The sequence below is a fragment of the Brassica napus genome, chromosome C6, assembly GCF_020379485.1.
Source record: "Brassica napus cultivar Da-Ae chromosome C6, Da-Ae, whole genome shotgun sequence".
Taxonomy (NCBI): Eukaryota; Viridiplantae; Streptophyta; class Magnoliopsida; order Brassicales; family Brassicaceae; genus Brassica; species Brassica napus.
This window is the reverse complement of record NC_063449.1, coordinates 20,968,202-21,112,380: the sequence shown is the minus strand read 5'-3', so window position 1 is coordinate 21,112,380 and position 144,179 is coordinate 20,968,202. Positions and strand designations below refer to the sequence as shown.

At 35.3% G+C, this 144,179-nt stretch overlaps 7 protein-coding genes, 2 long non-coding RNA genes, 3 other non-coding genes and 2 pseudogenes across 23 annotated transcripts; 7 read left to right on the top strand and 7 right to left on the bottom strand.

Moving 5' to 3' along the window:
- Nucleotides 1–2,675: 2,675 nt before the first annotated feature.
- LOC106382470 (thylakoid membrane protein slr0575) lies at nt 2,676–4,522 on the top strand. Its single transcript, XM_013822495.3, has 9 exons — nt 2,676–3,024; nt 3,116–3,162; nt 3,256–3,358; nt 3,456–3,542; nt 3,709–3,792; nt 3,875–3,928; nt 4,013–4,093; nt 4,220–4,265; nt 4,361–4,522. Exons 1-9 carry the CDS (start codon nt 2,740–2,742, stop codon nt 4,432–4,434), a joined length of 861 nt encoding a protein of 286 aa, XP_013677949.2. The 5' UTR covers nt 2,676–2,739; the 3' UTR covers nt 4,435–4,522.
- A 6,806-nt stretch (nt 4,523–11,328) lies between these two features.
- LOC106382469 lies at nt 11,329–14,002 on the top strand (annotated as a pseudogene).
- Nucleotides 14,003–25,071: 11,069 nt separating this feature from the next.
- LOC106379967 (putative invertase inhibitor) lies at nt 25,072–26,003 on the top strand. Its single transcript, XM_013819808.3, has one exon. The coding sequence runs from the start codon at nt 25,280–25,282 to the stop codon at nt 25,886–25,888; it is 609 nt and encodes a 202-aa protein (XP_013675262.1). The 5' UTR covers nt 25,072–25,279; the 3' UTR covers nt 25,889–26,003.
- Nucleotides 26,004–27,062: 1,059 nt separating this feature from the next.
- LOC106378853 lies at nt 27,063–33,635 on the bottom strand. Of its 5 annotated transcripts, none has more exons than XM_048760600.1 (9): nt 33,611–33,635; nt 29,500–29,787; nt 29,325–29,406; nt 29,113–29,188; nt 28,740–28,820; nt 28,511–28,647; nt 28,078–28,333; nt 27,942–28,005; nt 27,063–27,852 (listed from the first exon to the last, which is right to left on the bottom strand). In XM_048760600.1, exons 1-9 carry the CDS (start codon nt 33,618–33,620, stop codon nt 27,230–27,232), a joined length of 1,617 nt encoding a protein of 538 aa, XP_048616557.1. In that variant the 5' UTR covers nt 33,621–33,635; the 3' UTR covers nt 27,063–27,229. The 5 variants fall into 5 exon arrangements, with proteins under 5 accessions (XP_048616557.1, XP_048616558.1, XP_048616559.1 ...); XM_048760601.1 differs by lacking the exon at nt 33,611–33,635 and adding an exon at nt 30,150–30,344; XM_048760602.1 differs by lacking the exon at nt 33,611–33,635 and adding an exon at nt 30,150–30,344 and having other exon boundaries at nt 29,521–29,787.
- A 7,277-nt stretch (nt 33,636–40,912) lies between these two features.
- On the bottom strand, nt 40,913–66,736 carry LOC106382464 (probable LRR receptor-like serine/threonine-protein kinase At1g29720). Its single transcript, XM_013822488.3, has 25 exons — nt 66,488–66,736; nt 66,223–66,415; nt 66,067–66,138; nt 65,372–65,443; nt 65,210–65,281; nt 65,080–65,151; nt 64,923–64,994; nt 62,077–62,148; nt 61,915–61,986; nt 61,768–61,833; nt 61,604–61,675; nt 50,762–50,821; nt 50,516–50,587; nt 50,360–50,410; nt 48,981–49,022; nt 48,819–48,862; nt 43,391–43,795; nt 43,122–43,322; nt 43,005–43,025; nt 42,769–42,906; nt 42,562–42,671; nt 42,265–42,475; nt 41,834–42,065; nt 41,615–41,765; nt 40,913–41,537 (listed from the first exon to the last, which is right to left on the bottom strand). Exons 1-25 carry the CDS (start codon nt 66,591–66,593, stop codon nt 41,145–41,147), a joined length of 3,072 nt encoding a protein of 1,023 aa, XP_013677942.2. The 5' UTR covers nt 66,594–66,736; the 3' UTR covers nt 40,913–41,144.
- LOC106382465 lies at nt 45,982–48,798 on the bottom strand. 4 transcript variants are annotated; one of them, XR_007324931.1, is made up of 7 exons: nt 47,421–48,798; nt 47,292–47,328; nt 47,099–47,215; nt 46,867–47,022; nt 46,662–46,776; nt 46,403–46,581; nt 45,982–46,330 (listed from the first exon to the last, which is right to left on the bottom strand). XR_007324931.1 is itself a non-coding variant. In XM_013822492.3 (6 exons), the coding sequence occupies exons 3-6, from the start codon at nt 46,959–46,961 to the stop codon at nt 46,327–46,329; spliced, it is 393 nt and encodes a 130-aa protein (XP_013677946.2). In that variant the 5' UTR covers nt 46,962–47,022; nt 47,099–47,215; nt 47,292–48,793; the 3' UTR covers nt 45,982–46,326. The 4 variants fall into 4 exon arrangements, 2 of the variants coding, with proteins under 2 accessions (XP_013677946.2, XP_048616560.1); XR_007324932.1 differs by having other exon boundaries at nt 47,292–47,310; XM_013822492.3 differs by having other exon boundaries at nt 47,292–48,793.
- Nucleotides 57,032–60,177, top strand: LOC106382467. The gene is made up of 2 exons (XR_001276893.3): nt 57,032–59,761; nt 59,829–60,177. It is a non-coding gene; the product is annotated as an uncharacterized LOC106382467 (long non-coding RNA).
- A 3,664-nt stretch (nt 66,737–70,400) lies between the features above and the next one.
- Nucleotides 70,401–71,132, top strand: LOC106378851. Its single transcript, XM_013818914.1, has one exon. The coding sequence runs from the start codon at nt 70,401–70,403 to the stop codon at nt 71,130–71,132; it is 732 nt and encodes a 243-aa protein (XP_013674368.1).
- Nucleotides 71,133–87,495: 16,363 nt separating this feature from the next.
- Nucleotides 87,496–87,602, top strand: LOC125589309. The gene has a single exon (XR_007325497.1). It is a non-coding gene; the product is annotated as a small nucleolar RNA R71 (small nucleolar RNA).
- Nucleotides 87,603–89,948: 2,346 nt separating this feature from the next.
- LOC106376990 lies at nt 89,949–96,638 on the bottom strand. 5 transcript variants are annotated; one of them, XR_001275732.3, is made up of 7 exons: nt 96,380–96,638; nt 96,171–96,276; nt 95,941–96,062; nt 95,758–95,858; nt 92,095–95,662; nt 91,721–91,850; nt 89,949–90,542 (listed from the first exon to the last, which is right to left on the bottom strand). It is a non-coding gene; the product is annotated as an uncharacterized LOC106376990 (long non-coding RNA). The 5 variants fall into 5 exon arrangements; XR_002658009.2 differs by having other exon boundaries at nt 96,385–96,635; XR_002658008.2 differs by lacking the exon at nt 89,949–90,542 and adding an exon at nt 91,421–91,622.
- A 2,868-nt stretch (nt 96,639–99,506) lies between these two features.
- LOC125589334 lies at nt 99,507–99,613 on the bottom strand. Its single transcript, XR_007325522.1, has one exon. It is a non-coding gene; the product is annotated as a small nucleolar RNA R71 (small nucleolar RNA).
- Nucleotides 99,614–126,725: 27,112 nt separating this feature from the next.
- LOC106376988 (tryptophan synthase beta chain 2-like) lies at nt 126,726–133,940 on the bottom strand. Its single transcript, XM_013817133.3, has 6 exons — nt 133,718–133,940; nt 128,603–128,927; nt 128,230–128,446; nt 127,607–128,144; nt 127,296–127,394; nt 126,726–127,182 (listed from the first exon to the last, which is right to left on the bottom strand). Exons 1-6 carry the CDS (start codon nt 133,785–133,787, stop codon nt 126,929–126,931), a joined length of 1,503 nt encoding a protein of 500 aa, XP_013672587.1. The 5' UTR covers nt 133,788–133,940; the 3' UTR covers nt 126,726–126,928.
- On the top strand, nt 129,778–129,914 carry LOC125589482. Its single transcript, XR_007325669.1, has one exon. It is a non-coding gene; the product is annotated as a small nucleolar RNA Z247 (small nucleolar RNA).
- A 1,107-nt stretch (nt 133,941–135,047) lies between the features above and the next one.
- On the bottom strand, nt 135,048–143,883 carry LOC106373861 (annotated as a pseudogene).
- Between the last annotated feature and the right edge of the window lie 296 nt (nt 143,884–144,179).

Genomic DNA, 144,179 nt, shown 5'->3' with positions numbered 1-144,179 from the left:
TCATATGCATCAGGCCATATAAGTGAGCATAGATATTCCCATCCCAGATTGAATACGGGTCATAAAACCAGACATTCACCATCTTAAGAGATTTTGAATAAACCACCACATACATATATGTGTCGTCTAAAGATGGAACCTCAGAAGAGGATTGAGAATATATGTTGGATAGGAGTATTACTTTCTCCCACGATTTATAAAGAAAACTTGAGCCAAACATGGGTGATCATATTGTGGCCAAGTACACGGATTGCATCCGTCTATCCAAACAAAAAGGGAGAAAGATTATAAGCTGGATAAAGAATGATAAGAATGGTTTGAAACCATCATTGTCTTGGCAGAAGATCCTCGGACTATACATTATGATTTAAGACGTCCAAAGAAAGATTATACAAAGCTATCCAATTGAGAAGCTAATCGAAATGTCAGACACTGACCCGAGAAATGACTAACCAGCTTAGCACCAAATGAATGTCCTAGAAGAGACATAATCAAGTTGCTATAGAGTCTATACAAGATAGACCAAGTGTTCCATAAAGATAAAGGGATCTCGGATAGAAAGGAATGGTGCATGGAATGATAGATCCGAGATCATACTAGAAACCAAACAGACATTGAGAAAAGGCTATGCAGCTACACATCTAAGGTACCAAACCATGTAGTCTTGGGACGCCAAGCTACTAGGTAATAAAGGTCCTGGATAATAAGATCTCAAATCTATAGATCATGTCTGGAATATAATGGAACCACATGAAAGTGTCGACACACACACACAATTGTATAAAGATACATAAAGTTATAGCACTTGAACATAAAGAGATAAGCGAGGATCATGAACCCACAAAATAGTACTCATACAATCATAGAAGATCATAGAGATTAGAAAAGATAAAACGTGGAGGTTCAAAGTATCTAAAAGAAAGATGAGCGTATTGGCCATATACATATACAGAAACGTCATCTGATCAACCAGTGAAATAGATGGATCTTGTGAGGTAATGAAACCGTGAGAGAAGACACATAATCACGAGGTCTAGAGTGTTCATGTCTTCCTACTTAACAGCATTAGATTATAGCTTGTTACACAAGGTACTCACAGAGATCAAAGGAACAGATTATAAGGAGATAAACTCCTATGTGGTGGTTGCTGCTACAGAATTTTCGAAATTGAAAATGGTCTGGTCATAAGAAAGAAATTGGATACAAATGATGTAGTAAGCAGCATATGGATCACTGGATAAATTGAAAGAACAGCTTTTGTTCCTAAGCTGATTCATGGACTGAAAAGCAACTGCCTATAGTATGTAAAATAAAGTGATCACGCATGATCTTGGAGGTGTATAAAAGACAATCCAATACAGTCCATATATTTGAAATTCCTTGTGATTATACTAAACCTAAAAGAGGCATAAAATAAATCTATATGGGTGCCCGGCTAAAGGCGTCCGACCCCCTGGCTAAAGGCGTCCAACACTCCGACTAAAAACGTCCGGCCCATCGGCTAAAAGGCATCCGGTCTTTATCCCTTGATCACGGATTAGTAGATCAACCATCAGGTTGCAATCCGACATCAGATCCCCTAAGTAAGGATCCGGCATAGCAGAACGGTCTGCTGCCGTATAAACTCCACAAGGCAAGTAGTGGACACATATAGACGAGGTCTATGACCCGGTCATGATTCGGCCAGGTTGATACATGGTCGATGGTAACCATAAATCGCCAAAGTAAAGAGCAGTTGATAGTAGACGATCACGTATAGACTATGGACATATGCAAACACGATTTGCAAAGACCAAATAGTGATCTCCGAGGACAATATGGTTCATATTGTTTAGCACACATGCCTTACCGGGACACTCAATGTCAAAGGACATGAGAAACGACCTAAGAAGTCAAAATGGTCTAATTACGGTTCAGTAATGAAACTGGCCGATTACTCCCATCCTATACATAAAGGAAATATCACGCACCAAGATGCGTAGAATGTAGAACCTACAGTGAGGTTCACATCAGGGGGAGTAGTGCGTGTTGTACTCTTTTTTCTTCATCATGGTTTTGTCCCACTGGGTTTTCCTGATAAGGTTATAATGAGGCAACATGAAGCGTACTACGAATCCTGTATGGTTATGACATCCAAGGGGGAGTGTTATAAATCATTAAGTGGATGGCCCATAACCAATGACCAAGACAAGGCCCAAGCCGTGGCCAAAGGAGGAGAGAGAGAGACGGTCGTCCGAGGAGAGAGAGACGGTCGGTTTAGACCGTCTTAGACTTAGGACGTTTTCCTTTTCTGTTTTAGATCTTTTCCTATTTCATGTTGTATTAGGTTTTGGATAATTTTTTTTTTCCTATACTTTGTAATCTTTATATAAGGAACCTCTATTGTTCATTAATAATACACAGAAATATTCAGTTTCTAAACTCTAATTACAACATATTTTTTTTTTTTAAACACCCACATATTCTCCATAGTGAAGAAACCGAACTAAAACAGCCGGATTGTTTTGAATGGATTGACCTGGTTTTCGTGAACCAGCACCAGAATTATGAAACGCTTAAACCAGAATTTTGGCGGCCAGTTCGTTTGGTTTAGTGAAAACCGGTTACAAAGAACGGTTGACGAAAAGCTTGGCCGGTTTGTGTAAACCGAAATCAGAATGGAGAGAAATCGTGGTTATTGCCTCAGCCTCACATTACTCTCTTCCCACAGGTACACAGAGAGAGAGAGAGAGAGGAGAAATGGGATCCATATCGGCAGCTTCGGGAACCAGCGTCTTACCCTTCCATCTCCGTCGCCAAAACAACCGGCGATCAGGTCTCTACGACCGTCGCCACGAGAATCTACCCGTGGTTTCACAAACGAAACAGCAGAGATGGTTCTACGTCCCGGAGACGAAGCTGAAACGAGAGACTCTGAGGCTCGGTTTCGTGGCAAGAGCTGCTGACTCCACGAGCTCGTCTCCTTCCGTGGCTTCCTCCGGTGACAAAACTTTGATCCCTGATGATGAATTCACTCTAGCCAAGGTTTTGTTGTCGACCCCGCCCTTTTTAACCAAAAAAAAAAAAAAAACAAGATTCTCATGAAACTTCGATATATGATTACATGTTCGTGCAGATTTCATTTGGTGTTATTGGGCTAGGTCTCGGGGTCTCCCTCCTCTCGTGAGAGTTTCTTTCTTTCTTTGCTTGCTTACTTGCTGCTATAGTGAAGTGTGTGTGTGTGTTTTAATTGTGGATTGTGTTATAATCTTGCAGGTACGGTTTCGGGGCATACTTTAACATCCTTCCTGGATCTGAGTGGTCTGCTATTATGCTAACTTATGGATTTCCTCTTGCTATTATTGGTATGGCACTCAAGGTATATGCCATCTCTTCTCTACTGTAACTTTGCCGAGGTATTGGAATTACACTTATGTGTTAAGAGTTGTTCATTTCTTTCTTTGGTTCTTTTGCAGTACGCAGAACTCAAACCAGTTCCTTGCTTGAGTTACGCAGATGCGGTGAAGCTTAGGGAGAGCTCTGCTACTCCTATTTTAACCCAGGTACTTTGTACTTCTGATTATTCTTTTACATAAATTCTACAACTGAACTGACGTGATCTCGACATTTAAAATCTAGATTAGTCAGTTTCCCTTTTGCCTGTTAGGCTAAAAAATAATTAGTTTCCCCAGCGGATGTGGTCTTGAAGAGTCTTTTGCTTTTTATCAGGTTAGAAATGATGTGACGAGATACCGTTATGGAGATGAACAACATTTGGAAGAAGCACTGAAACGGATCTTTCAGTATGGACTGGTACTAAGCTTATTTTATACTGAAACACAAACACACACACTTTTCTACATCCGCGCTTTAACCGCTCTCTTTCGATTATTAGGGCGGAGGAATCCCAAGACGTAGTGCACCTATCTTAACGATGATAAAGGAAGAGGTGTATTTCTCGTTTGCTTACTTGCATTTGACATGGACATTTGACCGACCCATGAAACTTAACTTACCAGGATCATCTTTTCAGGTCCTCGCCGATGGTCGTTACTGCCTGGTCCTTGTATTTGAGGCCAAAGCTCTCAAGTTGTCAGATTTCGAACAAAGACAGGTCAGAGTCAAGACTGAACACATAGGGAACATATATCGTAGTTATCTTTTGTTTTCATCAAATGTAGTCTCCAAAAAGTACAAGAACATAAAATTAGTTGAAAACATCCTGATTTTTTTTTCATAGGCGAAATTCACTTCCTTCTTTGGACCAAACATCACTGCAGAAGTTGGTAAGTAGTAGTGGTAGTCGTTCATCAATACGCTCTCAGGTCTTAAATTGAATTTCTGAATCTTTAATAATTGTCTTAATGTTTTCGTTTCGAAGGTAAAGGAGAAAGTGAGAATCTCTATGAAGTAAGACTGATTTCTAACGTCTCTGCATCTTCTGCGACCTCTTGAATATGAACAAAGCATATAAGATCACTTGGCTCTTGTATATCAACTTTGTATAATCATCATATGTATAAAAAGTTCAGATATCTCTCTTTTTGTCTACGTGTGTATTATGTCAATCTTTATGATTAGTCCAGCATCGGGCCAGTCCTCATAACCAATGTAGAACCTAAGGATCAGAGTTTACACTGACACGATAATTATAACCTTAGTGGACTTGGGATCTACCAGTGTCACATTTGAAGCGGAGAAATGAAACAGCAATCCATATACCTATCATCTTACATTCAATTGAAGTTACTGTCACCATTTACTAAATCTTTTTCGTTGGTGTGTTATCTGAATCTTAGGCCACCCTCAACGGCAGAAACTACATAAGTTTCTTTAACAAAAAAATAAAATAATATTTTATTATTTAGTTAAGTTTTATTTTGAAAAATCAATGTCAGCTAGTAAAACAAAGACGTTTGCTAATAAAGGATCGTGTGTTCCCTCTTTCTTCATAACTGGCATTCTCTTTATTCTTTAATCTTTTTTAAATGTTGTTTTATTTGTAAAGAACCCCGCAAAACACCACTGTTGGAACTGCCCTTAGATACGTTAGAGCATCAGCAACGCCGATACTGATGGCTCGATAACCCAGGTAAGTTTTTTTTATTATTTTTGTTTAAAAAAAAAAAAAAGTAGCCAATCGTAGATTCTCACGTGGCGGTGGGCCCGCACACAGTAAGTGTCTGTCAGTAAAACGATCCTTAGCTAGAGATTGCAAGAGACAAAGTTGACACATATTCTTAAATTGTTTGGGCCCCACAAATTATTATAATAATTTAATTTTAAAGATTTTTGGTTAAGAATCAGCGTTGTTGATGCTCTTAGACCATCTCCAATGTATTCTCCTATTTTACCTCTAAAATAGAACATCTCTAAAATAGAGATGAGTTTATCTCCAATGTATTTCTCTATTTTTGCCTATATAAAGGAATATTCTCAAAAAATTCTATTTTAATTTTACAAAAAAATACATTTTGTTTATAAAAGTTGATAACTAGCCCTATTTATTTTTAACTTTTAAAATATTTTCATAAACTTATAAATTTTTTTAAACTAAAGTTTTGTTAAAAGACTATTATGTAAATAAAAAATGTTATTATACTCCTACAAAAATTGTATTTCTCTATAAATATAATTATTTTGGTCACAACTATAAAAATTTGAAAATTAAAGGACTATTTTGAAAATAAAAAAGTATGACTCTATAATAGAGGAATGCTATTTTTTTTCTCTATAAATAGAGGAAAAAATAGCAATCTCTATTTTAGAGGTGGAAATAGATATGGGATGTACCACTTTTACCTCTATTATAGCATATAGAGGTGGAAATAGTTAGGGATTGGAGATGCTGTCAGAAGATCTAACAACTTTGTATGTGATAAGAATTGTCAATCAAAACTCTTTATTGAATTATAGAACTCAATTATAACTTTAAATGCTTAATACAGTCTACACTGACGGGGAATGCGAAGTAGATCAACGATCGTGCATATACTCACGGGTTTATGAATTACAACAATCAAAAGAACATATAAGATGTTTTTATTTTTTTAGGTAATTTTTTATTTTATTAAAAACTGTGTAACCAATAATAATTGATAATATATTTTGTAATTGGCTGAGTAACATTAATTTATAGTTTTAACGATATTTTCTAGACAAAAAATGATTTTCTTAATATACGTGTTTTTGTTGGAAATATTTTTTGAATATTATGAATAATGTATTCATATATCAAAAATGAAGTTTTATTTGAATGAGAAATAGAGGTTTAATGCGTGTGATTTGAGAAACTTGTACAAAGTAGCAAATACACTCATTGGATATTTGAACTTGGATTTGAGTTTTGGTTTATTAGTTGGACTTCATGTTCATTAACTTAAATCAAATGTATGTTGATATTTTATATTGATAAAATATAAAAAAGAAATCTATTTTAAAGTATATTATTTTGTTTGAATTGGTCAAAACAATAATAATTTTATTCTTTAATTTCTTGGTCACATGTGAAATAAATTCACATACTAATTGACAAAGTTTTTTAATAAGAAATACATGTAAATTTTTATTATTGTTAATAAGAAATTTTTATTTTTTTTATTGTTAATAAGAAATACAGTATTTGAAAATAATACAGTATTTTCAAAGTTTTTTAATAAGAAATACATGTAATTTTTTTTTTTTTGGAAAAACCACATGGGTCATTTGACCCCATTCCTACGAGGGTGGCTCCGCCACTGTTTATATATGTACTGAATACCGACTGGGGGCGTCCAATGTCGTTGATCACGTCCCGGAAAAAGAAAAGTCACGCCAGTGGCCCCACACTCTCTCAAGAGCTTCTTTAGGCTCTCGACCAAGGAACGAGTACGCCTTATGTTCCCCCAGCTCTGTCCTTCCACGACCGACAGACACACGAGTTCGGCGAGAGCGTCGGTAGTTGCTCGAAAACCCAGTTCGGACGATAGTAAGTCAGGTACAGAGGCTCCTCCTCAATGCAAGTTGCCCGATCATCTGAAGAAGGACCCTCAGTGCTATTTGGATCGACACTGTCAATTTCGACCGAGTCCCTATCGTCCTCGTTTCCCCTCAGCTGCAACTCCTCAGCGTCGGCGGCTAGCAAACACCGGGCGAGATCCAGACAGGTGACATCTGTGAAAGTCTCACGCCGGAGCAAGCCAGAATCGTCAGGAAAACTCCCACCACTTACCAAGTCTTTCCTCGGAGGCGATTCGGCGGCGAAGTTCTTTCCCTTTTGCTTTGTCGATATGAAGTAAGACTGCATCTCTATGAAGTAAGACTGATTTCTAACGTCTCTGCATCTTCTGCGACCTCTTGAATATGAACAAAGCATATAAGATCACTTGGCTCTTGTATATCAACTTTGTATAATCATCATATGTATAAAAAGTTCAGATATCTCTCTTTTTGTCTACGTGTGTATTATGTCAATCTTTATGATTAGTCCAGCATCGGGCCAGTCCTCATAACCAATGTAGAACCTAAGGATCAGAGTTTACGCTGACACGATAATTATAACCTTAGTGGACTTGGGATCTACCAGTGTCACATTTGAAGCGGAGAAATGAAACAGCAATCCATATACCTATCATCTTACATTCAATTGAAGTTACTGTCACCATTTACTAAATCTTTTTCGTTGGTGTGTTATCTGAATCTTAGGCCACCCTCAACGGCAGAAACTACATAAGTTTCTTTAACAAAAAGATAAAATAATATTTTATTATTTAGTTAAGTTTTATTTTGAAAAATCAATGTCAGCTAGTAAAACAAAGACGTTTGCTAATAAAGGATCGTGTGTTCCCTCTTTCTTCATAACTGGCATTCTCTTTATTCTTTAATCTTTTTTAAATGTTGTTTTATTTGTATAGAACCCCGCAAAACACCACTGTTGGAACTGCCCTTAGATACGTTAGAGCATCAGCAACGCCGATAATGATGGCTCGATAACCCAGGTAAGTTTTTTTTATTATTTTTGTTTAAAAAAAAAAGTAGCCAATCGTGGACTCTCACGTGGCGGTGGGCCCGCACACAGTAAGTGTCTGTCAGTAAAACGATCCTTAGCTAGAGATTGCAAGAGACAAAGTTGACACAGATTCTTAAATTGTTTGGGCACCACAAATTATTATAATAATTTGATTTTAAAGATTTTTGGTTAAGAATCAGCGTTGATGATGATCTTAGACCATCTCCAATGTATTCTCCTATTTTACCTCTAAAATAGAGCATCTCTAAAATAGAGATGAGTTTATCTCCAATGTATTTCTCTATTTTTGCCTCTATAAAAGAATATTCTCAAAAGATTTTATTTTAATTTTACAAAAAAAATACATTTTGTTTATAAAAGTTGATAACTAACCCTATTTATTTTTAACTTTTAAAATATTTTCATAAACTTATGAATTTTTTAAAACTAAAGTTTTGTTAAAAGACTATTATGTAAATAAAAAATGTTATTATACTCCTACAAAAATTGTATTTCTCTATAAATATAATTATTTTGGTTACAACTATAAAAATTTGAAAATTAAAGGACTATTTTGAAAATAAAAAAGTATGACTCTATAATAGAGGAATGCTATTTTTTTCTCTATAAATAGAGGAAAAAATAGCAATCTCTATTTTAGAGGTGGAAATAGAGATGAGATGTAGCACTTTTACCTCTATTATAGCATATAGAGGTGAAAATAGTTAGGGATTGGAGATGCTGTCAGAAGATCTAACAACTTTGTATGTGATAAGAATTGTCAATCAGAACTCTTTATTGAATTATAGAACTCAATTATAACTTTAAATGCTTAATACAGTCTACACTGACGGGGAATGCGAAGTAGATCAACGATCGTGCATATACTCACGGCTTTATGAATTACAACAATCAAAAGAACATATAAGATGTTTTTATTTTTTTAGGTAATTTTTTATTTTATTAAAAACTGTTTAACCAATAATAATTGATAATATATTTTGTAATTGGCTGAGTAACATTAATTTATAGTTTTAATGATATTTTCTAGACAAAAAAAGATTTTCTTAATATACGTGTTTTTGTTGGAACTATTTTTTGAATATTATGAATAATGTATTCATATATCAAAAATGAAGTTTTATTTGAATGAGAAATAGAGGTTTAATGCGTGTGATTTGAGAAACTTGTACAAAATTAGCAAATACACTCATTGGATATTTGAACTTGGATTTGAGTTTTGATTTATTAGTTGGACTTCATGTTAATTAACTTAAATCAAATGTATGTTGATATTTTATATTGATAAAATATAAAAAAGAAATCTATTTTAAAGTATATTATTTTGTTTGAATTGGTCAAAACAATAATAATTTTATTCTTTAATTTCTTGGTCACAATGTGAAATAAATTCACATACTAATTGACAAAATTTTTTAATAAGAAATACATGTAAATTTTTATTATTGTTAATAAGAAATTTTTATTTTTTTTATTGTTAATAAGAAATACAGTATTTGAAAATAATACAGTATTTTCAAAGTTTTTTAATAAGAAATACATGTAGATTTTTTTTTTTTGGAAAAACCACATGGGTCATTTGACCCCATTCCTACGAGGGTGGCTCCGCCACTGTTTATATATGTACTGAATACCGACTGGGGGCGTCCAATGTCGTTGATCACGTCCCGGAAAAAGAAAAGTCACGCCAGTGGCCCCACACTCTCTCAAGAGCTTCTTTAGGCTCTCGACCAAGGAACGAGTACGCCTTATGTTCCCCCAGCTCAGTCCTTCCACGACCGACAGACACACGAGTTCGGCGAGAGCGTCGGTAGTTGCTCGAAAACCCAGTTCAGACGATAGTAAGTCAGGTACAGAGGCTCCTCCTCAACGCAGGTTGCCCGATCATCTGAAGAAGGACCCTCAGAGCTATTTGGATCGACACTGTCAATTTCGACCGAGTCCCTATCGTCCTCGTTTCCCCTCAGCTGCAACTCCTCAGCGTCGGCGGCTAGCAAACACCGGGCGAGATCCAAACATGTGACATCTGTGAAAGTCTCACGACGGAGCAAGCCAGAATCGTCAGGAAAACTCCCACCACTTGCCAAGCCTTTCCTCGGAGGCGATTCGGCGGCGAAGTTCTTTCCCTTTTGCTTTGTCGATAGTCAGTTAATCGGAGACATCGTTTTGGTTCAGATACTCACGGCGTACTTGATGAACGGATCAACAAATCCGATCTAATAATATGGTGGCAAGTTGGAAGAGAGATAGAGAGAGAGGAGTACCTGAAAATGTAGTGAAGAATGAAGTGAGGAAATATAATACGACTATTTATAAGGAAGGAGGCACAATTCTCCAGCATTGCCATCATTAGGTCTAGAAGCGCTTATTGGGCCTAGGTCGCCACACAATTTTCCTGCTATGTTATTCACAACTGTTCCGTTTCTCGGAGCAAACCATACATTAACCCAAATCAAACTGGTTACCCAATCGGACCAATGCCAAACCGGAACCCAATTCGACCTCAAAATTTGGTTATCAATGCAGTTTTCCCCGAGTAACGACATACCCCTGAGTAAATCGTCTGTTATTATCTGCTGCTCACGCGCACCGTTTTCACCGAGATATCGATAAGCAACCTTCATCCGTACAACAAGAAAAGCTACACCGACTAAGTGACACGATGTCTTCATCAAAGCCCGACCGAAATTCTCTATTCTCTAAACCGACCCTGACAAATTCATTGAGGGTGGCTATGCCTCTCACGACTATTGTAGGAGATGGATTGCATCCATCCACAAGGTTCATAAAAGTCAATCCAAGACATTGGGTCGAGTGAGTAGTTCCCGACCAAGCGCGCGACCCCAGTTTACGACCACTTTGCTCGGCTTCAGGAAGAAAGCACATCAGCTAGACTCAAGGGCTTTGTTGTTCGGCCCGATCTAGATCAAGCCCATTGGAACTAAACAACCTATAATGCTGAGACAAGAGAAGACAAGCTATATAAGAAGGAAGAGGACGACCAAGAGGGGGATCCGAACACATTCACACACACTTAGCGGCTAGAAATTAGGATTTAACTCTTTTCATCTTTTCGCCGACTTGTACTTTTCCGGTTAAGCTCTTCGAGCACCGGCTTACTCTTCCGCTTATTTCCTTATTTTTAATCGAAACATCCTCCGATCTAATAAACGCATTTGAACGACGAGTAGGTCATATCCGTACGAGTTCCGACCAACAAACAATATTGTATGTGAAACATAACTAACCAAATTATACCTAATTGATTCAGTACGGTGGTAAGTCTTTTTGCGTAACAAGTTAAACTACATAAACTGAAATCAAATGGAACCATAGTTTAATTCGGTTAAACCCAGTATAGTTTCAAAAACCAAAAAGAAACAAAACTCCAAGGAATAGAACCAAACTGAATAAAACCATATTCCCCGTTGCAGTCTAGTCGTCTGGGGAAGTAAAATTCCATCCCCTAGGCGACGATGGAGTCTCGACGGAACCCTCGCGCCGTCGTCGATCCAAAAGTCCGCCAAGTCGGTTTCTTCACTTCGTCCCAACCCGATTCGACTCACCCGATCGCCTCCGATTCCACCAGTTCTCCTTCCCGCAACTCCCTCTCCCCCGTCATGATTCCTCCGCCGCCGCTGCATCCGCAGTCTCTCCCTCTTCGTTCTCCTACTCCAGCCGCCGCGACTTCCCCGACGGCGTCTCCCGGACGCGTTTCCCGGGGGAGTTTCTCGAGATCTTCTCATGCTTCCCGGCGTCGGGATGGATTCTATGGCGGCTGCTAAATCCAGCAGCGTTCCACCTAGTGGATTAACCACTGTCTCCGTCGTGAACATGCCTCCTCCTGGACTCTCTGGTAATCTCTCACTTACCTTCAAACTATCTCTCACTTGAATCCCAATGTTGTGGGGGTGCAGAAGAGCTCTAAGCCATTGAAAGAGAAGACCACCAAAGCTGAGAGACGAGCTCTTAAAGAAGCTCAAAGAGCTGCTTCTAAAGGTGCCTCTTTAGATGTATTTATCCTTGCTTTGCATGTAGGGATTATATCTTGCTTATACTGTGTGCTATCAGCTGAAGGTGGGAAGGCGCCACTAGTGAGCTCAGGCTCGGTGGCTTCAGCAAATGTTAAAGCTGCTAAACCAGCAAGAAAGATAGAAAGAAAGATGCTCCACACCCCCGCATGCAGTATGACGACGAGAGTAGAGTCGTGAAGGCGAAAAGACGTGCTGTTGTGAAACAGACTGAGGCTAAAAACAGGGTTGAGCTGTTTAGGCATTTGCCTCAGTATGAGCATGGGACACAGCTTCCTGATCTCGAGACCAAGTTCTTCCTGCTCGACCCTATGCATCCTGCTGTGTACAAGGTGTTTGCTTTCTCTTGCTTCTGATGAGTCTCGGTTGTCGTGTTTATCAGGTTGGTCTTCAATATCTTTCTGGCGATATATCTGGTGGCAATGCCAGGTGTATTGCGATGCTTCAAGCATTCCAGGAGGTGGTCAAAGATTATTCAACACCGCCTGAGAAGACTCTTAACAGGGACTTGACTGCTAAGATAAGCAGCTACGTCTCTTTTCTCATAGAATGCCGCCCGCTTTCAGTTAGCATGGGAAACGCAATACGTTTCGTGAAGAACAGGATTGCTAAGCTGCCCATTATGCTTTTTGAATCTGAAGCAAAGGCTGCTCTTCAATCAGATATCCAACGGTTCATTAGCGAGAAGATCGTAGCGGCTGATAAAGCGATCGTCAGACACGCTGTTACTAAAATAAGAGACGGTGATGTGCTTCTGACCTATGGATCTCCAAGTGCTGTTGAGATGGTGTTATTACAGGCACATGAACTCAGGAAGAAGTTCCGTGTCTTGGTGGTGGATTCTCTTCCGAAGCTTGAAGGGCAGCTACTGCTTCGTAGGTTGATCAAACGAGGGATTGACTGTACATACACTCATATTAACGCCATTTCGTATGTCATGCATGAAGTCACTAAAGTGTTTCTGGGCGCTTCATCAGTTTTGTCAAACGGAACAGTTTACTCGAGGGTCGGCACTGCTTGTGTTGCAATGGTTGCAAGTGCGTTCCGTGTTCCTGTGCTTGTATGCTGCGAAGCCTACAAGTTCCATGAGCGGGTGCAACTGGATTCCATTTGCTCCAATGAGCTCGGTAGGCATCAACACCATCTCTTTCTGTTTCATATCTTAATGCCATCTCTAGTTTTGTATTGCCTTGGATTTGGATTTGGATATTTTGTTCTCTTCCTTTAGGTGATCCAAATGTGATTTCAAAAGTTCATGGAAGAGGAGGCATAAACTACTTAGATGGTCTGACCAACAACGCAAATTTACAGTTTCTCAACTTAATGTAAGCTTCTTTATGCTTTTGTACTACTTTTCTAATCTGCTGCTAAAGTCTAAAAACGTCTGTAATGACAGGTATGATGCTACTCCGTCTGATTACATTTCCATGATAATAACAGACTACGGCATGGTAAGATCAATCATAAGATGTTCTTTACTTTATCGTTTGCAAGTCAGTCTATAAGAACATCACATTAGGGGTCCTCAAAACTCTCATCTCTAAGCAATATTTATGAAGAATCTAAAACATGGAACATCATCTATCTTTCTTTTTCAGGTACCGCCCACGAGCGTGCCTGTTATTGTGAGAGAATATCAGAAAGAGCATTTGCTTGTCTAAGCAAAAAGATTTGCTTTACAAAGTTTTGCCCTCATCAAAGGTGTGAAAGATCTTCTTCTTCATTATGTAGCTCAGGCTCTCCTCGTCACAAACCCGCATAGAATAACTACCGGCCCTGCCTTCCCTCACCCGCTTCTTTTGTCTCAGTACCAGTGTCATTTTTTTTTTGTTGGCCTTTGACATGTTTTTATTTAGAAACTCTGTGAAGAGTGCGATTCATTAACCGCCTCTCCGGGATATCAGTAATATGCTGTTGACTTTGTCTGGTGATGTTATTAGTCATGAAGGTTGATACAAATACAACAAATCTTTCACAAATTCTATTCCTGAATGTTTTTTGGTTCACACAAACTCACAAATGTTTAGAAAGAAACCATATTGCAAGACAACACTAACGGTCCACTGGGACAATAGAATTGACGATAGGCAGGTGCAATGAATGAAACACAACCAAGTTTCAACTCATTGAATCTAAACTTACTAAAAACGCTAACGGAACATCCTCGTGAAAGAAACATGAAATCATGAATGTCTACAAGAATCTCTGATTACATTTTCAGATTTGGTTACAAAAGCTTGATTGATATGAAAAGGTTGTTGTTTTTGTATTTGAGATTCATGCGTCTCCTTGACTCCACATGATTTTGAATGTCTTTTGATCATGTTATCTAAACAGCAATTTGAAACTATAACCAAAAAAAAGAAAAAAGAAACTCAGATGACCATCCAACAAGATGGTTATAATACATCATACTTATTATATACTAGTTTAAGATCCGCGCGTTAAGCCGAACGAACATTAAGTATATATACTATTATTTATTTTGCATTTCTTACATATTATAAAATAATAAATAAAAAATATATATTGAATCATTGAATCATTGAGAACCAAGTAACTATTACATATATATTTAAATTGGCACGAACAAATAAATCAACATAATCACTCTTTTTATTTACAATCTTTTTATGATAAATAATCAAAACAACCATATTTACCTATTTTCTGTGGTATATAGTTAAATTTAAATGATATTAACATATATATATATATATATAGTATATTTTTTAATATGGTTATCTATTAAATAAGACGTCATACTCATATGACTTATGATCATTTGTATTTCTTATAAAAAAAATTTGAACTGCTAAAAAACAAATTTCAGCATTGACTTTTAATAATTTTAAGTTCTCAATACTTGTTCAATACAAATTTAAGAGCTAAAATATCTATTTTATACGGTATATAATTTATTTAAACAGTATTAAAATATATATAATTGTAATATGAATATCTATTAAATGAGAATTTCTATTCATATAGTTTTATGATCATTTGTATCTTGTTATAAGAAAAATTTGAACAATTGATCACAATTTTTAAATGTGAGACTTTTAACAATATTAGTAATTTAAAGTCATTTTAAGAATTCAAATTATAACATATACGAACAAAATGTAAATTTTTATTATATGGTGAATATGATTGTTTATATTATTTTAATAATATAAAATTAAACAAAAATGATGAATGATATAAATTTTTTTTACAAAATCTTTATTATTCAAAATTATTAATTTCAATATATATTTTAATCATATTAGATATTTCCGTAACTTTTATTTAAGGAAAGACAAAAATTATTTTGTACATTAATAATTAATTTATGACTAATTTAATATATAGTATATTATATGTTTAGATATACCAACTTAATCACTTATATATTAATTGAAGAGCATTACAACATTCTTTTGTAGCCATGTGTCATCACTACTATATAAAAAAAAGAGTAAGGTGCACAAAAAAAGATGTGCGAGTAAGAGAAGACGCATACATATATATATATATATAGTAACTAAAACTTTTATGTCTTTTTATATCGAGTATCGACCATCAGGAGGTGAAATCTATTAAACTGATACTAGACTAAAATATACATACAAATGGTGATGGCAGAAACTTGAAAAATAATTGCCACTGAAAAATCAATGACTAATTCTTGATTGGAATGATAATTGATTATCTCTGCAAAAAAAAACTCGCGGTGGCATAATAGTGGTTGAATCTCCTGTACTCAGCTTATTGATGATTGGCTCTTGTCTCTTGGCTAAATCTTTTTTTGAGGGCAGTTTTTACAAGTCCCCAAAGTAGCTTTTGTAACCTTTCCGGTTTTTTTTGTACAGTTAGTTGTCAGCACTAACTGATCTGTCCGAGAACGGAGCTGTAATCGGATTTTTAATTAATGAAAAGGTAATTAAAACAAATATTGCAGAGAAGGCCATAAAAACATAATATTCTCTTTCAATATATATATATACTGATGCACACAAATTAGAGGAACTTTTCAGATGTTTGTTTCAAACTGCCGTCATCCCTTGCTTTACAATAAGATCTAGCAATTGTATACCTTGTCCAACAATTCTTTAAGCTTTCTTCTTGCTACTTTAAAGTTTGAACTTGTTTAACACATTTTTTTTTTGGTTAAATGTTTAACACATTTTTTTGTGGACAAAATGTTAAGATTTATAACCAGTTTTCAATTTTACAGAGTTGTGGAGTGCTACTTATTACAAGAAGAATGCTTTAGGATTATGTTTCAAATCAATAGATTTGTAGTTAAAAAGAACCTGAAAATTCAAAATATGGTAGAACATCATCAATAGCAAACATCAGTTCGTTAGTATTGTTGATGTTAAGTGGGTAGTTTGGTGATAAACGGTAAATCAATCATTTGGACAAATAAGTTAAAGCATTCTAGTATTTATTATGTGTTTATGTATATGCTTTTCTATCGATTTTCTAAATATTTTAAGCATATGTTAGTTTTCTCACTATTTTATTTAAGAATTTATTTTACTATGTACTTTGGTAATTATATCGTCAATTAATTTTGAGTTTTTCGCATTTCACATTTTATACCAATTTGTTGGTCTTTAGTCCTACCAGAAAACTTTACATTACCCTCCAACTCCGCGAATTAAATCCACTAATCAGCCTAAATTACTAATTAGATACATAAATGGATATATATATATAGCCTTACAACTTGGCACCTGTGAACTGTGATAGTAGACCGGTCTACAAGACCATATAAAAAGCTTTTGTTTGCAGGCTTTAAGTCGTCGGATTACTAACACTCCTGCTCGATATAACTTGAACAACATAATGTTTTCCATACTTATAAAAATAAATTGCATAGTATTTGGTTAAACTTACAAAATCGTAAATTCTACTGTATATCAGATAATAAAGTAGATATCAGAAATAAGATTTATTTGGCCGGTCGATACGCTTAATGTCAGGTTTAACAAATTTGTTTCATGATGATATATACATATTCGAGATATCACTTGGCGTGTAAGAAAATGACTAGCTCAAGTTATGTATTTAAAAAATCTTCATTATCGAAAGCAAAAAACTATCTATTTAAAATTAGATGGCATCTTTTGATTTTTCTTATTAATCACTGGGAATATATAATACTAGTTATAATTCATTTTTAATAAGAATAAAATTTTAATATAAATTAAATTTGAAGAATAAGATAGATATGTTACTAGCTAGGGCTGCGTTTTGTAATCAAACTGGTCGGACAAATCTAAACCAGTTTGGCCCCCAAAGTAATCAGATGTGAGCGTAAAACTTCAGGACAAAATTTCATGATGATACAAAGAATCTCTTCTTGGATGCACTTGATATAAAATTTAAGCTGTAGTAATCTTGTCTTCTTTGAATCCGTGTACCTAATGCTATTCATATATCATCAAAACAACTAATTATCTAAATATTTAATTGGTTAAATTATCATCTTAAATACCTAAAATCTGTTTCGATCAATCATTCCAATCTGCTTATAATAGATCACTTATATTTTCTTAATCAAACAAATAGTATTTATTTTTTATTCATCATATAAGATTTTTTTTTGCTGTAGACTTTTAAAGTTAAGTTCATTTGAGGAAAAAGGTAAAATAAAATAAGTGGAAAAGCTAGAGCATACGTCCAGAAGAGTCCATGTGACTTCACAAGCTTCTCTTTCTTTGTCTCTCAGGTATTTTCCCAAGAACACAGCTTATAATTTTCCAATGGGCTTGTTTTCTCATGTCATCCTCCGAATCATTCCCCCTATCAGTTATCAAAATCAATCTGATTAATTATATGCATATGTGCATTTTATGTATATAATACTCAGCAGAACGAATCTAAAAAGTCATAGATTTCAAAAAAAAAAAAAAAAAACAATAATTTAGTGAGTAATTAAATAACACACATATATATATATATATATATATATATATATATATATAAAGTTCTTACACTTCAATTTATGAACACATGGATATAAGGTTATTCTTTAGACTTCATTCGAATATTCGAAAAAATAGTTTATTTGTAAGCTAAATTTTTTTTTGAAGATAAGTTTGGGTTTTTTCATAAATCTGAGATACTTTCGAGTTAGTAAAAGAAAGTGATTTCAATATGTTAAAATAGATGTTTCAGACTCTATTTTTTGTCTTTGTAATTACTCTGCGAACAGATTTTCTGTATAGTTAGGTTATTGTAAAATTTCTCTGCAAACTTCTTGTGACTAACTGGCTATTGACTGTGTTAGTGTACATATGCATACAGACTAGCCATATTATTTTTTTGTTCTAAATCAAATTATTTTACTGTATCTATCATTTTTTTTTTGAACAACTACTGTATCTATCTAAAGTGCTCAAATTTAGATGTAATATAATATACATATTAACCAAATATTCTCCTTTTTCTAGGATGATTCTTACGATTTTTAGAAAAATTAGTTGGTCAATCTAAACATATACTCCCTCTGTTTTATAATATAAGTAGTTTTAGCTAAAAGCACAAATATTAAAAAATTATTATGTTTTAAAAAGTATTGTATAATAAATAGGTAGATATAATTTAACCGATAAAAAATAAGTCTATTTAATTTGATTGGTTACACTGTATTCAATAAATGTAAAAGTTACCTAAAAATATGAAAACTACTTACATTTTGAAAAAAAAAATTTCTCTAAAACTACTTACAATATGAAACAGAGGAAGTATTATACTTATTATTGAGGGGAATTTGCCAAAAATGACTCAAAACTTGATTTTGAATACAAAAGTGTACCCCAAATTCAATTAAATGCAAAAGTAACCCAAAAGCTAGTGAAATTACAACAGCCCCTTATGAACAAACAAAAAATATGTATTCAATTTTACCATTATAACCCTCCGTTAGAGAAGACTTCTTTGTATAAGTCTTATCTATGATGACTTCTTTGTAAGTCTTATCTATGATGACTTCTTTGTAAGTTTTTTCGTTCAGTAGATCATAAAATAATTTTATAATTTTATAAAAAATATTTCGATGGGTAAAAAATTGAAATCATGTAATAATAAACATTTCTCAATGATGTAAATTTAGTTCATCTGAAATTTAATTATTTTCAACATAGATGAGTGAATGTATATTGGCTCATGAGTCATTGGTTTAGAGTTTGGTAACATATGTTATAGTATTGTATGTAAGTTTAGGGTTAGATTCTGAAATTTTACCTTCATTTTTTTTTTTCAAATTGACCCATATATGTTTAGTAACTATCTAATAACTTGATTTAAACACTTTCTATGTTTGTTTTTTTAAGTTTAAGAAAGTGTTTTTTGCATAGTTAATTGATTTTAGGGTCAGGAAGACTCACAGAAGACTTAAAAAGAAGTCTTCAGACACATCCCGCCTAAATTTTAGTAGAATTTATGGTTCCCGCCTAAATTTTGGAATAATTTAAGTTACCCGCCTAAATCAAAGTCTTCCATAAGTCTTCCAGGAGTCTTCCATAAGTCTTTTAGAAGTCTTCCAGAGAAAGTCTTCTCATTGACTAGATCTTAAAAATAATTTAAATTTTTTATAAAAAATATTTTCATGGGTTAAAATTTGAAATCATGTAGTAATAAACATTTTTCAATGATGGAAATTTAGTTTATCTGAAATTGAATTATTTTCAACATAGATGAGTGAATGTAGATTGGTTCATGAGTCATTGGTTTATGGTTTGATAACATATGTTATAGTGTTGTTGGTATCTTTAGGGTTAGATTTGAAGTCTTATCTTCATTTTTTTCCTTTTTCAAATTGACCTATATATGTTTAGTAACTATCTAATAATTTGATTTAAACACTTTCTAAGTTTTTTTAAGTTTAAAAATGTTTTTTTGCATAGTTATTTGATTTTAGAGTCTAGAAGACTCACAGAAAACTTAAAAAGAAGTCTTCCGACACATCCCGCCTAAATTTAAGTAAAAATTATGGTTTCCGCCTAAATTTTGGAATAATTTAGGTTTCCCGCCTAAATAAAAGTCTTCCATGAGTCTTACATAAGTCTTCCATTAGTCTTCCATAAGTCTTACAGAAGTCTTCTGGGTCGAAAATATTTAACCTAATTGGAATTTTTGTCTCCATATATAAATAAATTTTACACATTCTTTTTTTTCCTCTCAAATGACTGCAACAAAAATGTAATGTTTCTCACTCTAAAACTCCTCAACCTCTCTCTAATCTCTTTGAACATCAAAACACCAAACTTTATATCCATTTCTCACTTTTTCTTATGTCTTCTCACTAATTTATTTTCTTTTTGCTCGTTTTTCATTACATGATTCTCATCTTTCACTCTTTCAAAGGTAGATCTCTAAATTTTGGATATGAATTCATGTGTGTGTGTTTATATGTTAGATTCTAAAAAGCTATAGATTCAACATAGTGTGATTGTTTTGTTTATTTTGTAGGCATAAAATTTTCATTTTTGAAGTTTTTCTCTGTTTTAAAGTCATTTGAATGTTTTTGAATTTGCAGGTTTTTCCAGATCTGAGAGACTTTGAAAGACTTCTCAAAAGCCTTCTTAGAAAGTCTTCTAATGCATTTTATGCTAGAAGACTTCCCACAAAGTCTTCAGGAAGTCTTCCGAAGTCTTCTGCCTAAAGTGGTGTAAATTTTGGATATGTATTTTGTGTGTTTTATATATTAGATTCTAAAAAATTATAGATCCAACTTAATGCGACTGTTTTGTTTAATATCTAAAATTTTATTTTTGAAGTCTTCTCTATTTTGAAGTCATTTGAATGCTTTTGAATATGCAGATTTTTCAGATCTGAGACAGATTCTGGAAGTTGTCTGGGATAATTCTTGGAAGACTCTCGGAAGACTCTCGGAAGACTTCTTGGGAAATCTTCTAATGTATTTTATGCTAGAAGACTTCCCATGAAGTCTTCAGAAAGTCTTTCAAAGTCTTATGCCCAAAGTGGTACAAAGAAATGATGTGAAGTGGAGTCCAAGCTTATCTATGTTGAGGAATAATATTTAGCTGTGTAATAATTTTGTTTATGGTCTTTTTATGATATGTATGTGTAATATTTTAGTTGTGAATTATTTTGTAAACTTTAAGAGATGTTAATCAAAAGAATGGTAAATATGTTCATGCTTTGCCAAAAGTACTTGAATTCATTAAAATTATTGATGCAACATACCAAAAAATATTTTAATCATTCTACCCACACATAAGAAAGCATAACAACACACAAACTTAGTAAAATTTGCTAAAACTAAGAGAGAAGACTTCTCAAGAAACCTTAGTCAAATTCACAAAAGATCAAAATTGAATTTTAAGCGGAAGTTAAAATTTTAAATCTCATGGAATTAAAAATTATATCTTATGAGAAAGACAATAAAAACACATAACATCAACTTAATAAAACAAAATCATCGGAGAAGACTGAAGTATTCTACAAGTCTTCTATGAGGAAGACTTAAAGAAGATTTCTCCGTTTATCTAGAAACATTATTAAACATCAATGTTTGTAACTTCATAATTATCACCAATTAAGTTATAAATTCGACTCAGTAGTCCCAATATTGACTAATAAACATGAATTAGCAAGAAGATATTAAAAATTCATTTTAATTTTGGATAAATTTGAAGTTTAATAAATATTTACGTAGAAGACTTCTTTTGAAGTCATCCACGAAAACTTCAAAAGAAGTCTACTCTGTGTAGACTTCAAAAGAAGTCTTCTATTTAGGTCATTTTTGCAATTGCAAATTTACGAAGGAAGACTTCTTAAGAAGTCTACTATACAGAAGACGTCTTCGGAAGTCTTCCTTTGTAAATATTGGCTTACTTTTGAAATTGAAATTTTTTCAAAATTCCCCGAGAAGATTTTAGAAATCTTCTCGGATAAACATGTTACTTTGTATTTGACCGAAGTTAGTCAGAATTTTGACTTTTTGTAGAAGACTTCTAGGGAAGTCTACCTGGAAAATACTTTAAAAAAGTCTTCTCTAAGTCTTCCGGAAGTCTTCTCAATGTCGCAAGAAGTCTGCTGGGTTACTTTTACAATTGACTATATTTGACTTTTTGAGAGAAGACTTCTTTAGAAGTCTTCCGTCGGATGACTTCTCTAGAAATCTTCTTTCGCGGGCAAAAATTTGACCAAAACCCAGAATTAAACTCGAGCTTCTTATAGAAGACTTCTTTACTATTATTTTTCAACTGCAAAAGTAACCCACACAGACATATTCCGGCATTGAGAAGGCTTAGGGAAGACTTTCAGAACACTTCTGTAGAAGTTTTCTCCAGGAAGACTTCCTTACTTCTCCAGGAAGACTTCCTCTACAAAAAGTCAAATTTCTGACCAACTCGGTCAAATTTAAAAGTAACATATTTATCCGAGAAGACTTCTCTGGGAATTTCGAAAATTTTTGTTTACAAAAGTTTGAAGACTTCTAGGGAAGTCTTCTGGTCAATTTTAGAAGTCTTCTCGATTCGTCGAACAGATCTGAAAAATAAAATGTAGTTCGCGATTTCATACCTTGAACTCGTGAGATGACTTGCGTGGTTTTTCCAATCACCCAGAACTTCACAACAACAGCTACCTACTCGTTAATCACCAAGAATCGTGAGCTTATGAACCTTGCATAATTTGTAATCAAAATCTTCAGTTTTTTTAATGAATTTTAAGAGAAAGTGTAAGATATGTGGTTCGTGTGGATAAGAAATGAGAAAGGATGAGAAAAAATCGAAACTTTAGGGCATTAACTCTCTCAATTTGGTAGTTCATGGTGGTTGAGGTATTGATGTCAATGGCAAAATTGTAAATATTTGGTGAAGATGAAGATGGTAAGGTAAAATCCTTATTTTCGAAAAAAAGTAATTACATTTTCGTGAATAACTAGAACTTCTAGGGTAAATAGGACAAAACAAAGTTTCAAAAAAAGTATATGTTATTTTTGTGTTTGACTTGAAATTTTGAGTCATTTTTGAAAGAACCCCTATTATTAAACTAAATATAAAATTGATTAGTAGTGTACAAAAAATATTCTCTTTACTTTTTTAAATAAAAACTATGGAATTACCTAATATGATTAACATATATATGACAATTAATGATTTTGAATAATAAAGATTTGTTAACGATTTTTGTATCCTTTATCATTTTTGTTTAATTTTATATTACTAAAAAAAACTGAACAATCACATTAATCGTATAACAAAAAATTTACATTTTTTCTTATATGTTATTTTTAAACTTTTTTTAAAACGACTATAAATTACTAATATTGTTAAAATTCTCACATTAAAAACAATTTTGATCAATGGTTTAACTTTATTTGCTATAACAAGATACAAATGATCACAAAATCATATGAATAAGAAGTTTTATATAATAGATATTCAGATTAAATGTATATATATATATATTAATATTATTAAAATTAAACTATATACCATATAAAAATACATAAATATGTTAATTTCAAATTTTTCATTGCAAAAATATTGAGACCTTAATATTTTAATTTTAAAATTTGTATTGAATTTTTAAAAACGATTATAAATTACTAAAATTATTGAAAATTGCAGATTGAAAATTTTGTAATTAATGGTTTAATTTTTTGGTACAAAAAATATACAAATGTTCATAAAATTATATGAGTAGGAAGCCTTAATTAATATATATTCATATTAAAATATACTATATATCTATGTTAATATCATTTAAATTTAATTCTATAACATTTAAAATAAATAAAATGATTTTTTTTTAAATTTATTTACCAATAAAAATTATTGTATCAATACGACTGTTTTCCTACTAATTTCGTAGTCGGAAAATTCATGTTTTCTTGTAGTGTTTCTCATATTGTTTACAAACCAACCAACCAATCAATATGCTAGTTCTGAGTTATTTACTGCTTTATAATTTATTGCCTAGCTTAATCATTGACTGTTTTAGATCTATTGTGTGTTCTCGCTCCTTGTGGATTCAATCCATAAGTACTGCAACTGAACCTCTTATTTGAGAGAGTAAAAATCAATCTAGGATAATTTGAGTGATATAATCATACTACATTCTTCCTCCGATATACCTGCCATAGACACTGTAGATTTCTCTAGACTCATGCATAAGCCTGACCACACAACAAACTCATCGAAAATAGAGAGAACACCCTCTATAATCTTTGGAACCTTTCCCAAAGACCCGAGTCATCAACAAAACAAATTAAGATGTGTGTGCAAGAGAGAGATTAGCATCGTGGATGAAACCTGAATCTCTTCTGCACAACTTTATATCCTATGGGACAACACATTCATACACAGCACAAACAAGTAAAGAGAGAGAACATCATTGTTTCAAACCTCTTGAACTTTGAAAATATCCTGCTAATTCCTTCGTTTATTTGCACCTAAAAAGACATAGTCGTGATGTACAGTTTGATCCAATGTATGACTTTTCTAGGAAATCCAAGTGCCACCAAGAACACAGCTTACAAAGGCTTTAGATATATCAATTTTCATCGCACATCTTGGATATACAGTATTTTCATCGCACATCACACATGTTTCTACAATTCTTAAATGCGGTCGCCGCATAGTATTTGAGATGAAAACCTAAAGAATATTATGTCCTTTTGCTTGAAACTTCAGTGAAAACATTAACACACCACTTGTAGTCAATTTTCAGATGTGCAATAATAAAATTAACTTCTTTTTTTTTTTTTTTTTTTTTAACCTGGGGGTATCCCGGGCCTATGGAAGGGCCCAGACTAATCCCCAAGGGGAGGTGCAACCCACAGATAGATCCTCTCTCCGGGTATGCAAATGGGCCCTAAATCATGGACCCATATTCGTGTGGGGTGTCCAGAGACATCATGAGGTAATTCTCTCCGGCAGGGTTCGAACTCGCAACCTGGGTGCAGGAAGGAGCCCGTCCTTACCATTGGGCCATGATGTTCCGGACAATAATAAAATTAACTTTGATAAAAAAATTCCAATAATTTTTTTTTTGTTGTAAAGCGGAATGTTCTAAAGTCAATAATGCAGATCCAATAGCTTGAGTGATATAATTGTATTAGAGTAGAAGCAAGTGAAACCCCTCATTGATAATGCTTTACTCAACCATCCCTATTCATCCATCTAAATATTCCCACAACATGATACGACATCGCTACACACTCATCTCTATATATACACCAAATAAAACAGCCTTTAACACCTAGACTCTCTCACAATTGCAAAGAAAAACAATGAATCTCTCTCATCTCTTGTTCTTCTCCTTCTTACTTCTCCTTGTCTTCCAAGTAAGGTCAACGGATGATATGATCGAAGAAACCTGCAAAACATGTGCATCCAAATCTACGATCTTCGATTACAACTTCTGCATGTCCTCTCTTAACAACTCTCCAATATCTCCTCCTCCTCTTCTTCCGACCGATCTTTCTTTTCTTGCCCTAACTCCAATGCTCCAAGCTCTAGACAACGCGACAGCAACAGCTTCCACTATTCAACAACTAATGAGTGAGGGAGGAGGATTCGAAGACGACGTTTACGGCCGTGCTTGCCTTCGTGACTGCCTCGAGCTTTACGAAGATGCGGCGGAGAGACTGGAAGAAGCCGTGATGGTTTTTGTTGCTAGGGGAGAGATAGAGACTGTAAAGGTAATGGTCAGCGCCGCCATGGAAGCTGCCACGACATGTGAGACTGGTTTTATGGAGAGAGACGGCGGTGACGGTGGGGGTGGTGCGATGACGTGGACGTCTCCGATTGGCGGTAGGAATTATAAGTTGTTTGAGTTGGGTGAGATTGCTCTTTGTATCATCAACATGATCTCTCCTGTGTCATCTATGTCTTTGTGATTAGTTTCATTTTTCAGTTTTTTTTTCTTCAAGTAAATGATATGTACTAATAGTATGTTTGTAAATGTATAGTTACGATTAAAGACTTTAGGGATGATTGTTTGTTTTACGTAAATTTTTGTTTAAACATATAGAAAACATTGGATAGACATAATTTCCTTCGATGTATTATGTTAACCAAACAAGAATTTGGACATGTAAGTTTGTATATTCAGATGTTTTATCCGGAAAAAACAGAGTACTGATATTTGTTCAATGTCAGAAATGAACATCATCCAGATAAACTATCTAATAAATAAGTTTTGAAAACTCTAGCAAAAACAATTGAATTTATTTGGCTAAACTAAATTAAAACATTTGGGGATAAAGATGATTCGTTAAAAATATAGCAAAGGATGAATATACATTTATTAGATAGAATCATTTGAATAAAAATTTCAGATGAACAAACATATTGTATTTAAATTTTATTTTACAATCATTCCAAAAATATCAAAAATCACATTTTTACTATAACATATTTTCAGCAAACGAACATGCTTTTAATGATTTCTTATAAGAACACCACAAAATTTATTTAAGCTGTCAATCAAATCAAGAACATTATCTTATTTTTCTAAAATCGAAATAAAATAGGGAATAATTGGTTAAGAAGTCGCTTTATATCAAAATAATTTTAGTCACGTACGACGATGTTCGCCTCACACCAAATTGCATGGTTGTTACATTAACTTTTCATTTTAAAAAATTCATACAAATTATTAGTGTTTCTGATATCTAATTTTGTTAAAATAGCAGTGTGACCCATTGATAAAAGTATGGTCCAACTATTATTTCTTTTATCTTTATCATTATTTAGAATATTATTTATTATGTTTTATGTCATTAAACCTATATTTAAATTACCAATTGAAAAGACCTAAAAAAAGGTAAAACAAAAAATATACCCGCTCTTCTTAAAAAGATTTAAGGACGGGTCAGAATCTAGTAATCCTTTTAATACACTAGCGGGTATTCTCATAATTCATGTTGAAAGTAAATGATCTAGCAACATACTAGATACTAACTATACACTGGTTGGAAGTTAAACATAGCTTTCTGAATTTATAAAGTTAAAGAGATCCGTTAACTAACTCTGTTTCGGATAAAAATCTCTAAACTAAATAATTTAATGTGAAAACCAAATTCTAACTTTGTTTAATAGGAAAAGACATAACCAAACCGGTCTCATCATATCTTGTCCCAAACAAAATCCAAAATCTGAATAGTAAACAAAAGCTACCACATTCATCGATATGATACAACAAATCACAACACAAACGCAGCTACAACCTCACCCATTCATCTTCTGCTGCTTAATCTATAAGACCAATCACGATCGTCCCTATCCCTATCCCTGTCCCAATCTCTATCCCTATCTCCTCTGTCTCTGTCTCTGTTCCTATCGTCTCTGTCCCAGTCTCTATCCCTGTCCCATCCTCTGTTCCTATCTTTGTTTCTGTCTCTGTCCATGAAATCAGAATCACGAGAAGAATAATAATCCCTCTTACTTCTCTCGGTTAGCGATCTTTCCATGATTGGGCTTCTTGATCTAGACCTAGGATCTTTTGAGCCATACCCGTAATCACTTCTACTACCATACCTTGGAGGATAACTAGACGGTTCAAAACCGAGCTGATCATCGTCTCTGTAATCATGTCCTCTGCCTGTTCTCTGCTGCCATCGGTTGTTGTTACTTCTGCTGCTCCTATGTGAAGGCGCAGCAGCTGCGTCCCAAAGCCACTCATCTGCGTTTTCTGGCAATGGAGCGTTAATTCCAGGGAACTCAACAGTCATCTTCATTTGTGGCTCTGGTGGGGTCGCCTTTTCCAAGATTTCGCCATCTTCACTCTCTATTTCCTCCTGAGTCTCCTCCATCTCATCTCCAAATATAGTGATTCCAGACATATGATCATCTTCTGGAGCTAGAAACGCAGCACAGTAAGAAACAAGGAGAGCTCAAGTTCTTTTTGCATGAGCACTAACGATAGTAAAACAGAGCAGGAAAGCTTACCTAAGTATCCCGGAGGGTATCCAATCTCTCGCATTCTGTTAAGCCATGGAGGTGGGTCTAGTTCCTTCACAAGAGGCAACGAAGCAGTTAGAATCCAACACAGAGCTAGTATTATGCACAGAAAATCAAAAGTTACCCCAAGATTCAGAAGCTGGCGTGTCTCTGCATCAAGCGTGCCTGGTTTCAAGCCATCGTACTTTCCACTTTGAGCTTTTTGATAATATCGCGATGGTAGACGAGACCCAGTGTTTTGATTTCGTTTGGATTTCTGAAGCTTCCGGGCACTATTAACTGCTGCTCGGTCAAAAGGCTTTGGACATTCTCTCAAGGAGTGACTATAGCCGCCACAGTTGAAACAACGTGGAGGATCATCATCAATAATCTCCACTCCCCTGGAACAATAGAGAGACATGGAATGTTACAAGGCACCCGGTGACGAAAGGCCCCCTTTAACACAATCATTGTTAGGTTGTTCTACAGTATACTGTTAGCAAAACATAATAGAGGATGCATCACAATCTATGGAACGTAAAACTAGAAACACGAGGACATTATTAGATTCGATTTACCCTTGCAAGCTGATTGGTCCACCCGCTGAATTCGAACCAAGTGAAAATTTACGGTCATAAAGAGGAGTGGTGCTACTTTCCACTAGAACAAATTCTTCCAACGGCTTAGGACCAGTTTGATTGTCGATCCAGAATGACTGCATATGCAAGAAAGTATCAGTTGACATGTATTATCGTTATGGACACTTAATAAGCTTTTAATTAGCGTTTTGATAACACTTTCACTCACCACAGACGACGTCTTCTGCAATCCAATGCGTAAGGCGGGGAAATACGTCTCCTCGCCAGATTCTAATGGCTGTTCTTGATCCTGAGAGCATATAAACCAATGAAAGATTCTACCTTAAAAGTCTCATACATGATAAACATGTGAAGAAAATTCTACTTCATTGCTAATATGGCTAACAAATATCTCGTACAAGTATAGTTAATTGTAGGGTTCAATCTAGTAACAGACTCTTGCAAACTTTCTCGGCCTCATGTCTAGTAAGAATTCTCTTAAACCAAAATACTAATTGATCAAAAGTTATAACATTCACTGCTATATTGGCCACAGATACCAATTAAGAAGAGAGTAAATGAACTTCTCCATTCAGAGATACCTGAGCCTGTGAAGTATATTCTGCCTCCCATTCTGACCATTGCTGTAATAAACTTTCCAGCTTCTGCTTACTAGCTCTGAAAGATAAAATCCATTGAGAATGGTAAAGCACATAATCACAGCGATGCTTGACAATTACAATTTTAAAGTTTACAAGGAAGCATCACTTTCATTGCAACTTGAAACCAAATGCAGTTGAGTTATGAATCTAACCTCGTTAAGCGCGTAAAAGTAACATGGACCGTAGGTTGCTGTTGGTCAGACACTGTTTGGGGTCTTGTAACACCCGAATTAGCTGTGACAAGGAGTTATGGTAAAACAGAAGAAGATAACAGAATCCCAGACATGGAGTCTTGACTTAGCAAATAATGATTTAAGTGCAAGCAACCTTCAAGCAAAAGAAGGATACAACAAACATCCAAAGCGGTCTCCTTGTGGATACGCAGTTTCTCATCTACCGCCACAACGTGACTAACCTGCTCTGCTGATATTTCGCCACCCACAGTTGTCAAATCCTCTTCCACTAGATCTAAATCTCTTCCCATGCGCTCCTCATTATCAACTAAAAGATTAGCTTCAGGTGACCCACTCCCAGATTCAAGGCCATTGTTCTCTACTTTCAAACCAGAACTGCCTGAAGCTGGTAGTAGGTCAAGCGCATCCTCAGCTTCCATCTCTAAACAAAAAAAGTGAAAGCTTTTATATCACTAAAACCACCCACAAAAAAAAAAAAAAAAAACCCTGAAACGACATTTAATTCAAGACCAAAACAAGATTTAGATCATTCAGTAAAGAGAATCAACAAACTTAACGCCACAACAAAGTTTTGTAGATTAACTTTAATTAGGGTTCAAAATTCGAATCTAGTCGAATTCGAAACGTAAGGCATATGCGAAGATTAAAGTAGAGAAATTTTCGTAATTTTTTTTTAAAAAAGGAAGATGAAACGACGCGAAACAGCAAAATCTACAACATCTCCTCTGCTTATTTTCAAAATGGAGAGGATTTGGAAGATTTCACAGAAGCTTTTCTAGTTACCTACTCAACGCGAGTTTAAGGAAGCAGGAGAGGAGTGAAGGAAGCAGCAACAATGGGCGATAGATAGATAGAGAGATCTGTGAGAGAGATTCTAAAGGAAGCAAGGAAGGAAGGCTATATTTTTTATCCATTCGCCTAAGAGTCAATAATCATATGCTACGCAACACACCCCCTTACTATGGTCATTGTTATAAGCTTACCAAAACTTTGGTCATTGTTAATTGGGAAACTAATTTATTTTTTATTGAATAAAAGGATTAGTCAAGTTTTAGGATTTTTTTGCTAAAATAGAACCAAAAACAGATTTGTTGCTCTTTGTCATAAATCATTTTTCCATGAATCGTTTCTATAATTCCAATATTGTTATTCATGATATTTCGTTCATTCGATATCATCAAATATCGTGTCTCAAGCGATTGTACGGCTTTCCGCATGGCCGGAGACCCTCTATGAACAAACATGACTGGCTGCATGAGTTCGTTGAGATGTCTACACAGGAATCAAAACTTAGTAATAATCAAAAATGAGCATTATGAGTTTTTTTTAAGGTTCATATTGCTCGTTTTTTTCTATAAAAAAGTAACAAAACGTTTTTGAATATCATTTTTTTATTTTATATAAAAATAGAAAAAGATACTACTGTAATATATAAAAAAAATTATAAGAAAGTAAGGTGATTGAATCCGCTGAACTTGGGTGAGAGATGTTACTTCGAGGAACGACAAAGCTCGTGTGTCTACGAGAAGCTTCATGAGTCGAACAATTGAGGAAATATGAAAAATTATAAATATTGAGTGTAACATACAAGAACACATATTAAAATATCTTTGTTAAATAATTTTTGGTGAAATATAATTTTTATTACTGCTCTCTGAAGACCAAAATATCCAATCTACTGTGTACGGATAAATAGAATGTAATTTCAGCTAATTACACAATTATTTTCAGCAACACTTAGAATACGCAATCTACATATTCTGCATTCAGTTGCAAACGTAAAATATATAATTTATAGTTTTTTCTACGATTTGAAGTTTTGCTGATTGCATCTTCTAAAGTTTGTTCACTAACCCTGCTAACAAGAAAATAAATTTTACTAACATATTTATGTGGATGATTAGTTGGGTCGAAAATGCGTTAGACGTGAGTCGGACGGTTAGTTTGGGTCTAAGGGCATCTCCAACCTCACTCTATTTTTCACTTTAAAATAGAGTTTAGAGTAAAAATACTACAATGCTACTCTATTTCTCATTCTATAATAAAATGAAAAATAGGTTTACTCCAAATATAGAGTAACTTGTTTTTTTTATTCATCACTTTATTTTCTACTCTATAATAGAGTACCATTGAAGAAAACTCAAATTATATTATAGAGTTAATCTGTTTTAGAGTAAAAATAGAGTAAATCATTGGAGATGGTCAAAGAACATCTCTAACTCCTCTCTATTTTTCACTCTAAAATAGAGTTTAGAGTAAAATTACTCCAATGGTACTCTATTTTTTACTCTACAATAGAATAAAAAATGAGTTTACTCTATATATAGAATAAGTTGTTTTTTCTTTGTTCATAACTCTATTTTTTACTCTAAAATAGAGTATCATTGGAGTATAACTCAACTCTATTACAAAGTTACTCTATTTTAGAGTAAAAATAGAGTGAATTATTGAAAATGGTCTAATAAGTTGTAGAAAAATTGGAGATTAATCGAAATTAGTTTTAAGGTTTTATGTATATATAAGTATATATATATATATTTATATTTGTATAGGAATGCCAATCAAAAGCATTGGCTCTAGGGAAATTGATTAACTCCACATATAATAATTTTACATCTATCTTTATAACTAGCAGTTTATTAACCTTAAACTACTAATAAAATTTCTCGATAGCACTAAAACAATAGATCCGATTTGTAATGGCTGTAGTTTTAAAAATTTTACTGTAGAAAAAAAATTGTAGATTTTTTGTTGCGCTTTTAAATTTTATTTATGTAGAATTTTATGGAAATTCCCAAAATATTGTTGTGGATATTTGGCTCTACAGAATACTTGTACAGCTGTAGATTATTTCAAAAGCTGTGATTTTAATTTTTTTTTATTAAAGTTTAACTGCTGTGAATTTAGTGCTCTATAAATAAATGAGGACTAGGATAAGATCTGCGCCTTGTGCAAGGTGAATTTATTTGTATATATTATCGATAATAATTTTATATATCTAATCATTTTATTTATACATATACAATGTTTTTTGTTGTAATTATATAATTTCTTTCCGATGGACCGGAATAATTTTTATTAAAAATTGTGAAACTAAACTCTAATTAATATATCATGGATTGATCGGATTGGATATTAAGCAATTTATGACATAAAAACTTTATTTTTTCTACCGAACACATTCTTGAAAAAAATGAACAGTACTGTTTCCACAGTTGAATTATTTTGACTTTTATCTTTCATATGGTTTTGAAAGGTTTCAGGTCAACCATCGAATTCATACATGTCATTTTAATACTTTTAGTCGTATGTTTAAGGAAAACTTACATTTTTGTAATTCAAATTCGTTTTAAAAATTCAGAATATAACATATAAGAAAAATATAACATATAAGGTTTCCTCATTTTTGTAATTTAAAGTCGTTTTAAAAAAATTATAACATATAAGGTTTTCTCATTTTTGTAAATAACATATAACATAAACCATAATGTTTATCAAATAATTGAGAAATATTATGCGACTATTATTTTGTTTGTCACCTTTCGGCTAGTTAGTGACCGTTCACACTAATTTGCATTAACTATCATTTCACAACTTTTAGATGGTGATTTTTTCAAACTTGTATAACCGTTTACGTAAGTTCCACAATCTTGCTTGCAATCAATTCTATTTTCAGATTAAAGACCAAAATGATTATTCTTTTCCGTAACGTAAATACTTAACCATTTTGATCTTTATGCTCTTTGATTACACCGACTCTTTTCGATGATGAATGGTTATGATTGTTGACTGATTATTCAATTTCCAAATCAACAACAACCCATTTATTCAATGATCGACATCTAAGCCCTTTACGGCATCGTAAGATTCTAATGTTTCATACAATTATCAAACACTCGTTCGAGTGCATTGGTTTCATTACGATGCCATACGGATTCGATAGATTACGAGACCGTACACTAATGAGATTACGAGACCGTCAGACAAAGCACGACTACATACGGCCTCCATACTAAAAATCTAAATAATTAAATCATGAACACTCTTTAAAACGGATTCATCCGTATATATTCATGAACTAACGAGAATCTATTCTAGAATGAATTAATTAAATATAGATAGGCTCTGATACCAAATGTAAGATAAACTTTTATGATTTCAATTATGAAATCTACACCAAGACCTAATCTAGATTTGATTTAATTCAATCCTAACACATTTCTATAGAAGGTAAAAACACTAACCTTGATCCATGCTTGGATGCAATTCCATCAATTGATCTTCTCCTCTTTAACCTTCTCTTTGGTGATTTCTTTGATGGATAAGAAATTTCAAACCTTCCTTAATCTCTCTTTATGATAATCATTACTATTATAGGTGTGTTTTTGGAGAAACTTTCACGTCAACCATATAGTATGATGTACGTGAGCCTTTTATAATAATCAAAGAGTTGTGTGTAACCAACACAACTCTCCAATACATCTCTTCGGTCTTTTAACCGTATTAGTGCACCATAGTATATAATCATATGTTTTAAATCTTATGGTAATATATTCCTTTATTATTACCTTTAATATATGATCATGAGATTAAAGATATTTATAAATACAAGGTAAAGTAAGAGGGTTATCAATACACCCATATTCTAACTGATCAATCACGGTATCGTCTTTTATATTAGAATCCAAAACGTTAATATGAACTTAATCTTTATATTGAATCAATAGACACATATGTCATATAAAAAATATAAAATATTCTTACAAGAGTTACTAGCTACGCCCTATTCTAGCAAGGGAAAAACCCCTGATAGAACAGAACATGGAGGAAACTGCGAAGGCAGGGTTGGAGCGAGTTTTATATGCCTTCCTTCTACTTTTTTACGAGCATTTCTCGCTCCTCGTCTGGGCAGTCTGAACCCATAATGTCAATCGGATCTTTTGGAGCAATAGAATCCGGAGCTTAAAAACTAGTATCTGCACCCTCCTTCTCTTTCACCAAGTACGGAAATGAGGAGCCTTGAACCTTTAACGATTCTGATGATATATTTAGCCTCTTGGTGGGATTATAACGATGGCCAATCATAAATTTTTTTGTTACACTACTTTTTCCTATATTAATTGTTTCTACATTCTTCTACAAGTTTATAAAAATGCTCACCCGTCGCTGTTGCTCACATAACAAGGATAATTTCAACTTTTCCCCTTATTCACATGATTTTAAGAAGACATATTTGACACAATTTCTTCTTTCATCATCTCTAACATAAGTAGTCATAAATTTAGAGTGAATGTACTAAACACAAATCACAATTGACATATTATATTTTAAAAACTGTAAATGTCATCATAAACTCCACCCCCTCGGCAACAAGAAAAACCTTGCGCATACATTGTTTTAGTAGATACTCCCTCTGTTTTTATTTGTAAGTAGTTTTAGTTAAAAATGTGAATATTAAAAAAACTTTTACTTTTGAAAAACTAACATTTAATACATAAATTCAACCAATAATAAAAATATATGAATTATTTGATTGGTCACACAACATGTAATAAATGTAAAAAGTGCTTTGGATTATGTAAACATCTTACATTATGAAACAAACATTTTTTGGTAAAACTAGTTACGTATCAAAACAGAGGGAGTATAAAAGATGTGAATGTGAAATAAATACTCTATAAGGATGATAGTTTTTAGTGTATAAAATGATGATCCCGTCTCTTTGTGACTTAGGATTTAAGGATGGTGGATTCTGGGTTTAATGGATAAAGATCATTACTAGAAACAGAGGATTTCATTTCAAAATCTGTAGAGAATCGACCTTGGCTGTTCTTGTAATAAGTAAATCGACACACCAATATGTTTGGCGAGTTCTTTCCAAACCGGAGACAAACTCTATATCACTATGAATCGAAAACGTTACAAGCTTCGCACTAGTTGCGTGTTCTATGCTTTAGAGAGTATATATGTTTCTGTGTTTTACAATCTCGAGTAGAGACCTCTATTTATACTAGACCTAATCATGTTAATCCTTGTTGCATAAGGAATAACATATGTCCTAAAACTATAAGGAATTACATTCCTTATCGGACTTAGACTAACCCATATTCTTTATGTCTTGTTTCATGTCCAAAACCGAAGCCCATAAGCAGCCCACCAGATGGCCCAAGAGACACAAGCCTCACATTCTCCACCTTGACTCTTTGGCCTCACTCATCGACTTCTCCGTCTCTCTCTCTTTCTCCTTTGGCGACCAGAAGCTTCGACGAGCTCACCGCTTCGTCTTCTCCGACGATCATCTGTTCCTCAACGCCGTCTTCACGGAGATGCATGCCTTCTCCGATTCTCGCTCCTCTCTATCTCGCCCCGGCTGTAACGTCTCTCTCCTTCGATTCCCCGTGACCAAGACAAGATCCCGACTTCACCGTCGCTCGTCTTCACCGGAGATTGCTCTCACCGCCTTCACCATTGAAAATCCAGGTTCCGTTTGCTCTTCTCATGTCTGTTTCCTTAGACATCGACCAAACCTTAACCTTTGATTTCAATTTCTTTCCAGCTCGTGCCTTGATGAATCTGTTGTAGATTCGTGATTATTAAGTGACAAAGCCACTCAACTTCTCCTCACGCCACCTTTGAAAAGAAAACCGAACCAGAACTTGTCAAAAGACCAAAAGGTATCCTCTTTTGTTTTGACTTTCCTTCCTGTATACATACGTGTCTTTAAGCCCTCCTAGAAACCTGTAATGAAAGATTATTTTGCTGAATAATTAAACATATCTCCTTGTTTAATGTTATAGCTCATGGTGTTGACGTCTCTTCACCATCGTTACTTCCGTAAGGTAATCAAATAGAATTGTTGCTTCAATTCTTTTAAGAGCTTTGAACTTGTGAATTAATAACCATGTATTCACAGCTCTGTTGAAGACGTTCCTTTCTGCAACATCACGTAATCCTTCAGGTATAACTTCTGATTCTTTTCTTTATAATGATTTTCCAGCTTCTGTTGAAGCTTAACCTCTGCATAAAAAATTCTTTGACTAGTATTCCTTGAAATAATTTTTGCAGATTCCTTTTCATAGTCAGCTCCTGTCTACACCCATCATTCTTCAAAGGTAATCTTCTACACTCAAATTAATCTTCTTCCCGAGCTTTATAGTAACCTTGTCAAACCATTAGTTTACTTTTCCTGAAACTGATATTTTCCTTTTGTGGCCTTTCCGCGAGGTGATCAACTCGACATCATTGTCACCTGCAGCCACGCGAGACCTTCTAAGGCAGAACCTTGAGGATCTCCAAGCATGTCTCGAACTTTTGTCCATGTACACACTTAGTTAGAAAATCTGCAGGGTTGATAGATGTGTGAATTTTGTGAACCGTAACGTCGCCAGCCTCAATTACGTCTCTCATAAAGTGTAGTCTAGTATCTATATGCTTAGTCCTTTCATGGAATCCTCCATTCTTAGCTAAGTGTATAGCACTTTGTGAATCTGAAAACACTCTCACATCATCTTGCTTGAATCCCAATTCACTAACAAACCCCTTAAGCCATAATGCTTCTTTAAAAGCTTCGGCTAATGCCATGTATTCTGATTCTGTCGTTGATAGTGCGACAATATGTTGGAGACCTTATCTCCAGCTTATAGTGTTGCCTCCGACTTGAAACACATATCCTGTAACGAATCTTCTTCTGTCCAAGTCTGTTGTATAGTCTGCATCACAGAATCCTCGTACCTTGAAGTCTTCTCCTTTAGTAAACAGTAGATCTGAATCTAGAGCTCCTTTAAGATATCTCATCACCCACTTAACCGCTTCCCAGTGTTTTCTTCCTGGCTTGCTCATATAACGGCTGATTAAGCCCACTGCGAAACATAAGTTTGGTCTAGATCCCACCATTGCATACATTAAACTTCCAACGGCTGACGCGTATGGAATCACGTTCATGAAACTTGCTTCCTCGTGCTCTTCTTTTTGTGTCAAACTTTTAAGCTTGAATTGTGGTCCGATAGGAGTAACCACAGCTTTGCTCTCTGCCATGTTAAAAGTTTCCAGCACCTTCTGTAGATACTTCCCTTGTGATAGTTTTAGAGTTCCTTTCTTCCTGTCTCTAATAATATCCATTCCAAGTATTCTTGAAGCTGCTCCAAGGTCCTTCATCTCAAACTCTCTCTTCAAGCTATCTTTGATTCTTTTAATTTCTTTAGAATCCTTAGATGCTATGAGCATGTCATCAACATAGATCAAGAGATAAACCATATGAGATAAGTCTGAACCTTTCATGTAGACACAAGGATCATATGCACTTCTTTCGAAGCCTTGTTGCTTCATGAAACTATCAAATCTCCTATTCCACTGTCTTGGTGACTGTTTTAATCCGTAAAGGGATTTCAACAGGAGACAAACTTGATCTTCCTTTCCCTCCTCAACGAAACCTTCTGGCTGTGCCATATAGATCTCCTCGTCTAACGTTTCGTATAGGAAAGCCGTTTTCACGTCTAGTTGTTCCAAATCTAGATCATAATTTGCAACAAGTGACAACATAATTCTAATCGACACGTGTTTCACCACTGGTGCAAAAACCTCTGTGTAGTCGATCCCTTCAACTTGTGAAAACCCTTTAGCTACTAATCTAGCTTTGTATCTCGGCTTCTCAATTCCAGGAATGCATTCTTTCAGCTTAAAAACCCACTTGTTGCCAATAATCTTCTTTTTCTCTGGTTTCTCAACCAGCTTCCAAGTCTTATTTTTCTCCAATGAATCCATCTCTTCTTGCATTCCCTCGTTCCATAACTTCCAGCTCTTACTCCTTCTTGCTTCCAAATAGGATTTAGGCTCATCCTTATTTATTTCTTCTGCTGTAGCTAGAGCATAAGCCACGCAATCTGAATCATCAAACCTAGACGGTTTCTTTACTTCTCTCCTGATTCTATCTCTAGCAAGAATGTAGTTGTCTAGATTTTCCTGTTGAGCTCCCACAACTTCTTCTTCACTTTCTGAGCTTGAAGATTCTGGTTCCGAGTTTTTTGATGCTAGAGAAACTCCACCTTGAACTGTATTCTCTGTTTTAGTGTCTGTAGTTGTGTTTGAAGGTCCTTGAATCAGCACAGGATTGAACGTTACCTTTTTTTATTTCCTTTTCTTCTCGCTGACTCCTTTAATGTCTTTAAACATCTCTTCCTCATTGAAAATCACGTTTCTGCTCACTGTACATCTTAGCTCTTCAGGTAACCACACTCGATAACCTTTAGTCCCCTCTGGATATCCCATGAAAACTCCTTTCATCGCTCTTGGACTGGTTTTGGCTTGAGTCACGTGAACATAAGCTGTACACCCGAACTTCCTTAGATGATTTAAGTCTGTTTTGGTTCCAGACCAAACCTCTGCCGGTAGTTTGAAGTTAATAGATGTACTGGGAGATCGGTTGATTAAGTAGACAGCTGTAGAAGCCGCTTCCGCCCAGAATTTTTGCTCTAAGCCTGCCTCTGTCAATATACATCTCACTTTCTCCATAATCGTACGGTTCATACGTTATGATACTCCGTTTTGCTGTGGAGTATAGATGCATGTTCTGTGTCTTTTAATCCCTGCTTCCTTACACAATGTGTCCATCTGTGTATTGCAGAACTCTAATCCGTTATCCGTCCTTAGACACTTCACTTTCTTTCCTGTCTCAGTTTCTACGCATGTTTTCCATTCCTTGAAGTTTTGAAACACTTCATTCTTTGATCTTAGGAAATAGATCCAAACTTTCCGAGAAAAATCATCAATGAATGTAACAAAATAGAAACATCCTCCGAGACTCTCTACCACCGAAGGTCAACCCCATAAATCTGAATGGATGTACTCTAGGACTTCCTTAGACGTGTGCTTGCCTTTTGGAAAGCTTAGCTTGTGTGCTTTACCCAGAACGCAATTCTCGCAAAACTCTAACGTCTTCACATCCTTTGCGTTTAAATATCCTTCCTTGACTAGAATATCCATGCCCTTTAGACTCATATGTCCAAGCCTAGAGTGCCACCTTTTAGTCAAATCGATATCAGGCCTTGCGACTGCAGCTTCACCATCCAATACTGTCCCTTGTAAGTAGTACAGACCATCACAGTATTTTCCAGAAATAACCTTCTGATCTCCTTTGTAAAACTGCACCATGAAGTCTTTGCCTTCGTATCTGCATCCCATCTTCTCCAATAAACCGTAGGAGATAAGGTTTCTGCCCATTGTAGGCATGTAACGAACATCAGTGAGAATCACGCTCGATCCATCATTATTCATGATCCTGATCTTCCAGATCCCTTTAATCTCGCTGATAGTGTTATTACCCATCAAAACCTTTCCTCCTTCTATGTCTTCAAGATCAAATAAGACATCTTTATTTGGGGTGATATGGAATGTACAGCCAGAATCAAGTACCCACTCGTCTTTAGTAGCTTGCTGGCTAGCCACTAATACTAATGGTTCCTCCTTCTCTTCTGCTATGTTGACTGAATTTGATGGCTTCTTTCTTTCTGGACACTGCTTTTTAAAATGTCCTTCCTTGCCACACGTCCAACATTCTTTAGAGAACTTAGGTCTTGATTTTGATCTGTTATTGCTTTTAGATCTAGCTCTCCAAGTCTTATCATTCTTCTTCTCACCTCTGCCTCTGTTGTCGCCAGCAAACAGCCCCTCTGAGTTATTTTTAGACTTGTTACGAAGTCCTTTCTCCCTTAATTTTACTTCCTTAGAATAGGCAGAGCTTGTAACATCTCGGACTGTTAAAGTCTCCTTCCCGCTTCCATACTTGAGAGCATCCACGAGAGACTCATACTGCTTAGGCAAGCTTGTTAGAATCTGAATAGCTTGGTCTTCTTCGCTAATCTTGATATCCAGACTAGCTAGATCAGCCACAAGTTTCAGGAACACATCTAAATTTTCCTCAATAGACTTATGTTCATCCATTTTGAAACCTTCATATCTTTGCTTCATGTAGATTCGATTAGGTAACGTCTTGGTTTGATACTCGGCTTCTAGAGCCTTCCACATAGCTAATGCTGTTCTCTCGTGCATGACTTTGCGTAGTATGAGATCAGATAGACAGACACTGATCAGGTTCTTGGTACGCAATTCCTTGTCTTGCTCCTTAGGATCAAGTTTAGTATCCTTCTGTTCTTCACCTTCAACCACCGTAGAAGGATCTTTCTCCTTAAGAACATACCCCAAACCAAAAATCTCTAACTGACATAGCATCTTGTATTTCCATAGACCAAAGTCACCCTTCCCATCGAACTTCTCCACTTCAAATTTCTTTGATGTTGCTTCCATCTCTCTATTTAACCCGAAAACTATTTGTTTCTTTGTTTGCAGGTTGATGTAACGCGCCGTGACCTTCAAGCTTCAATAACCACGAGCTGAGACCTTCTTACCACACCAGATAAGTATTCTGCTTGCTTGTTTTATTGAATCTTGCCTTCGAATCTCTGTACTTGGATCTAGGTTAGCCTTAGCTCTGATACCACTTGTAGAGAATCGACCTTGGTTGTTCTTGTAATAAGTAAATCGACACACCAATATGTTTGGCGAGTTCTCTCCAAACCGGAGACAAACTCTATATCACTATGAATCGAAAACGTTACAAGCTTCGCACTAGTTGCGTGTTCTATGCTTTAGAGAGTATATATGTTTCTGTGTTTTACAATCTCGAGTAGAGACCTCTATTTATACTAGACATAATCATGTTAATCCTTGTTGCATAAGGAATAACATATGTCCTAAAACTATAAGGAATTACATTTCTTATCGGACTTAGACTAACCCATATTCTTTATGTCTTGTTTCAGGTCCAAAACCGAAGCCCATAAGCAGCCCACCAGATGGCCCAAGAGACACAAGCCTCACAAAATCAGTCGTACCAGTTGTAGTGCTCGAACTACCATGTGTCGTAGTATCTATATCCATCAGTTTTGAGATGCTCAAGTTATGTCCATATAAACCATGATCTGGCATAACACTTGTTATTTTGAGATCTCCCTCAAGCATTTGCACGACCTCTGCCATTGTTGGCCTTAGTGAAAGAGTTGAATTTGTGCAAAGGAGAGCAACTTTGATCATTCTCACTGCTTCTTCGCTTTGGAAATCACCTTCGAGGATCGGATCAATGACCTCCATTATGTCTCCTCTCTTTTCCAGTGTCAGCGCCTATAATTAATGTTAAACACGCAAAGATTCAATGTAAAACGTGAATCAACTAGCCCAAATAAAAGATCCATGGTTACCCAATTTATAAGTGGGACGTCAGCAGCACTTCCTTTCTTCTTCACAGTACTCCTCCCACTAACAATCTCCATTGCCACAATACCAAAGCTGTACACATCTGCTTTCTCTGTTAATTGACCCCTTAGTGCATACTCAGGAGCCATATATCCGCTGCATAATATAAACCAAGACTAAGCTATAATAGAAGTTCTGGTTTTTGTTTTGTAATAGACTCTCACATAGTTCCAGCAATTTTGGTGCTAATGTGACTGTGTTCTTCGTCATGGAGCCTAGCCAATCCAAAATCGGATATCTTTGCATTAAAGTCAGTGTCTAGAAGCACATTAGTGGTTTTTATGTCACGGTGAACCATCTTGATCGTAGATCCGTGGTGGAGGAACTCAAGGCCTCTTGCAATTCCAACACATATCTTTTGTCTTGTTGACCAGTTCAATTTATGGGAGCTCTTTCCTAGAATTAGAAATGTAAAGCACATAAAAAAGGATATAAGCATCAAATCACATATATATATATGTATATACTTACACAGTACATTCTTGAAGTAGGCAAAAAAACTATTTATATAGGTATCCTAGTGATGTATTTTTTTTTTTTTTAATATCCATATATTGCATATTATTAAAAGAAAGTATGAATGCCTTTTATTTACCAAAAAGCGCAAGAGCAAGGGAGTTCTTTTCCATGTACTCGTATACGAGAAGCAACTGATTCTTCTCAACACAACATCCATAAAGCTTGACAAGGTTTGGATGATTCAGACCTGAAATCATGCCAATCTCATTAACAAATTCGCGATTTCCTTGGGATGACTCAGAAGAAAGCTGCTTGACTGCTATGATAGTTCCATTTGATAGTTCTCCCTACAATAAGTTTCTTATCAGCATGTTTTGTTCAACTGATATAACATAAAATATGTATGAGAACTTGGCATCTATATATATCATACTTTGAATACGGATCCGAAACCCCCTTCTCCAAGTTTATTAGCTTGGTCAAAATTGTTTGTTGCAGCTTGTAGTTGCCTCCAGGTAAAACAATTCGTTTGTAGACCCTGAGCTGTGGTGATCAGGTACCAAAGAAAATTCATCAGTACTTTTATGAGCATATACCAAGAAATGAATGGATTCATTATACACTTTGTAAAATCTGATACCTCTTTCTTTTGTGCTCTTGTCTTCTATGTATCTTTTTCGAGCTGCATATATCCCCAAAGCCAAGAGAAGAATTGCTACCAAGCCACCTATTGCCCCCGAAATCATGGGATAATTAGTGTGATGTTTTGTTTTCTCCACTGCAAACGAAACACTGAAGATGTGAATATCATGATTGTTACCCAGCTATATAAATGTGTTTTTAACAAAGTAGTATGTTTCTATTTCTATTTTGGACCTCCACATCGTCGCTCCTGGCCTGAAATTTTGAAAGATGGATCATATTATCGCCATGCGGCCACAACTAAGCATCAATAATATGAAGTTTTCTGAAGCAATGGACAAGTGTTCTTACTGTGACACAATGAAATTGCAGAGATAAGAGGACCATAATATCCTCTGTTGGGAATGAGGGTTGTCCCTTTCCCGGCCCAATACAAGCGAATCTCTAACACATGATTGGTCACATTAACATCTTTCAATTCTTGAACTATAGGCTTCATAGTCCCATTAGCCTCCTCTTTGATGTTAAAATCTCTTAAGAACATTTTCCCTACTAGTGCAAATAAACTTCAATCTTCCACGCAACTTATTTTCAAGGACGATTAAAGAAAAAGAAGTTACGAAGTATGTTATGATGCTTCACCTGGATGTAGACATCAAATATGCGCCTACCGAGACTAATGTATAGCTCTTCTGTAAACTGAATCTCCATGAAATGGAGGTTTACATTGTAGGTTCCATTTTCCAAGCAAAATGCATAATAAACAAGAGAGAGGGCAGATATACGTGCAGTCTTATAAAGATCAGAATATTCTCCAGGTAATGTTGAATCAGTTGAAATGATGTACGTGTCATCATCGTTTCCATCATCGGTAAAGTCACCTGTGTTGCTGACTCCCCAGTTTATCGAGTGCTGATTTGTTGAGGCGGTAGTCTCAATGTTATCAGCTTGATAATTGATTTTACCCAGAGAGTTTTTTATATTCACACTTCCGCCACCACAGTTAATATGTAATGATTTTTGATCTACAATAAACAATGAGTATCATCTTTAGTAGATAAACAATACTCCAAAAAAGTTAAGTCATTCTCAGTAGAATTTACCTAAGATAGCATGGGTTACATTTAATAACCAAAAAAATGGAAAATGAAAATAAACCAAGACTCTCTCTTTTAAATCCAAGTTTAAAAGAACTATATTATATACATCGTTAATTTTTTCTAAGTTAATATTTTTGTTAGATTGTATGTACTTATATTCACATAATTATATGAACAATTTTTAACAAAAAAAATTACATAATTATAATGCAATATATAGATAGTTTTTGGAGGTTGGTGCCAAGTCAGGTCACACTATAAGTTATGAATACCCAACCCTAGTTAATATTTGTTAGAAATTATTATTATTATTATTATTATTATTATTACTAGGGTCTTTGCCCGGGCTACGCCCGGGTAAATTTCCTCTTATAATTTTTAATTAATTTTAGTTTGTTTATTTTTTTATAAAAGCATGTATATATATTATTTAAAATTGACTACCAAAAATATAAGTAATAATACGCAAGTTAATTTATTATGTTGTCCAACGAATTTGAAATGAATAAACTGAGGGGTTGATTGGTAATGGTGGTAAATGTTTTAAACATCCAATTTCTTCTAAAATTGTTTTCTTAAAAACAATCATATTTTAGCTTTTAAAATTAAAGATACAGTATAAACTATTTTTTTCAAAAAATAATATATTAGTTTTCAAAATCAACTTTTCGAAAGATTTTATTTAGTGCTTTAAAAATAAATATATAGCAAAACAATTCACAGCTTATTTTCTAAAGTAAAAACAAAAACTACAGAACAACCAATCAACCTCTCACTCTTTGTTGTTTATTTATTATTAAAATTAACGGAAAGTGATGAATAGTCAATATTCTTAAGTTTCAGCTAATCCAACTAACACAAACCAAACTAATCCAATTTTTTTTTAAACACCACCCAAAAATAAGCTTTAAATCATATAAACCGGACCATCACTCTGTAGATTTGGAAACGTTACATAAAATTTAGAGTATAATATAAGATTGGCGATGCCTTGGAAGTGTGTATAATTATGCAATGAGTATGCAAAAACATGTTAAAAAGCCAATATTATCTTAAAAACAAACTCTTGTTAGTGTGAATAGCTCGGTCGGTATATACTTTCATCTTCTCGTAATGAAAATTATGTCTCAACCTCTCTGCCACTCTTCAAATTGAAAACTATGTTTATCTTAACTGGTCTTGATTAAAATTGCATGAAAAAAAAAACAGAGTAGACATGGTAGTCTCTTAGTGGATCTACATTTATTCTTGTAGTATCCATCCTCTCCAACTATGCAAGTTGTGTTGGTGTGCTCTCTTTTTTTCTGTTTTTTTTTCTGAGCTCAGTTTTAATTGTATATTTTCTTTTAAGTATCTATTATGCAAGCTGCGTTGATGTGCTCTCTCTTTTAGATTGTGTTTTTCTTTCGTGGTTTTGAAATATGATAATTGTGACTATTTGGATGATCGCATCACCCAGACTTTATGGGTGACAAAATATATGTGTATTAATAAGGAAATATAATTCACCCATAGTATAATTTTTGACGGTCATGACTACTTGATTATATATGCTTGAGACATCAACTAAAATTCAAATTCACATGTTTAAGTGCATTTGCGAGAAAAATGATTGGCTAGGGGTGGGCGTTCGGGTACCCATTTGGGCTCGGTTCGGGTCTATCTGGATTTTGGGTTTTCGGGTTCAAAGATTTCAGCCCCATTCGGATATTTCTAAATTTTGGTTCGGGTTTGGTTCAGATCTTTACGGGTTCAGTTCGGGTTCTGATAACTCATTTAAATTATTTTAAAATTTTTAAAATTTTTTATATACTTTAATGTTCTCAAAATCTATAAACAAAACAATATATTACATATAAATTTGAATATCATATGTCAAAGTATCTAAAATTAACATATAAATTGGTTTGGTTTGAATATTTGGATTGAGAATAAATATATATTTTAAGTATTGTTAGTGTTTTGAGTATACTTTAGCTATTTTAGACATGTAATTTTGACCATTTGTATATATTTATAAGTATTTTGAACAACTTAAAAGTATCTTATATATTTTGATGTTCTTAATATATATTAAATCTAAAAATAATTAATATATATATATGTATATGTATATAACCAATAGGTAGATAACTCATATTAGGAAGATTGTATGACAAATATAGTACCCAAAAATTGGAGAAAGACAAAAACATAGATAACCAATACGCGAAAGGAAATGAAGATGCATAAGCATTATTTAAATTTTGAGTAGTGTGTTTATAGTTCTTTCTAGTCTATCTCAAGCCACACACGTCTTCTTAACCACCTTGGAAGATGAGTTGGCCGTCTTCTTCTGCACACACCAACTGGATCTGTATCAGCATTGAACGCTGCCTCACCACTGCTCCCTCCAGTTTCCACCTTAACAGGAATTGGATTGCCATCTGGCATGTCGTCCCCATCATCATCGCTACCTATCTGTTCCAACCAGATGGTCATACATACATTCAAATGTAAATAGCGAAACAACATAATACTCATTATACTTACGTTGTCGACAACGTCAGGGACTGGGACACGGTCACGTTCATCGAGAATGAGCGCGATGGTGAATGTCTGATTGCTTTGAAGTTATATGTACTAACACTGAATTGGAAAGTGTATGTCTTTGCTTCTATATGGGTAGTAAATGGAGGCATCTTAAAGTCCTCAGGGTTTACTCCTTCAGCCTATTTGGCACAGGAAGTTTTGTAGATGTGTTAGTACTTGGTAGATGATAAACACGTAAGGAGACAGACGTGTATCTTACCAGCATTTGACCAGCTTCACTTGCTATGAGGCTATGTAATTTCGTCACTACACCATCAAAACAAAAGAATGCACCTTCAGCAGTACCATCAGCAATGGTCTTCTCCACGCGATAGCTAAGGAAAAAGCATAACAAAGGCAAAGACAAAGTATTGACACGCATGACTATACGTACGGAGAGAAATATTTATAAACTGTAGGCGTACCGGAAAGTCCCGACAGCATGAGCATTGTCGCATCGCACAAACGCAATAGCGGAGACAGTGTGCTGCAGTTTTACTGCATTTGGAGCATGCATCATAACACCACCCTTTGTCCATGTCAACGCGAGCAACTCTCCCGGTACATATGAAGTCAATGTCCTACATGTTGGATATCAGAATCACAAACAGAGCCATACCATTAACATCTACAAATTAAGACAGCTAGTTATTTTACCTGGGATGGAGCAGTGATAATAAATAATTGAGCTCAGCTATTGTCAGAGGCTCAACCTTTGCATATGCTTTCAGCAGTGTTGCTGCCAACGGAAGATCAGTGTCTCTAGCGACCAACCTATATAAATATACAGTGTTCATATAGCTTAAGTATATGAATGCATGAACACACATACAATAACCAATTAACTTACTCGTAGAATCAGTGTCCCCCTGCATTTGTGATATAAACTGCTTCATATATTTGGAAGGGGATAGCTATAAAACCAAAAAGGAGATCTAAAAGATACATGATTTGTTTTCCTGCAAAGAAAAGGAAGTACCTTTGAGTACAACATTTTGTCACGCTCCTTCATGTCTGCATCCTTCTTCTGGAGCTCTTTGAGCTGAGAATATAAAGCACTAACAGCTGTCTGTGGAGAGAACAACAAACCATAATCATCAGCAAGATCATACTATCAATAAAACCAATACGAAAAAAACTCCTAATGTTCAATTATACACTCAGGAAGCTGAATGCAAATTCAAATTCAAATCCAAACATTCTCACCATCACGACCAAATCCATTCTCCAATCAGATCAATTTTAATAAAATTTACTCTATGCAAATAAAGTTAGACTCCTGTACATTGCCTCCGTCATTACAATTATTTGAAAGTACTTTTCTAAAGCTTTGCAGCCTCCTTTCTTCCTACTGATTGGAAAAAAAAAACAGATTGAAGGCTCTAGATAAAGAGCTACTTCTCATCATATCAACAAACCCCTATAACATCATCTTCTGGAGCTTCCACCACCGTTAACAAAGGTAAAAATGCCAACGACCCTTAGCCACCTCCATGCAGCGTCTCATCCTCCTCTTTAACCACAAATGATTTCATGGAAAATCAATTAAATCATCACAAAGACTCGTCGTTCGACGTAGACGAAAATTAAAATATATACCAAAGAACCAGAAGATATGTACTTGGATTTGAAGAAATCCATAGAAAAGATGGTTGAGCATGGGATTCATCATGAGCCGGAGGGGATCGGTGCATCCGTGTCGAAGTAGAGCACAGTGATGTGGTTGTCCTTACCTTGAACATGGAGATGAAGCGAAGGCGGAGGAGGTCGGTTCCTCCGTGTCGAATGACAATCACAATAATCAAGGGAATTTAGAAGGATGTGTTGAACCTCATTGAGCGTTAATGAAGGTGAGGAGTTGAAAGAAAAAAATTGTGTTTGCAGACAAAGTTGAGAGAGACAACGAGGTAGAAGAAGAGGCAAAGAACGAAAACCAACAAAACCCTAACTAATTAAAAGACAAAAGACGCAGAGATTGGTTAGATAACCAAATTTCTTTTATAACCAAACCAATAAAACCGAGCAACATAAATTCAATCATCATTGATTGAGAAGGATACGAAAGAAGATGAAAGGGCTCGGAGGGAGATCGCAGTCTTGCGCGAGAGAGAAGAAGATAGGGTTACAGATGGATCGATGCGTCTCTCTCGTTTCTCTAAAGCTACGGGCTTACGGGCCAAGCATAACGAAAAAAAAAATAAGCTAGCCCATCAACCCATCAGACGTGGAATAAAAAAGGTGACGTGGAAGCATGAGAAGAACCCTTATTCTCTTTTTAGTATTGTAATGATTATTATTATTATTATTATTATTATTATTATTATTATTATTATTTTGTGGCATAATGATTAATTAACATGGCTTAATGGTTACTTACAGCCCAGGCACTTGATTGGACCAGCGCATGGAAGCATCCCACTTCTGTATGACAAGATGATCAAAATATTTAGGTATTTCATATGACACAAACATTCAAACAATTTCTATATTTGTACAGTATTCAAAAGCAAGAGGACTATATTTAAATCATTCTTCTTACAAATTATCCTTCCAATTCGAGCTCCGGTATGTGTTAATGTGACTGTTTACAATATAATAAATAAACACAACATGAGGTGACATCACATATACAAGATACTAGGTTACCCCCGCAATATTGCGCGGGATAAACATTGTATATACAAATTATATTACGTATTATTTATTTTACTTTTTACTATTAAAAAATGATAAAATATAAATATTTTATTAAATAATTAAAAAATAAATAAATATTATGTATATAATTAAGTTGGCGTGAACACATAAATCAAAACAATTACTTTTATCTATTTTATATGATAAAATTTTAAATTTATATTATATTAACATAAACATATCAGATTTTTAATATGATTATCTATCAAATAAAGTTTCATACTCATATGATTTTATAGTCATTTGCATTTTTTAACCATCGATAACAAAATTTTCAATGTTAGACATTCAATTGTTTTAATTTATAATCATTTTAAAAAAGTCAATGAAAAATTTTCAACTGAAATACAGTATAACCTCTTTAAATTAATACTCTATAAATTAATATACACTAAAAATCTCTATAAAATAATATAATTTTATAGTCTCAAATTGAGTTTTTGGTTCAATTAGTATATCGATAAATTAATATCTCTATAAATTAATAAAAAAATTATGGTGGTTTTGGTGTAGTCCCAAGATTATAAATTTATAGAGGTTTCACTGTATGTGTTTTTCAATCTTATTCAATACAAATTTAATAATTAAAATATTATGTATTTTATATAGTATATAGTTTAATTTAAGCCATATCAAAATAAATATATATTTGAATCTGAAGATCTATTAAATGAGACTTTCTATTCATATGGTCTTATGATCATTTGTATATTGTTATAAAAAATAATTTAAATCACTAATTAAAAAAATCAGTACGAGACTTTTAACATTTTCAGTAATTTATAGTCATTTTTTAAATTCAAAATATAACATATACAGAAATCTCAATTTTTACTGTGTGATTGCTTCATTTATTTTAATAATATGAAACTAAATAAAATGATAGAAGATACAAAAATTGGTATTAAATATCCATTATTCAACATCATTTATTATTATATATATCTTGATTATATTAGTATAATTTTATTGTTAATAATATAATTTTATAGAAGAATATTTATTGTTAATTTATAATTAATTTTATGGTTAGTATTATAATTTTATGGTTAGTTTAATGAAAACTATAATATATGTTTAGATGAACCAATTTATTTTTCTATAAAATTTACGAGTTAATATAGTGAAGACACATGTCATAGTTTAAAAATTGCAATATTTTTCTTTTAATATAGAAGGGATGCAGGTTGGATCCCATCTACCGAGATTTCATGTTCATACCTCTTTTCTTGGCAGCTAGATGGCAACGATAAATTGTTGTAAGAGAGATCACTGTGAAAATTCAGACAAGTAGAAAACCGAAAAGAAGAATAATTGGCAATTGGCATGAGGACGAATTTTGGAAGTCAAACAAACAAGAAAAGACTTGAAACGTACATATTAGATTCGTCGTTGTTGAGGAAAACACCAGAACTGATGTTTCCCGATAGCATATTGCCAGTCAAATAGCTGAAAAGACATGTCGAAACAATAATTACGAACAAGTAAAAAAACTTTTAAAATGTCATATTAAACAAAATTGCAGATTCTTTCAAAATATATTTAAACCCCGTTTAGGGTTTCAGACACTAAAAATATTTAGCACTTTAAATTATTTAATCTTGGAGAGGTATTAATACTTACGTATTTTTGGGTGCTTTTACTGCTTCAACTTCACCAGTCAACTTGTTAAACGATAAATCTCTGCGCAAACTTAAATATAATTTAGTACGAATGCAGTTGTATAGATAAGAATTCAGTATATGTTTGCACATATTAGAGAGTTTACTTTTTATCTATTCTTTCATGATTGCATGCCTCTCTTAAAAAAGGTTTTTATATGCTTAATTACACACTAGAGAAGTGATTCATAGATTTCCATGGCTATATCTAAATGAAATTATATAAAAATTAAGAGCTTATTTTATATATTTTTCTTTAAATTTATTTCAAGTTATTATAATCTAAATAAATGAAGTGAATATTGCATTTTCATAAAAATTTTATATATTATCTAATTTATAAATATCCTATGATAGAAATAAAACACATATGTATTCTAAATTTCATACATATGCAGAAAATTTCAAAAATATCATTAGTTAAAAGTTAAAACACACATTTTTATTTTATGATTAAGTTTAGGTTTAGTGATTAGAATTTATGATTTAGTATTTAAAAGGTGAATTTAGGGTAAAATTTTAGGGTTTCGAATAATCTTACTATTTTACTCTTTCATTAATATATTTATAGGAATGTTTCTCTATGTATATTATTTTGGCATAATTTATGTTGTGTGCTATCTAAGGGATTTACTTTATCTATTTTTACAATATATATTATATTTCTTATGTTTATAATAACATGAGTTTGTAAATGCGTGAATTTTTTTTTTTTTTGTGATCAACTTATACAGACTCATACTGACTATGTGAACCAAACCGGAAGATCTTGATCCATGTGAACGACGAAAGACGATTGCTTTCTGACACTGTGTGCTAGGCTATCCGCCTTTGTATTTTGCGTCCTTGGTACATAGATAATCTCTGATTGGAGGAAACTTTCTTTCAGGACCTTAATATCTTCCAAATAATTTGCAAAAACTGGTCATTCTTCTGGTTCCGAAACCATCTTCACCAATTGAGAGCAATCCGTTGCAAACGTGACCTGAAATTGACGTAAGTTTCTCATGCATTCCATTGCCCAGAGTAGTGCTTCCATCTCCGCATGAAGAGGAGAAAGACTAACCCGAACATTCCTCGCCCCTAACAGTCCATAAAATCCTTATAGAGTATTGAGTCAACCCTGTCCAGAGAAAATATCATTCTCTTTCCAGGAATCATCTGTAAAATACCATCTTCCTGGAATTGATGGTAGAGTCATAACCTCTATGTGTCGTACATTCCTTTGTTCGTTCAATATCTGTGCCTCAGCCCAAAGTGTTGATTCTGTTTCTGCCAAATTAAGTGTGTCCCTTGGGTCAATGTCCAGATTACTAAAAACTTTATTATTCTCCCATTTCCAAATATACCATAGTATCCATGCAAACTGATGATCATCCATCTGCGGGAAAACTCTCCAGAAAAGATGATCCATGTTTGTGAAGAGCGAGCTTGTTGGAAAAATAGTTGGATTTGATGGTATCTTTGAGAGAGCTCAAACCTGAAGTGTTGGAGGACATTCAAAAAACACATGGTTTATCGATTCCTCATCGGCTCCGCACCTTGCACAACATATATCCCCATGTATCCCTCGCGTTTGCAGATTCTTCTTAACTGCTATAAATCACGTCACCAATTGTCATAGAAAATGTTTTATCTTTGGTGGACAACATATTTTCCAGCAGAATGCTTTCAATACATCAACCGTGGGTCCAAACATTAATGGTGGTTTGTCCTTGTCTGGGTAAACCCGTTCTACCTGATATCCTGATTTAACCGTATATTAATTTTTCATTGTTTGTGAAATGTCATCCTTCCCTATCTACCATCTGAGTTCTGCTCAGTGATATGCTTTCTATAATTTTCACATCATGTAGATCCACCAAAGCCCGAAGTGCCTGCGAATTCAAAGTTCGCGAAGTAGAATCAATAAGAGAATCCACTGTGAGGTCCGGGTAATAATTGTGTTGGTTTTTATTAGCTGGTCTCGGGCGAGTGGTAGGGAGCCATTGATCGTTCCATACATATATAGATGATCCTGATCCCACCATTTTGATTAGTCCTTTGCTTACCAGAGATCTAGCAGATATGATACTTCGCCAGCCATATGACGGAGAATACGAACGAATAGGTTCCAGGGGTGAGGCGTTCCTGTAATACCAGCATTTGAAAACTCGAGAAAATAATGTGTTTGGCTTCTCTATCAGACGCCATAACTGTTTATCAAGCATCGCTGTATTTAAATCAGTGATGTCTTTGAACGCCAAACCTCATTCATCCTTATTTACACATACTTTATCCCATGATTTCCAGTGCATGTCTCTTGTGCTTCCCCCTGGACTCCACCAGAATTGTGCTACCGCGGTCGTCAAATTTTTTGTGGTTGCTTTAGGTAAATGATAGCAAGACATCACATGATTTGGTAATGCCGTAACCACTGATTTAATGAGCGCTTCCTTTCCTCCTTTTGTGAAAAACTTAAAAGTCCAACCGTTGACCCTATTATTTAGTCGATCCTGCACAAAGCTAAAAACTTGTATCTTGGATCCCCCAAAATTTTCTGGTAAACCTAGGTAAAATCCCATTCCTCCAATATTCTGGATGCCCAAAATATCTCGTAACTCCTGTCTGGCAGATTCCTCAATCTTGTGCCCAAATTGAATCGAAGACTTATCAAAATTTATGAGTTGACCTGATACTACCTCATATTTCTTTGAGATTCTGAGAATGGTTTGGCACTCTTCTCTTTGAGCTTTGCAAAAGAAGATGCTATCGTCCGCAAAAAGAAATTGAGATATCAATGGACAAGCTCTGGCTACCTTCATTCCCGTTAATTGTTTTCCTCTCTCTGCCTTCTTAATATTTGCAATTAAAGCCTCACTACACAGAATAAATAAATAAGGAGATAAAGGATCTCCTTGACGTAAACTCCTATGTGGAATAATGAGACCACGTGGTTGACCACTTAGTAAAACCCGATATTGAACCGATCGATGATATGACGTGGTCTTGCCCTGATTTATGAAATGCGTGAATTCATTTTAGTATAAGTTAATAAAAATGAAATGAAGAACGGTAAGTTATGATAATTTGGTAATAAATATAAAATGATGTTGTAGTAATTGAAATAATAAACATGGCTTTAAACATAAATAATAATGTATTTAAAAATAAATTTACAGTTCTTACAGATTTAAAATCTATAGAAAAGTAAAAGTATTATATGTACTGTATATTTTATGATTATAGATGTATAATATTTATTTGTTCTTTTAGAATTGCTTATCAATTTTTTTTCCAAAAATGTTTATCATCTTTTATTTTAGGGCAAATCTCCAAAATAGCACCTTTCTAAGTTTATATCACAAAAATAGCACTCAAAAACTAAAATGACCAAAATAGCATTTTATCTTTTGAAAATTTCAATTTTTTTATTTTTCAAAATTTGAAATCTTATCCCCAAAACCTCATTTCTCAACTCTAAACCCTAAACCCTAAACTCTAAACCCTAAACCCTAAACTCTAAACCCTAAACCCTAAACCCTAAACCCTAAACCCTAAACTCTAAACCCTAAACCCTAAACCCTAAACCCTAAACTCTAAACCTTAAACCCTAAACTCTAAACCCTAAACCCTAAACCCTAAATCTTAAACCCCACCCTTTAACTCTAAACCCTAAGTTTGTGACTTTTGATAAAACATTAAGTGCTATTTTTGTGACTTTTGACCTTGAGTGCTAGTTTGGGAACAAAAACTTGATTTAGTGCTATTTTTGTCTTTTTCTCTTTATTTTATCCTTCTTTATTGATCTTACATAGTATATGGATGCTGCAACATAAATGTCTTGAGAAGTTTCTAGGAGGATTGGGATTTCAAGATTTGGAAGAGTTTAATCAAAGCTAATTTGTCTAACAAGTGTGAAGATACCTAACTTTATCAGATGGTTTGTGTACACGAGTTGTTAAATTTGTTACTATCCTATCGATTTTGGAGGCCAAACTGGGATCTCGGTTTGCATAACGTAGTGATTTGTTTGGACAAGAGCTGCTTATTAAAGGATTGAGAATCTCTATTAGTTCAGGTGAAAGAACTATAATGTATGGATGGACTGGTTGTTGTTTAAGGGAATTTATCATATGCCATTGTGGAAGCCTACTATTTCCAAACTTGATCTAGGGGTAAGTGATCTGAAGAACCAAAAATAAAAACTTTGGAGGGGAATTGGAAATTTGAGGTGACTCCAAGGTCAGGTAATAGGTGTGCTTTCTTTGATTGCAAATAGTGTCTTGAATGAGTTGTGCCTCAAATTATATGCGGCGGGTGGATCACCGAGATGGATGAAGGACTTGATTATGGCTAAAAACCTCACTTTCAGAAATGTGGGAATAGTGTTTTGAGAGTTTGCATGTGGGGTTATGGTTGTTTAGAGCCTTATTTTTGTCTGAAAATGAATTATGTATGTGGTTTTGCTACCATTCCCGCATGTGTAAAGGGTATAAGAGCATGCCCAACGCTAATATCTAACATGATATCTAGCTATTAAAATTAAAAAAGAGGAAAGAGAGAGTGAATTTCTGAGAACCGGTTCTGTTTTGAGTACTTTTCAGATCTCCATTAGATACCCTTTCATCACTTGTTATATATTGAGAGGCTAAATATAATTATTTTCATCATGTAATTTATCTTTATCAAAATATTACTATTTGGTTTATGAGATACTCTAAATCATATCTCAACTGATGGTGTTGCTCTAAGGATGCTGGTTTTTTGGTCTTTCGGTATCTGTTTGATTTTCACAGAGCAATGCTCTTTCAGTGTTGAGAAATAATATTGTTGACCTAAGCTTGAAGATATCTTGAGTAACCAGTTATTCTAATCCTACTAATTTATAGTTTTTAAAAGGACTATGATTAGGTAAACTATTTAATAGTTATCTAAATATATGTTTCCTATGAGTTTAGAAGTTTCTGTCAATTATATAAGGAGATGCCAAGATGTGGCATAACTTAAGAGATATGAGAGATTGAGAAGTTTTAGTTTTTAAGTTAGTTTTCTAAAGCAGTAAAGGTGTGCATGTTTTGTTTTTAATCTAAAAGGTTTAATTCAATAATTGGTATCAGAGCACTATTGAATTAAGCATCCTCAGTGATGCAAAACGTTAAACAAGTACAACAAACCCTAAATCGAGAGAAGTTGTGTTTTTGTGTGAAGACAAAACATGAACGATATAGTTATAGCAACAAACAAGGCAAAGGAGAATGGTCATTCGTCTATACAATGTCTGATGCTCACTACAACTAATTACACGGTATGGGAGATGACAATGAAAGTAGCACTCAAGGTGCATAAAGTATGGGGGACTATAGATCCAGGAACAAATGATGGCGATAAGAATGATATGGCTTGAGCCCTCCTGTTTCAATCTATACCAGAGTCATTAATACTACATGTCGGGAATACTGAAACTTTAAAGGCAGTGTGGAAGCAATAAAAGCAAGACATGTAAGTGCTGACAGGGTAAAAGAAGCAAGGCTACAACCCTAATGGATGACTTTAATTAATAGAATAAAGATGAAAGAAATGAACACCATCGATGAATTTGTTGGTAAACTTTCAGAATTATCCAATCAGCTTCCTTGGGAGAAAATATCAAAGAATCAAAACTCATAAAGAAGTTTCTTGAGAGCTGCATACATATCCTTGCGGCTCTTAAACAAGACCTCGATCTTAAGATAACAAGCTTGGAAGATATTGTAGGAAGATTGAAAGTATATGATGAGAGAATATACGATGAAGACGATCAAAACGAACTTATTGTATGCTATTACGGACACATCCTCTTATCAAGAAAGCTATGTATCAGGTAGAGGATGAGGTCATGGTGGACGCTTTCATAGCAGAGGAAGAGGACGTGGACCCTAGGCAACCAACAGAACGGAAGCTATAGACAATCAATGGATAAAAGCGAAGTAATGTGTTATCGATGTGACAAAACAGGCCATTATGCGTCCGTTTGTCCTAATATATTGCTTAAACTACAAGAAACACAAAAGCATGAAGATGAAGACACACAAGAAGTTGAAGAATTGATGATTCACGAGGTGGTGTATCTCAATGAAAAGAACGTAAAGCCAAGCAAATTTGATACACACACAAATGGAGACAATGTGTGGTACTTAGACAATGGAGCCAGTAATCACATGATTGGAAATTGTTCCTATTTTTCTAAGATTGATGAGAATGTCACGGGAAAAGTAAAGTTTGTAGATGATTCTCGTATAAATATAAAAGGAAAAGGCTCGATTCTCTTCATAAGCAAGGATTGCAAAAGAATGATATTGGCCAATGTATACTTCATGCCCGATCTAAGAAGCAAATATCATAAGTCCCGGACAAGCTACATAGTCTGGATACAACATTAGAATGAGAGAACATTATCTGACTCTGTATGATCGAGATGGCAATCTGTTGGTGAAAACAAATAGGTCCAAAAATTGTCTATACAAAGTAATCATGGAAGTTGAGAATACTAGGTGCCTACAGCTCATGAAATTTGGTGATTCAGCGAAGTGCCATGCAAGTCTAGGGCATGTCGGACGGATAAAGAAATAGTCACTAGCATACCAAAATGTATGTTAAAAAGGAAACATGTGCTTCATGCTTGCTAGGAAAGCAAACAAGGCAAGTTTTTCCTCAACCAACTTCATATTGTGCCACACGTATACTTGAGCTCATATATGGAGATTTTGTGGACCAATTTCACCCCCAACAGTGTCGCATAACAGGTACATATTTGTATTGATTGAGGACCATTCAAACTATATGTGGTTCATCCTATTGAAAGAAAAGAGTGAAGCCTTCAATAAATTTAAGAAGTTCAAGGTCCTTGTTGAGTAAGAAACGGGAGCTACCACCAAAACCTTTCGAACATACATGGGTGATGAGTTTATATCTCTCAGGAGTCTCAAGTGTTCTTCGTTGAGAGACAAAACAAAACCCTAATGGAAATGACTAGAAGTATCATGAAACATATGTGCATACCAAACTATCTTATATTAAATATTATTTTAAATACAACTAGATCTCGATCCGCGCAACTGTGCGGGTTTTTGTTTTCATTTAATTTTATATAAATATTTTGTTTTCAATTCTAAATTGGTATATATTATAATCACTACAAGAAAACACGCATGTTGCAAGGAAAATTTGCGAGGAAAATTTTTACATGCAAATTTGCGACAAGTTTGCAACGAACTTGCAAGAAAAAATAAAAGCCTCGCAAATCTCTCGCAAATTTGCGTGGAAAAATATTCTCTCGCAAATTTGCAAGAGATTAGCGAGTGTAGTTACATAGTCCTCGCAAATTCCTCGCAAATTTGCGAGTAAACATTTCTCTCGCAAATTTGCGACAGATTTGCAAGAACTTTGTATGTCTATCTTGTTTCCTCACAACTCCGTCGTAAATTTGCAAAGAACATGCATGATATGTACATTTTATCACATTTCTCTCACAAATCAAATAAAGTTAATATAAAAAATATTTAATTAAAATATTAGTGTTTAACAAGTACATCGATAAATATTATTGGAAACTTAATCAATTTCAATCAACTAAATATTCACGGAATAAATATTTTGCGACACTTAAACTAATATTACAAAGTACTAAACATCAAACTCTATAATTTATACAATAAGTTCACGTCAACTAAATTTCTATAAAAAAATTGAAACAAATTTTCACGTTAATTATTTTTTCAAAAAAAATTACAAAACACATATTGGTTCACCGAAAATATAACAAAATCCCAAACAAAACCCTAAACGCATTGACTCATGAATTTGCAAGGGATTCCTCGCAATTCCCTTGCAAATTTGTGAGAGAATCTAAACGCTCGCAAATTTGCAAGGGAATTGCAATGGATCCCTCTCAAATCTCTTGCAAATTTGCGAGGGATATTATTTCCCTTGCAAATTTGCAAGGGATTTGCGAGAGTCTCGTTGCAACTTCCTTGCAAATCCATTATTCCAAACTTGACGGTTTGGGTTTTATCAAGGATTTTGGTGACGGATAACAAAGTTTACTGAATCATTTTTAGTGTTTAAAATGTACGTCGAAAAATATTTTCAGAAATTTAATTAACTATTGTTATGAACTTAAGTCCCAAGACTTGATTTGTTATTACAATTAATTAACATCAAACCATTATAACTTATATAACTTATATACATCAACTAAATTTTCGAAAAATATTGAACATATTTTCACGTTAATTATTTGTTTAGAACCAAATTAATAAATACATATAGTCTACCGAAAACAAAACTCCAAACGAAGCCTTAAAATACACTATTTATAAATTTGCAATGGATTTGCAAGAGAATACTCGCAATTCCCTTGCAAATTTGCGAGGGGTTTGCGACGGACATACCTAGTATATAAACACATTAACCTAATGATATAGTGACAAAAGGTAAACATAAAAGAAAAAATCCTATTGGCCAATACACCTTTCACATAGATCACCATTCCAGCCGTTAGATTGAATTTCAATCAATGGACAAGAATTTTTCTTTTCTATTTTCTTATTTTTCCTTCTCTCTTCAGATCTACGAATGATCTCTTAATTATGTTCTCCATCTTCTACAGCTCTCTCTCTCTCTCTTTAATCTTCTGTTCTTTTCTCTTCATGTTTTAAGATATCATCTCCTTCCTCTATGTTCTCCTCTGTTCTTCATCATCTTCCGCTCACTACTTTCTTCATGGTTACCACTTCTGTCGCTGTCGTGAAGGAAGAACCGCTGCTGTCTCCGTCATTTAAGAACAAACGCCTCTGTGCTTGAGGAAGCATCGGCTCGTAGCAGTGGAGGCAACCGACCTTCTTCTTCAGATTTAGTCCATCTTCCTCGCCGTCACGTTTTGCTCTCTGTCCAAGACTCACCGGAGATGAAGATTCGTACCACTCTAGCTTCTCACCTCTCTGTAATTTCTTCTCGTATTTCTAAACGATTTTTTTTTTCATTTTCAGAGATTTTTGTTCGTTTTTCAGAACTCGACGGTGGTGGGATTTGAGAGAAGCGGATCTGGAAGGTAGATGCGACGGCTGGAAGTAGAAGCATCGATGGTGGCTAAAGCGTCGAAGGTGAAGCATCGATGGTGGCTGAAGCGTTGAGAGTACGGTGGAGAAAGACGACTGGAGGAGGACGACGGCGGCGGCTTAGATTTAGGGTTTTCTTGTATTTTGTTTGTATTTATGTTTATATATTTACATATTTGTTTTAAACAAAAAAAAAACATATTTGTTTTTATTAATTATATCAAATTGTTTTTTTGTTTAACCGTTGGAAATGACACATTTTCCTGTAGTGTACCAGATTCAATATATATATTTATTTGTATTTTCTATTTCGTATTTTTAGTTTTTTTTTAATATTTTTAAAAAAATTTGCAAGGGAAGTTTTTTTTTGCAAATCTATTGCAATATTGCGAGGGTATTTAGTTTCTCGCAAATTTGCAAGGCAAAGTATTCTGTTGCAAATTTGCGACGGAAATGATTCTCTCGCAAATTTACAAGGATACTGCGAGCGTTTTTTATTTGCGACGAGCTATTTGCAACGGAATACGTTTCCTCGCAATAATCTCGCAAATGGTGATTTGCAACGGAATTGCGATGCTTATTTCCCTTGCAACAGATATGTTTTCTTGTAGTGAATATATATGTGTCTATCAATTTTTAAAACATAATAAGTTTACGGTATATTTTTTCATTGAATAGATTGTTTCAAACTTTCACATGTATTTGTATCTTCTTCTATATACATATTTTCGGATTATTATTTCATTATTAAAATCGTAACTATATATATAAAGATTAGTAAAATATTGTTTTATTGTCATATTCAAAGACATTGTAACATTTCACAAATTTAGAAAGTTTTTTAAAAATTAAACTTTTTGCTTCATAGATTTATATTATAGAGTAAATAATTAAACATTTAGTTTTTGTTTAATTTTTAAAATAAACTATATAGTTTAAAATTTGTTTTCATTGGTTTAAAGTAGTAAAGATTAATCATTGTTAGATAATATGATTTTTTTTTATTTTAAAAAAAATCTTTATAATTTTTAAAGTTAGCATCGACAAATATTTAAATATTTAACATATGGAGGTATAGTATTACAACATTAAATTATATTTATTTAATTTATACTATCTATAAATCCAATGGATCATCTATTGTTTAAATCAAATTATTGATAGCCCAATAAAAATTTCTGGTAGACCCAAAATTTAAATGATAAGATTAGAAATTAAATGTAACATGACTTTCCAGGAATAGATCCATTAGGTCAATTTCTTAAAAAAATCACACATGAATCAAGGTTGTGACTTCTGTTTTAATATATAAGATATAATACTTTTTAATTTTTGATGATATAGACACCTTAGATTAAGAGAAGACTCCCTAAACTGAACAATCAGAGAGCTTGTGATCAAGTGGTAAAGGGAAGGGCTTGGGATGTCAACAAATTTCAGGTTCGATCCACCTGTCATGCGAAACTAAGTCACATGTTATCTGGACACCCTACATGGATATAAGTTCTTGCTTTCGGCTCATTTGAATACCTGAAAAAAGGGTATATCTATGGGGCTGCACTTCCCCTTGGGATTAGTCTGGACCCTTCCATATGCTCGGGATACCGAGGTTAATCAATAAAAAAACTTATAGTATAAATGGTTTATGGGTTATCTATTTATAATAGTTGATTAATTTTTAGTTGGAATAAAAGTTTATGATTCCTAAAAGACCAAATACAACTTACAAAGTGTTTAAGTCTGTCTTATTCCAGATGTAAGAAGGGATAGAACCAGACAAACTCACATTCCTCAAGATCCTAAAACAAAAACAAAAATATTAGTTTGAACAAAGGAATATAAATAAAATATAGTCTCAGAAGAACAAAAATATTCAGCGGAAGATACACACAGGTTTTTAATGGCGTTGCTCGATATATATGGAAAGGAGTTTATCCAAGCCGTATCACTAATACTCCTGTGCAAAAATATAACAACTAAAAGCCATCAGTCTCATTTCGAAGGTCCTTTTGCTAATCTATTAATGGTAGTTAGTTACAGTTCAGTAAGATTTTCTAGGCGGGCCACTTCATCAGGAATAGGTCCGTTCAGTCCACTAGCATATAGATGTCTGTTGACCAATGACCATAACCGACACACATTAGTAGATGGTAACAAAATGACATATACAATTAGTGATGACGGACAAGATCAAGCTTACAGTTTTCTGAGCCGAGACCAGTTGCCTATAAATTCTGGGATGACTCCGGTAAAATCATTATCACATACCCTACTGCAATGAAACAATGAGAACAGACAAATTAGTTTAGAGCTTTATATAGTTTTATCTTCTCGAATTGTTTTAATAGATTTTCTTGACTATCTTCAAAAATAGTCTGGGATGATGCCACTAAGAACATCTCATTTTTGGAATAAACTAATCTCTAATAACATTCCAAATCTCATCTCAAATAAAGTAATAAATAATATTAGTCCTACATTAATCTGGAGTGAATTATTCCTATTTACAGAAAATAATTATTAGTTTATTAAAAGTTTAAAATACAACAATAAATATATGACATTAAAATAATAAGGTAACAAAAGGTAAAATGGAAAATACTTAATAACAAAACGAAATACATTTTTGTTTAAGCATCATCATCATCATTATATGTACGCTGTGTTAAATTTATTTTGAGTTTTTCTCTTAAAAATACTTATAACAAAACGTAACAAAGCATGTACATATTTAATTTAAAAACTAGATTTTGATCTGCGCAATTGCGCGGGTGTTTGTTTTCACTTTTCTATACATAAATTATTGTTTTTAAACATTAGTGGTATATATTTTTAACGTTAATCATATACTTAAATGTTTATATAACTATTTAAAATACAATAATTTTATAATTTACATGTTATAATTAATCAATTGTTTAAAACCGTATGTATTTTCTCTTCTTATTATATATTTATCTTATTTTATTTGCATTTATTTATTACAAAAATTAATATATTCATGAGAAAACATATTTGAAAATTATTTTGAATTTATTTATGCTAAATTCTTACCCGTGTTTCAAAGCTGTATTTCTTTTTATTAATATTTTTTATGCTTATTCATTTTAGATAATATATTATTGTATATACAAAAGTCTAAGATATGTTAATTTTTAGATATGTATTATATGGTTTGCTAATTTTAAGCCGTTCTATCATCATATTATATTATTAATCCGTGCGGTTATGAAAATAAAATTTATCAATTTATCAATTGAATGTACTTTTATCATATTTATTTAAGTATAATAATTATATTTTAACATGATCATGACTATAAAGTAAATAAAATAGGATATAATTTATTTATTTTTCATTTTATAAACGATAACTTAAAATACATTAAATTATTGTTAAAATATTTTTACACAGATTTATTAGAATTTTTAAAATATAATATATAAATATATATTATATTTAAAATGAAAACATATTATGATTAAAGTAGTTACAAAGATTTTATATTATAAGCTTTAAAGAAATACATGTTAATTTTTATACATGTATTATATAGTTTGCTAATGTTAACCCATCTTACCAACGTATCTTATATATTAAAACAGAAGTCACCTTGATTCATGTGTGATTTTTTTAAAAAATAGACCTAATAGACCTATTCCTATAAAGTCATGTTACATTTAATCTCTAATCTTATCATTTAAATTTTGGTCATACCAGAAATATTTATTGGGTTATCAATAATTGGATTTAAAGAATACATGAGTCATTGGATTTATAGATAGTATAAATTAAATAGATATAATTTAATGTTGTAATACTATACCTCCATATGTTAAATATTTAAATATTTGTCGAAGTTAACTTTTAAAACTATAATGCTTTTTTTAAATAATAAAAAATCATATTATCTAACAATGATTAATTTTTACTACTTTAAATCAATGAAATTTTTTTTAAACTATATAGCTTATTTTAAAAATTAAACAAAAACTAAATATTTTACTATTTACTTGATAATATAAATCTATGAAGCGAAAAATTTAATTTTTTAAAAAATTTCTGAATTTGTGAAATGTTACAATATCTTTGAATATGACAATAAAACAATATTTTACTAATCTTTATATATATAGCTACGATATTAATAGTGAAATAATAATCCGAAAATATATATATAGAAGAAGATACAAATACATGTGAAAGTTTAAAACAATCTATTCATTTAAAACATATACCGTAAACTTATTATACTTTAAAAATTGATAAACAAATATATTATAATATATACCAATTTAGAATTGAAAACAAAATATTTATATAAAAATAAATGAAAACAAAAATCCGCGCGGTTGCGCGGATCGAGATCTAGTTAGATTTTATTTTTGAACATAAATATTTTATATTTACGAAAATAAAATATATAAATTTAATACTATTTTATTATATTTAGCTCAATATAATAATTTTCTTTTAATATGATTGATTATGATTATATAATATATAAAATATTGCAGAATTTTTTATTTTTCATTTTATAAACGATTAATGAATTTATTAATGTATAATAATATTTCAAACTAATTTCCAAATTAGTGAAAATATTTAAATATAATTTCAAAAATGAAGATCTTGTAAAAATCTTTTCAAACAGATTTGTTAGAATTTTAAAATAAATATATCTTATATTTAAAATGAAAAGATATCAAAAGATATTATGATTAAAGTATTTTAAAGATTCTATGTATTATTAGTCTTAATAAAATACATTTAATAAGGTTTCTAAGTGATGGTCCAAATTAAAAAAAATCACACATGATATTTTAATATATAAGATATATAAGATTCAATACGTTCCAGTCCAATATATATCTCTAATATGTATTTGTTCACAGAACGACAACTTCTTCGAACTTTCTGGCAAAATATCACCTTGTACTACACGTCCAAATAAAGAAAAGCACTTCTAGTTAAAAAGGTGAAAAGGATTTTGAAAAATTCCAATGTAAAAAAAATCTGATTCAAAGTATAGTAACATTAACGTACACGTCTTCAAGGTTTACTAGTCTATCGAGACTGCTAGGAAGGCTTCCCGTAAAATAATTGGACGCAAGATGCCTGCAAAACCAACCCGATTTCTTTCCGTGAAATCAAATATTATTTTGGTTATAAAAAATCTTAGACGCAAATTAAAGGGTCTTACAATGTGGTTAGGCTGGTCACATTACCGAGCTCATCAGGAATGGTGCCGGAGAACTGGTTTGCTTCAACAGATCTGAGAATTTTATAGCATTAGGTGTAGCTAAAACTAAAAGGAACACATTGAAACGTACAAGTATATCAGATTCTTGAAGTTTTCCAACCCACGTGGTAAATTCCCAGTCAAACGATTAGCGCAGACCGAGCTGCAGAAAAAAAAAGAAAGCTATTATAAAGAACAAGTGTATGAGCTACAAAATAAAAGGTATGTTTTCTTTGGCACTGAAAGAGCTAACATTGAAGTGAGGTATTGCAATGAAGCCCACTCCATTGGAATTGTACCCGAGAGGTAGTTTAGGCACAGGTCGCTGCATGCAAAGAAGAGCATATAATCGCTTAGTCTCTCCCCTCGCATATTTTGTTACAGGCTTAAAACATTTTCACCTCTGAAGCTCAAGCTCGAAGTATCTTTCAATGATTGAGTTTGGAAGAATTAAAATGAACGCATAAGTTAAATATTTACATTATTGTTGTAAAGCTTCTGAAAAAATTCTATCCAAATAACAGCACATAAGAGTGATTTGGTTTTCACATGTTCTTTGACATTTCTATAAAATGACTGTTCCATGGAAATCTACATAACATCAACACTAACATTTAATGGAACTAATAAATCAATATAAACGAATAACTCTAAAATTTAAAGTATTTTGAAAATTTAATTATGCTAGATCCAATAATACATATACTTTTTGAAAATGTTTATTTTGAAAAACTTTATTTATTAGCACTATAAAATAATAAAATATTCATATTATGTTTCGGTTAAACCGCCACCCCCCCCCCCCCCCCCCCCCCAGTTTAACTCAAAGCTTCAGAAAGCAGGGGAGTTCGATTTTGAACTAAATTGGGTTTTATTGTTTGATATAAAACAATTAAAAATCAAAAGATTCAATATAAAAGAGTCCATGATCCAGTAAACCATCTTTACATCTTTTGGAGATATCGGAGCTTGGCCAACTGGGGTGGAAGTTTCCCTGGAAGACTAAGGGTCTTGAGTTCTCTGTATTTGTCAAATTATAAAAAATATTTAAACTGAGAAAAAATATTGAGCTCTAAAGAGTAGAAGAGACAGGATAACACTCACATGACTTTAATATGACAAGTCATGTTGTTGTTGAAGCTACAGTCACAGACAATGCTGTTATTTTTAGCGGAATTCAATAAAACGTCCTGTTTTTCTTGTATGATCATTAAAGTTCGTATGTTGCAAGGATCTTCAGCACTCAAGTTCAATCTTTTGATACCAAGTGTAGTAGCTATCTCCTTTAGTGCGTTCACTGCATTAGTATATGAAAAACATTGGTTATATATAAAACATACATAAATTGACTGGCGGTTTTTTCTCATACATTCATCTGGGTGAAGAGATTGCGAAGCGGCCGATGTTGATAGAGTTGTGAGGAAGCATGTAATGATGACGAATAAGAGAATAAAAATCGAGAAGATGATCGACATCTCGTTGATTCTTTGAGTGTATTTGGTTGGTTAATCACACTGTTCTCATTAGCACGCGGTTCATTAGTTACTTATATAATATATATAATATTGTTATTGATATTTGTGTATAGGTTTTATTGGGTTGGTTGTGTAGAGAAAGTAGAGACGTAAATGTTGATGTCAGAAGTTTCAGTGCTGAATAGGGAGATTCATGAATGCTTGATGTGTCATGTCTCCTTCTGTGTTCGTTTGGGCTCAGACAACGCTGCAGGTACGACTACTATATCCCTTTCAAAAAAGATAGATGTTTTAGAAAAACAATTGTTTTATAAAAATAGAAATTTTGTATTTTTTATGCAAAAATTATAAATTTCAAAAAAATTAATTGATTTTATTGTATTACTATTAATTAAAAGATATTGAAAATTAAAAAAATGCAGAAAGCGATACGTCTACTAATAATAGTAATCTCAATTAATTCATAAAGACATGTCTTTTCATTTTAATTTTGCTCATGACTGTTTAAGGTACATTTTCGTTTATATCCTTTTAAGGTACCTTTTCGTTTATAACTGGTTTTATTTTTAAATTGTATTTTTTTTATGTTTTTCAACATATATTATGTTCTTTTGTTTATTATCACTTTTGACTTGAAAATTTTCATCTTTATCTTATGTCTTTTTAAGTCTATATATTTTATCATTTCGTTTATAATTACTTTGTTTTTAAATTGTATTTTTTTATTTTCACATATATAATGTTCTATCGGAGATTTAAGTGAATCGGTGTAACCATTTAAATAAATCATTGCAATTGTTTAGATGAACATTTACAACTGTTTAATTGAACTATTACGACCTTTCATGATTAACCATTGTAAGTTTTGGTGTTCAATCATTGCAACATTTAGTTACAAACCATTGTAATTCGATTAACCATTGCAATATTTTGTAGTTAACCATTGCAATCTTTGGTCTCTACATATAGTAGTTGTGAGCAATGAAAAAATCAAACAACAAAAAAATACCGGAACAAAGAAAAAATTAGATAAAAAGGAGAAAGATTTACTACTCCAAAAGATCATAAAATATTTTTGGAGAAACACATATAAAACTTGGAAACTTTGTTTATATCTTTTGTATATTTTCTTAAAAGAAAAGGTAGATTTATTTGTCTTATCCTACAAAAATATTTCATCAAACTCAAGACTTGACAATGGTCAAAATATTTTTTAGCAAAAATCTTTAATCTTCAAATGCTAATCAATTATGGTGCAGAAATGCATGTGTGGCAAAAGGATTTATTAGAAGGAGATGAAGAGGGGCAAGATACAATTAAAAGACATCAATTTGGGACACACCAAATCAATTGGTATTTATCAATCATATTATTAATTTACTGGAAAGTTACAAATTCATTACAATTATGAAATTCATATTGAAAAATGAAAATAATCTCGTAAAGACATAGAGTTCCAGCAAAAGAAATCGGTGAAATTTTTTAAAACAAACTCGTGGTTCATTTCCGAATGATAATTAATAATGGTGTTTTATTATTTTCTAATACAACAAATTTCCATTTCTATAATCGTTAACAAATTATATTTCTTCAACCTTAAAAAGTTTATAAACATTGAAAAAGTTGGTGTTTATGAATATAATAAAAATGGCATTATTAAAATGATTCTTAAGATCAGTTACAAAAAATGATTCTTAAGATACATAAAGTAAGATAGTAAGAATATCTATCTAATAGTAAGATAGTAAGATAGTAAGATAGTAAGAAGATTTAAATTTTGCAAATTTCTCTAAAATTCAGGAGAGAGTGATTATAGCTAATAGTTTGTTGCAACTTGTGCAGGCAGAAGCTCTTCAGTCACCTACTATGTTGTTGTTTGAAAAGGAGAAAGAGCTCCATGATAAATGGGAATTTCTCAGGGCCATTGAGGAGGCGTATTTCAGGCAAAAATCGCGTATTAATTGGCTAAGTGAAGGAGATTTAAATACCTCTTACTTTCATCGGATATGGAAGGTCCGTTCTGCGGTTAATGCCATCAGATCCTTCATTCTGCCAAATGGTACACTGATCACAGACCCTGTTGCTATGGGTGAGCTTGCAATCTCACACTTTAAGAGTATTCTAGCACCAGACGTCCTTCCGATCACGATCTCCACTCCCCAATGGTTTGCTTCTATTCTGACATTTTGTGTCTCTCCTGAACAAACCGCCACTATGTCTGCTTTGCCATCACCAGAAACAATCACCAAGACCCTCCTCAGACTCAACCCAAATAAGGCTCCAGGCCCCGATGGTCTCACATCTGGCTTCTTTAAAGCTTCTTGGGCAATCATTGGCCATGAAGTCCTCTCCTCCATTGGTACTTTTTTCTCAACTGGTTTCCTGCCTGCAGTTGTAAATTCCACCATCCTCTCCCTTGTCCCCAAGCATCCGGGTGCCTCAGCCGTTACTGACTACCGCCCTATCTCCTGCTGCTCCACCTTATACAAAGCAATCTCAAAAATACTTGTTGCCAAGCTTAAGCCCATTCTTTCAGAACTTATCCTTCCCAACCAAACTGCTTTTGTGCAAGGCCGTCTTCTTGTTGAAAATACAATCTTAGCCACTGAGGTAGTAGATGGCTACCACAAGCAGTTTGGTCCTCCCCGACTCACCTTGAAAGTTGATATAGCAAAAGCGTTTGATACTCTAAATTGGGACTTCCTTTTCATCTGCTTGAGCACTCTACAGATCCCGCCAATCTTCATTCACTGGTTGAAAACTTGTGTCTGCACTCCATCTTACACAATTGGTTACAATGGGGCTGTGCAAGGATTTTTCAAAGGGCGTCGTGGACTTAGGCAAGGTGACCCTCTCTCTCCTTACCTATTTGTTGTTGCTATGAACTGTCTCTCTCAGCTTTTGAACAGAGGTGCAGAGGAAGGGAAATTCGGCTATCATGCCAAATGCTCATCCTCAAAGCTCACTCATCTTTGCTTCGCCGACGACCTCCTTATATTCACGGACGGCAAACTGAGCTCTGTCCAAGCAATTCTAGCTATTTTGGATGAGTTTGCTGCGCATTCTGGCCTTAAGATCAGCCTCCAAAAAACCTCGTTTGTGTCTTGTGGAGTCCCTCAGGATCAAGTTGACATTATTGCCCAGTCGTGTCAGCTATCTGTTGCCACTCTCCCTGTCCGTTATCTAGGCGTTCCCCTCCTGTCTCAGAAGCTATCTATGCACCATTGCACCCCGTTGATCCAACTCATCAAGAGCAAAGTCAACTCCTGGAGTGCGCGCACCTTGTCATATGCAGGAAGACTCTTACTGCTGAATACGGTTATCAATGGCATCACTAATTTTTGGACCTCAACCTTCATTTTACCCAAAGCCTGCATCACAAAGATCGACTCCCTCTGTAGCTCTTTCCTTTGGCATGGCTCGTATGAAGCTGGCCATTCAGCAAAGGTAGCTTGGGAAACTGTAACGCTCTCAAAGGATGAAGGAGGATTGGGCTGTAGAGATCTAAGAGCCTGGAACAAAGCCTGCACACTAAAACTCATCTGGCTTCTCTTTAAATCCTCAGGCTCCATATGGGTTGCGTGGTTCATCGAAGAAATCCTTCGAGGTGATCTCTCTAGGTTCTGGGTAATAAAACCGAAGCAGCGTTTCCCATGGCTGGTCAAAAAACTGCTTGGTCTTAGGAATTTAGCTTTCAACTGGATCCATGTCAGAGTGGGCTCCGGAGCCTCTGTGCGATTCTGGTCTGATAACTGGTCTCATCTGGGTGCTATTTAAGCATTCTTGTCACCCTCTATCTCCAACTCAATGGGCATTCCTCAAGCTGCTTCCCTCCAAGACATCTACCAGAATGGAACGTGGCGAGTTAGACCTGCAAGATCCGATAAGCAGGTTACGGTTCAAGCATTACTTTCATCTCTCACTTTGACGACAGAGCCGGATTCTATATTTTGGAGTGTAGACAATACAGTTTGGGAAAAATATAGCACTGGTGGAATTTACAGATTACTCAAGAATCATGGCAACAAAGTACCTTGGAACCACATCATTTGGAGTAAAGGCGGAATTCCAAAGCACAACTTCATGGCGTGGCTAGCTACTCTCAATCGCCTCCCAACTAAAGATCGGCTCCTACAATGGGGTCTGAATGTGGACCCAAATTGCCTGCTTTGCTCCACTACAGCTGAATCGCGTGATCACCTCATCCTCGAATGCTCTTACTCTGCCTCTCTCTGGCGTAGATTCTCCATGCGCCTTGGTCTAACTATGCCGTTGTCTTGGGGTTTGATGATCTCGGCGTTACTATCACTCACGGGGCCAGTGTGGTATAAGAGATTATGTTGCTTGGTTTGGAAGCTTGCGATCTACTCTCTCTGGGTTGAGAGGAATTCGAGACTCCATCGTCAAAACTACCGTTCGGTAGACTCCTTAGCTGCGACAATGGATCGAACTATTAGGAACAGAATCAATAGCCTTCGTGATGCAAATCCTGTTGCAGCTTCTACCATGTATCAATTCTGGATTCAATCCTCCACCTAGATTGCATCACTGGAAGGTAATAGAAAGCGACTATTCAGTAACGTAACCCCGTTTTTGGTCTTATTTTGTAACTTGATGTGTTGTTCACTGGGCTGTAGCCCATAACACTAAGGCTTGGCTAGCCTGTTTTATTTTTTTCTCATGCTTTAAATAGAAAAAAAGTTGCAAAAAAAAAAAAAAAAGAATATCTATCTATCTATAAATATAAAGTTGACTTTTTCCCTTCTTCTGACAAGTGGCAGAGGCGTTTTTCGACACTTGTCATCCATGTATTTTTTTTACATTTTAGGTCTTTTTTCTTTTAGATTATTGCAATTTAGCCAAATATTTTCTAATTATGCACCATCTAATCCTTTTCGCACTAACTATTATCGTACGAAGTTTGATAATCTATTTTATCTAATCTATTAAAACAGAACCGTATTTGAATTTTACCTTGGCATGTTTTTTTTGGACTTCTTAGACATGTTGTGACTAAATATAAATACATGTTTCAATTTATAAACCAATATATTAATAACATCTCTTTTATTAAAATAAAAACATAACATTCTCTAAACCTTTCATTAGGAATAACATTATGTATAGTTGACAATTGAAATCTAATTCATATTCGACTACAACAAACCCTAATCCAAATAGACCACAGTAGAATGGAATTAAAGAAATTGGAGAAGTCTGTGGTGACGAACCCAGACTACCCTTCTCTGCAATTCCAACATGTAGTTTTGTGTTCCAACGATTATTGAATTCTTTTTTCTCTTATGGGTTTGATCTGTTCATAAAAAGAAAGTGTGAAACCTAATTCGACACAGATTTTGTATCTGTGGGATAATGATGGAGATTCGGAGAAAGAGGTGGAGCATTAACGTATTCTAATTTCATCACTTTCTCCTTATCAACTTCATATTCTTCTTTCTTATACACTAAAAACGACAAAAGAAATCATTGAGATACTGCAGTTTGAGAAGCATCAGGATAGACCGACTTGATAAGAACGATATTGACTCGGATAAGCTCTAGCCCATGTATCAGCAGCACTGCACACAAGCCATCACTCTCTTTTGGCTCAGGATCTCAACTCTTCTCATTCTGCCATTTTAGAAGCTACTCCATGTCAGCTCTTCCGGCTTCGAACACTGCACCAGTTACTGGACCCATAAAAACCCAAAGCTCTAAACCATCATTTGATCATGAAGATTAGGACAATTACTCAGGTCAAAACATTACGAAATGGTCAGAAGTCTGGGACATAAGAGCTCTTATCTTTTTGAGGTGTCCCATTGGAGCGGGATATATTCTAAGTTCGTCGTGGACTTGAAGGCATCTGCATTCCTGATAGAAGATGGAGGAGGAAACTTGAAATCATTCAGCCTATTGATTTCAATTTTTTGCAGCTTATTGTAATACAAATGATCTTCTTTGCATTCAGATAAAGGTGTGTCTCTGCAGCGCTGTTATGCATTGGTGTTACTGTGGTTTATTAATTTATGGACTTAATTTTAGATTTAATTTTTTGATTGGCAGAATGTTGCTCCTACACACACTCCAAATATTATAATAAACATCAACGCCATAAAAATTGTTTTCGAAGACAAGGCAGGGAAGAGTGCTTCTCCTTCTTTCAGTGGCAATTGCATGTATTGAAGCTGGAAACGAGCACAATTTGCCGAATTTAACTCTTAGTTTAGTTTGAACAACCGGTAGGTTTCAGAAGTCAATCAATAATGTGAAGTAATAAAAAATATCTCCCGTAGTAAGTAGCACTGAGTACTTGGGTTGTAAACATTAACGATGGGAAGTAATAGTTCTTTTTTCTATTTCTAATGAGTTAGATCACCTTGGACCATCGTTAACCCCAGTCTCTCAACTGGGATTTTTAGCTTTGGTTAAGAGACGGTTCTTAGTTTTTCTTAGATTTTAACTAAGAAAAGCTAAAAACCGTCTTGTAAATAAGAGATATAAGAGCCGTCTCTTACCCGAAAAATGTAAAAAATCAAAAACAAATGTCAAATCATGAGTTAAAAACCCCGGCTAAGAGACCGGAGTTAATCATGCCCTTATGGTACTTTTTTTGTCAACACTTACGGTACTTTAAACATAATTATTTTGATATAAATTCTCTATAAGTTATATTAACTGCCAAAAAAATAACTTGCAGTTAAGTGTGGTGTAAAATCAAAATTTAAATTGAATGGCCACCTCAACAAATCAACACTACTATTATTTACAAAATATAACAAACATAATTTACTTTTTCATAAGGAAACAAATCTTTATAAATGAAAAACACTTGTGGGCTCGCGGGTCCGACCATAGAATTTTTCCCCCATATATACCTTGCATATATATTTCATAAATATTTATCTTACATGATTTTATTAATTTTAAATTAAGATTTGAATCAAAGATTAAGATATATTCTTCCTACAAACATATTAAAAATATAAATAACTAAGTTCAACAACTACCAATATATAGCTATTAATTATTACCAAAATATAGCTACCTAATCCTTATTTAAATTAAAATATTTTCTATTTCAAAATGATATTGATATTTCTGATTATAATTGTTGAATATACAACTTATCTTTGTCACATAAAGATATAAAATTAGCATATGTTTTTTGACGTGATATATAACTTTGAGATATACTGCATATTTAAAATATAAAGAAATTCATTAAAACAAAAAAAGAAAAGAAAATGTAACCGAAAATTTAACAACCAAATGAAGATAAAAAATTGCATATCCATATTCAGACCCACGCCATTTGAATTGAATTCGAAAATTATTCAAAAATCTTTCAGGTGCCTAATATTATTATTGGAACCAGACTAAAATAACTAAACCCAAATTCATAAATAACCAAACGGTTCTATATTTCTTGAACCGAACACAAAAAGCCACAACTGATCGGAACCAAACTGAAAACCAAAAAATACAATCTAGAAGTAAGCTGAAAACTTAATTCTGTGTATAAACATATTAGTGAACAAACATGTATATTAGTGAATTTGTTAACAAAAATTACTTCGCGCTTTGAAAGCGCGGGTTACTATCCTAGTTTATTATAGTGATTTAATGTGTTTTCTTAATATGTGTGAAAATGCTAGAAAGTTTATCTTTGTGAAACGGATGGAGTATTATTCAATTGATTTTTATGCATTTGTTGTATAGCATATTCTTTAAATGCTTCAGTTTTGATAAAAAAAAATCTTTAAATCTTTAATTTATTGTTGTTAAGTTAGTTATAAAAATTAGAAGTTTGTTTACTCAATTCCTTATATCGGTATATCTAAAGAGATGACAACATTCTCAACGAGTTACTAGTATCAAGTGTATACAACTTCGGTACATAACAGTCGTAGTGTTTTTCTATTCACCTAAAGTAAACATAACAATAAGGTAAAGACTTAAGTTTATTGTCACTATGAGTATGTAGGAGATGAAACACCCAAACCCAAGAAAAAAAAACTTTAGACTCTTGACAAAATCTTCTTTTCTTCTTATGCAGATTCTCCTTTTATCTCTTCATGTTTCTTGCCTGTCTCTCTAATCTCTAATTTATGTGTTAAACTGCCAATAATTAGGTTATTAAGCTTATATAGTATCTCTTTTAAACCTTGGGCTTAAAAACGATGAGGTAAAATTGGCCTTGTGCAACACCAGTTGATCGATCCACAAACTGGATCGATCGATCCAACCTTTGAGTTGTCCGAGGAGTAACCCGTCACGTGCTTTGAATCTCTCGGTGAAATCATCTTTGATCGATCGATCCATCAACCTTGATCGATCGATCTAGCGAGACCATTGCCCATATTCAACAAATCTCCACTTTCGGTGTTGGTCACTTGTGCTTGCGACTCCTTGTAGATGATTTTTCATATCCTCCAACACTGTCTCTCTATTGAATAATCCGTGCAAACCTTCCAGCTTCATCACCTGAAAATAACCACGTCACCTTTAAAATCTCTAAAATTAATGATTTTCTGTGGTACATGAAAACTTTCCATAAGAGCAAAAATTTAAATGTATTATTACCTGTTTTATTAATATGTTTTTAATTTTTCTTTTATTGATTTAAGTGTTTGGTTGTCTGAGTTTGAGTTTGAATAGTTAACGGGTTATAATGTGAAAACAACAACTGCCATCCTGTCATATAAGGGACCATGTGTCCGACTCTTTATCGTAGTCATTACGCTCAATCCAACTCTCACTGCAGCTAATATCAGCCGTTCAAGTTAAAGATATATGAGTTAAGGGGTTATAATGTGAAAACAACAACTGCCATCCCGTCATATAAGGGACCATGTGTCCGACTCTTTATCGTAGTCATTACGCTCAATCCAACTCTCACTGCAGTTAATATCAGCCGTTCAAGTTAAAGATATATGAGCTAATCTGATAAACCATAAGTCCATGTTTTTTTCACTGATCCATAAGTCCATGTTACGTCTACTGTTATGTCCATTTTATATATGATTTAAATACTTTTAATAAGATCTCTATTTGGAACGTCTTACGCGTTTCTCAACTGCACCAAATGGACTTTGGTTCATGATAGGTGATTTTAGTAAAATAACTGATCATAGAGAAAAAGAGGGAGGCATAAGGCGTTCATATAGCTCTTTTTTACCTTTCAAGCAGATGCTGAGTGATTATGGCATGCTGAAATTCTCATTTACTGGGAATATGCTTTCTTGGGTTGGGAAAAGATCAGGAGGGACAACTGTTAGATGTCGATTGGATAGAGCAGTGGAGAATAAGGATTGGCATGAAAAGTTTCCTGATACAGCTGTTATGTACCTCAGGCTTTGGGGCTCAGATCATCGTCCGGTCCTAGCGGATATTCACACAAAACCACTGAAGAAAAAAAAAGAAATTCAAATTTGATAAACGTTGGTTGGATAATGAAGAACTAAGGCAAATCATTCTAGAAGGATAGAAGTCAGAGGATCTGCTTCCTGAAGCGAATATAATGGAACATATTGCTAGTTGTCAAAAATCTTTGACCCAATGGAGGAGACAAAACAATGTGAATTCGGAAAAGCTAAGAAAAAGGTGGAAGGTCTATATTCGAATGATGATGCTACTTCCGAGGAAATAGCAGATGCTCTAAAGGAACTATCTACTACTCTTAATGCATAAGAGATGTTTTGGAGACAAAAAAGTAGGGTTCCTCGTTGGCGGTAGGAACTCAAAATACTTTTATGCGCTAGTGAAGCAAAGAAGAGCAAGGAATATGATCACACAACTCCTAGATGAAAATGGAAATGTGGTGGAGGATGAGGAAGGACTAGTAGCCATTGCTACTAGCTATTTTAGGCAAATATTTGAGTTTTCCAACCCTGAGGATATAGCTGATGCGCTAGCAGAGGTCTCGACAACGATTACTAGGGCAATAAATGAGGATATTACAACACCAATAACTGAATGGGAGGTTAAATTAGCGCTTTTCGCGATGCACCCAGAAAAAGGCCATGGGCCAGATTGAATGACAACCCTCTTTTACCAGAAATTTTGGGATATTGTCAAAGAAACTTAACTCGTATGGTTAATCAATTTCTTTTTGAAGGAACAATGGTGCATGGCCTAAATGATACCAATATCTGCCTAATCCCTAAGACGACTAAGCCCAATGAGATGTCAAAGTTTAGGCCTATCAGTCTATGCAATGTCAGCTATAAAATAATATCTAAGATCTTATGCCAAAGATTAAAGAAGATTCTTCCACAACGGATATCTGAAACCCAGTCAGCTTTTGTTGCTGGAAGACAGATCCCAGATAATATTATAATAGCTCAGGAGATGCTCCATGCGCTGAGAACCAAGCTAGGCGGAAGAGTTAAGAGAAATGGCTATAAAAACGGACATGAGTAAAGCATCTCATAGGATGGAATGGTCATTCATTGAGGCTGTCAAGCGGAAGATGGGTTTTTCAGAAACATGGATTGATTTGATTATGAGATGCATCACCTCGATCAAGTATAAAGTTCTCATGAATGGAGAACCAAGGGGAAATATTGTCCCAGGAAGAGGTTTATGTCAAGGAGATTCTATGTCTCCTTTAATATTTATTCTATGCACGAAAGCGCTCGCTAGCCTTCTTAATCATGCAGAGAACCAAGAGAAGATAAAGGGGATGCAAGTCGCACGCGCTAGCCCCTCGGTATAACACCTTCTCTTTTCTGATGATAGGTTTTTCTTCCGTAAGGCGGAGCCCCATGAATGTGAAGAAGTTATGAAAGTAGTCAAGACATATGGGCAAGCATCAGGTCAATGTATTAACTTTGATAAATCCTCATTACTCTTTGGTAAGAGGATTCCAGAAAATGATCGACAGTTGATTACAGATACACTTGGTATACAAAACGAAGGGGGAATGGGCTCCTACTTAGGAATCCCAGAGGATATTAGTGGCTCCAAGTGTAAGCTATTCACTTTCTTAAAAGAAAAGCTATTACATAGAGTGAATGGTTTGACTGGTAGATGTCTAACAAAAGGAGGAAAGAAAGTTTTAATTAAATCTATTTTGCTGAATCTTCCGACATATGTCATGTCCAGTTTCTTGCTTCCTTTGAAGATATATGAGAACCTTGCAAGTTCAATCGTACAATTCTGGTGGAGCTCAAAACCACCAAAACGAGGAGTTCACTAGGAATTCACTGCGCTAAATGGAAAAAGATGTGTGCACCTAGAGAGGAGGGTGAAATGGGTTTTCACATGATCCATGAATTCAACCATGCTATTTTAGCGTAGCAGCTTTGGCGTCTTGTTCAATTTCCAGATTCATTAGTGGCGACAGTTCTTCGGGGAAAATACTATCGCCTGACTTCGCCTTTGCGAATTGGCACAGTGGATAACCCATCTTATGTGTGGACGAGTATTATAGCGGCAAGGAAGCTATTACTTTTTGGTATCATAAACAAAGTGCACTCAGGCTATGAAACTAATGTTTCGCAGGATCCATGGATTCCCTTAACACCAGCAAGTACGGCTCGGCCCAGGGTCCCAGTAGTACATCCAAAGATGATCGTAAGTAGTCTGATTAATTTTGAATCAAAGGAGTGGGATGCGCGATTACTGGAACAATATGTAGCCCAAGAGGACATACCGATGATTCAGAGTTTGGCCATAAGCCCTACTTATCGACGTGATACCTTTTGTTGGAGCCACCCCAAAAATGGTCAGTATATAGTCAAATCTGGATATTGGGTAGCTACAAATATACTAATAGATGATGAGGAAAAATAAGTTCTAGAGCCAGTATAACCAAACTTCAAGCATTTTCTTGGAAAGTGAATGCACCACAAAAGATTTGTCATCTTATATGGCAATTGATTTCAGGACAGGTAGCAGTCACAAGGAATATGGTACGTCGGAATATGCATGTGATAACTACTGCTCAAGATGTGGAGAGCCAGAAGAAACTGTTACTCATGCGATCTTCGAATGCCCACCGGCCTTACAAGCATGGGCATTATCATCAACACCGTCAAGATCTCAAACCTTCCCTATCTCGAGTAACTACGCCAACATGAACTATCTATTTTGGAGGAAGAATAGTATTATGGAGCCAAAAGATGATATAGACATTTATCCTTGGATAATTTGGTACATTTGGAAGGCTAGGAATGATAAACTATTCAAAGGTATAGATAGAGACCCATTTGTGCTAATCAGGTATGCAGAGAGTGAGTGCCAGCCATGGTACAATGCAAAGGATACTATACCTGCTCTTCCATAGGCGCAAATTGTTGAAGAAACACAAGCCTTAAGTTTGGGTAATATTTGTATAGTGGATGGTTCATGGACATCCACGGATCAATTCAGCGGAATTGGATAGGTTTGGAAGGATAGCATGGGAAATATCCAACTTATGGAGACACAGAACTTAAGGAGGCTTGAGACATCACTACACTCGAAACTGGAAGTGCTGAGATGGACAATGGAGAGCATGCTACAACATTCGACCTGTCAGAGATTTGAGACAGATTGCAAGGACCTTATTGCAATGATAGCGGATCCATAAGCTTAGCCAAGCTTTTCATCTGAGCTGGAGGTCATTCAAATTCTCCAGATGTGTTTTCTAGAATTTAAGATCAGCTGTATCCCAAGGGCGCAGAATGAAATTGCTGGTTCGCTAGCTAGGAATGTCCGTTCTTTTCATAGATCTCTTTGCTTTATTGGTTGTTCTATTCTGGTCTGGTTACCAAGACCACCTCAAATTTGAGCAATAGAATAGCCATTTGTTACAAAACAGAAAAAAAAATCTCTATTTGTAATTTTATTTTTATCGTTTTTCATAATATAATATGATAAATAAAGATTAATAATATATAATGACTCTAATTAACATGATAAATTTACTATGTTATCAGCAACAAAATAATAGTCCCTTCAGATCAGTTCCAGCAACCATTTCATAGGTATCGATGAACTAAAACTACTAGGAATTGAATAAGATCAAAATCTACATTAAGTGGATATTGTTGCCATTTAAAACAGCAACGATTTTGACTACCATGAGTTTATGGAAATCTTACTGAATAAAATCAACGTTAATAAACAGAACCTTACATCCCTTATATTGCTGGAAGTGAATTAGACATCTGACCTAACAGGGATAAAATAAATGGACCACTATTTGCCGAAATAAATATGGCTAAATGTTCAAAAAAACATGTGGCTATGTTTCTTTTAACAGTTTACTAGATCCTGCCGGCGCGGATATGAATTTTCAGTTTTAAATTATTTATTTTATTAAATGATGTATTTGTAATATTCGTTTATATTATATTCATTAAGTAAATATTTTTTTTTGCATCTTAAACTATCTATTTTTTTACGCATGTGTGATATCATATAAAAAATATAAAAAAATGAGTATAGAGTTAATTAGATAATTTAAAAAACATAAATTTTTCTTTCGTGTGCGATATCATATAAATAGTGATCCGCCCAGTTAACAAAAATCATGATTATTTTATGTGTAATTTTTTTTTATTTTGACTATTTCCTTAAAACTATATTAAATTTTACATATTTTAATTAAAATATTTTTAATATCTTTACCTTCTTATTTGAAATACAACTCAATATTTTTTTAACAATTATAACAAAATATTAAAAAAATATTTTTAGAATTTATTTGAAAAATATGAAAATTATATTTTAAATTAAAATTATCCTAAAATATGATAAGTTTTGATGTAAACGAAAACTAAAATTATGTCAAAAATAATGATATTCAATGATAATAACAATTTTAATTGATTATTTTTTTTAAAAATACATTTACAAAAATATTGTTTGAAAGAAAATTCATTTATCTTTCAAATATAAAATGAAAATATTATAATTAAATAATAAAAAATATAAATAAAACTCATAAATTTAGCAAATGACAACTGAGTTATATTATGATAAAATTTTCGTTCTAAAAATTTATCAAATGACAAATGAGTTATGAGCAAATAATACCATATAATTTTTAAAAACATAGCCATTCTTAAATATTTTTTGAATAAATAATTATTTTTAAATTTAATCAACTGAAAATAATATCCGTACAATTGTGTGAGTCAAATTCTAGTTTTATTGATGCATGTTATATATTCGTGCTGCATGTTTTAGGTAACATTTTAATGATGCACTGTTTTAAAAATCTCCTTTATTAAAATTATGCACGTAAGGATAACTCATGAGTTTTTTTGGTTGATTAAATGACATTATGTCCAAATTTATTTAAAGATATTTCATTAAGGTAACTGAAAAAGACAAACAATAAAATAGGAAGTTTAAATTCATTTAAGCATATTTCATTAATGTAACTGAAAAGACAAGTAATAAATTAGGTAGTTTTATTCGTTTTAGGATATTTCATAAATGCAACTGAAAAAGACAAGCAAAAAAAATAGAAAGTTTAATTAATGAGGTAATAACATTTTTAAATGGGTACTTTTCTTTTAATAATATAGAAAACATTTTCAAATGGGTAATTCTCTTTTAATAATATAGATGGTGAGAGTCTTTGTACCTCTCTTTTTTAAGTCAATGAATTGAGACAACTAGAAAATGTTACTTTCCCAAATTAAAAGACTAAATATAGGTATAGCTCGGAAAGTAACCAAATAATAAACACAAAATCGTATCAGCTTATAAACTACTACTCTATAAATTAATATTTTTTTAAACAGTACTAGAGATTGATCTGCGCAGATGGTTCTTACACTCTTATACATTGATATTTGTTTTCACTATTAATGTTATATAGTTAGATGAATCGTAATATAACTAATTATATTCTAAAGACTTGGACCGAATCGAGTAATATGGTTATTTTTGGTACAAATATCTGAACCCGTTTCAGATACATTTGTTATTTAGATTTTTCAGTTTCCTATACATCATAACCAAACTTATCCAGACCCAGAATGACCCAACTCAAAATCTACACGTAAATTTATAATATTAAAAGAATGCCTAAATGGATAGCCAATTTTCATGCCTAACTGATTATAAACTAATAAAAAGAACTCTTTTTATGTATTTGAATAAATTAAGTGAAATAGAAAGATTTTTTTGTTTAGTAAAATAATTATATGGAGCAAAAAATTAAATGACAATAAATGTAATATATTTGTATTATTTTGATTTAAGTTATTTTTTATTCACAAAAACATGTTTTTGAATTATGTTTTTTGGCTACGTAATTTTCTAACGATGGAAACTAAAATAAAAAAAGTTTTAGTAAAACAAACTAAACCGAACGTTTAAACATATGCAAAACCCAGTTATTTTACATTTTTGATTTTATAACTGACACAAATTTAATGTTGATTAATTAATAAATAAAAATCTGCACTATTATTATTATGATAATATAATTAATGATGTGATATATTGTTAAAGTAATATAATCAATGAAATTGTTCAAATGAGTGAAATATGGAAATATAATAGTATAATTATATTAATGAAATTACTTAAATAACACTATACTTCTTTTCTATATGGCTATCCATGTCTTAAAACAATTCTCATTTATAGTGTTTATCCATGTTTTTAAACAGTGCCAAAAAATACTTTAATTTTAATAATATAAATAAAATATAATATAACTCGATAAAATAATAAACAAAATGTTGTTCCATTTAAATGATAAATTAATAATTATTATATTTAAATATAAAACTGTATATAAACAAAATAAAATATTTTATTGTTTAATTTTACAAAATAATTTATTTTTTAGTTTTAATAGTGTAGTGTTATTTTAATGAATTACATATTAAGACATATATGTTATATGATACATATTTGTATTTGTGACAAATAAAATATATAATCGGAAAAACGTTCAACCCAAAGATTTTACGAAAAGAACGTTTCACGAATAAACATCCGCATAATAGGTTTCATAATGTTTGTTCGGGAAGATTTATGTGAAACAAATGTCTTCATGAGTGAAGATTTGAAAGTCTAGAGGATACCATCAAACATTTTTTATGGCTGGAAAAAATAATTTCGTTACTCATTATTGCCATTGGAAGAAGACTCAAGTGAGACATGTCAGGGTAGGAGTTTTCATGGCTCCTAAGACAAATGTTATAGTATAGTGATTGTCGAACTAGTTCTGAGGGATATCAAAGCACTGAGAATGCAAGTACTCACTTAATCTAAGTGCAACCAATGATTTAGATGGGTTTTAAGTTATGACTAAAACTAGAAATCAATAACAGAATGATACTTTCTTGACTAAGCGAAAAGAGAACTCATAGGCATAGGGATTAGACCTTGGGTGATCAAGTATCGAACTAAGGATGACAAATGATCAATCAAACTATCAACCTTAAGCCTAGACACAATTCTAAGCAAGCTCTATGTCTAGATGAATGCTCATTTGCTAACATATCTCAAACATCAAATGTCTTTGGTTGAATAATATGAAAGCAATCATTACTAACAAGTCTATTAGCTATCTTAGCATCTTTAACAACAAGTGTCTTTGGCAAAATATACTAAAAGCCTAGGAGAGTTGTCTCAGACATTTCATCAAACACCTTTCGGGTGGGAAATGCCTATTGATCAACTTTTGAGTGGCCAACTCAGAAGATGCATTAGGAATACTCTACTAGCAAGGAACAAGAATGATCTACACTAAAACATCCTAGAACTAACCTAATCACCCTTAATCTCCCTAACCCATGAATTCAAAAGGTGATTACTCACTAATCTCCATGATTCCTCTTAAACTCATATTGGATTTCAGATTAATCATGTAGAGAAATAGATAAGAAATCAACAATAACACAAGAACGTAACAATCAAAATCCAAGAGATGAACTTCTCAAGAGAGTTTTTGTGTATTTCTCAATAGATCAAAAGATAGTCTCCTCCTGGTGGCTTACAGAGTATTAAAACATAGGTTTAGAAAATAAAAACGTGCATAATGAAATGACCAAAAGACCCTTAAGTAAAATAGAAAATCGACCCAACAATAGACGCGGAGCGACCTCGGCATGTCGCTCTGGCCTTCGGGAGCGACCTCAGTGGGTCGCTCTGAGAGGTCGCTCCGGGCTTCGCTTCGTGTCGTCTCGCCATAGAGAAGCGAGCGACCTCGGGGTGTCGCTTTGGGAGGTCGCTCCGAGAGGGGTATGAGATGCGAGCGACCTCGGCGCGTCGCTCTGGGCAAGTCGCTTCACTGGGTGAATATGGCGAGCGATTTCACGGGGTCGATCCAGCTAGGTCGCTCTGAGAGGTGCTTTGGAGCGACCTCGTGACGTCGCTGTGGAACCTCGCTCCCCTGCTCTGCTCGTCCAATGATCACATATTTCACCTCTTTTGAGCTCCAAATGCATCCAAATAGCCCCAAGAACTCCATGTGGCACTCCAACACCTGATAGAGACTCACGTATGCAAAATGTAACCTAAACATGGCTAAATCCTAGTCTATATGATCAAAATGCACATGGATGAATAGATAAGATAATGGAAATATGGAAGATATCAACTCCCCCAAACTTGTTCTTTTACTTGTCCACAAATGAACTTTCTAGAACTCATAGGGAGAGAGGTTTGAAGGTGGGAGCTCATAGCCAAAAGAAATACAACTAGTACTCGATTCAACATCTAATCCAGCATGAGAACACTCTCTTATTACACTCTAGCTTCTTTAGGCCTATCTCAACTCTTTTTGCCGTTACACTCATCATCAAGCATCCACACATTCAAATCAACCAACTCTCACATTCATTAAGCACAAAACATCATGTGAATTCTTGCAAATGGTCAGTTGGTCCAAGTCATTTGGTTGGGTGAGGGAAGGCTTTTATTCAAGTGATTCAAGAGGTTCGAAACATAAAATCTTTAAGGTGGTTTACTCTCGAAACAAGTAGCTTTGACATTGCACATAATATATCTAAGAAAGGGATCAACTCATGCATACAATGCTCAATCTCCATTGTTTTACCCTTTTCCCAAACATACAATTACACAATCATTCTCAAATGTCAAACCCAACTCACATCTCTCACCAAAAGATCCTAAGAACATTAACTCCTTCTCTTTGAAATCTACAAGGGATTTTTCACAACCTCAAAACATTACTTAGCTCCTAACAACTTTGCTAGCCCCCTTTTTCTTTCTTTTTCTTTTCTTTTCATATTTTATTTTTTTTTTTTTTTTAAATGGGGGCCAAGACTTTTCATAAATTGAGCTAGAGGTTTTTTCTACTTATCCCAGTAAGACAATTCACTTAAACACAAAGAGTTATTTCTTTTCTTTTTTCATTGCTCCCAAATCATAATCACAACTCTCACCCCCCCCCCCCCCCCCCCACCTATTGCTAGACAATAGAGTGCCCAATCTAGCAAGAATAAAGATCAACCATTGTCGTTCCCGATACTCTCAACATTATGCACATGTAAGACTTTCCGAAGAAGGCCTCACTCATCAAACAATGAAAGCTTAAAAAGAGGGAAAGGTTTTGGGAGTGGTGTACCACTAGAGTTTGTCAGAATAAGATTGGCATAAAAGATGTGACAACTCAGGTGTGTATAGCCATGACTCAGTACACAAGGGACCATGAGCAAGAAGCATTAAGTTCGTTTAGTTCAAATAAGGTTGTAGTTGGCTTCAACGACTGAGTTTCAGCAATCAACAAGTTTTAGGAAGAGTTTTCAAGGCTCGAAACATACAAGTCTTTTTGAGAGGTGCAAAAGCTACTCAGGTGCAACGTAGTGTTCTTTACAAGACATTTAAAATCATTGCTCCCAATGCAAGTAAATGCAACCTATATGCTCTAGACTCTCCTAGAAATGCCAATGATGCAAACTAAATGAATTTTTTTTTTTTTTAATGCAAATATATATGTATAATGCAATGCATGAGACTCAAATCATCAAAGCAAACGTGATCAAATACTTGGTACCTCCCCCAAACTTAAATGACACAGTCTCTGTGTTGTCAAGGAGAGAGAGATACCCAAAAAGAGAAAACTAATATGCAAAAACGAAATGGTATATACAAGGGAAAGTAGTGGGTTACCTTCTATGGAGAATGAGTAGAGGGAGATGCTCCCTCCTCGTCGTCCTCAGGTGGTAACTCTTCAAGGTGCTCATCAGTAAGAGTGTCCATCTCTTCAATGTAGAAGGCTTGCCCGAACACAGTTGGTTTCTTCATTTTCTCCTTGATGTCAAAGTGGAGAACATGTCCTTTACCCAAATGGAGATCAATCGTGCCCTCTTTCACCTTAACAATTGCTCCTGTTGTAGCTAAGAATGGCCTTCCAAGAATCAATGGGTCTTGAGCCTCCTCACCCATCTCAAACACCACAAAATCTGTAGGTATCTCATATTTTCCAATCTTCACAGGTAGGTCCTCTAAGATGCCCACAGGGTACTTCACTGAACGATCAGCTAACACCAGAGAGAGTTTACACTTCTTGTACTGAGTGAATCCAAGCTTCTTTGCAACAGACAAAGGCATCACGCTGACACTAGCTCCCAAATCGCAGAGACATTTCTCAAATACCATAGGTCCAAGAGCACAAGGTAGTGTGAAGCATCCTGGATCCTCTAACTTCTCTGGAACATCAAGCCTTTGGATGATGGCACTGCACTCATGGGTAAGAATCATCATGCTTTCCATTTCCTTCTTCTTTGCAGCTACAACATCTTTCAGGAACTTGTTGTATTGAGGAATCAACATGAAAGCATCGATGATGGGCATTGCAACCTGAGCTTCACTCATTTGCTTGTCAAACAAAGCCTTGTACTTCTCTAGCAGCTGCCTCTTGAATCTACCAGGGAATGGTAGTTTGGGTTCATAGGGAGGAGGAACAAAAGAATTCTCACTTGCTGGAGCAAGAACTTCACCATCCTTCACTGTTTTCTTCTCTTCCCCAACCTTTCCTTTACCCTTGGCTTCCACAATCTTCTCCAAGATTTCATCATTGATTTTCTCATCAACAATCACCACTTCATCATCTAAGTTGATGGCCACCTCCTCACCTAGTTTCTCAGCATCCCTGGTGAGGGTTGTAGGAGGTAACTGCTTACCACTCCTAAGGGTGATAGCTTTGGCCTCCTTGGGGTTTTGGTCAGATTTTCCAGGTAGAGATCCTTGCTGGCGAGTCTGGTGAGTGTTCATGGAAGCAAACTGATTCTCTAAATTCTTGACTGTAGAAGCAAGATGTGAGAACTTGTTGTTGAGCTCATTGTAGCTCCCATCAATCTTGGAATGAAGGTTTTTCAACTCATATCCAACATGCTTCTCACTTCTAGTCTGAGACTCCAAGATTTGTTTCAGCAGGGTGTCAGTGCTGCTCTCTTGAGGAGCAGAGGAACCAGATGAGGGGTTTTGCTGAGGTTGATAGCTGCCTTGCTGGTTGTTTCGAGGCGGATAACCACTCTGTTGGTTGTTGGGATAGGATTTCTGTTGGTAGTTGTTGTACTGAAAGTTGGGCTCTTTTTTGTACCAGCTACCATTGTTGTTGATGAAACACAGCTCTTCCTGACCTTCCAAACCCTCAACCTCATGGACAACAGGTGGTGTATCTTGGCTTGGGTTACCAACAAAGTGCAGCTGCTCTTGTGTGGCTTTATCAGCAAGGAGGATGTCTATCTTATCCTGTAGAGCTTTCAACTCCTTCCTCGTCTGCTTATCATCTGTTCGACTGCTTCTGTCGTGGTCTCCACTGTAGACTGCATCACTCTTTACCATGTTGTCAACCAGCTCCTCTGCATCTTCCTCAGTTCTCCCCAAGAAGAACCCATTGCTAGCTGTATCCAGTCTGGCCCTGTACTTAGGAAGAGCACCACGGTAGAATGTGCTCAGCAAGCTCTCCTTAGAGAAACCATGGTGTGGGCATTGAGCTTGGTAGCCCTTGAATCTCTCCCAGGCTTCACTGAATCCTTCCAAGTTCTTCTGTTGAAAACTGGAGATCTCATTTCTCAGCTTAGCAGTTCTTGAGGATGAGAAGAATTTCTCCAAGAATGCTCTCTTGCACTCATCCCAAGTGGTGATAGAGTCGCTGGGTAGAGACTTCTCCCACTGACGTGCCTTATCCCCCAAAGAGAAAGGGAATAGCTTGAGCTTTAAGGCATCTTCGGACACACCATTGGTTTTTGACAACCCACAGTAGCTGTCGAACCTATCCAAGTGATCAAATGGGTCCTCCAGAGCCAATCCATGATACTTGTTGTTCTCGATCACGTTGAGGAGTCCTGACTTGACCTCAAAGTTGTTGGCTGCCACAGCTGGTGCTCGGATTCCGAATCTATGACCAAGTATGTTGGGGCAGTCGTAAGTGCCAATGGGTCGAGCTGCCCGCGGTTGGTGTTCTGCCCCTTGCGGTGGATCTGCCATATCAATATCCAAGTGGGCCTGGTGTTCTTTATCTCTTCTAGCTCTAGCACACTCCCTCTCAAAAGCTCTGATGTCTGCTACTATTGGAACTAGGTTTGATGGACCCCTGCTCCTCAAGTTCATACACCTGAAAGTGAAAGGTAGGTGAAGAAGAAGAATCAGTAACAAAACAAAATTAAAATGACTTAGTCTCAAGCAAGTGACTAAATCTCAATGTTTAAATCTACTCAGAATTTGGCAACGGCGCCAATTTGATGTTAGGAGTTTTCAAGGCTCCTAAGACAAATGTTGTAGTATAGTGATTGTCGAACCAGTTCTGAGGGATATCAAAGCACTGAGAATGCAAGTACTCACTTAATCTAAGTGCAACCAATGATTTAGATGGGTTTTAAGCTATGACTAAAACTAGAAAGCAATAACAGAATGATACTTTCTTGACTAAGCGAAAAGAGAACTCATAGGCATAGGGATTAGACCTTGGGTGATCAAGTATCGAACTAAGGATGACAAATGATCAATCAAACTATCAACCTTAAGCTTAGACACAATTCTAAGCAAGCTCTATGTCTAGATGAATGCTCATTTGCTAACATATCTCAAACATCAAATGTCTTTGGTTGAATAATATGAAAGCAATCATTACTAACAAGTCTATTAGCTATCTTAGCATCTTTAACAACAAATGTCTTTGGCAAAGTATACTAAAAGCCTAGGAGAGTTGTCTCAGGCATTTCATCAAACACCTTTCGGGTGGGAAATGCCTATTGATCAACTTTTGAGTGGCCAACTCAGAAGATGCATTAGGAATACTCTACTAGCAAGGAACAAGAATGATCTACACTAAAACATCCTAGAACTAACCTAATCACCCTTAATCTCCCTAACCCATGAATTCAAAAGGTGATTACTCACTAATCTCCATGATTCCTCTTAAACCCATATTGGATTTCAGATTAATCATGTAGAGAAATAGATAAGAAATCAACAATAACACAAGAACATAACAATCAAAATCCAAGAGATGAACTTCTCAAGAGAGTTTTTGTGTATTTCTCAATAGATCAAAAGATAGTCTCCTCCTGGTGGCTTACAGAGTATTAAAACATAGGTTTAGAAAATAAAAACGTGCATAATGAAATGACCAAAAGACCCTTAAGTAAAATAGAAAATTGACCCAACAATAGACGCGGAGCGACCTCGGCATGTCGCTCCGAGAGGTCGCTCTGGCCTTCGGGAGCGACTTCAGTGGGTCGCTCTGAGAGGTCGCTCCGGACTTCGCTTCGTGTCGTCTCGCCATAGAGAAGCGAGCGACCTCGGGGTGTCGCTTTGGGAGGTCGCTCCGAGAGGGGTGTGAGATGCGAGCGACCTCGGCGCGTCGCTCTGGGCAAGTCGCTTCACTGGGTGAATATGGCGAGCGACTTCACGGGGTCTCTCCAGCTAGGTCGCTCTGAGAGGTGCTTTGGAGCGACCTCATGACGTCGCTGTGGAACCTCGCTCCCCTGCTCTGCTCGTCCAATGATCACATATTTCACCTCCTTTGAGCTCCAAATGCATCCAAATAGCCCCAAGAACTCCATGTGGCACTCCAACACCTGATAGAGACTCACGTATGCAAAATGTAACCTAAACATGGCTATATCCTAGTCTATATGATCAAAATGCACATGGATGAATGGATAAGATAATGGAAATATGCAAGATATCATCTACACCATAAAAACTGATACGGTTCAAGCGATCAGATGCAAAGGGCAATCTGATAAAATATAATTGGTCCGGTTAAGATAGTTGGTGGCTAGATCAAAGAACAGAAAGAAGCACTAATGATTGTATGCCACTACGCTCTGTTTTTGTTATTGAAAACCGACCCAAAATTCTCATGTAATTAGTTCATACAGAATCGTCCACCGAAAAGTGGTACATTGGAACAAGACAAAATCTCAAAGAAGATTTTAACCAAAAGCTTTCATCTGAATCAACAACTTTAAATGATCAGTTCAGTGGATTGATTATTTGGTTCGCTGAATAACAATGATACCACGGGCCAATGAGGATAACTTTAGTTATAAAGAACTCAGATCATAAGAACCACTCTGTAGCCAATGGACTAACAGATCCTAGAAACACATCATCAAACCACAACCTATATACGATAGAAGTAGTGACTGATCTCCATCCAACCAAATCAAAACTCTGAAGTGAAACTGCTGGGATTAAATATCTGAATTGATCTAAGGCCAGAGGACAGTCAGATCATGTAAGAGACCTCACGATCAAAGAAGTTGCTGTTGCACTTCTTCATTCAAAGTGGAATATTGATCTCTATCCTCCTGAGTGTAAGTATCCGCCGTCAAATTCCTTGATCTCGAGAGCATGGGTTATATGAAGGCCTTCGATGGCTCTTCTATCCCGATCTGACGCCAAAAAGCATTCAAGTCATAGAAGAAGACATATCTCGCCGTTGAGGAAGAACATCTCGCTCATCACCTTTGAGTTTACTGAAGTAACGTCTTTTTACACGTGCAAGTGGAGCTGCCGAACAAAATCCAAAATTTTAGAGGGTCCATAATTTTTATTTATTTTAGTAATAATTATAAATATAAAATCTTATATTTATAGAAAAATCAGATAGTTATATGTAAATTTAGTTTTCGTATTTATTAACCAATACAAATTTTATTTTGTTAAGATTACCAACAAAAAATGCAATAAGTTAGGAAGTAATTAGCATTTATATTGATTATATATTTTGGAAAGTAAAAAAATAGCTGTTGATGTTTCTTTTAATACTTAACTAGATTTCGACCAGCACAACCGTGCGGGTGTTTATTTTCGTTTTATATACTTAAATATTTGTTTTTACATCATTTATAGTATATGTATATATATTTTAACACTAATCATCTATTTTTTTGTTCATATGATTCTTTTAGATACAATAATTTTATAATTTACATATTAGTCCATTCAAATGATAGTTTTAAGCCATTACATTACATGTATCTGTGGTTTTTATTATGTATTTATTTTATTAGATTTGCGAACTAATATATGCAAATTTCAACAAATTTAAAAAGTATTTGTATTTATCTTATATATTATGAAATCAATTATTTACCTGTAATTTTTAATTAAAATTATAAGTAATAAAAATAAATAACTTATTATTTAGTAAGTTTATTTGTATTTATAAAATTTTAAAATATTCATCTACACTAATATTTAAACATTATCACTATTGAATATTAAACAAAAAACACTGATATATGTTTCTAATATGTTAAATTGAAAACTTTTCATGATATAATCTACATACAATTCATGGTGAGATGAAACTATTTTCTAGTAACTACCGGTGGACTCCATCAATTTAATCGTTTGTTTGTATTTAAGTCATGAAAGTAATAATATGCAAGGTGTTCCAAATAATAATAATAATAATATGCAAAACTTCTTTTTGTGCCTAAAATATACAAAATTTCTTGAACTGATTTTTTTTTTAACAAAATATTTAAATCTAAAACTGATGCTCTCTCTCCAACACGATCAATCATTAGAAGGGGCAAAGATGACACAACTGTAAACACTTGTAGGAGAAAACTCTTTCAGACTCTGATGATGATAAGAATCACAATAATATAATCATTAATTAACAAAACAATGGAAACAAAAAGCAAACAAAATCTCTCTCAAAGAAAAAAAGAACTGACCTTGTCCATCGTCAGAGTATCTTCCAATTCATAGCTATTGAAACTTTTTAAGACCTATCTTCTTACATTACATGAATCTAGCACAATCTTTTCTCCTCTGTTTTGATCATGGCAATTTGTCACTAATGTTCTACACGCAACACAAAAGTTAAAACAATTACTATATAAGATAACACCTAAAATTTAGACAAACTCGTTGAATGAAAATAGTTCATGAGCAATCATAAAATGAATACTCACCCAGAAATCAAACCGACATTCAACTAATAAGATGTGAAATATGTTATCTCGAGACAAAAAATGAACATGAGTTTGGTTCACTTAATTTTGTTTGAATCTTGGATTAAGATCTATGAGTAAAGAGAAGAGTTTACCCTTAAAGGGAACATAAATCTGTTTACCCACAGCCATCAACAAAACAAATCCAGCTTCGTTCTGTGTTCCCAAGCTGCTTCTCATGTTTTATGTAAACCTCGAGCGTTGACCCTTCACTAATCATCAACCTCTCTCGCTTACATTTCCTATGTTTCACACTGACACCTTCTTTTTAGATAACATGAGTGCCAAGAATAAAAAATCATAAACCATGAAATCCTCTTCTATAAAGAACTCGTGAACCTTAATTTCAATTCATATTTACTCATATTCCAAAGGATAAATTATAAACGCTAATTTCAAGTGAATTTCAAACCCTAATCTTTCAATCAGTTAAAGGAGAATCATAGAAGGAGAAGCGAAGATTTTAACTGGAAGGTTGCCGTGAAGGAGGAAGCTGAAGAGTTGATTACTTAGAGTTATGGATCGGTTTTTTGATGATTGGATGCCGGGAGAGATTCATGATGCTAAGATTTTGCATCATTTGAAGATTCTCTTTGATCCTCTCTTCAATTTATGGATTAGGGTTTGGTTTGGGCATCATAGCTTCTGTAGATTTTCTCATAGAAAGCATGGTGATGATAATGATTTCCACTGATTCTTAAATTCTATAGATCTCTCTCGTCCACGTCTATAGCAGCTCACGATATAACGTTTGGATTGATGGTAAGGTAAAGAAAATAAAATATTTAATCTATACTAAGGTTTAAATTTTATATATGTTTAGATAAAACAAAAATATGTTTAATAAAATTCTTAGAGGGTCCAATTTAAAAAATCACACATGAATCAAAGTTGTTATTTCTGTTTTAATATATAAGATGCAAGTTTGGAAAGTTAATATTCTAATTTAATTATGTTTAGGAAACTATTATTAATTAGTGATTATAAATAAGGAGAGAAATATATAATTTTTTCACTAACTTTTCCCCAAAAAAAAAATAGTAAACACAAAGATGAAAGATTTGTCCAAGCTTCTGTCGAGAGAGAAAAAGAAGAGTCTCCAAGTTCTTGTCTGATCAAATCAAGACTAAAGTTAATAGAAAATTTAAATGATTTGTAATATTAGTGTGTAGATGGGTTCTTCTGGTATTTCTCTAAAGCGAGCGCACAAAAAAAAGCAACGGTTTCGTTTAATCTTGTAAACTCTCCATCTCTTCAACTTTGTTTGCGCTTATACTTCGATGCAGTCAAATCCACTGCAATCATGCTGTGACCGGTAGCCTCGAAATGTGGTCCCTTTTTTTTTTTTTAATGTGGTTCTATCTTGCACCAAGACCCCCATGGACAAGCTCAAACCGACTCTGTTTCATCTCCATTTTCTTATTTTTGTTACAAGCTGTTTAGATTATGTAGAATACCCGGATCCTATTTTTTTTTTTACCTAAAATTGCCCTTTTCTTTTTTTGAAATCGCAGGCATAATTAAGGGTACTCAGGTAATCTTAATACTCACGATATAGTACTTTTATGTTGGGTTTTATGTAGTTTTTTTCGGGTCCAGCCCACATCATAACCCACTGGATATTATGTATTTTGTTTGTTCAGTAAAGTCCACTATGTTTATCTTTAAAATTAAGAAGCCTAAGCTCACTTTCCTAACAATCACGTTAAATTACTCTTCAAGTGGTCGTTTCCTACAAAACTTATATCATTATAGTGAGTGATTTCCAACCCAACAATGTCGAAACTATGCCCCAAAATACACTATCTAAACCCTATACTAATTTTACAGAATGGTTTTAGTGTTTGCTTCTTATACCCTAAACCCTAAACTCATTTTGATCCAATTAATAATAAATGTTTTTTATTAAAAACGAAAATGTAGTTGTTACAAAATCGGAACAAATTTAAAATACAATATTCAATGGTATATTCCGAATTCGATACCATCTGTTTTACAATCCAGTTTGTTTTATTGTTTACTAATTATATTTTTAAAAGTGGTATAACGAATATATTTTTGCTACAAAACATTTATTTGTTTATAAATTAAAAAAGCCAAGGGTATATTCCAAATCTGTTACAAACTGGTTTACATCCCAATCTGTTTAACAATTCGTATATGATAATACTCCCGATTGTTTTGTAAATAAACATGAACTATTGTATTTTCCTAATTATATACCACAATATGTTATTAATTTGTAAAATTTATATAATTATTTGCTAATTTTTATGAGAAAAAAAGAAGTAGTTAATAATATCTAATAGCGTGGATGTGATTACGAATTTAATGCACCATATCTTAAACCTTGGCCATAAGTTATTTTCATCAACTAAAAATGTATATCTCTGTTATCATCATAGATATTATTAGATGCTTTATGGCAACAGAATTTTAAATATATTGATATATGTAAATATCTCGGTAACAATAAATGTTATTTTTATTTTTTGCTTGATCACACTACGCAATCGATTTCTTTAACTGAAACCATAGATTTTCCATAATATTAGGCGACTTTTAAGGACCTCGACTAACCTAATATCAGCCTAATACTATATATATGGAACGATACCCATCCACGTTTACTCTCATCTATTCCTAGCTACAAAATTACGTAGTTGTTACTAATATAGTTAATTAATCTTTTGTAGTTAAGCTTGAGGATCCTACGGATTTGCCCGACCCCATCTTTGCTGTTGTTGGGAAGACTTTCACATTTGGAATTTATGTGGAAAAGGGACATGTTTTGTATGGATCTGAAATTTACAAGGTTGAGAAAATCTACAAAGACAGAAGGATTGTTTTCACTGAAGAAGACAATCTAGAGAATTCTCATTCTGATCAAGATCTCGCTCTTACAAGTGGAGGAGAAGAGGTATGATTGTATGCTTATTTTTTTCAGTTATTTATCTTTACATCCTTTACTGCATTTTTATTATTAACAACGAGTCTTGCTAAAGTTAATGTTTTTAATTTCTAAGAGCTCTGTCAATCTCCTTGACAATCAAGAACACATCGAAGGAATGTCCACACCATCCACAAAGAGAAAGGAAGCATGGACTGACCCAGCCCCAGAAATCACTTCGACTTTAAAGAATCTTCGCTCAAAAGCTATCAAGGTGGAGAAGATGAGTGATTTGGAGGCTGAAGCAAGCAAGAACACCTAATTTTGCTGGCCTGAAATTTCTATTTTTATTATTTGGTTTTATTTGTTTTCTTACTTTCTGAAGCAATTTGTGTTTTTGTTTTTTAATAATGGTTTGGTATTTTTTGGTTTTTAAAGCATGTTTATTGTTAAACTACTTATAATAAAGTATGCTTCAGATAATTTATTTGACTTTTTTTCTTTCATTTGTTATTTGCTATATTTATTTTCATTGTTTTCAAAGTTGTCCAGAAAATCCAAGATTTATACTAAAATTGGAAGTGATATTATTAAATTTGTTGTTTTCCCCTCCACCAAAATCAGGGTTTAACCAAAATCAACCAAACATCTATACTATAAACATGACTTTAAAATGACTTAAAAATGCATGTCAAAGTCTGTAAAACTTATCTTTTATCGGGTTTGATGTACTTATGCTATTAGTTCCTTTCTGAATCATCTCATTATCTCTCCTGCAAACAAAACCCAATATAAGTCTTATTTCTCTTTGCTAGATGAAACACAAAATATATTATGATATAAAAGAAAACAAAGTTTCAAGAAATACCTTATCTTTAATTTTAAAGTCATGGTTATCTTCATAGAATAATGAAATTCATAATCTTTGTATCTGGAACTGGTTGATAATACTTCAAATATATATTTTTCCTGAAAAAAAAATGATAAGATTAAAAACTAAACAAACAGTTAACACATCTAATAGAAATAGTAATTGTCAGATGAATCTTACTATTTGTTTCCAGTGTTATTTGGCTGGAGATTATTCCAGAGATGTTTTCGAATCAATTTTAATAGATCAGATATTGATTGCTTCAGATCTTCTTCTGACTATATATTAAAAACCATTCCAATCTGACGTGCACGAGAAAATCAGAAAAAAATGTTACATATCGATATTGGTGTTTAAAAAATCACAGATTAACTGTTAACTATGGATTAAAATTGTGATATTATGTTTACCGTTTATTGTCTTTCAAATCTTATTATCTCTTTGTCAAAGATATCTGATTTGACAAAATCGACAACCATCTCAAACTCATCGTTCTTCGCACTATTGACTTCATATCTGACATACATAACAGTTACAAATTTTTTTTAAGATCTTGATCGATGTTAGAGTCGTGTAAAGAATCTATATAATCTAAAGATAAAAGGTTAGAGAACGGAACCTTACGAGATCGGAATAGGAGAAGTCCTCGGTGAATCTACCAAGTTTCTGACCATCGGTTTGACTCTTCTAAATCATATTTGCTACCCTCAGTATTCACCTCTTCAAGCAATCATTACAGCGTTTATCAGAATGGATTTTATGATTTCTCTAGCTTCAAATCGCCATGGCTATTGGTTCAACATCTCAGAAAGGAGAAGAAACGTCGAAAGAAGAATTTTTTCTTTCTTTTTCTGTTTTTTCTTAAAACATCGATAGACATAAAACATAAGTTTGTCGGAGAAATCTAAATACATGTTTGGGCCATTCGGGCCAACTTATAAATTTGTCCAATTTACAAATCTTTCACCTTGGGCCATTCGGTCCAATTCCAATTTTTTTCTCTTTTTTGTGAACCATTCTCAATATTTATTTTATTTATATGAACAAAAATTAAATAATATAATTATAACTTTTTATAATTATTGGATTACTTGTATTGAATTATGTAAATCTTTATTAACATAGTAATAAATACTTTATTATCATTTTAAAATTGAAAAAATGACATTTAAAAAACGACTTTCAACAAAAAAAAAAATCACAACATAATAAATTTAATTGATTTGAGAAATATCAATTTAAAATTTTCTCAAAAAGTAATATCAATTTAAATCATTTAAAAAATCAAGTTGAATTGTAAACATAAATACTCATTTAAAAATAACAATAAAAAGATAATAAATTTAAGTTTTCTATTAAATTAAAATATTCATTTATGAATTATTACATTTCTCAAATTATTTTAGTCGTAAAGAAAACTTTAAGCGGAAAAAAACCCGTGCTTTTAAAGCGCGGATCAAAATATAGTATATATTAAAAGAAAAACATTTTTAAGTTGTGACTTAAGTTTTAGTGTTGAGGTATCAACACCACAGCTCTCCTCACGAATTTTAATTGAATGGACCTACATTACTAGAGAAATCACGTAAATGCTATTGTGGACCTCTAATATTATATGTAAGTTGATATCTTGCATATTTCCATTATCTTATACATTCATCCATGTGCATTTTGATCATATAGACTAGGATTTAGCCATGTTTAGGTTATATTTTGCATACATGAGTCTCTATCAGGTGTCGGAGTGCCACATGGAGTTCTTGGGGCTATTTGGATGCATTTGGAGCTCAAAGGAGGTGAAATATGTGATCATTGGACGAGCGGAGCAGGGGAGCGAGGTTCCGCAGCGACGTCATGAGGTCGCTCCAAAGCACCTCTCAGAGCGACCTAGCTGGAGCGACCCCTTGAAGTCGCTCGCCATATTCACCCAGTGAAGCGACTTGCCCAGAGCGACGCGCCGAGGTCGCTCGCATATCACACCCCTCTCGGAGCGACCTCCCAAAGCGACACCCCGAGGTCGCTCGCATCTCTATGGCAAGACGACACGAAGCGAAGCCCGGAGCGACCTCTCAGAGCGACCCACTGAGGTCGCTCCCGAAGGCTAGAGCGACCTCTCGGAGCGACATTCTGAGGTCGCTCCGCGTCTATTGTTGGGTCGATTTCTATTTTACTTAAGGACCTTTTGGTCATTTCATGATGCACGTTTTACATTTCTAAAACCTATGTTTTAAACATGTTTTGTAGCCACCAAACAGATTATCTTTTGATCTATTGAGAAATACACAAAAACTCTCTGGAGAAGTTTATCTCTTGGATTTTGATTGTTATGTTCTTGTGTTATTGTTGATTTCTTATCTATTTCTCTACATGATTAATCTGAAATCCAATATGGGTTTAAGAGGAATCATGGAGATTAGTGAGTAATCACCTTTTGAATTCATGGGTTAGGGAGATTAAGAGTGATTAGGTTAGTTCTAGGATGTTTTAGTGTAGATCATTCTTGTTCCTTGATAGTAGAGTATTCCTAATGCATCTTCTGAGTTGGTCACTCAAAAGTTGATCAATAGGCATTTCCCACCCGAAAGGTGTTTGATGAAATGTCTGAGACAACTCTCCTAGACTTTTAGTATACTTTGCCAAAGACATTTGTTGTTAAAGGTGCTAAGATAGCTAATAGACTTGTCAGTTATGATTCCTTTCATATTATTCAACCAAAGACATTTGATGTTTGAGATATGTTAGCAAATGAGCATTTATCTAGACATAGAGCTTGCTTAGAATTGTGTCTAGGCTTAAGGTTGATAGTTTGATTGATCATTTGCCATCCTTAATTCGATACTTGATCACCCAAGGTCTAATCCTTATGCCCATGAGTTCTCTTTTCCCTTAGTGAAGAAAGTATCATTTTGTTATTGCTTTCTAGTATTAGTAGTAGTTTAAAACCCATCTAAATCATTGGTTGCACTTAGATTAAGTGAGTACTTGCATTCTCAGTGCTTTGATATCCCTCAGAACTTGTTCGACAATCACTTATACTACAACATTTGTCTTAGGAGCCTTGAAAGCTCCTAACATCAAATTGGCGCCGTTGCCAAATTCTGAGTAGATTTAAACATTGAGATTTAGTCACTTGCTTGAGACTAAGTCATTTTAATTTTGTTTTGTTACTGATTCTTCTTCCTCACCTACCTTTCACTTCCAGGTGTATGAACTTGAGGAGCAGAGGTCCATCAAACCTAGTTACAATAGTAGCAGACATCAGAGCTTTTGAGAGGGAGTGTGCTAGAGCTAGAAGAGAAGAAGAACAACAAGCCCACTTGCAGAGATTCTATATTGATATGGAAGATCAACCGCAAGGGGCAGAACACCAACCGCGGGCAGCTCGACCCATTGGTACTTATGACCGGCCCAACATTCATGGTCATAGACTGGGAATCCGAGCACCGGCTGTAGCAGCCAACAACTTCGAGATCAAATCAGGACTCCTCAACGTGATTGAGAACAACAAGTATCATGGCTTGGCTCTAGAGGATCCATTTGATCACTTGGACAGGTTTGACAGCTACTGCGGGTTGTCAAAAACCAATGGTGTGTCCGAAGATGCTTTAAAGCTCAAGCTATTCCCTTTCTCTTTGGGGGATAAGACACGTCAGTGGGAGAATTCTCTACCCAGCGATTCTATCACCACTTGGGATGACTGCAAGAGAGCATTCTTGGAGAAATTCTTCTCATTCTCAAGAACTACTAAGCTAAGAAATGAGATCTCCAGTTTCCAACAGAAGAACTTGGAAGGATTCAGTGAAGCCTGGGAGAGATTCAAGGGCTACCAAGCTCAATGCCCACACCATGGTTTCTCTAAGGAGAGCTTGCTGAGCACATTCTACCGTGGTGCTCTTCCTAAGTACAGGGCCAGACTGGATACAGCTAGCAATGGGTTCTTCTTGGGGAGAACTGAGGAAGATGCAGAGGAGCTGGTTGACAACATGGTAAAGAGTGATGCAGTCTACAGTGGAGACCACGACAAAAGCAGTCGAACAGATGATAAGCAGACGAGGAAGGAGTTGAAAGCTCTACAGGATAAGATAGACATCCTCCTTGTTGATAAAGCCACACAAGAGCAGCTGCACTTTGTTGGTAACCCAAGCCAGGATACACCACCTGTTGTCCATGAGGTTGAGGGTTTGGAAGGTCAGGAAGAGCTGTGTTTCATCAACAACAATGGTAGCTGGTACAAAAAAGAGCCTAACTTTCAGTACAACAACTACCAACAGAAATCCTATCCCAACAACCAATAGAGTGGTTATCCGCTTCGAAACAACCAGCAAGGCAGCTATCAACCTCAGCAAAACCCCTCATCTGGTTCCTCTGCTCCTCAAGAGAGTAGCACTGACACCCTGCTGAAACAAATCTTGGAGTCTCAGACTAGAAGTGAGAAGCATGTTGGTTATGAGTTGAAAAACCTTCATTCCAAGATTGATGGGAGCTACAATGAGCTCAACAACAAGTTCTCACATCTTGCTTCTACAGTCAAGAATTTAGAGAATCAGTTTGCTTCCATGAACACTCACCAGACTCGCCAGCAAGGATCTCTACCTGGAAAATCTGACCAAAACCCCAAGGAGGCCAAAGCTATCACCCTTAGGAGTGGTAAGCAGTTACCTCCTACAACCCTCACCAGGGATGCTGAGAAACTAGGTGAGGAGGTGGCCATCAACTTAGATGATGAAGTGGTGATTGTTGATGAGAAAATCAATGATGAAATCTTGGAGAAGATTGTGGAAGCCAAGGGTAAAGGAAAGGTTGGGGAAGAGAAGAAAACAGTGAAGGATGGTGAAGTTCTTGCTCCAGCAAGTGAGAATTCTTTTGTTCCTCCTCCCTATGAACCCAAACTCCCATTCCCTGGTAGATTCAAGAGGCAGCTGCTAGAGAAGTACAAGGCTTTGTTTGACAAGCAAATGAGTGAAGCTCAGGTTGCAATGCCCATCATCGATGCTTTCATGTTGATTCCTCAATACAACAAGTTCCTGAAAGATGTTGTAGCTGCAAAGAAAAAGGAAATGGAAAGCATGATGATTCTTACCCATGAGTGTAGTGCCATCATCCAAAGGCTTGATGTTCCAGAGAAGTTAGAGGATCCAGGATGCTTCACACTACCTTGTGCTCTTGGACCTATGATATTTGAGAAATGTCTCTGCGATTTGGGAGCTAGTGTCAGCGTGATGCCTTTGTCTGTTGCAAAGAAGCTTGGATTCACTCAGTACAAGAAGTGTAAACTCTCTCTGGTGTTAGCTGATCGTTCAGTGAAGTACCCTGTGGGCATCTTAGAGGACCTACCTGTGAAGATTGGAAAATATGAGATACCTACAGATTTTGTGGTGCTTGAGATGGGTGAGGAGGCTCAAGACCCATTGATTCTTGGAAGGCCATTCTTAGCTACAGCAGGAGCAATTGTTAAGGTGAAAGCGGGCACGATTGATCTCCATTTGGGTAAAGGGCATGTTCTCCACTTTGACATCAAGGAGAAAATGAAGAAACCAACTGTGTTCGGGCAAGCCTCCTACATTGAAGAGATGGGCACTTTTGCTGATGAGAACCTTGAAGAGTTACCACCTGAGGACGACGAGGAGGGAGCATCTCCCTCTACTCATTCTCCATAGAAGGTAACCCACTACTTTCCCTTGTATATACCATTTCGTTTTTGCATATTAGTTTTCTCTTTTTGGATATCTCTCTCTCCTTGACAACACAGAGACTGTGTCATTTAAGTTTGGGGGAGGTACCAAGTATTTGATCACGTTTGCTTTGATGATTTAAGTCTCATGCATTGCATTATACATATATATTTGCATAAAAAAAAATTTCATTTAGTTTGCATCATTGGCATTTCTAGGAGAGTCTAGAGCATATAGGTTGCATTTACTTGCATTGGGAGCAATGATTTTAAATGCCTTGTAAAGAACACTACGTTGCACCTGAGTAGCTTTTGCACCTCTCAAAAAGACTTGTATGTTTCGAGCCTTGAAAACTCTTCCTGAAACTTGTTGATTGCTGAAACTCAGTCTTTGAAGCCAACTACAACCTTATTTGAACTAAACGAACTTAATGCTTCTTGCTCATGGTCCCTTGTGTACTGAGTCATGGCTATACACACCTGAGTTGTCACATCCTTTATGCCAATCTTATTCTGACAAACTCTAGTGGTAGACCACTCCCAAAACCTTTCCCTCCTTTTAAGCTTTCATTGTTTGATGAGTGAGGCCTTCTTCGGAAAGTCTTACATGTGCATAATGTTGAGAGTATCGGAAAAGACAATGTTTGATCTTCATTCTTGCTAGATTGGGCACTCTATTGTCTAGCTATAGGTGGGGGGGGGGGGGGGGGTGAGAGTTGTGATTATGATTTGGGAGCAATGAAAAAAGAAAAGAAATAACTCTTTGTGTTTATGTGAATTGTCTTACTGGGATAAGTAGAAAAACCTCTAGCTCAAGTTATGAAAAGTCTTGGCCCCCATTTAAAAAAAAAAAAGAAATAAAAAAAGAAATAAAATATGAAAAGAAAAGAAAAAGAAAGAAAAAGGGGGCTAGCAAAGTTGTTAGGAGCTAAGTAATGTTTTGAGGTTGTGAAAAATCTCTTGTAGATTTCAAAGAGAAGGAATTAATGTTCTTAGGATCTTTTGGTGAGAGATGTGAGTTGGGTTTGACATTTGAGAATGATTGTGTAATTGTATGTTTGGGAAAATGGTAGAACAATGGAGATTGAGCATTGTATGCATGAGTTGATCCCTTTCTTAGATATATTATGTGCAATGTCAAGGCTACTTGTTTCGAGAGTAAACCACCTTAAAGATTTTATGTTTCGAACCTCTTGAATCACTTGAATAAAAGCCTTCCCTCACCCAACCAAATGACTTGGACCAACTTACCATTTGCAAGAATTCACCTGATGTTTTGTGCTTAATGAATGTGAGAGTTGGTTGATTTGAATGTGTGGATGCTTGATGATGAGTGTAAGGGCAAAAAGAGTTGAGATAGGCCTAGAGAAGCTAGAGTGTAATAAGAGAGTGTGCTCATGCTGGATTAGATGTTGAATCGAGTACTAGTTGTGTTTCTTTTGGCTATGAGCTCCCACCTATAAACCTCTCTCCCTATGAGTTCTAGAAAGTTCACTTGTGGACAAGTAAAAGAACAAGTTTGGGGGAATTGATATCTTGCATATTTCCATTATCTTATCCATTCATCCATGTGCATTTTGATCATATAGACTAGGATTTAGCCATGTTTAGGTTACATTTTGCATACATGAGTCTATATCAGGTGTTGGAGTGCCACATGGAGTTCTTGGGGCTATTTAGATGCATTTGGAGCTCAAAGGAGGTGAAATATGTGATCACTGGATGAGCAGAGCAGGGGAGCGAAGTTCCGCAGCGACGTCATGAGGTCGCTCCAAAGCACCTCTCAGAGCGACCTAGCTGGAGCGACCCCGTGAAGTCGCTCGCCATATTCACTCAGTGAAGCGACTTGCCCACAGCGACGCGCCGAGGTCGCTCGCATCTCACACCCCTCTCTGAGCGACCTCCCAAAGCGACACCCCGAGGTCGCTCGCGTCTCTATGACGAGACGACACGAAGCGAAGCCCAGAGCGACCTCTCAGAGCGACCCACTGAGGTCGCTCCCGAAGGCCAGAGCGACCTCTCGGAGTGACATTCTGAGGTCGCTCCGCGTCTATTGTTGGGTTGATTTCTATTTTACTTAAGGCCCTTTTGGTCATTTCATGATGCACGTTTTACATTTCTAAAACCTATGTTTTAAACATGTTTTGTAGTCACCAGACAGATTATCTTTTGATCTATTGAGAAATACACAAAAACTCTCTGGAGAAGTTTATCTTTTGGATTTTGATTGTTATGTTCTTGTGTTATTGTTGATTTCTTATCTATTTCTCTACATGATTAATCTGAAATCCAATATGGGTTTAAGAGGAATCATGGAGATTAGTGAGTAATCACCTTTTGAATTCATGGGTTAGAGAGATTAAGGGTGATTAGGTTAGTTCTAGGATGTTTTAGTGTAGATCATTCTTGTTCCTTGCTAGTAGAGTATTCCTAATGCATCTTCTGAGTTGGCCACTCAAAAGTTGATCAATAGGCATTTTCCACCCGAAAGGTGTTTGATGAAATGTCTGAGACAACTCTCCTAGGCTTTTAGTATACTTTGCCAAAGACATTTGTTGTTAAAGGTGCTAAGATAGCTAATAGACTTGTTAGTAATGATTGCTTTCATATTATTCAACCAAAGACATTTGATGTTTGAGATATGTTAGCAAATGAGCATTTATTTAGACATAGAGCTTGCTTAGAATTGTGTCTAGGCTTAAGGTTGATAGCTTGATTGATCATTTGTCATCCTTAGTTCGATACTTGATCACCCAAGGTCTAATCCTTATGCCCATGAATTCTCTTTTCCCTTAGTCAAGAAAGTATCATTTTGTTATTGCTTTCTAGTATTAGTAGTAGTTTAAAACCCATCTAAATCATTGGTTGCACTTAGATTAAGTGAGTACTTGCATTCTCAGTGCTTTGATATCCCTCAGAACTGGTTCGACAATCACTTATACTACAACATTTGTCTTAGGAGCCTTGAAAACTCCTAACATCAAGTCGAGACATACATAATACGGTATGGGTGCTCACCGGTTTATTAATAACAGAACTTCAAATCATATTTGGTATCGTAATTTTAAATTAGGATTACATTTGTAAGACTAAACTGTATAATAAATCCATCTACTTACATTCAACATTTTTTTTGTTCCAAACAACGTTACAATAGATGAGACCAAGCACCTCGGTCCCTATTTCATTCGAGTATCTGGCCAAGAAATACACAGCAAGGATCAAAAAACAGTTAGTGAAATAACAATGAACAAATCTGTTATGACTAAGACAGTGAATCACATAAACTTGCAGGATATTGTGGTATATAAATCAGATTTCAAGTGATCTTTCACCATAAAATTTATAATCAATTTTACTAAAGGTTTAATCGTGTTTCTAAAAAAAGGGTCCAATCATGTATTATGCGGTCCAATTAGAGTGATAGATATAGGGTAAATTCATATAAAAGCAGTTTTTATGATCCTATATGTACTTCTTACATTTGAACCTAATTGGTTCGTTGGTTATTAGTTTTAACAAGTGGATCATCCAGTTATCATATGAACTGGTACTATCGTCCGTAGTGTTCTTCAAATTTGTGATTAACTTTCCATGGATTAGATCTAACTCTATATCCCCTATATATTATTTGAGAAACATTACAACTAACTCTATATTCCCTATATATTATTTGAAAAACATTACAACTTCTTTTGGTAGTTACGTGTCATCACTAGGATGATTCTTAGAATCATTAGATAAATAGGTTGGTCCATTTAATTATATAATAAACTTTTTATTAAACTAACCATAAATTCATTATTAATATTCTTTATTATTTTCTTAAATAAAAGTTACAAAATTTCCTAATATGGCTAAAATATATATTGCAATTAATCATTTTGAATAATAAAGATTTGATAAAATTTAATGTATTTTCTATCATAATTGTTTAATTTTAAACTATTAAAATAAGTTAAACAACCACATTAACTATATAATAAAAATTTAGATTTTTCTGTATATGTTATAATTTAAATTTTAAAAAACGAGTATAAATTACTAAAACTATTAAAAGTCACACATTCAAGTTTTGTTATCCATAGTTTAAAATTTTTGTTATGAAAAATACAAATGTTTACAAAATTATATAAGTAAAAAGTCTAATTTAATTAATTATTAATATTAAAAGATATATATTTATATACCGTTTTAAAATTTTATTTTTTTTTAAAACATAGTTTCAAAAATAATGAAAACAAAATTATAAAAAAGTTTAAATTAGAAATACTATAATTTTAAAACATAAAAAAATAATTTTTATTTTTTTTCAAAATGTTTTTATTTATTTAATTAATTATTTAAATGTATGTTAATGTCATTTAAATGTTAATTTTAAGACATACGTAAATGTATGTTAATATCATTTAAATGTACTTTTATATCTTATCAAATAGAAAAAATATTGTTTGGATTAATAAAATTGATTTATATGTTCGCACTAATTTAATTATATATGTAATAGTTATTAATTTTTAATTAAATGTATATTTATTTCATTATATGTTAAAACATATAATTCATAAATAATTTTTTATATATAATGTTTATCCCGCGCAAGACGCGAATCTAAACCTAGTCTTATATAATTCTCAAACCCAAAGGATGACTGTAGATTTCTTCAAGTTGTTAAATCTCTGAATGACCATATAAACTGTCCAAAATATTACGTCCTTTTAGATGGTGAATACATTAAATTATAGAACTTGCAAAAACTTAGACTTTCCTAACGTGGTGATTGTACAACTTTTACGTGATACATATATATATATATATATATATATTTTCCTTTCCATTGACTTGTAATTATATTATAATAGATGCTAACTTCAAGCGCAAGTTTTGTGAACTTTATTATTCATTTATGTAAATGTATATTTCCATAGTTAGCTAAAAATTAGATTACCATTAAACGTGTTATAAATCAATTGGTGGATGTCCATAACCGGCCCGGTCCATAATCGGCTCATACACTTAGAGAGAGAGACGGCCCAACCCTAAAGAGAGAGAGGCGACCACGAGACTTGGAGAGGAGAGAGAGGCGATTACAACTTGTCTATTTCCTAATTCGTTTATGTTTATGATTTGTTATCTTTCCTATTATTGTATTTCCATTTATCTCTCTTGTAACCCCTATATAAATAGAACACTTATTCATTAATAATATACAGAAACTTACAGTTCTAAATCCTTAAGTTTACAACACGTTATCAGCACGATAGCCTCTAACACCCTGAGCCTAAAACCAAATCGCTAAAACCCTAAAACTCTTAATGAAAAGGAATCTGCCTTGGAACTTCAAAGAGGCCGTTCTCCCAAACCGTGAGGACCCAGAAAACGATCAAGATATCAAATCGAAGCCCTGGCCGAGACGAATCAGTCAGTGCAAACCGTTTGTCGATCTGACCACCGACGCGCCCTCACGTACAGATACAGTGCACGCCGATTTGCTTTGGAACCCTAATCCGAACCCGACGATACCGACGAACCCTAATCCGTTCGCGACTCCGTTCCAGCTTGTGTCCACCTGATCAGCTCCAGCCCCAAGGCGTTCCTGATCCTAGACGAACTCAGCTCCATCCTACATCAAGGACAACTCGCGATCCGACAGCAACAGCTCCCGTTCGCATCAGAGCCGCTCGCGATCCGATAGAAGCAGCTCGCGTCCCAGCCAGCTCGCGTCCCGATTGTGTCTAAGCTCGAGGTTCATTCTTGGTGGTCTGGTTTCTACAAACAACTAAACTAAAGGTATTTCGAATTCTAAGAACATAATGAATCGAATTTGGTTGATTGTAAAGAATGAAACCCTAAAATATAATCTCTAAGATGAAAGCCATAGGATAATAGATCAATCTCTAAGCGAGTAAATCGAAGCTCTATAAGTTCGATCCCTAAACCCTAAAAATCGAGATTGATCCATTGATCAATTAAAATCAGAACCTTAAAGGTTTTGAATCTCAAATCAAATCCCTTTGATCTAAGATCAAATTTTCGAAATCCCTAAACCCTAATTCGAAAGCTATTGATTAATTAAAACTGATTGATTGATTGATTGAGATTAAATTTGATCATCCTGAAATTGAAATTGCTTGTTAATAAAATCGAAACACTAAAACCCTAATTCTGAAAATCGATTTTGGTTGTTTGAAATTGAACATTGATTGGTTGATTTGATCACCTAGAACTATTGTTAGGATTGTTCAAACTCGAATCTGATTGTTTGGCTTGTTTAAACTAAAACTCTAATGACCTAGTTTAGATTATTTTAAAATAGAAATCTGAAACTACATATTATAGGTTAAACTGTTCTAGACTTGATCATACTCGTGGCCATGTGGCGTTGTTGCATTCATACTATAACTTAATCACATTGATTGATTGCAATTACACTTAGAACTTATTCTAGGAATGGTGTTGAATTGAATCAAATAGCCGTGTGGCTTGATCTTTGCTTGGCCGATAGGTTTGCTTGTTTTGATTGCATCATGAACTGATAAAAACAAACCATGTTAGAATTGCAATTACACGACAAACTAAATGCATAAAAACGAACTAGTTTGCATCCATGGCCGTGCGGCTTGCTCATTGGCCATGAGGCATAGATCTTGGCTGTGAAGGCTTGTTTGATTGTTTGAACATAAAACCCTAATCGTTTAAACATTAAAAACTATTCCTAAAAGATCTAAAAATATTAATCTATAACTTCAGATGTCGAAAATCAACAACCTTGATTTCTTTGCCCTAAATCTATCTGGAGACAATTACCTTTAGTGGGCGCTCGATGCTAAGATCATCTTGAAATCCAAGGGTCTCGGTGAATGTATCACCGAGAACAATAATGCCAATGAAAAGGATTGTTATAGAGCCATCTTGATCATTCGTCATCATCTAGCTGAGAGTCTCAAGGATTAATATCTAACCATTGAGAATCCACTAGATCTTTGGACTGAATTGAAATCGAGATATGATCACCAGAGAACGATGATCTTACCAAAAGCTCAGTTTGATTGGACGAATCTGAGGATCCAAGACTATAAGTCTGTGGACGAATATAACTCTGCACTGTTTAAGATTGTTTCTAAAATGAAACTGTGTGGTGAAAGTATTACGGAACAGGATATGCTTGAGAAAACCTTTTCCACTTTCCATGCAAACAATGTGCTGATACAACAACAGTACCGAGATAAAGGTTTCAAAACCTATGCTAATCTTATTTCTTGTCTCTTGCTCGCTGAGCAGAACAATGAATTACTAATGAGAAACAGTCAGATGAGACCACTTGGATCAGCTCCACTACCTGATGCACACGCTACAGAGGACAATAAAGAGTCCAACCACGTCCAAGGAAACGACCAGCATGGCCGTGGTCGAGACAAATCGAACGGACGTGGCCGCGGTCAAAGATCCTTTGGCCCCGGGCGAGGAAATGGTCGAGACCATGGACGGGACCGTGGCTCATTTGGACGAGGCCATGGTCATGGCCGTGGATCTTCTTTCAAACCCCAACACTCGACTAAATCAGAGAAATACATGTGCCATAAATGTGGAATGAGAAATCGTTGGGCTAAGACTTGTAGGACTCCCAAGCATCTAGTTGACCTCTATCAAAGAGAGCTTGAAAGGGAAGAATCATGAAGCCCATATGACTTACCAAGATGATGAAAACGACTTCAATCATGAGAAGGACGATCTTATGGATTATGAAACTTCAGATTGTCTAAAAGACTGAAGATTGATTTCGACATTTGTAATCTAAATTTCTGTGTTCTTTGTTTTGGTGTTTTTCATTTCTATGTTTTTCATTTCTATGAACTTGTTTTATCAAAACTTAATAAAAGGAATGAATGATTTTTGAAAACGCCAATATGATTTGCGGGTATGGTACACATTAAGGGCTATGGCCAGATATGTATAAGGGCAAGCATTTAGATGTTTTATATTCACCCAGAAAAACCCATTGAGATTATATTGAGATATAAGAATGAATGGTTTCCATATTGAAACAATGGGCGAAGGAAACAAAGAGTTCCTTCAGATATATGTATAAAATCGCCCAAGGCCATAATGAGTCCTTAAAAAAAAAAAAAAAAAAAAACTATACCTGCATTCACTATTGATCTAGACTATGCCAAGATCAGTATGATAGAGGCAAAATTCATGGTAACCAGAATGGTTTACCCACGAAATTATACACTTTATGGCATGACCGGATTGACCATCCTGGTCCAAAACGTGATGCGAAATTGATATTGGAAAGGACACAAAGAGTTATCCCATAGAATCTCACGTGTGTAGCATGAACACAAGGGAAACTCATTAGGCCATGATGTCCCAAAGCACTTAAAGATTATAGTATGTCCATGAGGGGGCAGTGAGGACAAATCCGCACATGTCCATACTATATATAGCTTGGCTGAATCTTCTTATAATTCTGTATTGACCATTACCCATAGGTCCAAACTCTCAGTCCAAGGCTTGGGGACACACGAATTTACTTTCATCTTAACTAATAAGCATCTGACCATTAAGTGAGCATAGATATTCCCATCTCAAATTTATTACGGTACATGAGCCAGACATATACCATCTTGAGATATTTGGATAAGCCACCAAAAATATATGTGCCGTCTAAAGATAAATCCTTAGAAGAGGATGAGGATGGGGATATATGTTGGATATGAATCTCCCACAAATAATGAAGTACCTTGAGCCAAATATGGGTGATCTATTTAGTGGCCAAGAACACGGATTGCATATTTTAATGGATCCGACTATCCAACATTAGGGGGAGAAAATAATAAGCTGGTAAGAGAAACAGAATGGCATCGACCATCATTGTCTTGGCAAGATCCTCGGACTAAAGAAAGTGAAATAGACGTCCAAAGATTATACACTTACAAAGCTAGCTAATCAAATGCCAGACACATTTGCTGACCCGAAAAAGAATGACTAAGTCATATATAAACCAGCTTGTAAAGCACCAACTAAATTGATGTCCAAGAGAGAAACATTCAAGTTGCTACAGAGTCTATACATGATAGACCAATAAGTTCCAAAGATAAGAATCCTCGGAAACAAAAGAGAAAGGTGCATAGAATGATAAAACAAATCCGAGGTCAAGGAAACCATCTCAGACATAGAGATAAGGATGGCCGGCTCTAAGGTACAGGTACCAAACAATGTAGCTTGGGACGCCAAGCTGCAAAGTATTAAAGGTCCGGATAATAATGAATCTTAATCGATTATATCATGTCTGGAACATAATGGAACACAATAAGGAATGTCGACATAAGATGATACAAGGTAGCACTTGAATTTATGAATATAAGTGAGGGTCATGAACCCACGTCAATATAAGAGTGCGCACTCGTAGAACATATTGAATGGAAACGTGGGGTTAAATAGTTAAAAAAAGAAAGGCGTATTTGACCATATGTTTAAGACGCCATATGATGTTAAAACCAGTGGATATAAATGGGTCTTGTGAGGAATAGAAATCGTGAGATATAAAGCTAATGTTGCACAAGGATTCTCACAAAGACTAGTAATAGATTATGAGGAGATATACTCCCATGTGGTTGATGTAACTACTTTTAAGATTTCTCATAAGTCTGGCTATATAAGAGAGAAAATTAGACTTGCAGCAGACTGATGTAATGACTGCATATTTATATGGTCCACTGGATAATGAAAGTACTAGAGGGTATTGAGCTGAATGTACAGCAAGTTCTCGAGAACAATATTGATAATCATCGAAAAATATCATCTGAATATCCTAGGAACCTCTGGATACAATTTCCCAAACGGTTGAATACCTTAAGAAAGAATTCGAGATGAAAGATCTCGGGAAAACAAAATTCTGTTTGGGATTACAACTTGAGTACATAAATGATGGGATCCTTGTGTATCAGATGACATACACTGAAAAGGTACTCAAGAGATTCAATATGGCCGATTGTCATTCTCTGACCAGTCCCATGGTCGTGAGGTCTCTCGGCCTGGACACTGACCCATTCCGTCCCAAGATGGACGATGAAGATGACCTAGGTCCCGAAATGCCATATCTCAGTGCCATAGGAGCTTTAATGTACTTGGCAACTCACACACGGCCTAATATAAGCTTTGCCGTGAACCTACTATCTAGGTTTAGCTCCTGTCCGACCCAGAGGCATTGGAATGGGATCAAACATGTTCTTCGTTACCTGCAAGGAACGAAAGACTTTGGTTTATATTATACTAACCATAACAAATATGGTTTAGTTGGCTTTGCTGATGCTGGTTATTTATCAGATCCACATCAAGCTCGATCACAGACAGGATATGTCTTTACACATGGATGTACGGCCATATCATGGCGTTCCATGAAACAAACCATCACGGCCACTTCATCTAATCACTCGGAAATCTTGGCCATGCATGAGGTCATCCGCGAGTGTGTTTGGTTGAGGTCGATGATCCAACACGTCCGAGCTGATTGCGGGATGGCCGTGTGCAAAAAGCCAACCGTGATGTATGAGGACAATGTTGCGTGCATTGCTCAGCTTAAGGACAGTTACATAAAAGGTGATAGGACGAAGCACATATTGCCTAAGTTCTTCTTTACTCACGAGCTTCAGAAAGCCGGTGAGGTCCAGGTCGTCCAAGTACGATCCAGTGACAATTCAGCTGACCTATTCACCAAGGCACTTCCTACCTTCACGTTCAGGAAGCTCACGCAGCAGATTGGGATGCGTAGGTTGAAGGACCTCCACTGAGGTTCACATCAGGGGGAGTAGTACGTGTTGTACTCTTTTACCTTCATCATGGTTTTGTCCCACTGGGTTTTCCTGATAAGGTTTTAATGAGACAACATTAAGCGTATTACAATCCCTGTATGGTTATAGCATCCAAGGAGGAGTGCTATAAATCAATTGGTGGATGTCCATAACCGGCCCATACACTTAGAGAGAGAGACGGCCCAACCCTAGAGAGAGAGAGGCGGCCGCGAGACTTGGAGAGGAGAGAGAGGCAGCTACAACTTGCTTATTTCCTAATTCGTTTATGTTTATGATTTGTAATCTTTCCTATTATTGTATTTCCATTTATCTCTCTTGTAACCCCTATATAAATAGAACACTTATTCATTAATAATATACAGAAACTTACAGTTCTAAATCCTTAAGTTTACAACAAAACGATATTTATCATAATCGATCTACCGAATATTCAATTGTAGATTAGTATATATTTGCTAAATAAATGGGTTAACTCTCAACAAAGATGCAAAGTATGAGTTGTGGCATTCACATACGCTATATTTATAGTGAAATCACTTTCTAGGTATACAGAAAATCTATAGACTATGAACCATTCTAATTGCGAGGATCTACCAAGAGCTTTGTCTGGTTTACAACCATGACACTAACAAAGTCTTGAAGATTATCACCAACCAAGATTTGATATATGAGTTCGATCCTAATCATGATCCAATGGTAAGTATTCAAACTTTGTATTTAGCAGTTGTTTTTAATTCTACGCGGACTATTGCACTGCGTGAGATGAAGCTTAAATTATACGATTGCTTATGAATTTTATTCTTTTAGGAATAATCGTAATATTTTTGTTTTATAGGATGCACTAAATAGTTTTGATCCTGAAAACTCCATACTTTCTGATTCACCAGAGGTATGTATTATTGTTATTGTGTTTCTATGTGAATTTGATACGGTTGTTAAGATCAGAAACTAACTGAGTTTCTGTCATTAACAGGGATCGCTAATGTTATCTCGAGGATTATCTCAGCGAACTGAATCACGTGAGCTTACACCCGCAAAACGTACAGAAACATCTCCTATGAACTTAGAAGAAGCTTTAGATCATAATACTAAAATGACATGTAACACCAGAATCAAGAAGGAAAATGTTGATAAGCGCACTACAAGAAAACATCAAGGATTCTGAGGGAAAAAATCGTCGGAATTTCGTCGGAATATCGTTATTCCGACGACATACCGATGAAACACGTCGTCGGAAATAATTCCTCGGAATTTATTTTTTCCTCGGAAATCCCTCGGAATTTTCCGTCGGAATTCCGAGGAAATAAATTTCCGAGGAAATTCCGAGGATCACTAGTTTGTCGGAAATGTCCTCGGAATATACCGAGGGAGAACTTCGTCGGTATAATTCCTCGGAAGTTCATCGATCGATGCGTGTTTGGACATATATACATCGATCGATAGGAGTATACCGACGGACATTTTCCTCGGTTTATTCCGAGGAACTTTTCCCTCGGTATATACCGAGGGACCAGTTCCTCGGAATTTTCCGAGGGAGATGTCCCTCGGAATATACCGAGGGAAAAGTTCCTCAGAATAAACAGAGGAACCTGTCCCTCAGTATAGCCCGAACCTTTTTTAAAAAACGCATCGATCGATGCGTTTTTGAACAAAAACGCATCGATCGATCAAGTGAAAAATATAATTAATTTCCTCGGAATGTAAAAAATATTATTTTTTTAAAAAAAATAAAATTTCTGAAATTTAAATTCGAAAATATGAAATTAAAAGTAAAATTGAAATCATATTAATTAATATTCAAAGTTTCACAAATAAAAATAAAACATTCCGAGTTTGTGGAAAAAAAAAAAACTACGGGTCTGGCACGTCCGGGAACACCTCGTTCGGGTACATCCTCTGCATCATCTCCATCATTTGCTGGTTCAGCCTCCTTTGTGCCTCATAGCCCGCCTGTTGAGCCGCCATCTGGGTCTCTAACAAAGATATACGATCATCTTTGTCCTTTAACTGGGCCGTAAGTACTTCTGGATCAACGAAGGGCGGTGGTGCAGAAGAAGGGGGAACCGATCGGGTGCGACGACCCAAACCGACCAAACGTCCCTTCTTCTTTGGAACCGACTGAATAGAAAAAAGCCAAATTTAGAAATTTAAACCAAGAAATAAATGAATTGAACTTTTAAAAACAAAGAACTTATGGATTCAACGATTTCATTGATTCGAAACCGGGACAAGTTGGTCGAAGCCGTCGAAGCGTCATCCTCGGTTTGAAGCTGAGACACTTCGTCTACCACCTGAGTTTGGACCAGGTCGACCACGTCCCTCACAAGACCGTCATCAATCTGGCCGGTCTTCTTGTTGGTATACGCCCTCCTCATTAGGGCGAGATCATCAACCGGCTCGCCATCATTTTCTTCCGCCTTGAAAAAAAACATAAATTAAAGAAACATTAGAAATTAGAAGAAATGCACAATAAATTTAAATTCTGAAACTCAAATAATTGAAGAAAAAGCGGTTGAACTTACCATGCGATCTCCGAGAGTGGCAATAGATTGAGCACCCAAGTTATGCTTGTAGATGCCCTTCCCTTTACGGTCGCTCTGGACAACTCTCCATCCACCTCTGGTTCGGGTTCGAGTGGTACACACAGGGTAAGAAAGAGGTCCAAGAGACCCAACGATGCAGGAACATCTGGAGCAGGAGACGAGGAGTAGGAGCTATCACCGGCTATTTTATTTTCTTTTCTATTCTAACGTTTTATGGTCTTATTTTCTGTTAATTTTGAACTGAGTTTTTTTTTGGGTTTCTTAATTATGAGTTCGTATTTCTTTTACATGGTTTCTTCGTTTTATTTGGTTGTGTTCTGAGTAGTTTTTAATTCGTATTCAGCTTTGCCTTGCTAGATAAACCAAATAACTATTATCCGAGGAAAGAGGTTATATCAAGTGTTCCTCGGAATTTCCTCGGTATTTCTTTAAAAATAAAAATAAATAAGTTCAATGGTAGTATGTTTCCGAGTCATCATCACCAGATGAATCTGAATCTGGATCTTCGTGAAACTCTCCAATCACTGGTTCATCCTCTACGTGAACGACGGCTTCCTCTCCAAAGTCGGTTAAATCGACTACAAGGCCAACTCCAGCTAAATCTTCTGCTGCACTTAAGTTGCCGGATGTGCTTGGTTGTAGTGGGTCTTCCAGCTCAGAACTTCCCTGAACTCGGCCTCTCGGGTTGAGTCTTGTAACAGTAACCCATGGATCATCTCTGTTCCTTACCCGGGGGTACTTGATATAACAAACCTGTAACATTTAGAAAAATTATAAATTAATACACATGATGATGAATCATTCTGAATAATTAACATTTAATTACCTGATCGGCCTGAGAAGCAAGAATGAAAGGATCATAATATTGCAGCTTTCGCCTCGAATTTACTGATGTAACACCAAATGCATCTGTTCTCACACCTCGATCTGGGGTGTTGTCGTGCCAATCACAATAGAAAACAGTACAGCGCAATCCAACCATGCCCAAATACTTAATTTCCAAAATCTCATGTATGTGTCCGTAGTATACATCATCTCCTGATGCAGAACAAACGCCAGCATCATAAGTCGTACTCGAACGTCTCCTCTTCTGAGTTGTGAATGCATATCCTCGAGTACAAAATCTCGGATATGACTTCACAACAAAGTTTGGTCCAACGACCATCTCACGTATCCAATCGTCAAATGTTTCACCTCTGGCCAAACCAGCAGACACCTATTAATAGCACATATATATATATTATATCAATAAATGTGAATTAGTATAAATATGTGATAAAATATATTTTAATTTGTTTAAAGCACTCACATAAGTAAACATCCATCCACTAAATTCTCTCTGCTTCATTTCTTCTAGTTCGTTCTCTGTGGCGTATCTATACTCGAACCGCTTTTCTGCCATGAAAATCATGTATATGATGACAATAATGTAATTAATTAAGATTTAAATTTCAACTTGTTAAAATAAAAATTTGTAAGCTCATTTATTTACCTCTCATATTGAAGAACGTCTTCGCAGTTGGTGAGCAAATATGTTTGCAAATGACTGCGCTCCTGCTCAGTAATTCGACGGTCCTTTGGTTTTCCGCTAAGTCGTCCAACATCTGTGAAGATGTCTGGAACCGTAACATGATATGCTGCCCGTTCGCCTCTATCATCATGCCGAGCAGATCTTCTGTTTTTGGTCTGCACTTCTGCTGGAAAGTAGTACTCGGCAAAGTTTGAAGTTTCTTCATTGATCATCTGTGCGACTATAGAACCTTCCACCCTACTTAAATTTTTCACCATCTTCTTCAAATGGAACATATACCGCTCATACAGATACATCCATCTATACTGCACAGGACCACCAAGTTCCAATTCTCTTGCCAGGTGAATAACAAGATGCTCCATAACATCAAAAAATGAGGGAGGAAATATCTTCTCAAGGTTGCACTGAATCACGGCTATGTTAGTCTTCAAATTTTCAATACCTTCAAGAGTCACTGATCTCGTGCATAAATCGCGGAAGAAACCACTTATCCCTGCAATTGCTTCATGAACATTTCGTGGTAATAGTTCCTTGAAGGCGAACGGAAGGAGGCGCTGCATCATTACATGGCAATCGTGGCTTTTCAAGCCAGTAAACTTTTCTTCCTTTCTATCGATACAGTTACGCAAATTTGATGCGTAACCATCTGAAAATTCCACATCGTTTGAAATCCAATCAAAGAACGCATCTTTTTCCGCTGCATCAAGTCGGTATATGGGAAAAGGAGCCCTACCATTTTCATCAACATGAAGTTCTGAACGAGCACATATATCGACTAAATCCAGTCTTGACTTCAAATTATCCTTTGTTTTACCTTGAACATTAAGGATCGTGTTCATGAGATTGTCAAAAAAGTTCTTCTCAATATGCATGACATCTAAATTATGCCTTAGCAGATGATCCTCCCAGTATGGCAGATCTCAGAAAATACTTTTTTTGTGCCAGTTATGTAGTTCTCCAACAGCATCTACCGGAAAACGCTCATGTCCACCGACTTCTGGCGTCCTTTCTGCACCAAAATCTCTTAGTTGTATCTTCAAATCTTTCCCACAAATTTCCGGAGGTGGACTGTCAAACACCCTCTTGTTCTTCGTAAACAAATTCCTACTCCTACGATATGGATGATCAGGTGGTAGGAATCTCCTGTGACAGTCAAACCAACACGTTTTCCTTCCGTGTTTTAGTTGGAAAGCATCAGTGTTATCTTGACAATATGGACATGATAGCCTTCCATGCGTTGTCCATCCAGACAACATACCATATGCTGGAAAATCACTTATTGTCCACATTAGTACTGCCCGCATTTGAAAGTTTTCTTTACACGAAACATCGTATGTTTCAGCACCTTGAGCCCATAGTTGTTGCAACTCATATATTAGTGGCTGAAGAAACACATCAAGTGATCTCTTAGGATGCTCTGGTCCGGGAACGAGAATTGAGAGAAACAAAAACTCTCGTCGCAAGCACAAGTTTGGGGGGGGGAGGTTGTATGGTGTAAGAATGACGGGCCATAGAGAATACTGTCTTCCACTCTTGCCAAACGGACTAAAACCATCAGTACATAATCCAAGGTAGACATTTCTTCTCTCATACGCAAACTCGGGATACTTTGATTGGAAATGCTTCCACGCTTTTGCATCTGAAGAATGTCTGATCTCACCATCTGTTGAGTGCTCCGCATGCCATCTCATTGGTTGCGCTGTGCATTCAGACAGATACAACCTCTGCAACCTTTCCGTCAAAGGTAAATACCACATCCTTTTATATGGCACTGGAACTCTTCCACTCGTATCTTTATAACGAGGCTTTCCACAAAATTTGCATGTAACCCGCTGTTCATCCGCCCTCCAATAAATCATGCAGTTGTCGCTGCATACATCTATTACCTGATACGATAAACCAAGACCAGCTACGAGTTTCTGAACCTCGTAGTATGAACCAGGAGCTACATTATCCTCGGGTAGAATACCTTTTACAAAATCAGCAATCGCATCCACACAGTCTTCAGCCAAATTATAATCTGTTTTAATGCCCATCAATCTTGTAGCAGATGATAAAGCTGAATGACCATCTCTGCAACCTTCGTACAATGGTTGCTTTCCAGCATCCAACATATCATAAAATCCCCTAGCTTCTGCATTGGGTAAATCTTCCCCTCTAAAATGATCATTTACCATCTGCTCAGTACCTACACCATAATCTACATCCGTTCTAATTGGTTCTTCTAATCTAACCGCTGGCTGAGGTTCGCTAGTACTACCATGTTCATAATCAGTTTCCCCATGATGATACCAAATTTTGTAACTTCGTGTAAACCCACTCAAATATAGATGAGTCCAAACATCCCACTCTTTAATAACCTTTCTATTTTTACAATTAGAGCAAGGACATCTTAACTTACCTGTTTTTGCTTCCGGTTGTCGGTGAACTAACCCCATGAATTCGGTTATACCTCGTTGGTATTCTTCCGTAAGCAATCTCGTGTTCGGATCCAAATGAGGTCGATCGATCCAAGAACGAAAATAATTTGAAGAAGACATATTTTTTATGAATCAAATTCGTGTGTAAATAGAGTAAGAGGGAGGATGAAGATATGGAGTGAATGAAGAGGAAGAGGAGTGCTTGTATATATAGATTAAATCCTGCCGACATACCGAGGAAATTCCGACGGAAAAGGCTAGTTCGTCGGAATTTCCTCGGAATTTTGTAAAATCCCCCAACGGCTCTCCAACGGCTATAATATTTCCTCGGAATTCATCGGTTTTTTCCGAGGAACAATCCTCGGAAAATTCCGACGGACTGAGGTTTCCTCGGAATTCCGTCGGTATATTCCGAGGAAATTCCGAGGAACCCCAATTTTGTGTTTCCTCGGAATTTCCTCGGAAATTCCTTGGTATATTCCGAGGATTTCATTTTCCGTCGGAATGTCCGTCAGAATACCGCTGTTTTCTTGTAGTGGCGTGGCTATTCACGCCACTGAAGTGTTTGTCATATAGGCTATCAGGTTGGTTTTATTTATTTATTGTGTTTTCTAGCTTATATTGTTTCAGTTAGTTAGCTATATATTCCGGATTTGTAGATACATGTGTTTGATTTTTAATTAATAGATAGCCTCTTTTTGAATTATTATTTTTTTTGTTTACTTCAATATTCCTAAGTTAACACATTACTCTATCTAAAAGAGTACGTACCTCTTTTAGATGGTGACATTGGCAAAGGTGACAGCTTAGATGACTGAGCAGATGCCAAGAGGAATTCTGAAATAAACCAAAATCAATTCTTTATCAGCCTATTTGTTAACTTAATTTAATTGAACTTAATATTAACATCAATAACTCACGTTTATATCAATTGGATACACGAGCAATATTGACTTTGATTGATTTAATAAACAAGAATCTTGAATAACACAATGTCCAATATAAGCATAGTATTACTTCTTTGTACATGGACAATTTCGAGTTGAAGAAAATATCATGTGCCTTGCGCTCCGGAACCTGTGACATCGAAAGATATATTCTTCAAGCAGAAACTAACCAGTATATTACACGAAATCAATTCTATTAAACATAAAGTCTTAATAAAGAAAGATTACATAAACCCTTTCCCATTCTAATGTAAAAGATATTTCTGATTTTGTAAATTTTTGGAAAGAGAAATAAAACGTCATTTGCTTTTTATATATAACAAGATATGAGCCCGTTGCACAACGAGTTTTGTTTGATGTTTTAATTTAATAAAAACTATAAAATAATAAATCATTTTATTATAGTTTTATGATTGTTTTTTTTGCATATGTTGTTTGAGATTTATTTTATAATTAAAATTCGTTTTTACACATATGTTCAAGTTAATATTTGTATTTAATAATCATTGTGCATAAACGAATTATTATAAACTTTGTACTTATGATTAGAGAAAATACTATACCTAAACGTTTAAACTGAACACAATCCAAAATAAAAAATTGAATGAAAAGTAAAAAGAAATGAAAGTCAAATACTATTAAACTTTTTATTATACATGTTCTTATGTATTAATTTAACTTTTTATTAAATAAGTCTTTAAAATTTTATTTTCTTAGGATTTTTTAAAAAAGAAAAAAACATTCTATTTTATAAATTTCCTATTTGTTTACAATTAAAAAAATAAAAAAATAATATTAATACTCTTGTACAATTTTGTTTAAGATTTTAGAAAAAAGAAAATTATTGTCATATAACCTATTACAATTATCTTCTCTGTAGTATTTCCGAAAAAAATAAATTGATATCAAATAATTATTTTAGTTATTAATAAAAAAAACTTAAAATTACAATTTTTACAATTCGTATCAATATTAATTTTACACTTATTTTGTTAATTAAATAATTTTTAGTAGTCAAATAAACTTTTACAATTCTCTTTTGGTTAAGACTTAAAAATATGATACATATATCTTTTGTTTAGAATTTTTTTTATAAAAAAGGAAAATAACTATCTAATATTCTTTTACAGTTTTTTAGGATTTTAGAAAAGGAAATTAATATTACATAATCTTTTACAATTAATTTTTTTCTAGGATTTAGAAAAATAAAATTTCTATCAAATAATTATTTCCAGTTAATATTAACTATTTTTAAAAGTTTCCATTTTTAAAATTCATTTTTTTTTTCAATATTACTAATATTTTTACAAATGTTCTTGTTAATATAATATTTTTTACAATCATGCTTATCATTAAATTTTTTTAGTATAAATTACTATTACATAAAATTTTAAAATTCTCTCTAGTTAGGATTTTGTTTTTAAAAAAGAATTTTTTTTTAATTGGTTAAAATTAGAAAATATATATATACTATTCTTAGAAATCTCTTTTATTTAGGATTTTAGGAAAATAAAAATTTATTTTCACATAATGCCAGTTTTTATTGACACATTCACAAATCTAATTTTTTTAATTGACACATGTCACAATCATATGAGATGTTAATTTTGGTTTATATTTTTTTTAACACAAAATTATTAAAAACTAAAGTTACTTAATTATAAAAAAAATAAGATTATTATTTTTATTTAGAATTTTAAAAAGGGAATTAATTATTTTATAATTGGTTTTTCTTTTAGATTTATATACAAATATTATTCTTAATAGAAACAAAATCTGTTTATTATTTACTTATTTTTTTTTATACACACAAACACATATTCATCATATTCACACATACTCATGTACGACAATAACATCAAAAATAAAAATTATGGTAGCATCATAAAAGATAATAAGGATAATAAAAAGTGTAGTTGCATCAAGAAATTAAAAGCAAATATTCAGGTAATACTTTCCATGTTAATACTATTGTGTTTTGTAAAAATAATATGTGGAAGATTGAACCTAAATATAGATGTGAAATATTTGTAGTTTTCTTTTTAATAATTTTTTAACATACAATATTATATATTAAAACAGAAGTCACAACCTTGATTCATGTGTAATTTTTAAAAAATGGACCTAATGGATCTATTAGAAAGTCATGTTACATTTAATATCTAATCTTATCATTTAAATTTTCGGCCTATCAGAAATTTTTATTGGGCTATCAATAATTTGATTTAAACAATAAATGATCTATTAGATTTATAGATAGTATAAATTAAATAGATATAATTTAATGTTGTAATATTATATCTCTATATGCTAAATATTTAAATATTTGTCGATGTTAACTTTTAAAATTATAAAGATTTTTTTTTTAAATAAGAAAAATCATATTATCTAACAATGATTAATCTTTACTACCTTAAACCAATGAAAACAAATTTTAAACTATATAGCTTATTTGAAAAATTAAACAAAAACTAAATGTTTATTATTTAATCGATAATATAAATCTATGAAGCGAAAATTTTAATTTTTTTAAAAAAACTTTCTAAATTTGTGAAATGTTATAATATCTTTGAATATGACAATAAACCAATATTTTACTAATCTTTATATATATAGTTACGATTTTAATGATAAAATAATAATCCGAATATATATATATATAAGAAGCAGTGCCATCTTAAAAAATTTAATGACCTAAAGGCTTTTTTATAAGTTTTTTCTCAACTTTTATTTATTCCATTTCCATGAACTAAATAAAAAATTGTGGTATTCAAAGAAAAAAATTAAAAATGAGTTTTTGTGTATAAATTAGATTTTGTTAATAGAAAAATTGAGAATGGTGTAAGTTAATTTTTTGTTCTTATTGTATTTAATTTATATTTAGTTAATCATACACATTTTTATTATAATTTCACCAACTAATTGATATTTAACAAACAAAAATAGACTTTTTAAATTAGTAAAATAACATAATTTTTTTTTTGGACCTATGGACCCATGGCAATTGCCCATGTTGCTATGGGTTAGAGCCGACTCTGAGAAGAAAATACAAATACATGTGAAAGTTTGAAACAATCTATTCAATGAAAAAAATATAGAGTAAACTTATTATGTTTTAAAAATTGATAGACACATATATATTATAACATATACCAATTTAGAATTAAAAACACAATATTTATATAAAAATAAATGAAAACAAAAACTCAAGCGGTTGCGCGGGTCGAGATCTAGTTATCTATTAAAAAAAGTTAGTTACTTATAATAAAATAATAAGAATACTTTTACAATTTTATTTTAATTAGGCTTTAAGAAAAGTAATATTATTTATTTAAAGGTTAGTTTTTCTTCATGTTTTTATTAAATAATTTATTGTATTGTAGGATTTTACAATTCGTTTTTGTTTAACATTTTATCTTAAAAGATAATATTTATCTTTTATAATTCTCTATTTTTAGTATCTTTTAAAACACACATTATAATAAATAATAATAATAATAAGACTATTAAATAATATTTAAAATTAATTTTTAAGAAAAATCTTTTTTATTATTTTAGTATATATATATATTTTTGATTATGATATACTTTAACACATATCACATTTTCAAATATATAATTGACATTGTGACAATCATGTTAATTACCAACTTTGAGGAAGCAAACTTTTTATAAATAATATTAATAATAATAATAATAAGACTATTAAATAATATTCATAATTAATTTTTAAGAAAAATCATTTTTCTTATTTTAGTATATATATTTTTGATTATGAGATAGTTTAACACATATTACATTTTTTAAATAGATAACTGACATGTGTCACTTTCATATTAATTAACAATTTTGAAGAATCAAGATCAATATAATCTTTTATGATTTTATTTCATTAAATTTTTAGAAAAGTAAAATTATATTAAATCAATTGTTTTCAAATCTATTTTTTTTGGGATTTTGAAAAAGGAAAATTTCTAAAAATAATACTACTAAATATTTTTAAAATTTTGTTTTTACTATTAAATAATTTTTAAATGTATTTTTTACAAAATTCATTTTTATTATCTTATTATATATATTTTTAATCATTATATATTTAAACACATGTCACAATATTAGAAAGAAAATTATTATAAAATAATATTTTGGTTAGGATTTAAAAAATGAAAATTACTATTAAAAAGGAAAATTACTATTAAATAATATTTATATTTACTTTTTAATAAAATTCATTTTTGCTAATATTTTAGTATATTTTTTTTAATTATGAGATAGATTAACACTTGTCACAATATTAAAATATATAATTGCCAAGTGTCACGATTATGTTAATTAGCAACTTTGAAGAACCAAACTTTATATAATAAGATATTCTTGCTAAAGAACTATTTATTCTAAGTTTTCTTTTCTTCATCTTAATAAAACATCAAGTTTTAAATTTAAAAATTGTTCTTAGATATACATAACATGTTTGCACAATCTCTAATCCCCCTCATAGAGTGGCTCTCATCGCTGTCATAGCTCCCCTCCCATGAGCTCTAAAACGCGATAAAAACCCACTTAGGATTAAATTGAGAATATTTCCAACAAATAATTACAGTTTACTCAATTTTTATGGAAGATAAATGGAAAAGAAGATAAATGTAAAACTTACAAGATAAACATGAAGATTGAGGTGATAAGGAAAAATTTCGTAAAAGGATATACTCGAATCAGGGGCAAAAAAGAAAGGTCGGACGACCTTGAAGGCATATATAAAAAGAGCCAAGGCGAGGAGCACGTGAGACAAAAAAATTCACATCAAACTTAGCTCTTGGACCAATTTATGCAGTTTTCCATTTACGACTCAACTAGGTCTTAAAGTCTTAGGTGATTAGAACTATAAAATACGCTGGCAGCTCTTGCGGCCGAAGCTTTTTTTACCTGTTGTAACGCTCATATGCGGATTTGGAATAAGATCATTTATACTTTGCTCTTTATTTCAATTTATTTTACTTCGTCTGTTTTTATCACTTGGCGTTGGTTTAGCAGATTTCAGGAACGTCAAGGAAAATAAAGGATTCTTTGCTTTCCTCTATTAATTGAAAATGACAGTGCGAATTTCGGTTCCCACGAGAGTGCTCTATAAATGTTTTACTTTCTAAACCGAACGTAAATTCTGTTATAAAATATGCTTAAGTAAGCTACAAATTATTCAAGAAGGTGCCATTTTAATCCAAGGAAGTTCAGGAGTAGCACCAACAAATTCAGATCCAAGGAAGTTCAGCAGTATCATCTATATTATTAAAAGAGAAGTACCCATTTGAAAATGTTTTTACTTCATTAATTAAATTCCTTTTTTTTACTTGTATTTTTCAGTTGCATTTATGAAATATCCTAAAACGAATAAAAATGTTTAATTTATTACTTGTCTTTTCAGTTACATTAATGAAATATGCTTAAATGAATTTAAACTTCCTATTTTATTGTTTGTCTTTTTCAGTTACCTTAATGAAATAACCTTAAATAAATTTGGGCATAATGTCATTTAATCAACCAAAAAAACTCATTGGTTATCCTTACGTGCATAATTTTAATAATGGAGATTTTTAAAAACGTGCATCATTAAAATGTTATCTAAAACATGCAGCACTAATATATAACATGCATCAATAAAACTAGAATTTGACTCACACAATTGTACATATATTATTTTCAGTTGATTAAATTTAAAAATAATTATTTATTCAAAAAATATTTAAGAATGACTATGTTTTTAAAAATTATACGGTATTATTTGCTCATAACTCATTTGTCATTTGATAAATTGTTAGCAAACAAATTTTAGCATAATATAACTCAGTTGTCATTTGCTAAATTTATGGTTTTTATTTTTATTTTTTATTATTTAATTATAATATTTTCATTTTATATTTGAAAGAGAAACGAATTTTCTTTCAAACAATATTTTTGTAAATGTATTTTTTAAAAAATAATCAATTTTATTATCATTTAATATAATTATTTTTGACATAGTTTGAGTTTTCGTTTACGTCAAAACTTATCATATTTTAGGATAATTTTAATTTAAAATGTAATTTTCATATTTTTCAAACAAATTCTAAAAATATTTTTTAAATATTTTGTTATAATTTTTTAAAAAATATTGAGTTGCATTTCAAATAACTCAGCGTTTTGAAGTTCCTTGCTACAATGCTACTGCTTCACAAAGTGCAGCTTTGACTGCGAGAGCATCCAACAAAAGAGCAGAAGCCACATGAGAGCGGTTTGAAGAGTTGGTCAGCGACCATCCATTTGAGGGATTCTTAAAGACCCAACCCATTCCTCCGTAGCGCGTTGAGACCTGCCACGAAGCATCCAAAAAACATTCCATACCAGAGATAGTTGAGTTATAGTGTATGTGGGCTCTCGCAGGTGGGCTGGTTTTCTGCATCTTCAAAGATTGAGCCGCTTGCAACCTCCGGGCTTCTAGTAAAGCAGAGGGTACCACCTTATGCTCTTTCACTGTGAAATTCTCAAATACCAGCCTGTTTCTTGCTTTCCGTAGGTACCAGAGTACCCACGGGTAAAGAGGGGAGAGCATTAAACCGGTTGGAGGCAGGTTGACTAAACGCTTCTAGCAGATGACATGATTCTAGTAGATTTTATGCAACTATTTAAGAGTTTGGAACCATCATCTATAATTGGACAGCATGGCTTCCACTTCAATCAACCAACGATAATGGTCCAAGATATAGTTCACTTATCCAAGCTCAGTGCTTTTTTCTTTTAACCTATAGAAAAAAAGAGTTTGGAGTTGATAAAGGCTAATGAATGTAGCGACTTGTTCGAAGGCCATCTTTTAACTATGTTCCTAGAATGCTTGTGCATCAGGTTGATCAATTAGCTAAGAAATCTAGGTTAATTAATCAAGGATATGTAATAACCTTGCTCAACTAAAGGCCATTGTATTAATTTTCTTGATCAATGAATGAAAATGTTCACAAAAAACTAAAATTAATTCCGTACTATGCATTTCCAAAAACAATTGGTAATATTTTGGAACAGAAAACTAAATACGGTATTATTGAAACTGTCTTTAAATGATCTGTGAGACATTGTGTCCATTTTTGAAGTCGCTACCACTCTCTCACTCTTTATTCAAAAGCCATGGGAATGCCCTAACTTATTCCTTTTTTTTTTTGATAAAGATGCTCTACCTTATTTCACATGCCTGGTTCAAAATATGGGGATTTGGAGCTAAACAACATGAGGAACCTTGGACAAAGACTCTCGTATCTTGTCTTCACTGAATGATAAATCCACCAATTCGCCTTTTAGATACTTGTCATAAGAGGAAAGGTCAAAGTGGCCATGACCACACATCGCCATTAGTATCACTTTTGCTTCTCCTGTTTCTTTGCATCGGAGAGCTTCTCTTATGGTTGCTGCAATGGCGTGAGTTGGTTCCGGCGCTGGTATTATCCCTTCCGCTCTTGCAAACTCAATGGCACCTGCAAAGAAAATTAGATCAGGAAGTGGGAACTACAGTCAAATGCAAATATAGAAGGGAGTAAAATTAACAAAATATTAATTTTCGGAATTGAGAGTTGAGATATTGTGTCACCTTGGAAACATTCGATTTGAGGAATTGAGATTGCTTCCATGAAACCTTGTTCATAAACATGTGAGATCAAGGGTGCCATCCCATGATACCGTAATCCACCTATCAAAACAACAAAACAATGGAAATCAAGAATCAAGAAAAACAAGAAGAGCATGAGGCTTAAACAGCTTATTACTTGCATGGAGAAAGGAAAAGCGGATAAGAAAACAAGAATCAATAATCAAGAAACAAAGAAATGAAGCAGCAAAGAGCTGGAGAAGCCTTAGGGTTAGTGTATTCAAGATCATGGGTTTAAAATTTTAATTTATTACCGGCATGGATAGGATCAGGAATGAAGTCATGTCCTAAAGTATGCATCTTCATCAAAGGAGTCAGTCCAGCTGTATCTCCAAAATCATAAGCATAAACTCCTTTGGTCAAGGAAGGACAAGCAGATGGCTCAACAGCTCTTATAACAGGGCTGATATTGCCTTTGATTTTCTCCCGGATAAAAGGAAAACTCAAACCAGCAAAATTTGAACCTCCACCGGTACATCCTATGATCACATCAGGCGTTTCACCAAAATCTTCCATCTGCTTTATGCATTCTTCTCCAATAACCGTCTGGTGTAACAACACATGGTTCAGTACACTTCCTAAACAGTACTTTGTATCCTCGTTTCTAGCTGCAACCTCAACAGCTTCTGAGATCGCAATGCCTAAACTTCCCGGGCTTGATGGGTCGGATTCAAGGATTTTTCTACCCGCCTCAGTGAGATCAGACGGAGATGGATGAACCTTTGCTCCCCACGTTTGCATCATTAACCGGCGGTATGGCTTTTGATGGTATGAATTGGCCACTTGCCACACCTATATAGCATAAAAGAAACAAACACTTTACAAAACTGATTGAACTTAAGAAGGCAAGACATAGCTGCAAAATCTTTGTATTTACTTCGCAGTCAAGTCCAAATAGACTAGAGGCAAAGGCTAAAGAACTGCCCCATTGGCCAGCGCCGGTTTCAGTCACAACGTTCTTGACACCTTCTTTCGCATTGTAATAAGCCTGAGGAACCGCTGTGTTAGGTTTGTGTGAACCAGCTGGGCTACTACCTTCATACTTGAAGTAAATCCTTGCAGGTGTCTGAAGAAGCTTCTCCAATCTCTTTGCTCTAAACTCAAAGCAAGACTCGGGATTATAAAGAAGAGGAACAATCCTCTGCATTTCTTTGCATCCTTATACTATTCTAATGTATTCATTTATCACTTTCAAGTGCATATCATCAACATAATAAAACGAATTGAAGAAAAAAAAATAAATCAAGAACCTGATTAGAGGAGTTGGACGCCAGAGCTTATAGATTTCAAGAACTTCTTCAGGGATGTCGATAAACCTCTCTAACGTTGCTTCTTGTTTGATTAACTCATTAGGGAAAAGATGAGATAAATCTTCGGGTTTGATTGGTTCCAAAGTCTTGGGATGCAAGGGTGGTGGAGGCTTAACAGAAAGATCGGCAGTAAGATTGTACCATTGATTTGGAATCTCAACAGATGAGCTATGATTAGATCTTAAAGCTGCTTTTGCTCTTAAGCTAAATCCATTTGAAACTCTTGTTGCTTGGTTTGACTTTCTTTTCAGAGTTAAGTCATCATCTAATCAAATCAAGTTCGACCTCAAGACATCAAGCACTTAACTATGAAGCTGGAGCTTCAACAACAATTAATCAAGAACCAAAAACATATGGGACTATGGAAAGTCCTGATGCACACTCCTGTAATTACGCTGCATATATTACCTCTTAATTCTTGCATATACACTTACCTAGTTTGTACGATCTCCTCTGTATAAATCTAGAGCTCTGTTCTTGTGAATAATATTATTCGATTCCATCATACAATATGGTATCAGAGCGTTAACGATCAAAACCCTAATTTTTTTCTTATTCTCTCTTCCGCTTCTCCTTCTCTTTCTTATTCACTCAACTCTATTCTGATTCATCACGTCTGATAATCAACAATCCTCTGCTGCGACAACCACTTTCTACAATGCTGAAAATCCTTCGACAACGTTGATCTCGATCAACATGTCGAACATACCAAACTCACCCATCTCAATTTCATCATGTGGAGCAGACAGATCCGGGCTCTTCTTGAAGGCCACGAGCTTCATCACTTCCTTGATGCACCTGCTCCCCTAGCTACGATCGTAGTTGATGGCACTGCCTCTCCCAATCCAGACTACGCTCCATGGCGACGTCAGGATCGACTTCTCTACAGCACTATCATCGGTGCTATCTCACTTCCGGTTCAGCCTGTCGTGTCCAGCGCCATGACAACGGCTGATGTCTGGAATATTCTTGCGTCGACTTATGGAAATCCAACAAGGGGTCACATACGACAACTTAAGTTCCAGATCAAGACGACTGCCAAGGGAACCAAAACCATAAGCGAGTATCTCCGTATCATCAAATCAAAAGCCGATGAACTTGGTTTACTAGGAAAGCCTCTGGATCCAGAAGATCTCACTGAACAGATCCTTGCAGGTCTGAGTGAAGACTACAAGCCAGAGATCGATGCTATAAATGGCCATGACAATCCGATCTCCTTTGCTGAGCTCCATGAACGTCTGCTCAATCGGGAGGCGATGATCCTCTGTTCTGAAGCTCCTCCAACTGGTCCTATTACTGCTAACGCAACTGATACTCGCCCACGTCAAAACTGGAAATCCAACAACAATAACTCACGCAGCAACTACACGGCTTCACCTCAGTTCAACAACAACCGTAACACACGACCCTACCTTGGTCGCTGCCAAGTGGGATCCAAGGACATAGTGCTAAGAATTGTCCAGAGTTCCGTATCGTTCGTGGCTCTGCCTCTGCCTCTGCTCAGCCATGGCCATCAACGAACAACACCAGACCGTGGCAACCATTCCCACACTGTCATGGAGACCACAAGCGAATCATGCAATGCTACCTGCCTCAGACTCCTCTACTTGGCTCCTTGATTCTGGCGCCTCTCACCATATGACATCAGACCTTGCGAACCTGTCTCTTCACTCACCATACACTGGAGGCGATGATGTCTTGCTTGGTGATGGCTCCAGTTTACAAATCACTCATACTGGTTCCTTATCTACACCCTCTTTTACTCGTCCCTTCTTTCTTGATAATGTTCTTTATGTTCCATCTCTAGACAAAAATTTACTCTCTATTTTCCAGTTGTGTTATATTAATGGTGTTTCTGTTACATTCACTGCCACTTACTTCCAGGTCAGGGATCTGAACACGGGGAATCTTCGTTTGGAAGGCAAGCCTAAGAATGGAACCTATGAGTGGCCAAAACTTTCGACTACTACACCTCCTTCACTTGCTTTTGCTTCTGCTATTAAGACATCGATTTCGGATTGGCATTCTCGCTTGGGCCATCCTGCTTTACCTATTTTAAAAACTATTCTTTCTCGATTTGATTTACCTTTATCTTCTAAAGCTATTTTTGACAAGCCTTGTAATGCTTGTTCTATCAATAAAATGCATAAGTTACCTTTTCAAAATTCGACTCTAGTCTCCACTCATCCTCTTCATGTTGTTTTCTCGGATGTTTGGACCTCACCAGTTCCTTCAATCGATGGTTTTAAGTACTAAATTTTGTTTGTTGATCATTTTACGAGATATGCATGGTTATATCCATTAAAACAAAAGTCTCATGTTCATGAAGTCTTTGTTAAGTTTAAAGCGTTGGTTGAAAACCAATTTCAATCAAAGCTGCGAACACTGTATACGGACAATGGTGGTGAGTATATCGCACTAGCAAAGTTCCTATCTAGTCACGGTATATCTCATTTCACCACTCCGCCACACACGCCTGAGCATAATGGCATAGCAGAACGACGACATCGTCATATCGTAGAAACTGGTCTTGCTCTCTTGAGTCATGCCTCGATGCCTAAGTCCTACTGGACATATGCTCTTTCTACGGCTGTGTACTTGATCAACCGCATGCCAACTCCGGTTTTGTCTCTAAAGACACCGCATGAATGTCTCTTTGGAACTTCACCGAATTTTCAAAAATTAAAAGTATTTGGTTGTTTGTGTTTCCCATGGCTTAAGCCGTATGCTAAGCACAAATTAGATCCAAGGTCAACGCCTTGTGTATTTCTTGGTTACTCACCAACCCAAAGTGCATATTTTTGCTTAGATCGTACAACTTCAAGGATTTACACATCACGACATGTTGTTTTCCATGAATATGTGTTTCCATTTTCTATGCCAGTACCACTAACGTCTAACGTTTCTTCTGTTGATGAGGTTTTACAAACTCCTGCAGATTCTGTTACAGTCACATCTCTGCACTCCAACAATGCTCATTCTTCACCTGCTACAAATCAGTCTCTGCCTTCAGAGGTTCCCATACCAACAGCACCATTACCGCCTGATCAACAACATACAACGTCTTCTACTGCACCTGCTACGGCTACTACATCAGCTCCACCAGTCGTTCCTGCTATACCTGATGCTACACCGGAACCGACTGGTGCACACCAATCACCTACGCCACAAACTGCAGCTCAACCTGCTCAACCAAGGCGTGCAAGCAATCGCAACCGCAAACCAGTTCAAAATCTTAATCTCACGGCTACTGTGGTTCCACTCTCTGAGACAATTCCAACAAGTGTAGCTGAAGCTCTCAACGATCCTCGTTGGCGTCAAGCCATGTATGAAGAACTGGAAGCACTGGCTCGAAACAGAACATGGGATCTCATTGATGCCTCTGTTGCAGCGAATATAGTTGGCTGCAAATGGGTTTTCACCATCAAACGACATCCTGATGGCTCCATAGACAGATTCAAAGCGCACCTGGTTGCTAAAGGCTTCCATCAAAGACCTGGTGTCGACTTCCAAGAAACCTTTAGCCCTGTGATCAAACCTGCAACTATTCGATTGGTGCTGAGTGTCTCTGTCTCTCACAACTGGCAGCTACGACAATTAGATGTCAACAATGCCTTCCTTCAAGGCCAGCTTGATGAAGAAGTGTTCATGTCACAGCCACCGGGTTTTAAAGACAAGACGCAACCCCTTGCTGTCTGCAAACTTCACAAGGCAATTTACGGTCTGAAACAAGCTCCCCGAGCTTGGTATAAAGAGCTTCGTACATTCCTTCTTCATTCCGGGTTTACAAACTCACTTGCTGATGCAAGCTTATTTATCTACAACAAGACTGGCACCCTCATCTATCTGTTGGTTTATGTCGACGATATCATCATCACCGGCAACAATAATACCGTCGTCAACACCGTCATTCAATCACTTTCCACTCGGCTTTCATTAAAGGATTTGGGTTTTTCTTTTATTTTCTTGGTATTGAAGTTTCAAGAATAAAACATGGTTTATCACTAAATCAACATCGTTACATTGCAGATATTCTTCATAAAACCAAGATGACAACAGCAACACCGGCGACAACACCCATGTGTGCAACCACTCCGCTCACACTCCACACTGGCACTCCTCTACCCGATCCAACAGAATACCGAGCCACTGTTGGTAGCTTGCAGTACCTCTCACTCACTCGCCGTGATATATCCTATGCCGTCAACAAACTCTCGCAATACATGCACCGACCCACTACTGATCATTGGACAGCCGTGAAGCGTATCCTGCGATATCTTGTTGGTACACATACGAATGGTCTCTTCTTCTCCACGCAGAACACACCATCTCTCCATGCCTTCACCGACGCTGATTGGGCGGGCGACAAAGACGACTACATGTCCACTGGAGCATACTTAGTCTATTATGGCAGCCATCCTATCGCTTGGTCCTCCAAGAAGCAATCTGGCGTTGCTCGCTCATCGACCGAAGCTGAATACCGTTCCGTAGCCAACACCACAGCTGAAGTTACATGGATCAAATCACTGCTTACAGAACTTGGCATCAAAACCACTACAGCACCAGCCATCAATTGTGACAACAAGGGAGCTACATATCTCTGCGCTAATCCCATGTTTCACTCCCGCATGAAACACCTTGCCCTTGATTACCACTTCGTTCGCAACCATGTGCAAGCTGGAAACATCCGTGTCTCTCATATACACTCCAGTGATCAACTTGCGGATGCCTTAACAAAGCCTCTCTCACGACCACGGTTCCAGACATTGTGTGTCAAGATCGGACTTGCTACTCCCCGTCCGTCTTGAGGGGGCGTATGGGACTATGGAAAGTCCTGATGCACACTCCTGTAATTATGCTGCATATATTACCTCTTAATTCCTGCATATACACTTACCTAGTTTGTACGATCTCCTCTGTATAAATCTAGAGCTCTGTTCTTGTGAATAATATTATTCGATTCCATCATACAATAAAACATATAAAGAGCTTAAGCAATTGAGATGCCATTTCTTTCTTTATTCACAAACGAGTTCATATTAAAGTTATATGTACCTGTAAGGAAAACTTTAGCCGAGACTGGTCTGGTGAATGGGTTTGGTGGCAAAAGCAACTGAGATGTCATTTCTTTGCAACTTTTAGCAGAATTAGGAATCAGAAGTAGAGAGTTTGAGTTTTTAAGAGTGAGAGAAAGTCCACAGCTCGGTGGAACAAATGAAATAAATAAAGGATAGTCATGAGAAGACTTCCCCGGCACCCGATGGTCAAGGAGTATTTAATGAAATTTTTTGAATACTATTTTGTTTTGTCTTCTCTTTTTCTTTGTTTACTTTTTTTTTTTCTCTTTTGGTTTGGTTTTTTTTTTTTTTTTTCTAACATGAATATTTAATTAACGTTGGAAAAATCAATTAGAGTTTTGATCCGCTACAATCTATAATATAATGAGGTAGTTGCATCATTCCTGAGGCGACACGTCAGCGGTATGTGGGTTCCACTTTTAAAAAGTGTGAAAAAATATCAAGACTGTGGCTCGAACCCGGGTTATTGAGATATAAACACCACCATTTATACCACTAAAGTAAATGATATTTTATACATTGATGGCCGAAACTAATATATATTTATGACAGGAGAGTTTACTCTGTACACGTATGATTTCGGTTTAAGTTCCATAAAAAGTCCAAGTCGGGTGTAAGGCCATTTGGCCAATGTTTAGTTATATGGCCTATTTTGGAAAAAAGGTCTGACGTTTTATGTTTTTGCCGAGGAAAGTGTGCCGTTTTGTATTCGTTAAACGAGTAACGATTAAGTTTTCAGAGGTTTCTTCTTCTTCGACCCTTCAATCTCACCAGCCCTGCTGCTTTTCCTAATCCTGTGAAAAAACGAGTCTTAATCAACTCTTTACCTTCTAACTCTTTTCATATCTATTAGTAATTCTTTTCTCTTAAATTTTACAATAAATGTTTTTTTTTCATTAAAGCCATTTACGATCTTAAACTCTCCTTCTCCCTTCTGATACAATGAAACCGAAAAATTCACTTCAACCCCTATAAATTGGAGAAGGTTGATAGCCGGATGGATCTTCACAGACGCTCTCAATTTATCTTCTATCTTCAATTGGAGAGGGAGCTGCTCATCCTCGACGAACAGGTATGATTGATTTTTTCTGCATTTTCCTTCCTACGAAGCCCAAAGAGATCTATCGAGTTGGTGATCTGCGTTAACCATTTGATGAATTCCATCCCGAATGATCCCGAAACAATCAACGTCTACCTCAAAACACCAGGTATCATGATTTTTTCTCTCATCTCCTTTTTTAGACAAGAACAAAAAAACTAGCAAAGACACTAATCTATGAACTAACTTTCGCAGATGATGAGTAAACAGCGCCCAATAGACCTCCACAACCTGATGTAGATGATTGGAGGCCACTGAAGAAGAAGAAGCCTGCAACAATGTCAAAGGATGCTAAAGCATTGCGCATGATTAGACAAATGTTCAAGCACTGCTTCTAACTTTTCTCCTACGCTCACACCCATTACATTTTCTTTAGTTTTTTTCTCCTGAACTTATGAGTTTTGTATTGTTTTAATGTCAGTACTGATCGTTATGTTGGACATGGCTATGATAACTGAGACCTGGAAGCCTGCTTTGACGATATCATGAAGGAAGAGAGACGAAGGTAACATCAATATCTTGATCATGAGTTTCAATCATTTGTTTCTTCTTATATATATTGCTCAACGGTTTGTGTTTTATTTGATAAATGCAGTGTGAGAATCGCAAGGGAGGAAGATGAAATGGAAGCAAAGCTGATCGCAGAAGAAGAAGAGCGAGAGAGACAGAGAAAGTTGCTGAAGCTGAGGCGTAAGAAAGTTAGAAGAAACAAACCTTTTGATCATCTTTGTCTTCTTTTTTAAATATATGACAAGTTTAATCTTTAGTGCTTCTCTCATTCAAATCTCTTTGGAGAATAACGTGTTCTTGAAACTGTACAATTAGATAATAATTATATTTATTGGGTCACTCGAGGAATCTGTTGGTGACCTTCCAAGTTGGTGAAAGCCTGATTATTTTCTATGTGTAAAACCAAAGAATGAATAGAGAAAAAAATATATCTTTATTCACGTTGGAGTTGCTTTAGTTTCACTTTCTTACAAGTCCATGAACATTATTTTTGTGATTCTTTTATAATCTTTTCCTCTCAAAGATCTTTGTTTGAGGTATCAAATGGTGACCAAAGAAGAGGATTTTCTTCCTCCTGCGACAGAGCCTTTGAGATGTTATTTTCCTTCTTCTACGAATCCTCTTGCGGAGCTAGAGACTATTCAAAGCTTAGAAATCGTGGAACCATCCTTTCTCTCTCCTGCTTGGTATATCATTATTCTTTACTTACTCTTCAATTTTGAGCTCTTCCCTTCACCACAATCTAGAGATAGTTGAAACCTTTTGATATGGTCTGATTGTATCTTTCAGTTCAATACGTTATAAAAGTTACTCTTTTGGTTTAGTTTAGGTTGGACATTCAAACAGATTCTTATAGCTTTGCTCGATCATTTATGTACTCCAGTTTGATTTTTTTTTCCAGGTTGCTGGTGACTTTTTGCATCTAGAAATTAAAACTTTTTGTTTAGTTTACGGTGTGGTTCTTATATATTCTTCTCTATATTGCGTACTGCTTTGTTATTTTTATAAATGATCTCCATTAAAAAAGGTTTATGTTTACATGAACAAGATGAATCAGATAAAAGACTGTTTTCCATGTTTCTAAAACGCTGCGAGAGGCAATCATACGCCGAGAAACAGGTAAAGGCTCCATATTCCCACAAAGTATGTTTATATCTTAATACCAAACTGTCTTACAAACTGAGAATTAATTGTGTATACACAAACGAATAGGTCAATGGAATATAGCAAGCTTAAGGCTAGGGTTGATCTTTTGGAGAGGAACCAAAGGTACTAATACATTTTAATAATGAACATGTATAAATAAAGTTCTAATTTTCTTACTTAACTTTGGGGATTAACAATAGTGCGGATGATATTGATTCATTGCAGGCACTATGTGGGAAAGATTTAGAATCAATTGCGCAAGGGAAATCCAGACTCTAGAGTAACAGCTGGACACTTCTCTTAAACATATTTGCTCCAGAATAGTATATATGTATATCTTTCTTATGGGCACATACACACACACACACATCTCTGTAAGATGTTTGAATTTGGGCACATATAAATATATGCCTAACTATTGTAAGTGATTTAGAAAGATTCTTCTTCATCTTGAAAACAATGGTTATAGATCATGGTATAGTGTTTTTCTCATATTAATAAATACAATTTTGACTCATTGGTGCATAATCAACTTATGTACGAGTCCCTCAACCACCTTCAAAGAAAGTTATGTTAACACCACTTCATCTCTGAAGTCCCGAGTATGTGCGACTTATGTAAGCGGGGATGCCAGCACCAAGACAGCTCTCATATTGGAAGACTCATGAGGGATTTAGGGCTGTAGATTTTTATTGGTGGGATATTCAAGTTCCAGTGTTTTACTCCACTTTATTCTTCAACTTGAGCTACCATCACTCCACTTTGGGCACCAAATGTTTCTTAAAATGAAGAATCAGTTGTTTTTTTATTTGCATAATCATGCAGCAAGCTGCACATAAGGTGGGCTTTGTCCGTTTAGTATTAAGGTGTCTCCTAGGTTTAAACTTGAACTGTCTTCACATTATCATGGTCTATATGAATACACTGCACAAACAATAACCATAAGCTTTATTATAGCAAGAACATGCATGGTTTTTAGTATATACGACTGCATACACCATCTCTCCTTCTCTTCTCCTCAACGAAATTAAGACAAAAAACACTCTCCTTTACAAAACTCACTTTTGCAGGTTTAATTGAAGACGATGAGACTTTCGCCAACAATTCCTAATCTGCGTCAATACCAGGCAACAAGATAAACATTTAATTACAATAGAAAACACCTTCATGTATTGATTCTTTACTAAAAAACAAAAATAATTCTACAACAGGAACGGCGCCTTTATTTCAAATTCACAGCGGACAACTAAAAAGCTCGAAAAAGAAACATCTATTTTTCTGGTCAAAGATAAACAGTTATTCGATTTCCCTCACCACCGAGAAAAGGAACATATATGGCCCGATTTTATAACTCCAAGCCCATTTAAACTATGCATTTATCTTAAACTTATGTTAAATTTAAAATCTTTTACGGCCTAACAATATATCATCGTTTCAGACGATATGATTCATGCAATTATGACAAAAAGTTATCAAAAAAGTTTGCATTCGATCCAAGTAGTCTAATTGTCGCAACAAATGGTAAAAAAAATACCCAACTCAACAACCCCGCGCTAGCGCGGGGATCCGTGAAAGGACCCGACCCATTTTTTCGTAACATCAGTACGAGTCTGACTCGACTTCCTCTATCAGACTTGGGCCGTTTTCAAATTTTTCCTTACTTAGAATTATTTCAGGGTTTTAGTTCTTTTTCAGACAGTCAAGTAAAGCATAATACGATTTGAATAGATAATCTGAGGTTCGAGTTAACAAGTCAGTTCGCTATAGGCTATTACATGTTAATCTCGTCCTATATCTACCCAAACCCACCATCCTTCCTCCCTGCCCTTGTCTCGCGTTCAAGCTATGTCTTTACCCTTTCGGGTCTGGTCCTGATCTGCATCCAAACAAGGAGGCATAAACAGTATGCTTAGTGAGAGCGGTCATTCCGTCCCACTCAGCCAAGTAAAACAATCAAGTCAATCAGTCAATAAACGGACATGCTTATCATCAGTCAGTTACTTAGCCGACCCAATCGTTCCAAGCCAAAGCGCCATCAGATTCAGTCAAGCCCTAGCAGGCCAATACGGCTCTAGGCGCATGATCTGATCCTGATGCGTCGATGGAAGGAACCGACTGTTTGGACCAAGCCAGAACTTAGCAGATAATTCGAATTAGACACGCAATCAGTACACAGAACATTCCTATCAATCAGACTATGATTCAATACGTTAGGCTACGGTCACGCACTCACCTTTTCTTAGAGTCGGTTTGTTCTGTTTGATTCGGTCTGTTCTGACACCTCTTTGAGCGGTTTCCGTCGGATCTTCGAACGTTCAGACAGTCGGATTCACCCCACAGACGATCGTTCTTGACTCGGTCTTGATCAATCCAGCCAAATATCGAAAACTCTCTCTTAATCGGACTTTTCTCTTTCTGAGTTTCTCTCTGGTTCTCCCCTTCTGTTTCCCCGTACAGAAATGGCAAAATAAGGCAAAGGAGACGATTAAAATGGGCAGTTGGGCGGTTTAGGCCCGAGAAACTGTCAAGTTAACCATCCCCGCTCATTTTACTCGGGGCTCTTAATCCGTAACCGCCACCCCGCGCTCCAAAGCGTTCCAGCGCGAGTTTTTTCCCCTTTTCGGACTTTAACTGTTCCCGCCAGTTTTACTTAGACAAAACTCGAGCTAGAGCTGTCTGATCCAGTCGACAACTCTAACCGCCTTGTCCGAATCAGACTGATACTACTAGATCAGCTCATCACAGCTTAGCCAGCAGACTTAACTTGTCTGATTTCCGACAATCGCTGTCTAGCCGACCAGCTCAACCGTCTTGTCCGAATCCAACAACACTTGTCCGGATCCGACCTTAGCTGTCCGAACATTCCGCTTTGCCTGGATTTTCATCGAGTTGTCCGAACATCCTGAGTTTCAACAAACCGAACGGCCTGTCCAAGAACCCGAGCGTAAGACCGACTGATGGAGCTTTGTTTGGCTCAAAAACAGATCCGTTCCTAGCTTTAATCGGGTACATGGTTCCGCTCAGTCGCTACTAATCAAGCGCCGATCCAAGTTCTCCCATCCACCCACGGAAAGTCCTTCGAACTCTGATCAGCTCTTTCTAGCATCATCCAATCCATTCAGTACGTTCTCACAGTTCGGCCAGTCAGTCCTTAGATCATCCTAACATCGATCTTCGGAACACGGTCGCTACAAGTTCTCCCCCACTTGGCTCAGACTCGTCCTCGAGTCTTTCTTCCTGAATCTTCTGTGAGTTTGTCAAACCACTTTGGAAACTCAACTTTCATTCTCGCCTCTGGCTACCAAGTCGTTTCTTCCTCTCCATCGCAGTCCCAAACGACTTGAATCATTTTGATATTCTTCCTGCCTTCAGGCTTGGTTTTTCTACCAATGATCCGGACTGGTCGTCCCTCCACAGTAAGGTTCTCTCTCAAGTCAGATGGTGGTTCAGGAACCACATTGTCTTGATTCCTTATGCATTTTCGCAGCAAAGATACATGGAACACGTTATGAAACTGAGCCATCGATGAGGGCAGTTTCAGTTTGTAGGCGACCTTTCCAATCCTTTCCAGGATCTTGTACGGTCCCATGTATCTTGGACTTAGCTTAAAATTCTTTGAGGATCGGTCCTTTCCTTTGTAGGTGACGGTTTTGAGATATACCATGTCTCCTACTTCGAACTCAAGGTCTTTTCTACGTCTGTCTGCATAACTCTTCTGTCTGTCCTGAGACTCTTTCATCTTCAGTTTCAAGACTCGGATTCATTCAGTTGCAACATCACGCTTCATTCCAACCCAATGATAGTATCTCTTCAAGTCTCGATACATCTTATTGGCTCCTGGATGTACCGAAAACTTTGACTGATGTGCCTCCTTTAGGATTTCATCCCGCAATCCTTTGTCGTTAGGAACGCACACTCGGCCATTAACCAGAATCGTCCCATTGTTTGAAGTCTGATACTCTGTCTTCTCGTTCTCGGAAGCTTTGATCAGATCCTCATCCTTTTCCTGTGCAAGGCGAACTCGGGACAACAAGTCCGCCTGATCCGCTGCACCAAGACCCAACGGTTCCAATTCGTCAGTCAAGGCAGCTAATCGTAAGGTTCCAACCATGTGAACCAATTCCTCCATGTCTCTCTCCGAAGCCGAAGCTACTCTCTTCCGGCTCAGGGCATCCGCGACCAGATTTGCCTTTCCCGGATGGTAGGCAATATCCAAGTCGTAATCTGCAACCAGTTCCATCCAACGCCTCTGTCTAAGGTTCAGCTCTGGTTGAGTAAAGATATACTTCAAGCTCTTATGGTCCGTGAAGACTTGGACCTTAGCACCATAGAGATATGACCGCCATATCTTCAGGGCAAACACGACAGCAGCCATCTCTAAGTCGTGTGTTGGGTAGTTCCCTTCGTGTTTCCTTAGCTGTCTAGAAGCATACGCGATCACTTTTCCTTGCTGCATCAATACGCACCCAAGTCCAACTTTGGATGCATCTGTGTACACCACGTATGGCTCTTGTCCATTGGAAGAGCCAATATTGGAGTGGTCGTCAACATCATCTTGAGTTTGCTGAAACTCACAGCACAGCCTTCTGTCCACACAAACTGAACATCTTTCCCGGTCAACTTTGTCAATGGTTGAGCCATGCTGGCAAATCCCTTAACAAACCGACGGTAGTATCCAGCCAGACCGAGAAAACTCCTGATCTCAGTTGCGTTCCTTGGTCTGGGCCAGTCCGCAATGGCCCTGATCTTCTCTTGATCCACGGACACTCCCTTGTCTGAGACCACATGACCCAAGAAACCAATTTCTCTTTGCCAAAAACTGCATTTGCTGAGCTTGGCGAACAACTTATGTTCCCGCAGCTTGTCCAAAACCTTTCTCAGATGGTCCTTGTGCTCTTCCTGATTCTTTGAGTAAATCAAGATGTCGTCTATGAAGACTATAACGAATTCATCCAGGTAATCTCTGAAAACGTTATTCATCATCTTCATAAAGGCTGCAGGGGCGTTGGTCAATCCGAAGGGCATGACCACAAACTCATAGTGGCCATATCTCGATCTGAAGGCTGTCTTACGGACATCCTCTTCAGCAATCGGGATCTGATGGTATCCCGAAGCTAAATCAATCTTGGAGAAACAAGTAGCACCTCGGAGTTGGTCCAATAACTCGTCTATCCTTGGAAGAGGGTACTTGTTCTTCACTGTGACTCTGTTAATTCCCCTGTAGTCAATGCATAGCCTGAAGCTACCATCTTTCTTCTTCACGAACAGAACTGGTGCGCCCCAAGGTGAACTGCTTGGGCGTACAAACCCTTTCTCCATCAGTTCATCCAACTGTTTCTTAAGTTCTGCCAATTCAGCCGGAGCCATCCGGTATGGAGCTTTCGAGATTGGCTTTGTGCCCGGCTCAAGCTCAATCGTGAAAGGATCAGCACGGTCCGGTGGTAATCCTACCAAGGATTCGAACACGTCATCATACTCCTTTACAATCGGAATCCCTTCCAACTCAGTATCAGGTCCGACTTCCACAGTTGTGATTGAAGCCAGATAAGCCTCACATCCTCTTTCCAGCATTCTTTCTGCTTGAAGTGCTGAAATGATCAGACTCCCATTGGTCGGTCTGACCCCTTGATAGACAAGCTTCCCATTGCCTATCTCAAACTGAACTCGGCCACGATGACAATCAAGATGTGCCTTGTATTTGCTCAGCCAATCCATTCCAAGGATCACATCGTATGATTTCACTGGACAAACGACCAAGTCGGCTGGCATTTTCACTCCTCCGATCATCACAGAGACGTTTCGGATTTTCCCTGAAGTGTACATGATCTGACCACCAGCTGCCCAAACCACTCTTACTTCTTCTTCTGGTTCTTTCTGGAATTCCCCAATTCCAATCATCTCGGGTTGCACAAAGCAGTGAGATGCACCGGAATCAAACAGAACATGGGTTGCCACTCCACCCATGACTAAGGTCCCTACATATTCACTCGGAACACTAAGGACCTACTCTACAAGCAAGCAATTTCACACAGAAAATTTTAAGGCAAAGGTGAGAGATAGGATGACTCACCAGTGATCGGACAAGACGTGCTTGGGTCCATTGACTCATCACCGATTGTGTACACCCGCGGCATGATGGCCTGCCTCTTTGCGGCCGGTTGAGGCCCATCACTCGGACGCTTCCCAGCAGATTGTGCATCCTTCGGACACTGATTCTTGTAGTGTCCCGTTTCGCCGCAGTTGTAGCACACACGTTCCCCAGCACCCTTGTTCTGGCTCTTCAGCCTTAGATCTTCCTCAGGGCAATCACGCACCTTGTGATCCATACTTCCGCAACGATGACAAGCTCCCGTAGCAGCACGGCAGACACCAGAGTGCATCTTCCCGCAAGTCGAACACGCACTGCGACCTGTTGCATTCGGCTTGCTGGAAGAGCCAGCCTTCACCGGCTTTTGATTCTTTCCCGCATGCTTACCAGGATGGACATGCGCCACTGTGCCAAACACCTTGGCTTCCTCACTGATTCCAGCTTCTTGTTCTGCGGCCTTTTCCACCAGCTCGGCCACAGTATCATAGTTGCGGATTTTACAACGAGTTCGGAGATCAACCCTGAGTCCGCGCATGAATTTGCGGACCAAGGAGATTTCCGACTCGGCCTCACGCCCAGCATACTTCTTGAGGCTGTTGAATTCCGCTTCATACTCCCTCACAGTCATAGTTCCCTGTTCCAGTCTGAGGAAAGCTCCTTCGAGCTGGTCAAATGCTTCCGGCGGAAAATACTTCCCACGGAATTCAGTCTTAAAGTTGGCCCATGTGCAATGGTCTGCACCAATCCGAGCCGCTACACCTCGCCACCAGAGGTGTGCATCACCGTCCAAGTAGTGGACAGCAATGTCCTTCTTGTAAGCAAGAGGACAACGGATCGACTTAAAGTTCCGCCCTATCCTGTCAATCCATTGATCTGCTTCCTTTGGTTTGGAACCACCAGAAAAGAACTTCGTTCCCAATTTCTGCATGTGGTCCATAACCTTGAGGTAAGACGGATTCCGAGCAACGTGTGCCTCTTCTCTTTCCGGCACCACGTTCTCCACTTCCTCCACAACAGGTGGAGCCACTGGAGGTGCCGCCGCAGCAGGCAATCTTGCCAAGACTTGCGCCAAAATAGCCAAAACGGCTTCCAATCCCACCGGAGCAGCAGCAGCTCCAGCAGCAGCACCAGCCGCTGCTCCAGCAGCAGCACCAGCCGCTGCAGCATTGTTCAAATTCGCTGCATTCTGAGCAGCATTCCGAGCCTCTTCCGTACCAGCTTCATTCCTGGCCACGTTGCTCGCAGACCCCTCAGCGGTCTCATTCACAGTCCTTCTTGTGTTACGGTTACTTTTTGCCATCTGCAAACAGATCACAGGCAAGTTAGTCAAAACTAACTTGGGATCAGGACTCGGTACACAGAATTTACCGCGAGACGTTAGGCTTGGAAGGATGGTTTGCCCCAATAACCCACTATACTTAGATTGTCCTAGAAGTCGACTCCGCTCTGATACCACTTGAAAGGACCCGACCCATTTTTTCGTAACATCAGTACGAGTCTGACTCGACTTCCTCGATCAGACTTGGGCCGTTTTCAAATTTTTCCTTACTTAGAATTATTTCAGGGTTTTAGTTCTTTTTCAGACAGTCAAGTAAA

Excerpts from the sequence above, each read along its gene's own strand:
- LOC106376988 (XM_013817133.3), bottom strand. The coding sequence starts at position 133,787 with ATGACATCTCAGTTGCTTTTGCCACCAAACCCATTCACCAGACCAGTC. Across the intron at positions 128,145-128,229 it reads TATTTGGACTTGACTGCGAA|GTGTGGCAAGTGGCCAATTC; the intron begins GTAAATACAAAG and ends TATGCTATATAG. Across the intron at positions 127,395-127,606 it reads TCCTGATCCTATCCATGCCG|GTGGATTACGGTATCATGGG; the intron begins GTAATAAATTAA and ends TTGTTTTGATAG.
- LOC106379967 (XM_013819808.3), top strand. The coding sequence starts at position 25,280 with ATGAATCTCTCTCATCTCTTGTTCTTCTCCTTCTTACTTCTCCTTGTC.
- LOC106382465 (XM_013822492.3), bottom strand. The coding sequence starts at position 46,961 with ATGATGCATGCTCCAAATGCAGTAAAACTGCAGCACACTGTCTCCGCT. Across the intron at positions 46,777-46,866 it reads CATGCTGTCGGGACTTTCCG|CTATCGCGTGGAGAAGACCA; the intron begins GTACGCCTACAG and ends CTTTTTCCTTAG. Across the intron at positions 46,582-46,661 it reads GTGAAGCTGGTCAAATGCTG|GCTGAAGGAGTAAACCCTGA; the intron begins GTAAGATACACG and ends TGTGCCAAATAG.
- LOC106378853 (XM_048760598.1), bottom strand. The coding sequence starts at position 30,280 with ATGGATAAAAAATATAGCCTTCCTTCCTTGCTTCCTTTAGAATCTCTC. Across the intron at positions 29,407-29,499 it reads TATCCTTCTTTTGCTTGAAG|CTAATTCGGGTGTTACAAGA; the intron begins GTTGCTTGCACT and ends TCCTTGTCACAG. Across the intron at positions 28,648-28,739 it reads TGCAGAAGACGTCGTCTGTG|TCATTCTGGATCGACAATCA; the intron begins GTGAGTGAAAGT and ends TTGCATATGCAG.
- LOC106378851 (XM_013818914.1), top strand. The coding sequence starts at position 70,401 with ATGGGCATTCCTCAAGCTGCTTCCCTCCAAGACATCTACCAGAATGGA.
- LOC106382470 (XM_013822495.3), top strand. The coding sequence starts at position 2,740 with ATGGGATCCATATCGGCAGCTTCGGGAACCAGCGTCTTACCCTTCCAT. Across the intron at positions 3,025-3,115 it reads ATGAATTCACTCTAGCCAAG|ATTTCATTTGGTGTTATTGG; the intron begins GTTTTGTTGTCG and ends ATGTTCGTGCAG. Across the intron at positions 3,163-3,255 it reads CTCGGGGTCTCCCTCCTCTC|GTACGGTTTCGGGGCATACT; the intron begins GTGAGAGTTTCT and ends ATAATCTTGCAG.
- LOC106382464 (XM_013822488.3), bottom strand. The coding sequence starts at position 66,593 with ATGTCGATCATCTTCTCGATTTTTATTCTCTTATTCGTCATCATTACA. Across the intron at positions 66,416-66,487 it reads ATCTCTTCACCCAGATGAAT|TGAACGCACTAAAGGAGATA; the intron begins GTATGAGAAAAA and ends ATACTAATGCAG. Across the intron at positions 43,026-43,121 it reads TGCAATTTCATTGTGTCACA|GCCAGGAGCGACGATGTGGA; the intron begins GTAAGAACACTT and ends TCAAAATTTCAG.